The 120,579-nt window shown below is 36.9% G+C and overlaps 3 protein-coding genes across 3 annotated transcripts; all 3 read left to right on the top strand.

Moving 5' to 3' along the window:
- The first annotated feature begins 12,561 nt into the window (after window positions 1-12,561).
- Window positions 12,562-60,338, top strand: cacna1fa (calcium channel, voltage-dependent, L type, alpha 1F subunit a). Its single transcript, XM_038309448.1, has 47 exons — window positions 12,562-12,985; window positions 16,626-16,815; window positions 16,908-17,013; window positions 24,666-24,805; window positions 24,892-25,037; window positions 25,124-25,276; window positions 25,370-25,566; window positions 28,986-29,089; window positions 29,196-29,338; window positions 29,431-29,499; window positions 29,585-29,648; window positions 29,751-29,777; window positions 31,070-31,230; window positions 31,318-31,543; window positions 31,621-31,828; window positions 31,914-32,034; window positions 32,134-32,206; window positions 32,331-32,394; window positions 33,841-33,898; window positions 33,993-34,089; window positions 34,175-34,304; window positions 34,414-34,473; window positions 34,547-34,653; window positions 34,793-34,880; window positions 37,063-37,170; window positions 37,274-37,326; window positions 37,421-37,567; window positions 41,037-41,238; window positions 41,330-41,488; window positions 41,579-41,689; window positions 41,772-41,855; window positions 43,232-43,252; window positions 43,394-43,528; window positions 43,630-43,695; window positions 43,784-43,875; window positions 47,377-47,536; window positions 50,433-50,560; window positions 50,672-50,768; window positions 50,862-50,964; window positions 51,047-51,148; window positions 51,294-51,418; window positions 55,501-55,847; window positions 55,935-56,078; window positions 56,185-56,585; window positions 57,868-57,980; window positions 58,050-58,382; window positions 60,135-60,338. The coding sequence occupies exons 1-47, from the start codon at window positions 12,967-12,969 to the stop codon at window positions 60,336-60,338; spliced, it is 6,186 nt and encodes a 2,061-aa protein (XP_038165376.1). The 5' UTR covers window positions 12,562-12,966.
- A 4,352-nt stretch (window positions 60,339-64,690) lies between these two features.
- sypb (synaptophysin b) lies at window positions 64,691-87,502 on the top strand. Its single transcript, XM_038309352.1, has 7 exons — window positions 64,691-64,828; window positions 65,975-66,040; window positions 77,698-77,822; window positions 79,554-79,752; window positions 81,733-81,924; window positions 82,010-82,319; window positions 85,572-87,502. Exons 1-6 carry the CDS (start codon window positions 64,811-64,813, stop codon window positions 82,286-82,288), a joined length of 879 nt encoding a protein of 292 aa, XP_038165280.1. The 5' UTR covers window positions 64,691-64,810; the 3' UTR covers window positions 82,289-82,319; window positions 85,572-87,502.
- Window positions 87,503-90,577: 3,075 nt separating this feature from the next.
- Window positions 90,578-115,340, top strand: plp2 (proteolipid protein 2). Its single transcript, XM_038309310.1, has 5 exons — window positions 90,578-90,876; window positions 109,849-110,004; window positions 110,095-110,193; window positions 114,724-114,820; window positions 114,949-115,340. Exons 1-5 carry the CDS (start codon window positions 90,775-90,777, stop codon window positions 114,960-114,962), a joined length of 468 nt encoding a protein of 155 aa, XP_038165238.1. The 5' UTR covers window positions 90,578-90,774; the 3' UTR covers window positions 114,963-115,340.
- Window positions 115,341-120,579: the final 5,239 nt, after the last annotated feature.

The raw sequence follows: 120,579 nt of genomic DNA, 5'->3' as shown, positions 1-120,579 counted from the left end.
AAGTCAGCAGTCTTCCCCATGATTGTGTAGCCTATAGAACTAGACTGAAAGACCATTTAAAGGCTTTTGCAGGTGGTTTGAGTTAATTAGCTGATTAGAGTGTGGCACCAGGGGCCATCAATTTTGAACCTTTTCACAATATTCTAATTTTCTGATATGATGAATTTGAGATTTTCATTTGTTGTCATTTGTAATCATCAAAATTAAACAAAATAAACATCTGAAAGATATGAGTTTGTATGTAATGTATGAATATAATATACAAGTTTCACTTTTTAAATGGAATTACTGAAATCAATCTACTTTTTCATGATATTCTAATTTTATGACCAGCACCTGTATGTATATATATATATATATATATATATATATATATATATATATATATATATATATGTGTGTGTGTGTGTGTATATATAAATAAAAGGTGCACGTCACAGGAAAGACTAGTGATGTTACAAATATGACAATTGCTTAAACTACAGAACAGTAAATTATTTAATCTATAATTAACATGGCCCTTAACATCCCCAGCTGTACACAATAACACACATTAAAGCAATGTTAATACAAAGCTGTAAAGCAGAGTGAGACGTTGATAATAACTTCCTTATGTTTTTTGAATGTATAACTTTAATTATAAAGGACTAAAACACCTAAAACTTATGGGTGATACAACATTTAAAAGCCTGAGATTTTACTGAAATTGGGGCTACTGGGGCTCACTGGCCTTAGATGTAATGAGAGAACTGGAAGTGCTGAATACATCGCTCCAAAAAAGCACCCAGACATTGGAGGGCATTGTCTCTGCAGTCTCAGTTGTCCAAGAGAGTTTATGGGACAAAAGAAAGCCAGCCCACTTTGAGGCAGTCTTTAAGGAAGCAGTGGATATGGCTGAGAAGCTGTCTCTAGAGCCCATTGCTCTACCTCGAACACATAGGCCCCCAAAGAGATATTCTGGGCCAGCACCTGCACACAGGCCAGAATCTGCTGTGGAGTACCACAGAGTGGAGTTCTACAGAGTCCTTGACAAAGTAGACACACAACTTTCTTCATTTGAGGCCATTTATTGAAAAGCCATGTAAAGTACTTATATACAAATTTGTTTTTGTATATATGTAGGCTTTGCTGTTCGTGTTTCTGTGTGTTTACAGCCTGCACTTAAAGTCAGTCCATGTTTAAATAAAACCTTTTTTTTTCACACGTCATGTGGCATGTTTGGTGTGTACTTGGTACCAATACATGTTATTTTCTTGTAATGATGGGCAATTAAGATTGATGGATGCAAAGTCCAAGTTTGCTGCTGCTACTCTGAGCTGAGCTGTGGAGGAGCTCTATGCTACTGGTGCTACCGCTACTCCTCTACCACCAGGCCAGGCATCAGCCTTCACCACCAGGCCAGGCATCAGCCTTCACCACCAGGCCAGGCATCAGCCTTCACCACCAGGCCAGGCATCAGACTCCACCACCAGGCCAGGCATCAGACTCCACCACCAGGCCAGGCATCAGACTCCACCACCAGGCCAGGCATCAGCCTTCACCACCAGGCCAGGCATCAGCCTTCACCACCAGGCCAGGCATCAGCCTTCACCACCAGGCCAGGCATCAGACTCCACCACCAGGCCAGGCATCAGCCTTCACCACCAGGCCAGGCATCAGCCTTCACCACCAGGCCAGGCATCAGACTCCACCACCAGGCCAGGCATCAGCCTTCACCACCAGGCCAGGCATCAGCCTTCACCACCAGGCCAGGCATCAGCCTTCACCACCAGGCCAGGCATCAGACTCCACCACCAGGCCAGGCATCAGCCTTCACCACCAGGCCAGGCATCAGACTCCACCACCAGGCCAGGCATCAGCCTTCACCACCAGGCCAGGCATCAGACTCCACCACCAGGCCAGGCATCAGCCTTCACCACCAGGCCAGGCATCAGACTCCACCACCAGGCCAGGCATCAGCCTTCACCACCAGGCCAGGCATCAGACTCCACCACCAGGCCAGGCATCAGCCTTCACCACCAGGCCAGGCATCAGACTCCACCACCAGGCCAGGCATCAGCCTTCACCACCAGGCCAGGCATCAGACTCCACCACCAGGCCAGGCATCAGACTCCACCACCAGGCCAGGCATCAGACTCCACCACCAGGCCAAGCCAGGAGCCTCCTACATAAGGCCAGGTATCTAAAATGCCACCTAAAGGATCAAAAGCAGAAATGAGGACAGATGAGGAGTATGTGTCACTCAGCCAATTAACCGAGTTGATGCAACAACAGAAAGACATGTTTATGGCTCTGCTGCAACAACAACAAGAAAATTTCAAAGGGTTTGTCCAAATTATTATGGACTCGACGAACAACAGAATGGAGTCATTGACAAAGGACATACAAGAAGTGAAAGTAAGCCTACAGTTCACACAAAAAGAAGTGGATGACCTGAAAAGTGACAGCAGAAAACATGCTGAGCGATGTGAAATCATGCAAGCAGATATCTACAAAGTTTGTGAAAGTCTGCTGAAAATAACAGATAAAATGGAATACTTGGAAGGACAGACAAGACGCAACAACCTCATATTTGAGGGAGTACCTGAGTCACCCAGAGAAACCTGGGCTGAATCAGAGGAGAAAATCAAGAAGATACTGGTGGAGAATTTACAACTACAGCACAAGGTGGAGCTGGAGAGAGGACACCGCATAGGGAAACCCGGCAGAGGCGAAAGAACTAGGCCCATACTTGTTAAATTCCTCAGGTATAAGGACAGAGAGACCATATTACAACGTGCAAAGTCTCTCAGAGGAACAAAAATCTACATCAACGAGGATTTCACAGACACAGTCAAGCAAAAGAGGAAAGAGCTGATGCCTGAGCTGAAAGCTGCCAGAGAGAGAGGGGACATTGCCTACCTACGCTACGACAAATTGGTTGTTCATCCACGCACTAGCACACCAAAACAATCGTAAAGACATTGGACAATGGTATGTTCAACAACTTTTCATATGACACTTGAAACTACACATCCGAAATCGGAAAAATTGTTAAGAAAACTTGTTGAATTGAACCATCTGGAATTAAATACTTCAAAACATACTGCATACAAATCACAGGCCAATCAAATTGATATTGACCCAGATATAAATTTTTTTCTTAATAATGATGACTGCCAATATTATACTGATGACCAATATAACGACACTTTTAAGACTGAAAATAAAATCTCATTAATCCATATCAATAGTAGAAGCTTGTATGCTAACTTCAGTAAGATTAAGGACTATTTAAATCAATTTACACAGTCGTTTAATATAATTTTGGTATCAGAAACATGGATTAATAATGAAAGGGGCATGGATTTCAAACTTGATGGATATGAGTTGTTGTGTGTGAACAGGAAGAACAAAAATGGTGGTGCTGTAGCTATGTATGTGGATATGAATTATAATTATAAGGTGATAGAAAATATGTCAACTGTGATAGATAATGTGCTTGAATGCATAACAATAGAAACAAGTCGGACAAAAAAGAAAAATATTGTAAGCTGTATATATAGAACACCAGGTTCAAATATAGATACTTTTAAAAACTGGATGGAAGATCACTACACAAGTGCAAACAATAAAGTCATGTTTATTGGTGGCAACTTTAATATAGATTTGATAAATCCAAATAAACATAAGATGACGGATGAATTTATAAATACAATGTATAGTATTGGGTTACATCCCAAGATTACCAGACCCAGCCGAATCACAACTCACTGCGCAACGTTAATTGATAATATATTTTCTAATGAAATGGATAATAATACAGTAAGCGGATTATTAGTAAATGATATCAGTGATCACCTTCCAGTCTTTACAATCTATAATGATGATCAAATTAAAAATAAACAGGGTAAGATAACACTGTACAGAAGGGTGAGGTCTGAAGAAACTATGGATGCATTCAAAAATGAGTTACTAAGACAAGATTGGGAGTTACATACAATGAATTTTTAAGAACATTTAAAATATTATATCATAAAAATTGTCCAATTAAACAATACTACAGAAAACAAAAGTATATGAATGATCAATGGATGTCAAAGGGACTGAAGAATGCTTGCAAAAAGAAAAATACACTATATAGAGAATTTATAAAACATAGAACTAAGGAAGCAGAAGATAAATACAAGAAGTATAGAAATAAGTTAACTAATATTATGAGGAACTGTAAGAAAGATTATTACAAGAAGTTACTGGATGAGAATAAGCACAATATAAAAGGTATATGGGATATTTTAAATAGTATAATTAGAAATAAAACTAGAAATATTAATTATCCACAGTATTTTATAGAAAATGAAAAAAATATAAATAACATAGATGATGCGGTTAACAAGTTTAATGAGTTTTTTGTAAATGTCGGACCAAAACTTGCAAATGAAATTGAAGATCCAGTGACATTCAATGAAGATAATCTAATAGATAGAAATCCAAGCACAATGTTCCTTAAACCTGTGGATGAGAAGGAAATCATAGATATTGTTAGCGAGTGTAAAAGCAAGACATCTACTGATTATGATGAAATAGATATGAAAATAATAAAAAAGGTTATTCATGGGATCTCCAAACCATTAATGTATATTTTTAATTTATCATTACAAACCGGTAAATTTCCCAATAATATGAAAATAGCTAAAGTTATTCCTGTGTACAAAACTGGGGACAAGCATCATTTCACAAATTACAGACCGGTTTCTCTTCTCCCACAGTTTTCAAAAATTCTGGAAAAAGTTGTCAATTACAGGTTAGACAATTTCATAGAAAGACATAATTTACTCTCAGATAATCAATATGGATTCAGAAGAAATCGATAAACATCACAAGCATTAATTGAAGTAATAGAAGAAACAACAAATTCCATAGATAGCAAGAAATATTCTGTTGGGGTTTTTATTGATCTAAAAAAAGCATTTGATACTATAAATCATGATATATTAATTAACAAATTAGAGCAATATGGGATCAGGGGACTGGCACTAGAGTGGGTAAGAAGTTATTTAAAAAACAGGAAGCAATTTGTGAAGATGGGAGCTCATCAGTCAAGATGTTTGGACATTGTGTGTGGTGTACCACAGGGGTCGGTCTTGGGTCCTAAATTATTCATCATGTACATTAATGACATATGTAAGATATCACAAAAACTCAAATTTATTTTATTTGCGGATGACACAAATATAATAGGATCAGGTGAGAATTTACAGCAACTTTTGGACACTATCGCCTCAGAATTCATTAATATTAAATACTGGCTAAATAAAAATAAACTGTCACTAAATTTGAGAAAAACAAAATATATAATATTTTTTGTAACAAAAAAATAAATCATAATGCACGGGTACAGATAGGAGGGGTTGATATAGAGAAAGTATATGAAACTAAATTTCTCGGGGTGATAATAAATGACAAGATTTGCTGGAAGTCTCATATTAAATACATCAGCACTAAAATATCTAAAAGCATCTCTGTAATAGCCAAAGTAAGATATTTTTTAGATTACAAATCACTCCATGCTCTGTTCTGTTCTTTGGTCTTACCTCATTTAATTTACTGTATAGAGGTATGGGGAAGCACATATAAAAGTTCACTAGAGCCACTGTTCATATTGCAAAAAAGAGCCATGAGAATAATTCATAAAGTTGGATATCGAGAACACACCGACACACTATTTATAATGTCTAAAATCATGAAGCTTTATGATATGATAGAATTCCAAACAGCACAATTTCTATTTAAAGCTAGAAATAAGCTATTACCAAGTCACTTGACAAATTTGTTTTATGAGAGAGAGGGGGGGTATGATTTAAGGGAGATAACTAATTTTAAGATTCAAAGATACAGAACTGCAAGGAAAAGATTTTGTATAACAAATAGTGGAGTGAGGCTATGGAACAGACTGAGCATGGATATGAAGCAATGTCCAAACATCAACCAGTTTAAAAACAAATATAAACAAATGATTTTTATAAGATACAGGGAGGAGGGGACTTGAGGGGGAATAGAACTTGCTCTGCCACTATGAATTAAAATCGATAAGAAGTCAAGAGAGATGAAATAATAAAAAATTTAAAAAAAGTGTGAGAGAAAAGGGTTTTTGGTTTATGGATATGTATGGATATATGTGTACGTATATGTAGATAGAGATATGTGTATACTGTCTATAGTAATTGGGGTGTGTATGTATATGCATGTATGTGTGTATGTGTTTGAGATACGGGTGTATGTGTAAGTATGCATGTGTGTATATATATGTATAGGTATCTGTGAGTATGTGTATGTATATATATATATATGTATGGGTGAGTGTGTGTGTATATATGGATATGTATGTATGCTTAAACATAGGTAGATGTTAATATAGAACAGGGGTAGGATTTAATAAGTTTTATTACTTCTTCCTACTCCTTTTCGAATATGATGGGATGTACATATGTTTTTTTTTTCTTTTTCTTCTTTTTTGTTTGTTTTGTTTTGTATGACTTTAATAATTTACTTATATTTGCTTTTTATTAAGTGTTCGAAATAAATGATCAAATAAATAAATGGATTGTCATAGATGAGTAATAGCCAGTAATAGTAACTGTCCCCCACAGTTTCAAAAACCTATCTGCGCCCCTGGTATAGGGCATTGAAAACTTATAAATACTCCAAAAACCTTTATACATTTTAGATGTTAAACTTCTATGCAAATCTTAAACAGAAAGTTTAGTCCTTTTTTCTGCTAAGTATGTCTGTAAACATCCACTTTCATTTCTTTCATATTAAATGAATGAAATATTTTCTTGAATTGAGGATGCAAGTGAGACACTTTGCCAATGGAACAAGACAATTTACATTAAATGAGAAAAAAACTGCATTGTCTTCTTTTAAGTGCATATTATTGAATTATCTTATTTAAAAAGTTAACATACTCATGCTATTGGCAAATCATCTTATTTACATACTCAAATTAAGGGAAAATACTTAATTTAAGGAAACTTTACTTATTTCTACATCCTTTTAGCAGTGTAAAAGTTATCAAACCATCATAAACATCTTCCATCATCGTGTGTTCATGGTGTCTCTGCTTGAACTTACCCTGAGTCTCCTTGAGACATTTTAACTTAGATGTCCATTTTTTTCCCTTCTATTAAACAATAATGTAGTACGATATGTTGGACTATTGGATAAAATCCCAATAAAGTACAGTGCAGTTGTGCTTTTAACATTAGACAAACATAAAGAAGTTGAAGGGGTTTGATTGTTTTCATAATCCTTTGCATGTCCAGCATTTCTAACACAGTAAGTTTCTCTGAGCTTTTACTTTTTGCCTGGTTTGCGTCAGGTTTTGTTATACGTATTTATTATTCTAATTGCATTTAATAAATTTATTTTTTGTATTTAAATCAGCTGTGACAATCAATGTTTATGAGCATCTGGTTTTAAATCATGTATATGTCCAGGGGCATTATCCCATCATTTTCTCCATGAGTTTGTTTTTCTTTTTCTTTGGTGTGCAAAGTTAAGATCATGGCTGCAGCATAGAACAATAACTAGATTTTTCTTAAAGTGGGTTGCTTACCTTTTTATTGTACCTGCTGCACTAACCATCCACTATCCCAGCTGTTTTAATCCACCTTCAAAGTTTTCACATGGTTGCCGCAGCAAAAATAAGTGTAATCCTCACATGTAAACTCTGTATATAAAGATTGTTTATTTTATTAGAATATATTTATGGTTTAAAACTGAGTTGAAGTAATAAATAACTGAGAAGTTAAAGGATTTGATTATTGTTTTATTTGGAAATAAACATTTCACACAGTCCAGTTGAGGTTGAGTTATGAAGGTATAGCAAAAGTGATCTGATCTTTACCATGTTCTAAAACTAAGCTTCTTTAAAAAAAAATTTCTGTACTGTTTTCATTTTCTTAAACTTAGGTGAAGGTAAAAAGGGAAATATTTGTTTGAGAAATAAACTTAGTTTAGTTTCTATGGAACATGGAGGTTGAGGGGTCAGAAGTTGCAGAGGACCTTTTGGAGAAAACCAAACGGTCCAAAAAAAAACAAACCAAAAGGATCTGGGCTTGTTTTTCATCCATATGATCTTGGCACTTAAATAGTGGTGAGTCTCTCTGTATACGAAGGTATTCTGATCTTAAATATCAATACATTTTTCCAATAACTGAAACTTTTACATGTTTTAATAATCCAGACCTCTTGTTTGGTGAATCCCTGACGGCTCCTCGCCAGCTTCAGTCAACATCCTCACAGGATGTTTAGCTTTTTTTTTTTTTTTGGGGTTGATCCCCCTCAACAATACTAAAACTGAATATCTTTGTCTTTATCATAGTTGGATGTTTTTGTTTGAGCTTATAAATGCTCAGCTGGGATGAAGGTTTTTGACTCATGAAGGTCCAAAACTCTCTCCTTGATATTTTGGCTGTTTTTTTTTTTTTTTTTTCACATGCTGTTTAAGAATAAATCGATGTGTTTGAGGTATTAAGCTTCAAGATATTCACAGAGGAAATGGTTGTTTTTTTTAATATAGTATGTAAGTTTTTCAGGTGTACATAATTTTAAATACATTTTTATTTATTAAGTCCTTATAAATGTAACATTTGAGGTGTAACAGGATGTACATGTTTTACCTCTAAATCTTCATGAACAGCAAATAAAATTGAATCAATAAAATCATATTATCGTCCTAAAGCAAAGTTCTTCAACCTCTCAAAGTCATTTTCCCCTGAGCCCAGCAGAAAACAGTCAATTAGAATGAAAAAAACATTACAAGGGAGTTTAAATAAACCTCAACTTACTATAATTGTTAAATATCTGTCATAGGAAATCTGTTGCCATTTTATTTAACAGCAAAATATTCTATGTTTTGTTTTTTACCCTATAGCAACCAATGTGTCGTATTTGAGTTTTTGAGGCCTTTACATTATCAGTGTGTTATGTGAAAAATAATCATATCATTTTCAAACGAAAAAGAAGAATTTTTATTTTTTTAAATCTTTCTATATACTATATTCTAAACAATTAATTGATTTTTTAATTGGTTTTAGCCAGCATGAAGAGCCACAATAGAGGGTCAAAAGAGGCGCTTATAGCTCCAAAGCTGCAGGCTGCAGACCCCTGTCCCAGAGGAAGTCCTGCCAATTCCTGCCAAAAATAAATCAATTAGGAGTGAGTTGACAGCTGATCACCATATCTCCATCTTGGGATCAAGGAGGTTGATCCCCCCCACTCCCTACCCCCTCCTCTTCCCAAGGGAAAAGACTGACAGATGGAAAACTATGTCATGACTGAGGCCATTTTTCAAGTAAATTTGAAATATAATTAACTGTGATTGTGTTTGGACTTGTAATTTACTGGGGTTAATGTGCTCATTTTGCCAATGATGTAGACTGATTGGATGTTTTGATATTTATGTTTTTCACCACGATGAAAGAAAAAATTCCCTATGGACGATCATGACTCTGATTCTGACTTTGATTTACTGCTAACCAAGACAAACAGAGGTAAATATAAAATACGTGTATTGGTGGTGATTAGTATGAAGTTTTAAAATCTATAGATTGACAATGAATGCATATGTATTTTTAAAAGGATATTAGAAGCTTTAGTTCTGTAATTTGTTGCAAACCCTGGAGATAAACAATCCTTCATGTCATTTCGTTCTTCAGTAATATCAATATCTTTATGTCTTTATCTAATAAACCTGATAATTCAAGAGACGGTGATTGTTTTTTTCTTTATTTCAGCTTATATATCCTTATATGTGGTAGTTATATCCCTCTGTGATAATCAATGGAGGCCAATGTCATGATGTGTTTAATCAAAGACATGTTTGATCGATTTGGTGAATTAAAAATAAGGACATTGCATTTATTTTGGACATATCACATTTCTGAAGGGACACTGCACTCAGGAATTTTTTTAACCCACCTAATCCTCATTGCAGAGTCTACTGTGTCAGGAAATTATTATAGGAAACTAGTTAGGTGGCACCAACCAGACTCTGCAAGGTTTAAAAATAGTATGCAAGGATGTATGCAAGGAGAACTTTTTTAAATTAAACTAGATATAAAAGGTGCAACAAATTTAGACAGAATCTTGGAAGAGACATGCAAATAGGTTTATTTGCAAGAACAGTATATCTAACCTTGTATAGGGCTAGTTACTGCTTTTGGTCACTTGCATATCCGATCTGTCAGTGAGATCTAGACGCAAAAATTATAAATATTCAGCCATTCGGCTGCGCATATCACTTTGTAAATTCATTTGGAAAAGAAATAGGTAATGAGTTAAGAAAAAAGGTAAAAAGCTAATTGAAAAGCTAAAAGGTTATGTAAAAAATGTAATAAGCAAAGTGAAAAAGTAAAAAAAAATATATAAGTGCCCGAGTCAGCGTTAATGTTCTAAGGTTATTTTTTAACAAATAAATAATTTTTAAAAAGTGTTTCTTTTACTGTGTTTTTCATCAATCTCGTATTTTATTTTTTCATTTTTACATATTAGGGCAAGTTACCTTTTATTGTTAATACCCTGACCTTGTTTTTTGCCATCAAAATATATACATATTTTTTAAATGTTACTAAGGTAATATTTTGGATTTCAAAAAGCATTTCATTGAGTGCCCTATAAAGGGTTAAATGGAAACCATTATTTTAGTCCTGTACATTTAGTGCAACTAATAACCAATATCCACTTAATGCAAGTTTGTTTGTTTCAAATATATAGTGCTAGTTTTTAATGTACTTTAATCTGTTTTGCTATTTCCTCTAAAGATGCGCCCCCTGCTGCCGTTCCTGTTGTACTGCACTGAGCTTCTGCCTCTGTCACGGGTCCTGAAAACAGTCTGTAGGAACCAATTACTTTTTGTTAATAATTAACAAAGTTTTTTTGTTTTTGTGCATAATCTAGCTAAGTTTATTTAACTTTATTGTTTCATATCTGTTATGAGATTATGTTTTTTGCTTATTCAGTCATGTTCCTTTGTTTTTGGTTAGTTCTAATCAATTTGGGTGAATTATTTTTATAAATAGGCTGTCAATGGTAGCACCAGCATGCATTTGGTTGGGCGTATGTTTTTTTTTTTTTTTTTGTGTTTTTTTTTACCAGCGCAAGAGAAACATGGAGGAAATTTTTGTGTTTTTCTGTTTGCTTGCCTGAGGAGAAAATAAACTGAGAAAACTAAAGAAGTTTACCTGGAAATTTTTTTTTTTTTTTTTTGCCTGCGTAAAATTAGTCCATGGTGCATCTGTGGCCTTTGTGGATTTCCCTTTTTGTGCTTGGCCAAAACACAGTTTTCTACGGAAGAGGATTAGGGCCACTGAAAAAACTAAAAAAGTTAACTGATTTTTACATTTTATTTCAGTATAATTTTAGAAAAAGGTCATAATCCTGACTTTAATCTCAGAATTCTGACTTTAATCTTAGAATTTTGGATCTTAATGTAGATGGACACGATGAAGAAAGAGATGTGGGAGCAGTCAGCTTCACTGACAAAGATGTGAGTTGTTTAGGAGGGCCAGTGACACATTTGTGAAAAATGAAGAAATTAGGCCAGTTTTTATGTGCCCGACGGATCCCCAGTGATGCTGTTTCATTATTGGAAGAGCAGAAGGTGATTAAAACAAGGGAGGTAGTTTAATCTCTAAAACAGACATGGCTACAGCTTGATGCTAACATGTTTGTTAGCTGTCAGAATTCAGTCAGAATTCTGAGAAGAAAAGTCTGGATTCTGAGATTAAAGTCAGAATTCTGAAATCAAAGTCAGAATTCTGAGATTAAATTCAGAATTCTGAGAAAATAGTCTGGATTCTGAGATTAAAGTCAGAATTCTGAGATTAAAGTATGAATTCTGAGATTAAAGTCAGAATTCTGAGAAAAAAGTCTGGATTCTGAGAAAAAAGTCTGGATTCTGAGATTAAAGACAGAATTCTGAGATTAAAGTCAGAATTTTGAGAAGAAAAAAAGTCTGGATTCTGAGATTAATGTCAGAATTCTGAGGGAAAGAGTCTGGATTCTGAGATTAAAGTCAGAATTCTGAGAAAAAGTCTGGATTCTGAGATTAAAATCAGAATTCTGAGATTAAAGTGTGAATTCTGAGATTAAAGTCAGAATTCTGAGATTAAAGTGTGAATTCTGAGATTAAAGTCAGAATTCTGAGATTAAAGTCTGGATTCTGAGATTAAAATCAGAATTCTGAGATTAAAGTGTGAATTCTGAGATTAAAGTTAGAATTCTGAGATTAAAGTCAGAATTCTGAGATTAAAGTCAGAATTCTGAGGATAAAAGTCTGGATTCTGAGATTAAACTCTAAATTCTGACTTTTTTCCCTATATTAAACTGAATAATATTTAAATATCGGTTAACTTTTTGTAATTTTTTTTCAGTGGCCCTAAAAATGAATTTCAAATTCGTTTAATCTTGACACCATTCGTCCGTTTTCTGTGTATAATTTTGCAGCTGAATCCCAGATCCGTCTGTTCTCCTCCACCCTGCAGTTTTCCTGTCATCCTTTTAACCGGCTCAGCCTCTTTAATCCCGGCGGGCTGACCAACCCCCCCTCCCGCACATGGCTGCACCTTTCTTTCTGCAACTCTCACCGTTATGTTTTAGTGTCTACAAAAACAATTTTTTTTTTCCTATCACGCAACAGGTCGCCAGGCATTAAGTGGATTTAGTTTAATTGAATTTTTTTGCGGGACAGGAAGCAGGAGCGTCGCAGGACGGATGGTTTTCAGCTCAATGCGCACATTTAAAATGAGCCACCGCTAATTTATTTATTTATTTTTAACCTTTCTAGTCTTTTTTTCTTAACGACTAACTTAAAAACCCTTGTTGGGTTCAGGATTTATATCTGTGATCCTTCACGCATCACAGATATCCTAAAGGGTTGATGGTGCGTCATTTTAGGTGGCTGTTTGCTGCAAAGCTGCGGAAATGGATGGAGCAAAGAAAGGTAATGTTTGCACAGTTTCATTTCCTTTTCTTTTTCAGTATGCACAGGCAATTAGTAAATGCTTGACCTACAATATTGTCACATGATCCTTTTAGTGTCATGCTTTGGGCTAAAAGCACATTTCATTTTAGTACAGGTTGTTCCTTTTATCCTCCAAACTTTTCCTGGGGCACATCTGTGCTGTCTGAGAATTTAAAGGTGTCCTTAGATGAAGCTATCTCATTGCAAGGCCTTTCCTAACAGGTGTTCATGGGCCTATTTGGGGATATTGCTGCGCTAAGTGCCATACTGTGCCTGTAAAGAAGTAGGTCACATCTGGTCTTATGATATGAGATCTACAGGACATAATATCTATTTCTTGCAAGCAAATCCATTCTTAATGGTGTTACATAACAAATACAATATACGGCTCCCAGGATAGTGTCTGACATCAAATGGTCGCAGATACTGTTAATGTTTTTAGACTGAAGGATGGATGCTCTTTATACTCTCCCCTTAGAATATACCAATATTTTCTGTGATATATAGTGATTGTGAAAAGGCTATACATTAGTGGCTCTTTTAATGGTAAAAACAGAGGCCATTCATCAACTTTGTTGCCTTTAATTTGAGGTACAGGTGCTGGTCATAAAATTAGAATATCATGAAAAAGTAGATTGATTTCAGTAATTCCATTTAAAAAGTGAAACTTGTATATTATATTCATACATTACATACAAACTCATATATTTCAGATGTTTATTTTGTTTAATTTTGATGATTACAAATGACAACAAATGAAAATCTCAAATTCATCATATCAGAAAATTAGAATATTGTGAAAAGGTTCAAAATTGATGGCCCCTGGTGCCACACTCTAATCAGCTAATTAACTCAAACCACCTGCAAAAGCCTTTAAATGGTCTTTCAGTCTAGTTCTATAGGCTACACAATCATGGGGAAGACTGCTGACTTGACAGTTGTCCAAAAGACGACCATCGACACCTTGCACACGGAGGGCAAGACACAAAAGGTCATCGCTAAAGAGGCTGGCTGTTCACAGAGCTCAGTGTCCAAGCACATTAATAGAGAGGCGAAGGGAAGGAAAAGATATGGTCGAAAAAAGTGTACAAGCAAGAGAGATAACCGCACCCTGGAGAGGATTGTGAAACAAAACCCCTTCAAAAATGTGGGGGAGATTCACAAAGAGTGGACTGCAGCTGGAGTGAGTGCTTCAAGAACCACCACACACAGACGTATGAAAGACATGGGTTTCTGCTGTCGCATTCCTTGTGTCAAGCCACTCTTGAACCACAGACAGCGTCAGAAGCGTCTTGCCTGGGCTAAAGAGAAACAGGACTGGACTGCTGGTGAGTGGTCCAAAGTCATGTTCTCTGATGAAAGTAAATTTTGCATTTCCTTTGGAAATCAAGGTCCCAGAGTCTGGAGGAAAAGAAGAGAGGCACTTCATCCACGTTGCTTGAAGTCCAGTGTAAAGTTTCCACAGTCAGTGATGGTTTGGGGTGCCATGTCATCTGCTGGTGTTGGTCCATTGTGTTTTCTGAGGTCCAGGGTCAACGCAGCCACATACCAGGAAGTTTTAGAGCACTTCATGCTTCCTGCAGCTGACCAACTTTTTGGAGATGCAGATTTCATTTTCCAACAGGACTTGGCACCTGCACACAGTGCCAAAGCTACCAGTACCTGGTTGAAGGACCATGGTATCCCTGTTCTTAATTGGCCAGCAAACTCTCCTGACCTTAACCCCATAGAAAATCTATGGGGTATTGTGAAGAAGAAGATGCAATACACCAGACCCAACAATTCAGAAGAGCTAAAAGCCACTATTAGAGCAACCTGGGCTATCATAACACCTGAGCAGTGCCACAGACTGATCGACTCCATGCCACGCCGCATTGCTGCAGTAATACAGGCCAAAGGAGGCCCAACTAAATACTGAGTGCTGTACATGCTCATACTTTTCATGTTCATACTTTTCAGTTGGCCAACATTTCTATAAATCCTTTGTTTTTATTGGTCTTCAGTAATATTCTAATTTTCTGATATGATGAATTTGAGATTTTCATTTGTTGTCATTTGTAATCATCAAAATTAAACAAAATAAACATCTGAAATATATGAGTTTGTATGTAATGTATGAATATAATATACAAGTTTCACTTTTTAAATGGAATTACTGAAATCAATCTACTTTTTCATGATATTCTAATTTTATGACCAGCACCTGTATATGGTATAAAAGTTTAGTAAAAGAAAAAAATCTTTTACAGGAAGAAATATAACAAATCAACAGTAAAGTTGCATAAATATACAACCCTAAATGCATAATGCTTTGTTAAACTGCCTTTGGTTTCAATTTCAACAAGCAGTCTCCTGTAGTTGAAGTCTAGCTGCATCGCATCTTGACTTGGTGATTTTTTTCCCAATCTGTTTTATAAATGACTTGAGATGTTCTTCTGCAAAATGTACCTTTTTAGAATTGTGGTTTGAAGTTAAATTTGAGTTTAATTTAGCATCACAACACCTTCAACAAGAGTGCCTACCAGAGATTTCTGCAGCTTTCTCAGTGCTGAATGCTTTCCAGCTTGGTTTCCATCCCTTTCATCAGTTATGGACAAATGAAATTACATTTTAATCATATATGCTGTTGCAAATGTTCTGCATTTTTTGACGGTCACTTTGAAACCTGTTTCTCATTATTTTTAATACATTTTTTAAATATCTATCTATCTATCTATCTATCTATCTATCTATCTATCTATCTATCTATCTATCTATCTATCTATCTATCTATCTATCTATCTATCTATCTATCTATCTATCTATCTATCTATCTATCTATCTATCTATCTATCTATCTATCTATCTATCTATCTATCTATCTATCTATCTATCTATCTATCTATCTATCTATCTATCTCACGTGGGGAGCCAGGAAAAGCCTGCACTGAGGAACTTCACAGGGAGAGTATATATAGGAGAGAGAACAAAGCCTGGACTAATGAGCTGACAGGGAACTGTGTGCTACAATGGAACATGGTGATGGCAGCATTATGCTGCGGTCTACAAGCATCTAGAAGGAAACCAAGGGGAAAGGAAACAAACACAAGAGAGTAACTGAAGAACAAAACACTGGTAGAAAAAAACTACAAATACAACAAAACTAAAAATAAAGTTAAACAGAGGGGAAAAAAAACCCTGACATCTACTTTTAAAGTTGTCACAGAATCTTTCCATGTTGCCAAAGGTGTTTAGAACTTTTTGCAAAACTAGGAATGATTTTGTTATATTCAAACAAGGGACCATATTTAAGGGATTTCCTTGGATGTGTTCTGCAGCTGAAGAGCATTTTTTTAGTAGATGAGTAAATTATGGCAGCATCTTTGTAAAAGTTAATATTCTTCCTACTGTTATAAACAGAAATGAAAAAAATAATACTGCCTAAATATGAGCGTTGAGGCCCACTGTTTCTTCAATTCGTCAAAAATCTAACTTATATCCATTTGTAATGTATTATTTATATTGTTAATACAGTATTTTCTTGTTATGAAAGTATTCTATAGTATGGCCTTGTAGTAAAAATTCTTATGTTTTCATTTCTATCTCTGATTTTTATCCCCTTTTATCCATTTTTTGACAGATGCCCCTCCAGTGGGCGATGTGGGCAAATCGGACACCCTGGGTTCAACTGGCTCAGCCAGGAAAAGGGGAGGGGGGGCCAAGAAGGCGATGCAGGCCAACAAGTCTGCCCTCAGAGCCCCCCGAGCCCTTTGCTGCCTGACTCTGAGCAACCCCATCCGCATGGCGGCGCTGGCCCTGGTGGAGTGGAAATATCCTTTTTATTTGTGCATGTTGTTGCACGTGTTACATTTTGTGGATTTATTCTGCAAATGCTTGTTAAAGCCTTAACTACATCCCCCAAGCCTTTTGATATCTTCATTCTTTTAGCTATATTTGCCAACTGTGTTGCCATGGGGGTCACAAAGCCATATCCAGATGACGATTCCAACCCTACCAACCACCAGCTTGTGAGTCACTTCTTGTCATTTTTAGGTAGAAACAGGTTTCTTTATACAATAGCTTGCAAAAGTGTGTTAAACTCCTTTAACTTCATGTTTTTGTCACAAACTTCTGCATATATAATTGTGATTTTATGTGCTAGAATAACATAAAGAGGTGAAGAAGCTGAACATATGCATTTAATATACTTGTATTCAGTTTGCCCTTTGATGAATCACCTTTTTGAATCAGTAACAGTTGCGAGTGTTTTAGGGAACGTCTTCACCAGCGTCACACATCTAAAGGCTTTAGCAATTCTTCTCAGCATAGACTGATCTAAACTTTGATAACTTTAAAAAAGCTATTTAAACAGTCATACAGGTAGAGATAATGTCATAAATAGAGAAAGGTCCATTTACCTGTGTCTTATTTTTTCTGGAAGTCATATCATATATAGAATTCTTAGGAAAAAAAGTCTAGATTCTGAGATTAAAGTCAGAATTCTGAGATTAAAGTGTGAATTCTGAGATTAAAGTCAGAATTCTGAGATTAAAGTGTGAATTCTGAGATTAAAGTCAGAATTCTGAGATTAAAGTGTGAATTCTGAGATTAAAGTCAGAATTCTGAGAAAAAAAAGTCTGGATTCTAAGATTAAAGTCAGAATTCTGAGATTAAAGTGTGAATTCTGAGATTAAAGTCAGAATTCTGAGAAAAAAGTCTGGATTCTGAGATTAAAGACAGAATTCTGAGATTTAAATCAGAATTCTGAGAAAAAAAAGTCTGGATTCTGAGATTAAAGACAGAATTCTAAGATTAAAGTGTGAATTCTGAGATTAAAGTCAGAATTCTGAGAAAAAAAAGGCTGGATTCTGAGATTAAAGTCAGAATTCTGAGAAAAAAGTCACGATTCTGAGATTAAAGTCAGAATTCTGAGAAAAAAGTCTGGATTCTGAGATTAAAGACAGAATTCTGAGATTTAAATCAGAATTCTGAGAAAAAAAAGTCTGGATTCGGAGATTAAAGTCAGAATTCTAAGATTAAAGTGTGAATTCTGAGATTAAAGTCAGAATTCTGAGAAAAAAAAGTCTGGATTCTGAGATTAAAGTCAGAATTCTGAGAAAAAAAAGTCTGGATTCTGAGATTAAAGTCAGAATTCTGAGAAAAAAGTCACGATTCTGAGATTAAAGTCATAAATAGAGAAAGGTCCATTTACCTGTGTCTTATTTTTTCTGGAAGTCATATCATATATAGAATTCTTAGGAAAAAAAGTCTAGATTCTGAGATTAAAGTCAGAATTCTGAGATTAAAGTGTGAATTCTGAGATTAAAGTCAGAATTCTGAGAAAAAAAAGTCTGGATTCTGAGATTAAAGTCAGAATTCTGAGAAAAAAAAGTCTGGATTCTGAGATTAAAGTCAGAATTCTGAGAAAAAAGTCACGATTCTGAGATTAAAGTCATAAATAGAGAAAGGTCCATTTACCTGTGTCTTATTTTTTCTGGAAGTCATATCATATATAGAATTCTTAGGAAAAAAAGTCTAGATTCTGAGATTAAAGTCAGAATTCTGAGATTAAAGTGTGAATTCTGAGATTAAAGTCAGAATTCTGAGATTAAAGTGTGAATTCTGAGATTAAAGTCAGAATTCTGAGATTAAAGTGTGAATTCTGAGATTAAAGTCAGAATTCTGAGATTAAAGTGTGAATTCTGAGATTAAAGTCAGAATTCTGAGAAAAAAAAGTCTGGATTCTAAGATTAAAGTCAGAATTCTGAGATTAAAGTGTGAATTCTGAGATTAAAGTCAGAATTCTGAGAAAAAAGTCTGGATTCTGAGATTAAAGACAGAATTCTGAGATTTAAATCAGAATTCTGAGAAAAAAAAGTCTGGATTCTGAGATTAAAGACAGAATTCTAAGATTAAAGTGTGAATTCTGAGATTAAAGTCAGAATTCTGAGAAAAAAAAGTCTGGATTCTGAGATTAAAGTCAGAATTCTGAGAAAAAAAAGTCTGGATTCTGAGATTAAAGTCAGAATTCTGAGATTAAAGTGTGAATTCTGAGATTAAAGTCAGAATTCTGAGAAAAAAGTCTGGATTCTGAGATTAAAGACAGAATTCTGAGATTTAAATCAGAATTCTGAGAAAAAAAAGTCTGGATTCTGAGATTAAAGTCAGAATTCTAAGATTAAAGTGTGAATTCTGAGATTTAAGTCAGAATTCTGAGAAAAAAAAGTCTGGATTCTGAGATTAAAGTCAGAATTCTGAGAAAAAAAAGTCTGGATTCTGAGATTAAAGTCAGAATTCTGAGAAAAAAGTCACGATTCTGAGATTAAAGTCATAAATAGAGAAAGGTCCATTTACCTGTGTCTTATTTTTTCTGGAAGTCATATCATATATAGGTTCATTACACATACAGTTTCCAGTGTTGTATAGTAACGAAGTAAAAATACTTCACTACCGTACTTAAGTATATTTTGGAGTACTTTAAACTTTCCAAGAGTATACATTTTTTTTGAGAACTTTCACTTTTACTTCACTACATTTACGAACTGAATTGCATACTTTTACTCCGATACATTTTCAATGTTTGGTTTAGTTATTAAGTAAAAAAAGAAATAAATAAATTGTTGTTTACATTATTTTAATTTAATTTAACCATCAAAGTTTACCAAAATGTAAAAAAAAAAGGCATTCAAACGGCACTTACTTTTTACTTATACTTTTCACTGCATTACTTGAGTACATCTATATTTTTACAGTAATTCTTATACTTGAGTACAAGCCATTTCAGATACTTTAAGACTTTTACTCAAGTAACATTTCAGTCAGTGACTTGGACTTTTACCAAAGTCATATTTTGGAGAGGTACTAATACTTTTACTTGACTCTGACATTTCAGTTTCATTTATTTATTTCCTGTAATTTTCTATGAGTTTGGCCAACAGATGGTGACAATCCAACAGCTAGTCTCTTAAAAAGGATTAAATGTAAACATGATTAATAAAATCTTTTATTAGGTTTCTGTCTATACTCTCTATACTCGGTTGGGTTCTTCTCCTGTTCTGAATCTCCACATGGATGTGGCTTGGTATGGATGCAGTGTTCCTGTTGTTCTGCTCAGGTGTTCTGGAAGCGAAGCTTTCACTGATAGTCTTCTTCCTTTTGACAATACTCTATAGGTTCTCTGTAAGACTGTGGCCGGGTCAGTTTACTGGGTTTCAATGCAGGCTTCAGAAAACACAGTGAACAAGACCAGCTGATGACGCATTCCTTCAGACTCTGGGACCTTGATTTCTCCAAATTCTTAAATGGCTTTTTTATTGACAACATTTAAGCCATAAGGCACACTGACGAAACCAGAATCTGGATGTGGTCACCTGAGATAAACTGCTAACAGAGTGATCTCATAACTGGGGGAACCACAGATTTGGAGTATCTATTGGTACTATGCGATGTGACTAAAAAGGAGAATGATTTCAACTTTTTTTTTCTGCACCATTCTTTTTTTTTTTTTAGTTGTATGTTTGGGGTTGTTGTCATGGCAGAAGCTACAGAAATAGATCACCACAGCATAATGCTGCCATTGCCATGTTTTATTGTGGCATATGGTTCCCAGGCTGGGTTAGCAGTATTAGCTTTTGTCCACATGTAGGGTTTTGAATATCAGCCACATGTTCTATTTTGGTGTCACTTGATCAGTGTACCATACTCTATATTTGCTGTGTCTCTTAATTGTGTTGAAGCAAATGGGACAGATTCTTTTTCTTTAAGTTAAATATTTGTTCTTATGGCTCTTTCATAAAGGCCAGACCTGTGGAGTGAAGAACTGATAGTAGATGGATCTCTGCAGCTTATTTGGCTTCGTCTCTAATCAATGGTCTCTGTGCCCAAACTGTCAGTTTAGGTGAACCATCAAGACTTGGTAGATTTTTTTTCCACTCTTAGCATTAAAGACAACATAAGCCAGCAGTTCTTTGTCAGCTGTCCAAAGTACAGGGTATTTCGTTATAACCTAACCCTGTTTTACTCCTCTCTACATCGTTCTCCCTGATCTGTCTGCTGCCCTTCTTGGTCTCTATGGGCCTGTTACTGACTAATGCTAAACTAACCTGTTATGCTTTCAGAGATCAGCTGGATTTATATTGAAGGGAAGTTATATATTGTATAAGTTCACAAATTAACTGACTTGTGAAGGAATTTGGTTGCACTGAATTGCACTGAAAATATTATTTTTTTTTTCACCTTTATTTACTTCAGGTTTTTGGTTTTTATTTATTTTTTATTTATCCTTTATTTAACCAGGTAATACCCATTGAGATTAAAAATCTCTTTTGCAAGGGAGACCTGGCCAAGATAGGCATCAAAATTACATCACATCATTACATACGTACAAAGACACACACATAAAAGCCAAATATGCACTTACAATAAAATTTCAATTAAAACATTGACATGTGAGGGAGTCTAACTCAAAACATCTAATTCTCAGCTTAAAAGTATTCAAAGGAACCAATTTACTAAGTTTCATGTTATTTTCATGTTTCATGAAAATAACATGTTTTAGGTTAAAAAATCCAGAAAAGTTGACGGGGCATGACAACCTTCCCATGACGACCATATTGGTTCAGGTTCGATAAATGTTTTAATGAAATCTAAAGAAAGGAAGCACTGAAAATAACACAAATAAGGCCAGTTTCTGAGATTAAAATGTCCGAGTTTTGTTCTAGCATTGACAAGCTGGTCAGTTTCTTGTCATGTAGCTGTGGTTAAAGTTTCAAAGAGAGCAAAGTGACAAAAATGAGACATGTAAAAGTAAAATGGGAAAAAAATAAATCTTCAACTCCATATTAGATATTTGATAAACTATTCTATAGCAAAATGATTTTTGATATAAATGTATGCAAATATTTCTTAATGGTTTATGAAAAGCAAAAAAGGTGTTGAGTAGACCTCTTCAGGTGCTGCTTGAGGTAATGTTGTTAGAGGGGGAGAAGTGTGCTGTGACCTCCTCCGGGCGAGCTTGTAAGAGATCATGATTTACTTTAACACCAACCATCTGCTTCATCTCTACTCCCCCACTCTGTCTTTATTCTTCCTTTTGTCCTGTTTTTATCACTAAATGACCTTGTTAATGGAACTGAATATATATTTGTTGGAAAAAATCCATCAGTTTGCCTGAACGATTGATTCCAATATCTATAGCGTGTGCAGAGGCCAATATACTGCTAAACTATTATTGAAGGAATTCTTATATGCCATGTATGACAATGAAAATAATTATAAAAAAGGTTAAATTCCAGTCTGAGCGTTTTTAAAGCATGTGCCAACCCCCCATCCCACACACACACACTCACACTCACACACACATTTGCACACGTACACACCAACAGCAGGATGGATGTTGGTAGATCTCTTTATTGGATTTCACAGATGAGTTAAGCTGACTGTATTAGATCTGTTGAGGGGGATTTATTATCTCTCACTGTTCCTTTTTTTAAAACAGCTTCTTGTGAATGCATTTCAAGCACTAAACTAGTTATATGATATTCAATTATACTTCAGGATACATATGCCAGCTTAAGGTGAAGACGATGCATCTTTAATTAGTAGCATTAACCTGAAAGTACAAATCAAAGCGAGGTGAGGACAGAGTGTTTTAGGCGGTAGGTTAGCGGGTTAGAAAACCATCCAAGCTCCAGTCTTAATGACGGATTAGTAATCTAGCAGTTATTTGACAATTTGTGAAAAAACGACAAGAACACTTTCTTAAAACTAAAAATGATTTCTTACAAGTTCTCATGCTGGCCAACAGGTGCGAACATACAGCAAACAGATAAACACGCTATAAATAATTAAAAGTGCTGCATGCATTTGTGCACAATTATACAAATTGCAAAACATAAAAACACAGACAAAAAAAAAATTCTTCAGAAAAACGCAGCAAGAGCTGACAATAAAAAAACACTGAAATCTGGCTTCATTAGACAAAAATGAAGCAGACCACTAGAGGAAGCTGACTTCATCTTTGCATTGATTACAGGTCATTTCTTTTGTTTATTTTCTTCTATTTTTCTGTTGCTTTGGTTTTCTGTGTTAGCACATTGCGCTTTGGAGTTTGTATCACTCAGGTATTTACATCACATTTGTAGTCTGTGGCATGTTGAGCCATTTTACTGCACGTTTTCACCGGTCAGCTGCTGTAAATTCCACCCCTGGTAAATAGTGTAAAAACTTAAAATAATAAAACAAAAATAAATATAATAATTGTAATGTAATTTACCTCTGCATTTAACCCATCCCCTTGTGGAATAGTGTGGGAGTAAGGGTCTTGCTCAGGAACCCAGAGTGGAGGCTGTGGGAATCAAACCAGGTACTTGCTACCTTCTCAGACCACAAGCGCACTGCTCTAACCCACTAGTGCAACACTCCTCAGCACTAATTTGATGTTGCAGGAGCACAAAATCCTGCTGAGAAATTTTGAATAAAGAGACTAAAATTGTGGTTATAATGCTAAAATTCTGCCTATAAATTATGGCTGCTCATCGGCGCAGTGAGTAGCACTGCTGCCTTGCAGCAAGAAGGTTCTGGGTTAGATTCCCGGCCCAGGATCTTTCTGTATGGAGTTTGCATTTTCTCCTTCAGCATGAATGGGTTCTCTCTGGGTACTCTGGCTTTCTCCCACGGTCCAAAAACATGACTGTTAGATTTATTGGCTTCTCTATATTGTCCCGGAGTGGCTGCATAAATGGTTGTTTGTCTCTGTGTTGCCCTGCGATGGCTGGCAATCTGTCCAGGGTGGACCCCACCTCTCACCCTTAGACTGCTGGAGATAGACACCAGCACCCCTCGTGACCACGCTTGGGATAAGCTTGACAGAAGATGGATGGATGGATATTATTTTTGGACTGTTTTAAATGTGTTACGTTGGTCAGAATAAACATGCTTACATCATCACTTATTCTTACTCTATGGTAAAAAAAATATATATAAAATCACAATATTGAGACACTACGGAAGAGGATTAGGGCCACTGAAAAAAAAAAAAAAGTTAACTGATTTTTAAATTTTATTTCAGTTTAACATGGGGAAAAAAGTCAGAATTCTGACTTTTTTCTCAGAATTCTGACTGAATTCTGACAATAAAAAAAGTCAGAATTCTAAGAAAAAAAGTCAGAATTCTGACATTAAAGTCAGAATTCTGACTTTTTCCCCATGTTAAACTGAAAAAAAAAAAAAAAAATCAGGTAACTTTTTTTTTCAGTGGCCCTTATCCTCTTCCGTAAGACACAGATCTTTCAAAATGGGGAAAAACAGAAATGCATGATCTTTCAGTGCACAGTTGGTCATCCTGATGTGATGCCTTGCAGCAATAGGATCCTCTGGTATGGGTTCGGCGTGCTCACAGCTTGCATCTGTGGATTCTCTCCTAATAATCCAGCTTTCTACAATTCAAAAACATTAGTTTGGTCAAACTTCCTTTAAATTACCATTTAATAGGAGGGTTTGTATGAGTGGTGTTCTTTCTGTTGGTCTCTTGCTGTGTGATGGACTGGCAACCTGGGTGTCCCCATTTCTCTTGCAAATGACTGCTGGAGAAAGCCAGTTTTTTCGCAACTTTACCAGTAGAGTGATACAAACCAAGGTTGTTATAATCACACGATTCACCAAACCTTTATCTTGATTTTAGGAACAAGTTGAATATGTCTTCCTCGTCATCTTCACCATCGAGACCTTTACCAAGATTCTTGCCTATGGTTTAGTCATGCACCCCAGCGCCTACATACGAAGCGGTTGGAACCTGCTGGATTTCATCATTGTCATTGTCGGGTAGCTTAACTACTTGAGAGTCACTATTTCATTTTTGTCATTCTTATGAAACCTATGCAGCAACATTGATTTGCTCCTCTGTGCAGGTTGTTCAGTGTGATAGCAGAGGGTATGACGGATCATAAGCCAGGAGAGGCCCACCATGCAGCAGGAAAACCTGGAGGTCTGGATGTTAAAGCTCTCCGAGCTTTCAGAGTGCTGCGACCTCTTCGGCTTGTGTCTGGCGTACCAAGTATATATATTTTCATATATATATATATTTATAGTTGGTCTTTGTTTGTGCCTATAATTAGTTTCAATGTTTGCTTTTCCTGTCAGGTTTACAGATTGTGTTGAACTCTATTATGAAAGCCATGGTCCCTCTGCTCCACATCGGCATGCTTGTCATGTTTGTCATCATAATTTACGCCATCGTAGGTTTAGAGCTTTTCCTCGGCAGGATGCACAAGACGTGCTTTGACACCAGCACAGGTCTGTCTGTTCCCTGGATTTTCTCACATATCCTACACTTCTCTGACATCCTACTTCAATGCCTGTGCTTCTCCTGCTGTTCTCCTGCTGCAGGTCTTATGGTGGAGGACGATCCATCGCCGTGCGCTTTTGCAGGCGTCGGTCGTTTCTGTGTTACTAACGGCACTGAATGCAAGGGGAAGTGGGAGGGTCCCAACGGCGGCATCACGAACTTTGACAACATTTTCTTTGCCATGCTAACAGTTTTCCAGTGCATCACTATGGAGGGTTGGACAGATGTGCTCTACTGGGTACAGACACACATGCCTCCAGATTTTACTGCATTTTGTCCTTTAAGATTTTTACCAGTGGTTCCAGTTAACATTCCCCACAAATACTATAATCCCTTAGATCAAGATGTTTAAAACTTATTGACCTTCTAATAAATTAATTTATTTTACTGCACTAGTATCGTCTTGATCAGAAACATGTAGAAAGATCTAACATTTTTAAACACAGTTATCAAGTACAGTAGTAGCCATTCAAAATTTCCCCACTTTCCTTGATAGGTCCGTGGCTGGTCCTCTACAATTCCTTTTTTAAACATCAATCTTTGTACTAAAATATTTTTTGTCACGATTTGTGGACATTAAGATCTAGAGAGAAGCGCATTCTCCTGTTCAGACCCTGTAATTCAGTGAAAGGGGCATTTTAAATGGCTGTAGAATGGAAGAATAGGAAATCATTTCATTTACCAAAATCTGGTTCCACACTTTTCAGACCTGCTAAAATTGATAGCAATTAAACAATTTCTCTAATTTATCACTTTTTTAAACTAATCATTGCTAATTAGAAATCCGTGGCTTATTTTTAAGTTTTTATTGACATATAGAGAGTGGTGCAGGTGCTCTTTCTCTAAGCCATTTCTTCAATAGTTGGGGTCGTGACCCCGCTTGATTGTCCTTGATCAACCAGTATGGGATCTTGAGATCCACTACAAAAATTAAACTAAAGCATTCATGTTAAAGCGCTTAAATATATAAAAGAATCACTTAAAAATGTACAAAACTAATTTTTGGTTCTTAAAGCTATATGAAGTGTTTAAAAAAGTAAACAAACGTTTAAAAAAAAACAATCCACTGGACTTTGTTTTCCAAGTTTGAAAACGTTTTGCTTCCCATCCAGGAAGCTTTTTCAATTAAAAATGTTAAAAATTCCAATTTCAAATTTTCTTTCAATTTCTTAAAACAAAAAAAAACAAAAAAAACAGTGGTTTGTTTTTCAACTTTTTTGACTTCACCAGCTGTTTGAAATGTCACTACCCCCCTGGTTAAATGGTTATGTAGAAATGTTTTGGTATTTAACCAATAGTTTGGGTAATGAGTAAACTGACTTTTTGGGTCAGAAGCAAAACATTTTTAGAAACCTCTGCTCAAAGCTACACTCCAAAATTAAATAAACAAATTTTAACCAAGCAATAGATGTAGATAGATACTCGTTTATGTCATGGTGGGTTTAAGGTGCCTAACCCACATGCAGAAACACAAAGACACTGGGAAAAAGTTAACTGGTTTATTTACAATATTAAACACGAAAGTAATGAAGCATGGGTTCTGGGTTCAGCAGGTCTGGTCACAGGAGGATCATCACTGAGGAGGACAGAGCAGTTAGATAAGATCCAGGAAGTTTGCAGTTTTCTGAAGACTGGGAAAAATACCTGCTCAGAGAAGATTATGATCAGCAGGGGGGAACCTTGTGGGTCCAGAGGCTTATTGGCAGGCAGAGGGCTGAGGGCAGAGGCAGAGACTGAGACAGAGTGCAGGCAGATAGATTCCAGGCTGAGATATCAATCTCCAGGGTTTCAGGTTTTCAGGGAAGTCGGGATCTGTGAGGCAGAGAGAAACAAGATCAGGCAGGGTCTCACAATCAGGGTTACAGATCAAGCAGGTTGGCTCAGGTTTGCTTACCATTACTGGCTAACACTCTGGCAGGGAATTGTTAGTCTCCTCCTCCTTAAGTAGGTCTTCAGGAAATGGGGAGACAGGAAACAGGTGTGCAGCTCATGCCCTCAGGAGGAGATCTCTAGCGCCCTCTGGTGGACAAACCTCCGGATCCCAACAGTTTAATATCACCCCTCTCTGCGACCATCCAAGTCATACCATCATGTTTTGTTAGGTGGATAGTAAAGGAGGTAGGAAAAAAAAAAAAACCCTCAAAAAGCTCTTAAAGAACTGAACTAAAGAGATGCATCTTAGAGTCACCAGTTCTCTAATGACTATTAGGTTTTATATACAGTAGAGGCAAATGTTTGGGAAGCAAGTCAGGGAACGGTAAACCAACACAGATGTTCGGTGTTTCCTAAAAACTATTGTGGCTTTACATGTCGGGTTACATCAGACAAAGATTGATATTTTCAGTAACAAAAACTCCAGATTGTTTGTGTGAAATTAGGATAAATATGTAGAAAAAAAGAACTCACACACCATTGCTAAACACAGTAGAATATCAGTAATACTATGGGCCAAATGCCCTAAAATAATAATTTCATACCGCAGCATCAGTTGTGATTTCTCACTTAATACAAGATAGGCTAAACCTCACCTGGAATGATAACTGGTCAAATATGCATTGTTAAACCCATTAATGTAACCATTAGACTCTCTGCATTGAGGCAACCTTTGCAAATTAGAGCCCTGATTGGATAACAATCCAAAAATCTGTCACTTCCAGTGAGGCTAAGGATAAGCTCCTCACAGCAGCCATTTTAACCCGTTGTAGTTATTTATTTTATTTGTTTCAACATTTGTTAATGCAATACATAGCAGCAACTGCCACTGTTTAGCATCTTAAGTGCTTTTGACGTGACCAGAATAGTAAGATAAGACAGTAGCAGCAACAGTTTTCCAGAGAGAAAATCTCAAATGATCCAAAAGTAACTCTAATAATTGTTGAATCCTTGATTTTCTGATAAATAATAACTATAATCCGATTTTTCTTTCTGAGAAATGTGTCACGATTTGGCTATGGTTAGTTGACCCAAAAGCAGAGGCAGGGAGGCAGAGGTGAATCTCTTGTGGATTTAATAATGACTTAACAGAAAACAGAGGCAGGTTATCCAAAAATCCAAAAAGAATACAAAGTCCAAACAAACATGAAACCAGGAGTCCAAAAAACAAAATAATTAAAACTAGTCTAAACGTACCAGAATCCATGGAGACATCAGGGGAATCACAATCATAAGGAGGAAGGCACAGAGAGAAGGAGTTGGAGCATGTTAGACGGTGTTTGACGAGGACCCAGCAAAGGGAAACTGAAGAGAGAGGGTTTTTTAAAGGAGACTGAGACAAAGAGGGGGCTAATGAGGAAACTGGGAGCAGGTGTGCAAAGAACAAGAGAGGGAAAGAGCTAGGGAAGAAGGAGAACACAAGAGGGCAGCAGAGAGCAACAAATAGTAACCTGGAATACTGGAAATAACAACAAAATGATAATCAAATAACTAGGACTATAAAACATGGAAAAAAAGAAAACTAAACACTAGAAAACAAGGAGTAAAGTATGACTGAATACTCAAAAGAAAAACAGAAATCGAAACCTGACAAAATGAACTTAAAGCTTACATTTTTCCTAAACTTTCCTGGTAAGATTATGTTGTTGTGATATAATTTTACTGCATTGTATGTCCAATATTAATGTACCGTATAACTGTCCTTCTCTCCGTGTTTTCACACAGATGAATGATGCCATTGGCTTCGACATACCATGGGTTTACTTTGTTTCTTTGGTCATCTTCGGATCATTTTTCATCATCAACCTCGTATTGGGTGTACTGAGCGGGTGGGTTGCCGATGCCTCGCTTATTTCCATCTTTCTTTGGGTCGTTCCTCTGTGGTGATCGATAAAGTATGTGTTTTTGTAAAGTTTTAAGTGTTTTCCTTTACAGAGAGTTCTCTAAAGAAAGAGAGAAGGCCGTTGCACGGGGGGAGCTGCAGAAAGCTCAGGAGAGCAAGCAGATGGAGGAGGACATGATCGGATACATGGACTGGCTCATAGAAGCCGAGGATGTGGACGAAGAAGGAAACAAACGTTGGTTTGAAGTGTTTCCCCACCAAAACTCACAGTTTTAGCTCGTAGCATTTCAAGACCCACATTAAAAACTATTTTCTACGTTTCTGAAGGTGCTGCCATCGCAAAGAAGAAGATGATGAAGAAGTTTGGTTGGTACAAACACAGCGAGGATGGGGGAGGTAAGAAAGCCATATTTATTGTTTCTGACTTTTTAATTTGCTTCTGCTACAATTTGCCAACGTTTATTTTTTTATTGCTTAACAGAGTCGGACTCTGATGATGATATCGCATACCTGGACGATGATAGCGGCTTCTGTGCTTCACTCATGTAAGCAAACCAGGAAGACGCCAACTTCAGTAACTAATCAGCTGCATACAAGACAGGATTTGGTGATTGTGCTAAAATCCTTCCTCTTCTTTATCTTGAAAGGGCGAAGATGATGGCCAACAGCTTCTGGTGAGATATTTTTACTCAAACTTACGAAAGCAGTAAGAAGCAGAAATTTTTATTGAGCTGTTTTGCTATTTTTTTCTCAAACATTGATTTAATTCATTATCTCTAATTTAGCCTTTCAGCTCATTTTCTCAGTGTAGTTTATTTTAAATCCTCAGCTTTGTGAATGTCCTTGCTCTTCAAGTAAACACTTCGTACTTAAGTACACTTTTTAGGTATCTATACTTTACTCGATTAATTATTTTTCTACCTACTTCTGACTTCTACTCATTACATTTTCACACAAGTATCTGTACTTTCTATTCCTCGCATTTTCCAAACAAACGTTACTCGTTACTCTTGGCTTTGGTTTAATGTTTCTAAATATTTATTTCACGTCATGTGCTCCATCCAATGCAGATCATTGGCTCCATCCACATCTAGTGAAAACTAGACTCATTGGATGAGTCATATAACGCAAACACTCATTGGTTAGCTGAAGGAAATCATCAGAAGCAAGCATGTGTTCTTCAGACTGCAAACATGAATTGTCTATGCCATGCTACAATGTAGGATTCAGAAAAAGATGTCAAAATGTCTGAAAGGTCGGACAAGGGCGAGAGCGTATGGGTAGACGGAGACCAACAAGACCTCCCTCATCCTTGGCCCTATCTCAAAGAATTTTTCGAAATAGTCAAAAAAATTAGATTTCGGTTCATATAGTGGCGTCTGGCTGTTTTTTTTAAAGGTTACTGTATACTTTTATACTTTAAGTACTTTTTGGAGCACATACTTTTTCAGTTTTACTTGAGTAAAGAGGTCAAGTTGATACTAAAACTTTTATGAAAATGTTTTTAAAACTGCAGTATCTATACTTCTACTTAAGTAACAAATGTTTGTTCTTTTGACACAACTCGGGCTTGGACTAATTTAGTAATTAATTTTAGTAATTAATCGTTAACTGGAGTATAGAGACTGTAAAACATGCCTTTAATAATACCTGCTCTAACCCCACTTAGAGCAGTAATTATATCAAAATTGTAAAAAAAATATATAACCGTTTTGCATTTCAAATTTAAAAAAATAAATGGTCTGTCAACATGCTCTATCCAGAACTCTCAAGTGGAAAAGTTTGAGTTTCACTTGGTTTATTTCGTAAAAAATCTTCTTTAAGGAATCTTTGGTTATGCGGATATTTATTGAAAAAATAATTGAGAGATTAATCGATGGTAGTGATTAGTTTAAAATGAAGATAAATAGATGGACCTCTTATTTATCTTTTTCCACTAATGTCAAAAAGCTGTGTTTGCCTTTAGTGACCAGTTGTGCCAGCTCAACCATACATTCAGAAAAAACTGCCGTGTTGCCGTAAAGACCACTAACTTCTACTGGTTGGTGCTGCTGCTGGTGTTTCTCAACACGGTGGCCAGCGCCTCGGAGCACTACGGACAGCCCAAATGGCTCACAGAAATGCAGGGTAATGGAAAACAATCAATTCTGTTCTGCCAGCTTTCATTTCTTTAAATGATTAAGATGTCATGGTCCATCTTCTTGGTTTCTTCAGAGCGAGCCAACAAGATCCTGCTGCTGCTCTTCACCTTGGAGATGCTGATGAAGATGTACGCCTTCGGCCTCCATATCTATTTCATGGCCCTGTTCAACCGCTTCGACTGCTTCGTGGTGTGCGGCGGCATTCTAGAGACGCTGCTTGTAGAGATGGACGTCATCCCGCCTATCGGCATCTCCGTGCTGCGCTGCATCCGACTGCTCCGCATTTTTAAGATGACCCGGTGAGTGGTACCAGATCCAGATGTTCAGCTCAGACTCAGGTTTCTCACAGCTTTGCACTCCTTCTCTCCACCTTTAGACACTGGGCTGCTCTCTCCGACCTGGTCACCTCACTGCTCAACTCCATGAAGGCTATCTGCTCCCTTCTGCTCCTGCTCTTCCTCTTCCTCATCATCTTCGCCTTGCTGGGGATGCAGCTGTTTGGAGGGAAGTTCAACTTTGACGAGACTCAGATGAAGAGAAGCACGTTTGACTCCTTCCCTCAGGCTCTGTTGACATGTTTCCAGGTGACTTGCATCTCCCCAGTCATGCCCAGTACACGTCCGTCCCTTTAGCCTAAACAGGTCCTGGCATTCCTCTAATCTGTTATAGATTCTCACTGGAGAGGACTGGAACGCTGTGATGTATGATGGCATAATGGCGTACGGAGGGCCGATCTTCCCTAACATGGTGGTTTGCATTTACTTCGTCATCCTCTTTGTTTGCGGTAACTGTATCCTTTCTCCACTTAAACCCATTTGAATACCAGTTTTTGTGAATGTGATCTTGTCCCACGATGGAAATAAATCAAATTCCTTGACACCTGGATCAGACATCCTGCTCAATGTGTTCTTGGCTATCGCTGTGGATAACTTGGCAGGGAGCGGTGGAAAGAAAAACGTGGAGTAAGCTGTAGTAATAGTCCATCTTAGACACGTCGATAACCTTTTTGTTCTCCTGTGGATGCGCTTTAATCACATTAAAAAGGCTTCATCCAAGCCAAACTGTCCTGTTGTCCTTTTTATTTAGGGAGAAAAAGGAAGAAGAAGAGGAGTGGGATGAGGATGAGGAGAAAGAGGATGAAGACGCAGGGGTAGAGTGTTTCTTTTTTTTTTCTGGATACATGTTTGGTGTGAATCCTCCATTTTCAAAATGTGTAAAAGGCTTTAACCTAAATTTTCAGTTTGTATCCCCCCATATTGTCATCTCTTATCAAAAAAAGCAGGTCAACAGGACTTTTCTTTATTTTTTTCCTCCCATAATATTTCACAAAGGGCGAAGAAAAAGAGGGTTATTTGACTCCTCGGTACAATAAAAAAAAACAAAAAACATTTTTGTTAGCTGAAATACAAAATAACAATGCCTTCCAAAAAATAAAAACTAACTAAACTGTAATGAGGTTTATTAACGAATAAAACTTACTGAGTTTTAAGAGATAATGTTTCTTTATCATAATGCATTAATGTGGGCTCCAGTTTCCAGTAGCTGTTTTCTCAGGTGATGAAAGAAACAGCAGTCAGGTTATTTGTGTTACTACAGCAATCTGTCCTAATCTAGGATTTTATTTCTATTATTTTTATATTTTTTTTGTTTTGCCCCTGCTATGTAAGTCACATTACGTAAAAATCTATGAGTGAAACTAATAAAAACAACTGTAAATAAGCGTATTTAGAGAAAAAAGAATAGTAAACAAATTGTAATATCCAAATACAATTAAAATAGAATTCAAATTCAGAAATTCAGAAGTCAACATTAATAAAAACAAATAATTAGAGGGAAAAAAAGACAATTAAAATTTAAACATTGCTTATTGGCATGATTTAATAAATCCTTCAGAGGTCCTCATCGGTTTTAGATGTAAACATGGTGCTGGTTATGGACCTGGACTAATGTGGTATCAGGGAAACTATCCCCTCTTTGGTTTAGTTGAATCAATGATGTATCTCTCTTTAAATAAAACCCACATACCCTTAGTATAACAAATCCTCCACCGTGCTTTACAGTCTTTATGACGTCCTCTTCCACATATTCCTCCTCTGTTTCATACCACCTCACATTGTTTGATAATATCCATACTATTACTTTATTCTAACCGTGGTAGACAAGTCATGGAGATGTCATTTTGTCGGGTAGACACTTTACCCTGAAAATATCACCCAGCCTGATGTTTGTTGGGACGGGTTTTAAGTTACCCAGAAAACTGATTCCAGCTCATAACCAAGGATTTTTAGTTCAGCGTGAACCGTAACATAGAGCTTTGTGTGGGCTGGTCCAGCCTGGATTATCACAGCTACATTCTTAAACAATAATGAAAGCCGTCACAGATCGCTCCCAGTTAAATGGCATGTTCTCTAGAATAGAGAATAGAAAAAAGTCATTTTTGTTACATTATCGTGCAGGATGCTAAATAAAAACGTTAGTGTTTTTCTTCTTGGCTAAATAAACAAGGTTTAACTTTGTATTTGAGTTTGCACTGCGATGAAATATGTTTCATGCTGTATTTAGGTTAGAATAAATCTGACCTTTTATTTGGCTTTAGAACGAAGAGGATGATTGGCAGGAAAATGAGGAGCTGAGAGTCATTGAGGGTCTGGAGGGTAAGTCTTACTGACGTCCCGCCTTGCAGAAGCGATCAGCCATCAGCTGATTGAGAGATTTCAAAGCAGCTCCTTAATTTGTTCTTTATTGCAGGTGTTGCTCCATTAAAGCCAGAGTTCTCCGGCCCTAAAGAGAAGATTGTACCTATACCCGATGGAAGCTCCTTCTTCATTCTGGGAAAGAAAAACTGGTATTCACACTGGGATTCATATTTTAGCAAAAGCCAAACACCGACGCAGCATGCATGACTCCCTTTCATTCGCTTTATTCTTCAGTTTACGTGTCGCCTGCCACAACCTCATTCACCACCACTACTTCACCAACTTCATCCTCATCTTCATCATCCTCAGCAGCATCTCGCTGGCTGCTGAGGATCCCATCAAATCGCACTCATTCAGGAACATCGTAAGGCTTCCTCAGACAGGCTGCCACTTTAACTCCACGCTCCTCTGCTTCTAATCCTCTCTCCAAGGTGCTGAAACTAAATTCTGAGTTTAACTTCTGTCATCGCCAGGTGCTGGGATACGCAGATTATGTCTTCACTTCGGTTTTCACCGTGGAGATTGTCCTGAAGGTAACGGTTAATAGAATGAAGCTGAATAAATCACAGCAGATGTTTACTCACCTTGTTTCTTCTTCTTGTATAGATGACAGTTTATGGAGCTTTTCTTCACACCGGCTCCTTCTGCAGGAACGCCTTCAACCTCCTCGACCTGCTGGTTGTCAGTGTGTCACTCACGTCTTTCTTCTTACAGTAAGTAGATAGAAAGAGGAAAATAAATATTAGGTTTAAAACTATAGTAAACCTATGAATGCATTTTCCATATTGTTTTCTCCTCTTTTTTGTTTGTTAGTTAGATATTCTTCTAAATCCTTTGCTTTGCTTCTTTCAGTTCAAGTGCGATCTCAGTGGTAAAGATTCTCCGAGTTCTCCGAGTGCTCAGGCCTCTCCGAGCAATCAACAGAGCCAAGGGACTGAAGGTAAAAACCTCTGCTTCCTTCATATCCTCCTTCCCTTTGATCCTTCTTTCTTTTTTTTTCTTATAACTCTTATACAAAAAATCTATATTTCACCTTAAATCTTCATCAGCGATCCATTGATAGACGAATCTCAGAAAATAAGTAATTATGGAGATGTACCCAAAGAGATATTATATGGAGAATAACATATTTGTACACAATTCAACAAATAAAAATTTAGATTAGACAGAATTTTTGGTAAAAAATGTATTTATGGTTAACAACTATATGTGCCTACTTTTAGTTTTTACATTTTAGGAAACACTCATACTCATGCATACAGTGCCTTTATATTAAAGCTATGTTTTAAAGCTTCTTTTAAATGTATAGAATTTAATCATACAAAGTGATTTATTTCAAGTGTTTACTAAAGTTCATTTTGATATTTAAAGTCGTAGCGAAATCATATTTAAATGTAGAATCATTCTAGCTTAAACATGTATATAAATTTACTCCTAAAATTTAGAAAATTTCTATATAAAAAAAAATCCTTTCTTAAAATCTGTGGGGTTTTTTCCGTTATCTTATTTGGACCAGTTAGTTATACGTCAGCCTGTACACCTAAATTCAGCCAATCATTTATCAACAGTCGTCTGTCAGTCAAATTTTTTCGGTCATAGCATCTTGATTCATATGTTGAAGCTCATATACGCAACGGTTGAAATATGAATCAACCGGCCACAACCAAACTTGCTTGCGAACCTTCTGCCACAACAATCCCGCCCCCTTGATAATCGACCAATCACATTCACTTTATAAACTCATGTAAAGCCGTGCACCACTCGGGATAATTGGGAAATGCAACGGTTGGAACAGCCGCTTCCCTACGACTTTAATACTAACTACAAAAAGTCCAAATTCTGTTTCTCAGAAAACAAGAATCTTGTATGATTTTACATATAATTCATCCTATATAAGATAATTATTTTTTCATTTTTTGACACTTAGATAGACAATAGTCACTGAAGATAGTCACTGAAACTAAGGTTTATGAAAGTATTGTTGTGTGAAAAAAGTTTTGAACTGTTTAGTCCAGTTAAATAAAGGAGATTGATGGATTTACTCAGTTGGCACTTTATTTACTTTGCAAAGTAAAGGAGAACAAGACATTCACATTCACAGCATGATGGTCTGCCAAGTTCTAACCTTAGACAAAGTTGTTCCCTTACTTTTAAGGCAGAGTCAAAACAATAACAGACACTTTGGTTAAACAGTTACCTTGAAAAAGTATGTGGTTTTGTTATGGGAAAAAAGGTATGTCTTGTCTATAACCATCTTCCACTCAGACATTTGTGGCCTTGCAAGTGAGACAAACTAGCTGAGAAAAAAAATTTTTTAGAGAGTACATAGCATACATCAATATACTGAGAAGGAAAGAACAAAAATAAAATTTTCCTTCAACAGTATACTGACAGAAAGTTAAATGGAAGAAAAAATTGCAGTAGAAAGATTTACATATGCAGCAGGGATTGTTCAGTCTTGAAGACTGTGACCCAAAACTTGGTCAGATGGTTGTTGGAGGTCCATTAAACACAGTTTGTGGTTTGGACCACAGCTCCACAGGCCTCCTCACACAACCACATTCCCTGTGCTGTGTCTGCTGAGCCAAATACAATGTTAGAACCATTTACTTAGGCTAAGGACAGGAATGAACTGTGCTTCAGTGGTAAAATGCACCGGCAGAAATCATCAACATTTATAAAAAAAAAACACTTACTGTAAATCTATATGATAAAGTTCAATATTTCCTCTTCAATCGTGGCAGTTTGTAAATAAGTTACACATTATTAGTAACTAAAAATCTTAAAGTGGTTCTAATCTGGATTTTCTACAACAGTATGACTCTAAAGTGAATAAATCTGGATGGTAAACAATCATTGCTTCAAATTAGACCAATCACTTAGCATATCTAAAATAATAACCCGGATTAACAAGCTAATCTCCAGAACATGATGAAGAGTTTTCCCTTTAAAGCAACAGTGACCTGGCTCCTCAGCTTCAGAATATTAATACAAATTAATTCATATAACATACTTTTTATTTAAAAAAGAATGTAGATATTTCTTTTTTAAAGCAGAATTTCTGGTCTGTATTTATCACCTGTTACTATTCAAAAAGGTTGGTTTTGTGTGTATCTTCACAGAATGTGGTGCAGTGCGTCTTCGTGGCGATTCGCACCATCGGCAACATCTTGATCGTCACGACTCTCCTTCAGTTCATGTTTGCTTGTATTGGAGTTCAGCTGTTCAAGGTGTGTTCTCTCTCACTCCTATCAGTCTTTTTTTTTTTCATGAATGCAAAGTTTCCAAACATGGCTCTTGGTGGGACTCCTCCTCTGGTTTGGATGTTTACAGGGGAGATTTTACAGCTGCACTGATGAAGCCAAACACACTCCAGACGAGTGCAAGTAAGTGTTCTTTGCTTATTACGCTGTAAAATACTGGAGCACTTCCTAAAAGGAGATTAATTTGAATGCAAAAATGGGATTTGTCTGATTTCAGGGGAACGTTTGTGGTCTATAAAGACGGAGATATGAACCATCCCATGGTCAGAGAGAGGATCTGGCAAAACAGTGACTTCAACTTTGACAACGTGCTGATGGGAATGTTAGCTTTGTTCACTGTATCGACGTTTGAAGGTTGGCCTCAGTGAGTATTACATTTGTTATTCTACTTACGAGCAGAACTTAAACGTTTTATTTATTACCCGGAAATCCATATATGCCCTTTAAGCAGAGATGGCAAAAGTACTCACTTTCCGTACTTGAGTAAAAGTACAGATACTTGTGTTAAAAAATACTCTGGTAAAAGTGGAAGTACTGATTAAACTTCTTTACTCAAGTAAAAGTAACAAAGTACAGGCGTGTAAATTTACTTAAAGTATAAAAGTAAAAGTAGAAACCACTTTTTTCATGCCGTTGCCTACATTTTAAATGGATGTCTGCCAATAGGACTAGATCTCCGTTGTGTTCATTTTCAATCATCTCGTCGTCCATGCTACTATGCTAACGCCACCGCCACCAAGCTGCAATGATTTGCCGCGAATGAATACCGCCGAATCTGTCGATTCATCTTATAGTGGTGCGTCAAATGCAACGTAGATTCCCATCCAATTAGATTGAATTTGGTATTGATGACGTGAAAAATAATAACGGTAAATCCATTGAAATGATTCAAAACTAAAGTAACGAGCCAATTTTTAAAAATGTAAGGAGTAGAAAGTACAGATATTTGTGTTAAAATGTAAGGAGTAGAAGTAAAAAGTCGCCATAAAAATAAGTAGTAAAGTAAAGTAAAAATATCAGAAAAATCTACTTGAGTACAGTAACGAAGTATTCGTAATTCATTACTTCCCATCTCTGCCTTTAAGATAAATAAATATGACGGCCATTATACAAAAACGGTAAAGGTGGGCATAATATTTAAGCACAATTATATAAACGGTTGGCAAATAGCATCAATAATTTCATAAAATGTAGAGAAAAGGGTTACTTTTAATGTAAGTACATTTGTCCAATGAGATTGATCCAATGAATTGACCATGAGCCGATGCAATCAACTGGTTTTCCTCAGATAGAAAACTTTGAATCAATTTGACTGTATGATCTGGTGAACTGTAAAGTGCCTTGTTATGACATGTGTTGTGAATTGGCGCTATAGAAATAAACTGAATTGTATTGAATCTTAAACCTCTAATTAACAACACTTTCAATTCAACTCAGTTCAATTCAGTTTATTTATATAGCTCCAATTCACAACACATGCTATCTCAAAGCACTTAACAGAGACATTTTAACCAGATCAAACTGTCAGATTGGTTCAAAGTTCTCTATCTAAGGAAAATCAGTTAATTGCATCGACTTGTTAACTCGAATGCAATCCCTCACACCAAGCATGCTTGTAACTGCAGTGGAGAGGAAAAATCCCTTTTGAAGAAGAAATCCTTTAGCAGAATCAGGCTCCATGTGAGCGGCCGTATGCCGAGGCCGACTGGGGTTCAAGGAGACAGAAGCAGAGATACAAAACGTAACTGTAAACCAGCTCCACAGGCAGCCCCATCCAGGCAACACACAGCCACGCAGACAGGGCCCAAGCTAACTCCCTTGTCAGAGGATGAAAGAGAAAACATCAAGTTAGTCGCAGTCAGAGAAACAGGACTACACTGAAAAACAGGCCAAGCTCCAACATCTATAAACAATGGTGTTGATGGCAGCAGCACAGCTGATGTTTCTTTCCAGGATGTCAGCACAGCCAAAAAATAACAGACCAGATGAAGCTATTATGATGAGAAATAACAGAGAGGGCATAACGTTAGAGATTGAACTAAAAAATACTGAAGAGTGTGAGAATAGAGATAGATTGATGCAAAGGGGTCCCTGTGTCCTACAGCAGTCTAAGCCTATAGCAGCACAAATGCAGAGAATAGCTCCAGATAACCTAAGAATTTTGGATGGGGTATAAGAAAGGTAGAGCTTTTCCTGTTGTCTGGGGCTTAAATATCTCCTGACAACGAAGCACATTCCTCAAACCAGCCGTTCAAATTAGGAGTGAGAAGCAGAAACACTATATAAGTAAGGAAAATATGTATTTTTTTTATCTGGAAAAGCTAAACACATCGTCTGAACCTGCAGAGGAATTGATTAGGTGATATTTATAAGGCTTAAAACAAATGGGACAAGCAAAGCTAGATGAAGAACCAGGTTTTTATTGCTCCCGTGGTTCAAATGATGTGAAATACAGGAGTGCTTTCATCTCTGTAGAGTCGGCCCAACATATAAGCAAAAAGGGGCTGACATAGGGGAAAAAAGAGGTTTGCAAATGTTTAACAACTTGGGGTGGACATTTATCATATTGTGATAAACTTATAGTCATGATAACAATTTTGATTTATTGTCTAAATAATAAAAACAGAATTAGTAATCCTAAAAAATATATATAAGAATGTGTGAATTTTTTGAATTTTATGTTTCTTTATCTTTCTTTTTCTTTCTTTTTTTCCATTGGAGCATTGGAAAATTTAAAGAATATGTTTAAACGGGGTTCCTAAGGGATGTTTAAACCATACTTCATTATTTAGCTGGTGTCCTGAAGAAACCTATTTTAAATTTCTATATTTATAAAGAGTAGTTTGTGATTGTGGGGCTCTGATTGCTTTGGCAGCCATAGAGTTACCCAAGAATGACTTCACAGAATTAATGAAGAACGTAAATTATATTGTTATCACAACAGTACCAGATTTTAAAGCCATGTCGCCCAGCACTATTAACAACAGTTCATAGTTTAAAAGTTAAAACCTTTTCATACTCTATTTTGAATGCAGTCATTTCAGCTGCGTGCCACAGATAACTACCATCAGCTGGAAATTGGCACTAAATGCTGTAAAAATTCAGCTTGATGACATAAACATCCCAAACTTAGTTTGATCGATTCACTATCAAATAGAGTATTTTACATAAAAGTGAAAGAAAATAAGAAAGCACAAATAATCAGCGTATTGACTGGATTGAACAGCACATAGAAAATTAGACGGTTGCACAATGAGTCTAGGGGTGTGCAAAATAATCACCATGACGATGCATCGCGATTCTAATTCTTGTGATCTACTGCATCGATTCTTGATGGCAAGAATCGATTCTTAACTTCAAAAAATGAACAAATAAAATACATGAATGGTTGGCGCACATCAGCCAAACCAAGTGTAATACAACTTCCAGTCCAGCAGATGTCGCTGCGGATGTGTTGACGCTCGCTGCCTTGTGTCACAAGCATTTCCGGCCGTGGGATACTGCGATGAGTCATATGAAATAAAACATGGAGGACACTATGAAAATTCGCCCCTGTATCGTTTTCTTACAGTGTTCAGTGAAAATATCGCAATGCATCGCGATGCATCGCAATATTTCAAGTATCGTGATGCATCGTGATAGAATCGCATCATGGCATGTGAATCGTGATATCGAATCGAATCATGACTTCTTTGCCAATACCCACCTCTAAATGAGTCGTTTCTGAACTCTGTTTATTCCTGATTCTGAGCTTGGACCTGTTCTAATCTGTGACTATTCTATTGTTAGAAAGCGAACACTAAGCTTTTTGTTACTTTTCTTTCCTCTCAAAGGCTCCTTTACCGCGCGGTGGACGCCAACGCCATAAACCGAGGCCCTATTTACAACTACAGAGTGGAGATCTCCATCTTTTTCATTATTTACATCATCATCATCGCTTTCTTCATGATGAACATATTCGTGGGTTTCGTCATCATCACTTTTCGAGAGCAAGGAGAAGCCGAGTTCAAAAACTGTGAACTGAACAAGAATCAGGTCAGCAGTTTTGAAAATGTTGAAGTTGTCGTTTTAGTTTCGGCTTTGATAAACAAACTGAACGCCGTTTCCTGTTTCACCCCGACCCCAGAGGCAGTGTGTGTATTACACACTGAAAGCTCAGCCTATAAAGATTTACATCCCAAAAAATCCATCCCAGCTGAAATTCTGGAAAATCATCAACTCCAGCCAGTTTGAATACATCATGTTTGTGCTGATTTTGGGGAACACCCTCACTTTGGCTGTTCAGGTAACTCCCTTCTCCTGAATCTCCCGGAAAATACTGAAAACAGTTTCAGTATTTTGATGTTGGATTTATAATTTTTCCCCCCTTTCTCAGCATTATGAGCAGTCGAAATTATTCACCTCCATCATGGACATCCTCAACATGATCTTCACCGTGGTTTTCACAATAGAGATGATCATCAAGCTGATGGCTCTGCGGGCTCATGTGAGTGTTTCTTTAAACACCAAGCTTCCTGAACGCAACTCCACCACCTTTTTCAGTCTTTATTCTTACCTTTTCCCTGCAGCATTATTTCATCGATCCCTGGAATTCATTCGACGCACTAATCGTTGTGGGCAGCGTCTTGGACATCATAGTGTCTGAATTTAGTGTAAGGTTTAATTTACCTTTTATTTTAGAAGAAATACTTTAAAAATGTTTCAGTGTGATATACACTCACCGGCCACTTTATTAGGTACCCCATGCTAGTAACGGGTTGGACCCCCTTTTGCCTTCAGAACTGCCTCAATTCTTCGTGGCATAGATTCAACAAGGTGCTGGAAGCATTCCTCAGGGAGTTTGGTCCATATTGACATGATGGCATCACACAGTTGCCGCAGATTTGTCGGCTGCACATCCATGATGCGAATCTCCCGTTCCACCACATCCCAAAGATGCTCTATTGGATTGAGATCTGGTGACTGTGGAGGCCATTTGAGTACAGTGAACTCATTGTCATGTTCAAGAAACCAGTCTGAGATGATTCCAGCTTTATGACATGGCGCATTATCCTGCTGAAAGTAGCCATCAGAAGTTGGGTACATTGTGGTGATAAAGGGATGGACATGGTCAGCAACAATACTCAGGTAGGCTGTGGCGTTGCAACGATGCTCAATTGGTACCAAGGGGCCCAAAGAGTGCCAAGAAAATATTCCCCACACATGACACCACCACCACCAGCCTGAACCGTTGATACAAGGCAGAATGGATCCATGCTATCATGTTGCAGACGCCAAATTCTGACCCTACCATCCGAATGTCGCAGCAGAAATCGAGACTCATCAGACCAGGCAACGTTTTTCCAATCTTCTATTGTCCAATTTCGATGAGCTTGTGCCAATTGTAGCCTCAGTTTCCTGTTGTTAGCTGAAAGGAGTGGCACCCGGTGTGGTCTTCTGCTGCTGTAGCCCATCTGCCTCAAAGTTGGACGTACTGTGCGTTCAGAGATGCTCTTCTGCCCACCTTGGTTGTAACGGGTGGTTATTTGAGTCACTGTTGCCCTTCTATCAGCTGGAACCAGTCTGGCCATTCTCCTCTGACCTCTGGCATCAACAAGGCATTTCCGCCCACAGAACTGCCGCTCACTGGATGTTTTTTCTTTTTCGGACCATTCTCTGTAAACCCTAGAGATGGTTATGTGTGAAAATCCCAGTAGATCAGCAGTTTCTGAAATACTCAGACCAGCCCTTCTGGCACCAACAATCATGCCACGTTCAGTCACTCAAATCACCTTTCTTCCCCATACTGATGCTCGGTTTGAACTGCAGGAGATTGTCTTGACCATGTCTACATGCCTAAATGCACTGAGTTGCCACCATGTGATTGGCTGCTTAGAAATTAAGTGTTAACGAGCAGTTGGACAGGTGTACCTAATAAAGTGGCCATTTTTGAAATGTGCTTTCCACACATTTGTAGAAGGAAATTTATGTTGAAAGATTTAATTTTTGTTGTGTTATTGATTATTTGCTGCCTGATCGGATGATCCAGGGAGGAGGCGGCCATGGAGAGGTGAGAGATAAACATCTGTGTTGGGTTTGAGATATTGCAAAAAACTTTTTTTTTTTTTGGTGGTCGTACTTCATTTTTGGGGGGTTTAAAAAAAAGCGTTTAAATTTTATGCTGACTCCAATATGTCTTGTTTTCTTTCAGGGTGGTGGGAAAGGAGAACATGCAAAAGTGTCCATTACGTTCTTCCGCTTGTTCCGAGTGTTGAGGTTGGTTAAGCTGCTCAGCAAAGGAGAAGGAATTCGAACTCTTCTCTGGACTTTTGTCAAATCCCTGCAGGTCAGTGATTCCTCAGGAGGACGAGTAGATTAAATCTCGCTGTCACCGCACTTATCTCCATCTTTTCGTACGTTTTCTGTGTTTCAATCTTACCTCCTCAGGCCTTGCCTTACGTTGGCCTCCTCATCGCTATGATCTTCTTCATCTATGCTGTGATCGGCATGCAGGCGAGTCTCACTAAACAGCAGGTAAAAAAGGGTTAAAAAAAACGCAGCCGATTTCTGATTGGCTTCCACTGTGTCATTTATCTTCCAGATGTTTGGTAAAATCGCCGTCGATGACGACACAGACATCAACAGAAACTGCAACTTCCAGACGTTCTTTATGGCGGTTCTAGTCCTTTTTAGGTATGTAATTTGATCCTGCTTATTCTAACAGCATTCTTCTAATCACCCCCAACACTTTTATCTTATTAGTTTGGAATTGGGGCCTAGAGCAAATTTAGTCCTTCAATGACCCCATGCTGCAACGTTTTGCTGCAGCACTGCTGCAAAGCAGCTCATTAAAATTAATCTTTAACAACCAGATCCCTGGGATGCCAGAACAACCTGGCAGCATCCCTGAGAGGTAATTCAGCCTTTTAATGAAGGAGTCCAAAAGCAGGGATGCAAAAGCAGGACTGGGGCGGCTGGACCCCTGCTATAGAACTTCACTACAATTTTATTCGGGACAAAATAATTTAAATAACACACTGCAAGGCATCACACAAAGTAGAACATAACTGAAATATAACAAGTACATCAATGTTTTTTAGATTAGATTTCAAATTAAAAAACTGAAAAGTGTGGCCTGCATATATTTAAAAAACCCTTGAATCAAAAAACACTAAATAGAAATTAGGGAACCACCAGTATATAGTATGATCTAAGTTTAAATACATTTGTTCTGATTTTAAACATAAATCAGCATTAGAACAGTTGAAAGTTGTGTAATCCAAACCCAGACCTAAATAGAATAGAGCATTTGAACCAAAATCTAAAAAGGAATTTCCCTAGAAGCTCCTCATCCTATCGGAGTGAGCTTACCCTATTTTTCTGAGATGACTCCTCTACATTTCATTTCATTTTTTTCCATTTATTGTTTATTTGAAAGGGGACAGTGTACATTAATAAACAAAAAAAACAATGTAAATATACCCGAGTTAGCTAAGGAGTGCTAATTTTCATCGGTAGTCCCCCAGCCACATATTAAAGATGCAACCTTAAAAATAAACACAAGTATAAAATCACAAGATTAAATTACAATACCAATTACATAAAAAACATTATGGTTAAGAAATAAAATTCATGTAAAATGATTAAAAAATAATTGTAAAATTATTTAAATACACACAGAAAACCTTAGTGCCCACAAATTTGGCTCTCTACAAGCCATTTTTTTGCATTCTTTTTGAATGAAGAGAATGACAAAGAGTCTCTGATGGTTTCTGGCAATGTGTTCCATTGCTGAGATGCTCTTACGGAGAAGACAGGCTGACCAAAGGCTGTTTTTCTCCGGAGGATGATGCAGTCTTCCCTCACTGCCCCTCTGGTTACCCTGATCTCACTGGATCTGAACTGTACAAAGTCACATAGTGGAGGTGGTGCTAAACCATGTCTGATTTTATAAATTAAACAGATGTTTTTGAACTTGATAAGATTGTTCCAGGTAAGTAACTGATATTTCCTCAGAATACTACAGTGGTGGTAATGGTATGTTTTTTTATCCAGTATTTTTAATGCTTGTTTATATAATGTTTCTAATGGTTTTGTTGTAGTAGAGTGAGTATTGGACCAACTTATTAGACAATATGTTATTAGACAACATTTCCATGCTGGTGGATCCTAAAAGACTTGGAGCTGTTTAACAAAGCAAAACTTTGTGCACTTGGATAGCTAATAATAACAAACTTTTAATAATTTTAGCATTATACCAGTTTTGGAAATCATGTTTGTTTGTTGCACTTAAAAATTAAAGAAGTATTTTGTTGGTCTGTCACTCAAAATCTCAATAAAATGCATTTTAGTTTTAATGTGATATAATTAGAAAAACTTTTAAGGATTATCAAAACCTTTGCAAGTAAAGCTAAGCAGACTGGGTCTGTCTTTTACAGAGGTGTCAAAAGTATTAATGTTTATATACTCCAGTAGAAGTATAAATCCTACTGTTTAAAAACGCTTTTGTAGAAGTTGGAGTATTAACTTAAGCTTTTTACTCAAACGTGTAAATTGTCACTTTTAAAACTACATAAAATATAAAAGTCAAAGTAATGCAGGAAAAAATGTTAAGGACAGATGTTTCACTGTACTAGCTTATTAAAGGAAAAAAATTTTCTAATATTTTGGATAATAATTTCCTTATATTTAATTTTCTTAGTTTTATAACTAATGGTAACAGTGTGAAAGTTAACTTTGAATCATCTTTAAAAAAAACTGTGTATTTTTGGTTTATGGCGAACAAAAAGTTGGTGCAGCACAGAGTCCAACAAAAATTAATTGTCTGAATAAGACAAATTATTATTAATATTTTTTTTATACTGAAAATGAGCTTAAATGAACAAACTAATGAGTCTATTATAGTAGAAAGTAGAGATAATTGCAAAAAAAAAATGTAAGGACTAGAAGTAAAAAGTTGTCTAAAAAATAATTATTCCAGTAAAGTATATAGGGCCAAAATTTCTACTGAAAGGTATAGTGGAGGATTTTCGCGAATATTTGAAAAAGCCCGCCCTCTCCACTTAAAAGAAAAATGCACATGCACCACCCTGTACCCACTCCCGAGAGGAAACGCCTATTAAAAGCATGGCAGAGCATGCACAAGCCCAATTCTCATCGAGGAAGCCATTAAAAGAGACTTGGATGGATCTCATCTCACCCATATTTATATATAAAAAAATTTCACTGCAAATACGACTACTGGTACATTAAAAAAATCATGACCTGCTTGTATGTGTGTGTGCTGCAGTGGAAATTTGTGGGGCAAATAAGGATCTGTGGCTACAGTATCTACAGTAAATCGCTAGTAACTACTAACGATACAAATTACAAAATAAATGAACTTATTTTCCCTGGAAAGTTGCAATATAACGTTAGATAACTTTAACGAGCAGTGATCTAAAAAGGATTTCTCCACTTTACCTGTCAAGTAGAAATTTTGCAACCGAGGCGTCAGTGGGAAGCCCGACCTGTGCTTTCAATTGTCACGTCGCACTTATCGGAACTGACAAAAATGGGAGACAGATGAGCGGATTCAAACAAACAATTTATTTTCTCCCAATTATGCTATTGAAGAATTGCTCAGCCATTCAAAGAGAAGTGTAGAATAATGCTGCCTGTTTAATGCAAGCAGGGCCAGTGACTGACTGGATGTCAGTATTTAACAGCCATCAGGTGCTTTCAATTAGCAGCCCCTCAACCTGCTTCCTGAAAAGAACAAAAATCAAACAGTGAAATGGAGACACCTACTGGGCAGTAGGGGATCGTCACACAATGTAGGCTATCGCATGAAAGAATCTCTCTAAAACACATTGGTACTGTTTCTCTCTTCTTAGGCTCTTTCTGTTCTTCTCATACACTTCATAGAAACTTTTTCTGTAACGATTCTTGGCCATTTTCAAAGAACTGTGGTGAGAAAGGCGAGCTTCAATGACTGAAACTGTAGCTTGCTACATAAAAGTGCGTACACAGAAAAAGACAGTTACCTGGAGACGAGCATGTAGGACAGCCCGACGTAAACATATTACCAGAATGATTGACAATTAGGAGGACCACTTATTTAGATGATCCACCTGGAAAAAGAAAATCCTTCACTATAACTTTAAGTAAGCTAATGAAGTATTTGTACTTTACTAGACACCTCTGGTCTTATAGGTGTGCTACTGGAGAGCAGTGGCAGCAGATCATGCTGGGCGCCCTGCCCGGCAGACGCTGTGACCCAGAGGCTGACGTTGAGCCCGGCGAAGAGTTCACCTGCGGCAGTAACCTGGCCTACCTTTACTTCATCAGCTTCTTCATGCTCTGCGCCTACCTGGTGAGCTAAGCTACAGCCAATTAACGCTGATCTAAGTTTTTTTTTCTTCGCTTCGCTCACAGATACTCCTCAGATTACAGCCTCTAAATTTAGCTGTAATTAATTCAAACCTGTGCTCTGACTGCCAGGTCAAGTGGAATCAAAGTCGGATGAAAACAGCCGTATTTCAGCGGCAGAACTCTGACAGTTTTAATCATGCACAGATGGATGGTGATGCATGCCTGAATCACAAAGATTTAATGGGATACATATACTTTACTTACAGCACCTAATGTGGCTTCTGTGCTATTTTAAGATGGTCTGTCAGTGAAATGGTGACTCAGACTATAAACTCCCCCTCTCCCTTTGTTTGGGACATAATCTCAGTTAATCTGTTATATAAATTTCCTTTACATAAACACACCATTGTCCAGATTTTTCGGAGTCATGTGACTAATACCAGGCTTCTAATGATTTGCTATAAGAGTATGTTTGTTTTATAAACCTTTTAAGGCTTTTAAGGACAAGAATTTCTGTGTGCATTCTTCAATTTATTTTACATTTCCTCTAACTCCACATATTCACGTCTCTTAAGCAGAAAACTTTTGAATTTGTCATCTGTTTAATAAAATGCTCTCTAAACTTCTGCTTAATTTAATCATAACTGATTATCAGCGGGAAAATAAATGTCTGATAGTCCAGATTGGATTTGTTAATCCTGCTAATCCAGACTAAGGGTTGAAAAGGACCCAAACTGTTTCCGTCAGATAAATATATTGCTCAGCATGTTAAAAAACATCACAGCCTCAAACTGGATTTAAATTGGATTTATTTTCTATAAGTACTTTATTATTTTGTTTTTTGAATCTCTAGAGTCAGGAAAGGTTAACATCTTAATCGATTGAACCTTCTACTCAATTTTCGCCCACACTGACCATTTTCTGCAGAAAGGTAATATGATAAGATTTGGCTGTGTTTGGAGAAATCAAGTGACACTTTCATATCTTATGCTGTGCCAGTGTATTCTCATTATGAGTTCGTATGAAAGCATACGAAAAGTTATGCACCGTAATTTCGTACGTTTTGGACGTTTTTTTCGTCGTATGCGCATCTGACGCACCATTCACGAATATAGAATATAAATTACAATTAGCCCTAACCCTAACCCTAAGATATAAAACAGCAAGCAACATAGTTCGAGACATGAATAAGTGATAATTGCACTGTTTTTCCCAGTTTTACGTCCGTCCGCGGATCTGCTTTTTTTTTCTGTCTGCCAGCGCATGCGCACTGATGTGGTTTTTTGAGGAAAAACGTCCAAACGTACGAAATAGTGTTCATAACTTTTTGTACGATTTCATACGAACTGATAATGAGAATATGCTGGCTGTGCTGCACTTTTGGTGGTACAAATGCAGAAGAAACAGAGAATAAAGTATTAAATCAGATCATGCTGACTAGAATGACTAACATCCAGCTTTGAGACTGAATCACAGCCCTGTTGATCCTGTTGGTTGCTGTAGTGTTAAAGCCACAGCTGGGACATGAAAACAAACCTTACAAAGAAAATGGGATCTCTATTCTTCATTTAAGCAGCATTTATCAATCATTGCAAGGGAGAACAGATAAAGACTTTTTAATGTGTCAGCCTGTTCTGGTCTAGAAAAGGTTTTTCTAACTAACTGAAAGTTTGCAAAATAGCTTTGAAGCTCTATACATACAGTTAACAACTACAATCCAAATAGTCCTTAAAGGAATAGTACACCCAAAACATGATTAGCCTTCATTTTCTACTCACCCCCATGCTGAACAACACTCTGGAGTACTTTTTTGATATCTCAAATGGATCTGGAGATCTGGGAGGCTTCTTGCTGTCTGCTGACATTCAAATAATGGAGGTCTGTGACGCCCGAGGCAGAAAGGTCCATAAAAATCCACAAAAAACGTGTCAATATTCCTCCATACTGCTCGTCCAATGTATTTCAAGTGTCCTGAGTGGGTAGCGTCCATAATTTACTCGAAACGAAGTCATTTAGAATGTTTTTAGAGCATAAACAGTAGTGTATAGGATTTCCTAAAAGCGCGTTCACGAGTCTACGGAAACCGCGGCAGACCAAACCAGATGAAAGTGCGCATTCAGCTCGGCAAAGAACTCATGCTCTTCCTCAACACTGAAGTCCTCAGACATTTTTCTTTCGTTGTTTCTTTCTTTGCACAGGTAAACAGCACATTTCTTCTTCTACGCTTGCATTATCGGCAGAGCAGACGCTGAATGCGCACTTTCATCTGGTTTGATGAAACCAGATGAAACCCTTTTCATCTGGCGCACTTTCATCCAGCCAAAATAAACAAAAAAAATAAATAAAAAACTGTTTTGAAAGTCCTATATAATATCATTATAGAATATCCTTTTTGATAAAAAGAAAAAAATGTTTTTAGCATTAAAGTAGTCAAGTCTTTTCAGAAAAGCTGATCAATATTTGCATGCTTCCTCCGGTACCTATTGTATTAATTTAATGAAGAACTCCACGTTGCTCTGAGTTTGGAAAGCCTCCCTGCCATCACCCTAATCTTTAGCTCCCTCTTCAGATTCTAAATTAGATTCAAACTGAGACTCTAATCTCTGGGAAATTTAAAAAAACAATTATCAAACCTCCTGTCATAGAAACATGAAGATGAAGTTCATATATAGGTTCTAACTCTGTTAGGGATGTGAATCATTTTGGACTTAGCTAATAGAACAGTTTTATTGCATGTATACAAGCTGATATATAATGTTTTACCCCGTATGAATCAGAGAAAATATCTACTTGATGTATTTAATACTTTCCTACTATTTCATTCATTGTTTTAATATGTAAATAAGATCATTTTTTCCAAAGTATAACACCTCTTCTATTTTTAATCTGTCTCTCAGATCATCAACTTGTTCATTGCTGTCATCATGGACAACTTTGAATATCTTACAAGAGATTGGACGGTGCTGGGGACCCACCACCTGGACGAGTTTAAGAGAGTTTGGTCCGACTACGATCCAGAAGCTACGTGCGTCTTTCTTAAAGCTGCTCACTGGTGCTGCTTACCCTTATTCCTCCTCATCGTTACCAAAACAAACTTATCTGTCTCATCTGTTATTCTTTTCTATGCCTGTTGCAGAGGTCGCATTAAGCACATCGATGTAGTCACTATGTTGCGCAGAATTCAGCCTCCTCTTGGCTTTGGAAAGCTGTGTCCTCATCGTGTTGCCTGCAAAGTAAGTGAGAACATGCATAGAGGTGCATGATGAAGCATAGGTGGAGGGAAAATGAGCAGATCTGCCATTTTCTGCTTCATGATGTCTCCACAGAGACTCGTGGCTATGAATGTGCCGCTCCACTCTGATGGGACTGTCACCTTCAACGCCACTCTGTTTGCTCTTGTCCGAACTTCACTGAAGATCAAGACTGAAGGTCAGGATTCCACATGAATTACTGACCCACATGTGGGAAAAGGCTGTTTTCATTGATCAAATCTGTAATTTGGTCCAACCAGGCCCTGTTGATAAGCAGAATGAGGAGCTGAAGGTGATCATTAAGAAGCTGTGGAAGCACACCAAGCCTAAACTTATTGATGAAATTATTCCGCCCCCTAGAGGCAAGTAACGGAAACACCGTATGTTCCTCCCAGTAGGACAAATAAAACATTACTAAATTATACAACAAAAAGAAAAAAAATTAAACACAAAAGTTTTAATAAACCAATTATCTGAATTATTTTTTTTTTCACATGTGTGTTTCAGGGGATGAGGTGACGTGTGGAAAGGTTTATGCCAGTTTCCTTATCCAAGACTATTTCAAAAAGTTCAGAAAGAGGAAAGAGAGAGAAAGAAAATCCAAGAGGAAAGATAAGGCTGCTGCACTTCAGGTGAGTTGAATGTTATTAGATTTTCTCATGAAGTCTTTTTTGGTATTGATGTTTTCTATATAAACATAAATAAAAAAACTTCTCTCACTCTCTTTACTATGGAGTGAAAACCGATTATACCTGTGCGTATGTAATACTTGATTTGCAGACAAAATCAATTCATAGAAAGAATTTAAAAGGGTTAATGGTTATCTCTATTTCAAAAAAGGAGAAAACTGGGCTCCAGCAGAAGGGAATTGTTCTCATCTAGGGCAGAATGGGAAGTGCCTGTCTGTGCACATGCATGATAAGTATAAAAATAACTCTCGACTCAATAATACACTAATAACTCATGTTACATCCACCAGGCTTAGATGGTGGGTGACCACACCAGGATTGTGCTTTTACCAAAAATGATAGTATATTAAATTAAATTAATTAACTAGTTAAGTGTAAATAATACTAAAGAAATGTGATGGGTGCTGGTGCCTATCCCCAGCTGTCTACGGGCGAGAGGCGGGGTTCACCCTGGACAGGTCGCCAGTCTATTGCAGGGCAACATAGAGACAAACAGGATAAATAACCATTTACGCACACACACTCACACCTAAGGAGAATTTAAACTAACAGTCATGTTTACATATTACATAATGTAATTGATGACATAAATAGTACTAGTAATAGTAAATAATTGTACATGGCTAAACACCATGTGGAATGGAAACAAGTGTTTTTTTGGTTTTTTGATGTTTTGACAGTTAATTGATGATAAATTGACAAGTAGGAAAGGGGCAGGACATTATAAGATGTATCTTCTACCTGCTCCTTTTCGAACAGAAAATATAAAATTTGCATGTCACATGGGCAAAATAATTTGTTTTATATTTTCATTCTTAAGTTTGTTTCATTCAATTTTTTTTTCTTTCTTGATTGTTTTTACTGTCTGTTCGAAATAAATAAATATTTTTGGACTGTGGAAGGAAGCCGGCGTACCCGGAGAGAACCCACACATGCCTTCTCCATGTAGAAAGACCCTGGACCGGGAATCGAACCCAGAACCTTGTTGACCCTAACCCTAACCCTTGTTAAGCAGCCACCTCATCCAAACACTTAGGAATAATTGTATTTGCAAGAAAGCGCAGCAAAATCAGTGACCACATCCTGTCAAGGGTTTAATTGAGAGTTTACTGACATTTAACATTGTTTCTTAGTTTGGTCATTTAATTGCCAAAAACAATGCTAAACTTTGCAAAGTTGTTAAACAGTAAAGCAGGGCATCCAGTCCGTCATAAGATCACAGATGACAATAGCCTTCCACTGTCCATTCACTTCCTTGTGCCTAGAAAATGTGTAAAGAAATTATTTTGTGCCGTCTGCTATCAAGGAGTTGAACAAGTTGTAACTTGAATGTCATTCGGTCTTTTCTGCTTCCTTTCCCTTGATGAAGTGAATCTGCTGCTGCTGCTCATTCTGCAATGAACTCTTTTATAATTGTATGTTGTTGTATTTTATGACATTGTAGTGTGTAAGCAAGCCAAAGGCAAATTTCTGCCATTGTTTTGTATGCTAGACAATAAAGCTTTTCTATTCTTTTCTAAAAATAGGAGCTGAAAATGAAACCCCTTAAAAGAAGACTGAATTATGAGTTTAACCGAAACTTCAACCAGTAACCATAACAACCATGATAACCTTAAACCCCAAAATACAAACCAGACAAAAGGAGAACTTTGCACCATGTATGCATGAATATGTGAGATGCCCTGAACCATGAAATGAGTTTAAAAACACCTCATAAGCTTGAGAACTGGTCTACGAGATCCGTCTCATATTTTCATAAAGTATATTTAATTATTAAAAACTGAAACTTTAGAACAAAAACAGACCAACAGCATCAAAGATCCTCTACTTTTGGCTATGAGGTACTTTTTCAAATGTTTATCCTCTGTAAAAAACCAGACCTACAAAATATCTGCCATTGAAAAGCTGTAAATTAGTTTCAATTTTCAAATCGCTCAGCTCCAGTTAAAGTCTCAGAACAATAGAGCAAACCCCACACCTTTGTGGTGGTAAAAGAGCCAAGGCTATGGGGGGCATTTCTCCTACAAATTAGTGCCTAATGATGTTTATGGAGAGTCGTCAACCCCATAAATACTTTGCAGTGGTTCGCTAACTACAAAAGTACCCATCCAGGCTTGTTGCCATAGGTGATGATATATTTATACCAAGACAAGCCTGGAAATCATGCATTATAAATGAGAAGAGTTTTTCTGTCTGATTGTAAAAGTCAAGTAGACCAATGCAGCAAATAGTTAGATTAGAGGTAGAACTGTACCTCTAGTGATTCCATAAAAGTAATAATATATTTTGACATGTAATGGTTTCCCAATATAATTAATTCTTTCAAATAAAAGATTGGATTTTCTTTTTTTGTGTAAAATTAGGTATTACAATTGCTTAGAAATAATGCATCATCTCTAAAAGAAAGCCGGATAATCCAGGCGTCTTTGGAGCAATAATACCACTTAGCAGTAGCGGGTGCTAAAGGAATCTTTCATGTAGCTTGTATTGTTAGATTTACAGTCATGTTTAGAGGAATTACTTACTCACTTAAAAAGAAGGTAGGTTTAGGACCAGTTTTACTACAATGTACTTTTTATATTTACTTGAGTAATATCATGGTAACATATCTATACTTGAACAAATGTTTTCTCTACTCTACCCACTGTGACTTACCTTGCTGTGTTTACAAAAATCTACCAGAAACAGATGAGCAGATACATTTATTTGATGACACTTGATGTATTCTCATTTCTTCTCAGATTTCTTTGTTATTTTGAATGTGCGGTTTCTGATTTAGTAAGTGGAGCTAAGTTACTATACAGTAAAAAGGGGATATTATCACTGAGGAGCTCTATGCTTTTTAAACAAATATTCATTAGCCGTTTAAGCATTTGTCTCATAAGGTTTATGTTTCAAAATTTGTTTTGCAAATGTGTTATTTTTTTGAATGAACTTTTTATTTTAGTAGTTAAAATAACTGAAATTAAACAGGACTTTAAGGAATTGTCTCCGTGATGATATAATTTTGGAATATAAAATCAAAAGTTATCAGTTTTTTCAGCACTAACCCTTTTCTATATCTAATTGTTAGTTTAGACTTTTACTTGGGTGAAAATCTGTCAAAGTAATGCTACTCTTACTTGAGTTTAAGTTTAGGGTAGTGTACCCACCTCTGACGCTGGTTTTATGTTCTTTCTACTATTTCATTTTTTTCATCAAGTGTTTCCTCTTTCTCTTACAAACCCACTCTTAACTATAGTGTAGATGCAAAAAGATTGATAAAAACTGTACTTGTATATCGTCAGGTTGGAAGGGGTTTGAGAGGACCCAAATGCAAAGACTGAAACTGAAGCAGCTTACTTGCAGATTTAATTTTCAAAAAGGTGGCAACAGAAACAAAAATCAAAAATATAAATCCACAAATTCCACAAAAACTGAGAACCAGGAATACTCACAACAAGAGGGCAAATAAATGACGACAAACCAGCCAACAGAGCAGGAAGTGTATATATGGGAGAGAGAAACAAAGACCAGGCTAATCAGCAGATTGGGAGCAGGTGTGAACAGAGGACTCTAGAAGGGAGCAAGGGAAAAGGAGACTGACACAAGAGGGCAACAGAGAGTGAACAAGAAATACCTAAGAACTGAAATACAATAAAAAATAACTAGAACACAAAATGGATATAATTATAATATATATATATATATATATATATATATATATATATATATATATATATATATATATATATATATATATATATATATATATATATATATATATATATATATATAAACTGAATTAGATTGAGTTAAATCTTTTACAAAATAAGGGTGGAAGTTGTGTTTTCATTTATTATGGTCTCAGAATCACCCAGATTGCACAACCTTTTGCATAGAACCACTAGAAGTTATGAAATGATGTGTGAAGTATCTCCATGGATGCTTTAGCTATGTCGAAAAACCTTAAAGTGTAAATCTATTTCTAGATTTCTAGAGAACATTCTGACACTATAATGAGTTTAAATAATTTTGCCTTTTAGCAAGGGCTGCGGACGCTGCAGGACTTGGCTCCAGAGATGCGTCTGGCGATCGCTTGTGACCTTGAGGACGAAGAGGCAACAGAAGGAGAGATGACGGGCGACGAGATGTTTGATAGTGAGCGTGGGACCTCTGCAAACCCCACACCTGCTAGCACTCCAATGCCCCCCCTGGACATGCTGGTGGAGCAGACGGCAGTGATTATCGAACACACGCCCAAAGTCAGCAACGGAGATGTGATCACCAAACAGGTGGAGGCCTTGCAGCAGCACCTCAGACCAGGATCAGAACTTGCAGGTCTCAGAGTTGTTACTGAGCAGCCTGGAAGGTCTGAGCCCCTTCCCATCAGGTACTGTGTAACAGCCGTACACTGCTAATTGAATCACAAAAGGACATCCTGGTTTGTTATCTGACTTAGTTCTTTGTTCTCCATCAGCGAGTCGCCTCTTCCTCCTCCTCCACCTGAGATAACAGGGGAAGACTTTCTCCTCAATGATGCACTCGATCCAGGTCAAGGGGTAGCAGCTGAACAGTTTTACGGCAGTGAAGCATATGCTTCAAGTTTTGCATCAGTAGATGGGTAAGAAATTGAGATTTAAGGTTGTTAATGTAGAAAAATATATATATTTTAAGCATTCCATCTAACCTGCAAAGCATATTTCCCCTTTTACCTCCATACCTTGCAGGTATGAGTACCCAGAGGGGGTTTCTCCTGTACCAACAGAGACAGGAGCCAATGGTCATGGTTTGGACAGAGCAAGCAGCATAGGAGAAATACCCTATGGAGCCAATGACCCCAATGGCTTCATTAGCAACAATTACAATGAAAACAACATGAACGGAGGGAGTACCGCAGTTAGCCCCACTCCCTATGACACAAATGGATATCACAGTGACGGATACACAGGCTATAACGAGAACGGCAGCACCGTCAGCGCTTACAATGGGAACAGCAGTTACAACGGGAACGGTTACAACGGGAATGGTGCTTACCGTGGAAATGGCTACAATGGGAATGGCTACAACGGAGGCGAGAACAACGGAGGCCAGTTTGTCCGGAGACGACTGCTTCCTGCGATACCAAAAGGTTAGAAATGTTGAGGCTAGCATTGGTACATTTTTTTTTGCTCTAAATGTCAGGGTTCAGAACAGACAATCCAGGATTCGAAGCAAACAGACAGGCGTAATTCTCAAAAGTGTCTATTAATAAACGTCAGATCTGTTATACAGCAGCTAGGGCGTCAAAGTCCGGAATCTCTGTAGAGGGAAAAGTCAGGTTAGTGATAACGTAAATCTGACAGAGGATGATAACTAGTGCGTGAGTCACTAACCTGGTCTTAGAGTTCATTCCGTGCCCAGAAGAAGAAGCAGAATCCAGCTGGATGGCTACCAACAGCACGTGGCGAATGCCGCCCAGAAAGCGCAAGGAGCCGAAGCCTTGAAGATTGCTGAAGTGGCTGACAAGCAGATCCAAGCAGACAAAGGAAGACAGGAGTTACCGGTAGCCAAAGCCAGTGTCGAAGAAGTTCATAGGAGTCCACGCCAGAAGATCAGAGATCTGAAGAGGCACCAAGGGGAAATCCAAGTTGAAGTCAGGAGGCAGATCCAGGTTCAGTCCACAGGCAGAAACCAGCAAGAGTCCGAAGACAGGTCAGGCAAGCTCAAAGGTCGGGAGGCAGAACTGGTCAGGATCAGGCAATTAAAAACACTAAAAGGTACGCTAGAGAACTCTGACCAAAAGCTTAAAATAATCTGGCACTGATGACTGCGAGCAGGCAGTTTAAATAGAGACTAGAGCAGGTGATACAAATGAAAAGTGATGAGACACTGGGCAAAGCTAGACAGGTGAATGGAATGAACCATTAAGCCAGTCATCAGAAAATAGTATCAACTTATTTGGATGTGCTGCTAATTCTCCTGCATATAAATAATTTCAAAGTCAAAGTTCAATATGTTTTATTTTTCCATCTCAGAAATTATTTACTCTTAGACAGATATTAAATTAAAACATATTTAGAATAAAGGTAACTGGAATCTTGTGTTAAAATTGGAAAAAAATAAATTTCCTACTAGACAAGTCCATGTTAAATAGATTTAATACATAGAAACTATTTAAGTGTACTTACATGTTGGCTAACCTAGCCTTACTTTCAACCGAAGTGATGGATAAGGGTTAAATAAAGACAACCACTTGTGAACCTTAACTAGCCATACTAAATATCTCCACTGGTGTCTAATTTTATAATGTTGTTAGTCAGACCAAAGTTCCGAAAATACAAAGTAAAACTCAATTTCTCCCTCTGACCCCAAGAGAGTGTACAATCTCAAAATGTCTGTAATGACAACAAGCTTCCTGTTTATTGTTTTAGGTCGGAAGCCTGCGTTTAATTTCCAGTGTCTAAAGCCTCAGGCCAGCGTGGATGACCTCCCCATCCCTGGAAACTATCATGGGAACACGTCTCCAACCAGATCCCGCCAACAGGTAAAAGAACAAAAACACCTTTTTTTTTTTCTTTTTAGGCAGTTTTTAAAAACTTCTCCTTTCTGTCAGAACCACCCCGGCCTGGACTCACGACCAAGCAGTGTGTCCTCCATGTCGTCTGCCTCCTGGGCTAACACAGCTGCAGCTGGTGCTACTCCCCTTCCAGGAATAATTGCCCCGTCAGCGCGCCGAGGCAAGCTCATCTACACCCCCATGATACTGGTGGATGAAGAAAGTGGTGCCAGTCAGCCGCTCTGGTGTGACGGCTCTGCCAGTCTTCCTGCTGGGAAGCGTCAAGGCTGGTACCCTGGTCAGACCAGGACCTTCACCAGTGTGAGGATGCCACCATCTGTCAACCAGGGCTTCATAGATAAAGGCAGTGCTGACAGTCTGGTCGAATCGGTAAGCTTTCCTTATAATTATCCTTTTGTTTTTTGTTTTTTATTTCTCCCATTAAGGCAAATGCAAATAATTCAAAACAAAATTCAAAATTCATTCTGTTTGTTTATATAGGACCAATTCACAATATGTTACGCACCTTACAGAGACAGCTCAGTCAGATCATGCAGAAAACCAGCTGATTGCATTGAGTCATTGACTTTGCAAAATTAAATGAGCATGTGGCCACAGTAGATATTGGCTTGCATTTTGTTGTTGGCTTTACAGAGACCTCTCACACTAAGCATGCATGCAGCGACAGTGGAGAGGAAAAACTCCCTTTTAACAGGAAGAAAACTAAAGCAGAGCAGTGCTCAGTGTAAGCAACTTTCTACTGAGGCCAACTGAAAACCTAATAAAAAAACACTTCGAATAGATACTGATGCAAGAACCTAACCCATGTAGATGAGGCACCAAAGAACTTAATTTGTGGAATAGTGTTACCAAACCCAACAAAAACCCAACTGTTCTTCATCAGCTAGACAGCTAGATAACAATGCTCCAATAAACAAACTGTCCTCTCTGGTTTCTTGGTTGTTTATTAAAGACCTCTGACCATTGTCTTTTCTTTCACCATCATAAACCTGGAATATACAAAACATGGTATGAGCTAACTAACATTGCAACCTTTAAACAACAATATTCTGCAACAATTTACATATACAAATTACGTTAGCATCATACTCAATCAAAGAAACAGCTGTTATGTTAAACATTAAGAAATACTTATGGACAAATCCTGTCCAAAAAACAACGTATCAAGGTTTCTCCGCTTTCCATAGAAAGGTTGTGGCATTACTTTCCACCATTTTGGTTCGGTCACTTCCTCTAGTTCCCTTTTAAGCATAACGAAAAAAAAGTATCCTTAAAAAACCCACCAGATGGAGTTCTACTGTGATACCACCCCACCCCCCAAAAAAAACCTAATTCAATGCAACTCAGAAATCTATCAAAACTATCAATCTACCTATACACCATAACATTGTTGCATATTTGCCTAGGATAGCAAAATGTGCTGCCTTTGGTGAAGCATTACCACCAGCTAAACCTAACTGGCTCCAAATCTCTGAAAAAATATATGAAAATCAGCAGGTTAAGGATTACAACTGTGGGTCCCCTTATTCTGTGTATTGCTCCTGTGAACGGCGGCAATGGAATTCAGGGAGAATCTACTCAAATGTATTAATGATCCAAGTATAATTTTATATAATCCCATGCTACATAAGGCACATGCTCAATCTATGCTAATAAAGATTCACTCACCTCAGCATGCTAAATCCTAGGAGTGTCTACAACGTGACCTACATCCAGTTAATTAAAGTGTACACTAAATATAATATTCAATCTATTAGCTATTTGACAATTTGAGAGTGTGCAGAGCATTGAATTTCTGGCCGAAAACCTGCAGAGTATAATAATAAGATAATTATACAAATAGAGCATAAATGCTAAGGTATATTTCACATCCCTTCATCCCAAGAATCATACACTGTATGTAACTTGGATGAATCAAAAGGCAACAAAAATTGTCCCTTTATTTTATTGTTGCTATTGTTATTTATTATTTGCTGACTTTCTTGAGTCACATAACGCAATTCACAGCTAAGATGACATGGTAGGGAAAATGTTTGCCATCCTTTCAGTTCTCTTTGTTCTTGTGATGTCATTGTCTGCTTGCTGAATATATAATCTTGTCGCCAACCATTTCAACAACAGATCTTGTTCTCTGAGGGCCTGGGCATATACGCCAGGGATCCAAAATTTGTAAGCTTTGCCAAGCGGGAGATTGCCGAAGCGTGTCACATGAGTCTGGACGAAATGGAGAGCGCCGCTGCTGACCTGATCGCGAGAGGAGCCAGTCATCTATCGCGGTTTGAGGAGGAACTAGCAGACGAAATGAACTGCGTGATTTCTTACTGAGATCAGCAAAGCCAAATCACAGTAAGGACGATAAGTCATCAGCCAATATTTTATAAGTGTGTTTATTTTTCAGTCATATATATATATATATATATATATATATATATATATATATATATATATATATATATATATATATATATATATATATATATATATGAATATGAATAGTTGTTTTTTTTTCATACATCCTGCTGTATTTGAAACAGTTTTGTTTGTGAATGCCAAAACATGCATACTTCCTGAGTGACAGAGCATTCATGAGTATGTAGCAGGACTCCAGCTGATGCGGCTCAGGACGATTTTATATTGGAGCCGGCTCAGTATAAGGCAAACTTTGGCTTTTAAGTCATTATATCATAGTGTCGTTTTTTTTCTCATTGTTTTTTTTCTATTTACACTATTGGAGCTTTCATCACTGTAAGCTCAGCTGCATTCATCCCAGATAATCTGCTGAACTGTTACATGTAAAACCATAATACATCACAGAATGCATTAGCTGTTTCAGAGAAATATTTGATTAAACTGAATATCCTCTACGATGCAGCATCCATACTCCTGTAAAAAAATGTCTAATGTTTATTTTTTGATTACTGTGACTGTTCATTCAGATTGTTTTACCGGCTGGGTAAATAAAACATGTTTTTTCAAACAACTTTTCATTTATTTATTTTTTTCAATGCGAGTGTGAAGTTTTTATACACGTGGTACACTTCCCTACAAAGGCTCTTTTTTTTTTGTACAAAGGTTTTTTGTTAAAACAGCCACAGTGAAATATAATCAGTGAATTATGTAGTAGAAATGAATGCACCAGCAGATGGACGACATCTGGGTTTCACTTCCACCTTCAAAGAGATGAAGCATGCAAAACAATAAGCTGCTTATGTCTCTTGCAGACTATTGTTCTACGCTCATAGGGCTTCATCTTACGTTTGTCTAATTTCCCTAACTGAACTAAGTTTATATGTTACTTTTTTAGTCATTTTAGCATAGCCACATTTACTTCATCACATATGTTTTTGTATCTGATATAAACTACCAAAGAAAAAATCAAAAAGATAAACCAGCTATGTGCAGATCTACTGTTCTCTACCTAAAATATGGCTTTTTTCTTTCGTTTTCTTATGATGTCAGACATGAAATTAGTATGTCGGATGAACTTTCTTAAAATACATCATCAGGTGGGACTTTTCTTTTTCTAACTTCACTGGTAATTTAATCAGAATCCCGCAACGCCATGACATCATTTCTTGTTTAAAGGCAGAGTTATTAATTGAAACTTCAAACAATGAAAAATGTATGAAAACTTCTCTAAAATATTCTCTTTTAGCAAAGATAAATATGTTTAATAATTCTAAATGACCTGAACTGGCAAAACTTAGTCCGATTTAATCTCGCATAGTGGTTAACTCTATTTTTAAAAGTGTTCATGAATATCTGTTTTTAAATGGTATGTATTTTGCAGGAAAATCTGACATCTCCTCAAAGAATGTTTGCAAAACATTAAAGACGCATGGACAAATTCCTACATTATCATAATAATTTGCTCTTGGCATTGAATAAAGATTAAGGGGGGTGTTGTTTCTTTATCAAGCTGAAATAAGTTTAGTAAATGTTTTGTGTTTTGTCTTGTTCATATTTTGTATTAAAAAAAAGGTATCTAAAGCAAAAGCTCTGGGCAAGGCTTGCTTATTAATATTCACAGTGCTGTACATGAAAAAAAAGGTATAATAGGAATAGTATGTTGCTGTGGCATAAATGTATTAAAATAATTAATGAAAATATATCATTACAGAGACTAAAGATGAATAATTAAAATGATAACATGATTAAAACATATATGATAAAATTACTAATAAGAAAAAGAAAGGAATCTTAAACTTGAAATCTTACTTATAATCGCCACCTTAAACAAAACTGTTTAATTTCTTATTTAAAACAACTTAGTTTCAGGACTTTTACAGTTTTTCCTGGGAACAAATAAATTTACAAAAAGCTGTCAGCAGTTTTATTCAGGGCTGTATAATTGAACTTTTTAATTGTTAAACATTTCATGCAGATTTTGCTGCTTTGTAATAGCACACAGACACCTTTCCCTCTACACTGTTCCTTGTTTGTATTTATGGATGAACAGTCTCCATGCGCTCCTTTCTTCTTTACAAGGCCCTCCAGGCAGTCTGCTCTCCCTTAGAATAAAGCTGCACTGTGATTGGACAGACAGTGCCGCTCCTTTCCACTTTAAGCCCAGTTCCCCGTACTGACGTCAATACGCTTTGTGCCACGAGCAGGAGCAGGAGTGAGCAGAAGCTCACGGGCTCTGCGCCATCAAGGCTACCATGTTGTGGGTGGCATATTTGTTAAAGCAGCAAAAATCTATACGTCAATGCTGTTCAGATCTGTTTAGATCAGACTTTGTTACCGTGAGATTTTAACAGACAAACATTATTTCAGGTTTTACATGAAATAATAAACAAATAAATAAAAAAGATATGTGAGTGATTGATGAATGAAAAAAATATTAGCAACATTTTCGCTTGGTATAAAACCCTTTAATTTAACTGCATGGTTTCTGTGGGTTAGGATTATTCAATAACAAAGAAATTATTTATCTGCTTTTGATATATCTACTTGAGTTCCATCCTCTTATGATGAATATTCATTCTTATTAGATTTATATAAGAATATAGACACATAATACAGAATGAATTACTACTATTATTATTATTGTTAGTATTTACTAATTATACAAAAGAAAAATATACAATATAAGACAGTATGTTTTAGCTTCCAAACCAAGTGTGTTTTTAGAGTTAGAGGTTTATTTAAAAGATATGACTCAAAAGACATATGAACAATGAATAACTTGATTTAGCTTCAGAGGCAAACACATGGAACCCTACTTTTTCTCTACTTTGCTACTATTGTCATTAAAAACGTATAGATAGATAGATAGATAGATAGATAGATAGATAGATAGATAGATAGATAGATAGATAGATAGATAGATAGATAGATAGATAGATAGATAGATAGATAGATAGATAGATAGATAGATAGATAGATAGATAGATAGATAGATAGATAGATAGATAGATAGATAGATAGATAGATAGATAGATAGATAGATAGATAGATAGATAGATAGATAGATAGATAGATAGATAGATAGATAGATAGATAGATAGATAGATAGATAGATAGATAGATAGATAGATAGATAGATAGATAGATAGATAGATAGATAGATAGATAGATAGATAGATAGATAGATAGATAGATACCATGGACTCTCTTTATTGGTCCAATGTTTCAATTACAATAAACACAAGTAAATTACTACATATGCTCATATACAACAACCCAAAAGAGAAGAAAAACAAAAGACATAAGTCCACCACCTCAAAAACTGAGATTAAGCATTTCATTATTTACATGAAATAAAATATCTCCACCTTCCCAAATAGAAATAAACTCATTCCGATCTGACGCCATCCTATAATAAGCAAACTCTGTCCTCAGACGTGCCGCCACCAGGCCTCTGATCATCAGTTTAACATCTGCAGAACCTGCCTCCTTCATTTTATTTCTCCTGGTGAGCCAAATACTCATTTTTGCGCGACCAAACAGAAAATTAACCAGACAAATATTCCTCTGTTGAGCTTGTGATTATCTAGGACAAAATATATAAATAGTTCATTATTAAATCTGTGTCCTAAACCAGCCAACCACTGATAGATAGATAGATAGATAGATAGATAGATAGATAGATAGATAGATAGATAGATAGATAGATAGATAGATAGATAGATAGATAGATAGATAGATAGATAGATAGATAGATAGATAGATAGATAGATAGATAGATAGATAGATAGATAGATAGATAGATAGATAGACTTAAACTTAGACAGATTTAATTGTAATTTTGTTTACACAAGTGTAAAACAAAATAAATTTAATTTAGAACAGCTCTCTGGACTATTTCCTTTTGTGCAAGTGCAGCCTTGAAAATTAGTTTTAAAAAAATTGTATAAAAACAGTAATAGAAACATATGACTGTAAATTTACAGTGCTAACATTTTGATATATATAATGATAAAATATAATAAATATTATATAAAATATAATATAAGATAGATATAGATATTGATATATATAGTTAACATAAAATCAACTGGTCGTATTTAACTTAGATTACCTTTAACTTTAACAGTATGCATCAAAACCTCACTGTATATTATTGCAGTGGACTCCAGTGTAAACATACCACTCACAATATGGCGGACATACTGACGCGTGGTCTCCATAAAGCAGGGCGGCCAATGAGAATGCGGCGTCTATTCGCGTCTCTCCGTACGTCTGGGCTCGTGATGCAGCCAGGCTGTTCCCCGCCCTCCCTCCGTGCCGTTCCGAATGAGACGCATCCCTCCCTCCGCTGTTCTGATCCTCTTATCAACGAGTAAGCGGCCAAGATGGATGTTGCGAACCAGGTAAGGCTTTTGGAGAAGAACACATCATATCTGCATATTTCATTAATATTTGGCTGATATTTTCTCAGTGGAGTCAGGTGAAAGCAAAGGGGAATGGATTTTCATTTTTATTTTATTTATTTTTTTATCTAAAGATGTTCAGTCCCATTTATTCTAATGCTATGGCGTATACCGAATAGAGTTTGGATAAAAAAAAATATGTATTTAGACATGTATAGAATGAAAACATGCATGTTTGGCTGGACAATGCGGAATTGTAGATAGGATTAGACGTATTTGTGCTCGTGATGCTGCAGTCTGTCAGACTGAGCGGCCTGCTGTCAGGATGCTGCAGCGGCTGCAGCTGCAGGGACATTTATCCAAAGAAGGAGATGATTCTCACCGACCCCTCCATAGAGAGCCGGATAATTGATTCAGATTGCTCCTGTTTCAATTAGGCCGCTGTTGCCCAGATAACAATAGTGGAGTGTGATTAAATTACTGGTCAGTGCACAGGCCCAACTCAGAGGAGGAGGAGGAGGAGGAAGAGGAGGAGGAGGATCTCCCGCAGGTTTCTAACAGTCGAACGGTAGAAATAAATCCGTCCACCCAGCTGCCTGGATCATCTGAGAAAAACAACATTTTTTCCTCCTCACCTGTTTCATTTGGATGTTTACATCCAGGCTGATACAAACCGGACCAGCATCACTAGAGATAAAAAATAGAAAGAGATCCTGTTCGGCCATTAACTGATGCACACCTTCTGAATGCGCATCCATCCTGCGCTCTATTGCATCCTCCTTTCATCAATTAAACCCTATTTTCCTCATAAATAAACAGAACGGATGCTGCTGGGAAGAATGCAGCCAGAGAGGCAGAGAGAAACACAGTTAATCAGCTTTGTCTAATTGTAATGCTGGCAGCAGCTCTTTCTCTCTCTCTCTCCCTCTCTCTCTCTCTGCACACACAGTGCAGACTTTAAAGGCAATATCAGAATTACTCTACGCACGCCTTTCATAACCACAGAGATGCAATTGCTGTTTCAGCTGATGTGTGCTCTTGAAGAAGCATTCATTTTAGAAAAATACTCTGCACTTAGAGGAATAAAAAAAGAAAAATATAAAGAATCTGCATCTGATTATTGTGTGTTTGTTGTTATGTTGACAGCTGGTGGCCCAAGGGCAGTTCACAATACTTAAACAACCTCTGGGGTTCATTAAAGTTCTACAGTGGGTAAGTCGTTCTCATTATTGTTAACAATACACTAAAAAAAATGTTTTTCCCTATGGATAAATAATGCTTATCTCTAGAAATGCAGAAATGTGTGATTAGGTAGCTGGTCTCTGAGGCTCCTATTTTACCACGACTGCAACATTTATTTAAAATACAAACTCTGTTTTCTTTCCGATTAACACACTAAAATGTCTTTGCATGAGACAAATTATGTCAGAACAGAACAATCATATATTTAAAACATGCTCGTTAGTCCGGTCGGTTGGCAGACCTGCCTCCCCAGCAGCTGGTCATGCAGCTCCTCTTATATAACAGCTGTCTAGTGATATCTATGCATCACAAAAAAAACAAAAACAAAAAAAACAAACTGCCAACAATACAAAAATAGAAACACAATATGTATAATTTTTTTGGTAAAACATGCATTTAAAATAAATAACACCTGTCTTATGTATTTGATAGATATATATACTCTCATTTATCTTTCAATGTATCTGACTTTATAGGGTTGTGTGTGAGAGAGAGAGCATTCAGCATTTCTGCAATCAAACTGGGTTTTACAAAATACATTATTTCAAAGCAAAGACAAACTTATTACATCATTGATATTGTTGGAGCCTATTAAGAATTAGATTCATTTATTTTTTGCAAAATTATTTATGTAACAGATCTAAGGTTGTGTGAATGGTAGAGCTATTGTTTATTTGTTTACGTATTGGTTTTGCTTTGACCCTCCTCCTTGTCAGTCCGCCTCCTGCTGAGATTGACAAGTAGAAGCAGCTGATAAGGTGGATCTGATTGTTTGTTTGAAGGAGTGAGGAGTGCAACAGTTTTTTCACACACATCACTTAACTTTTATATTTGAGTTTTTTGTAAGTCAACTCTGAGAATATTTTTGTTATTTTTTTATAAGTAAAGAAAACACCTTTTTTTTTTTAAACAAGAAAATTCTCCACGAGTGCTTTTTGTTTTGTGAGTCTAAAAAACTCCTCCTAAGACTACTCTGGCAATTTTTGATTTTTTTGGGAAACTATTTTGATGCAAGAGTAGCTATAACAGATATTTTAAGCTGTCTAAAGGTTTACTCAACATTGCTTTTGGTGAACGTTTATAAATAAAGTTTTATTGCATTTCTAGTACAATAAAACCTCACGCTTTCTCTGAAAATTGCATAATTTAAAAAATTTCTGCCAGAGGTAAATGTTTTGAAAACATATCAGTCTCTGTTGTTCTACTCAGGGGGGGAAAAAAAGTTGTTTTTTTTTTTCTTTATGGGGAAATATGCATGTGCACAATGACTGTCGTCAGAAGAAATTAAATACAACGTAATTAAAAACATATGCATGTTGATTTTCAACAAAATCTTGCACACTAGTAGTGTGGAGGGTAAATTACACCCATATTAAAGCTCCAGTAGTGTCGTTTCTTTGGAGTTTTTAATCTTCATGTAGATGTGTTTATAGAAATGAATGAACAATCCTAAAGTTAGCAGTTAGCTTGATCTGCATTTCTGTATGTCAATTCACTGCTCATTAAGACCATTTTCAAAACACTGCCAATATTTCTAAATACATCACTTAATAAAACAGAAAAACTTTGCATTGCATTTATTTTCCACTGAATTGATATCCCTGATAAATGTTATTGTTATCACGGCCTGGTTGAAAAATATTTAGATTTTTAGCTTTAGATCACAGATCAGAAAAGGTTGAGGGTATATTGTCACAATTCAGGTCACCACCTCATTTCTTATAGTATCTCTACTATTTATAGGCGGGTTTGTAACACAGAGATAATGAAGCTGCATGATGCCTTAAGCTAAATTTTAGATGTGACTCTCTTTGCTTTCAAACTTCTCTTCTAAAGGCTGAGCGGAGGGTCTGTTGCACGGTGGTGCTTTGATGTTTCTGGCAGGAGACCCACCAGCAGGAATCTGTGTCACTGTTTCAGTAATACAGTCCCCGAACACTGAGGGATAGAATCACATTTAAAGCTCTCTGAAGACACGACTCCTGTGTTCATTTTGGTTTTTCAAATCCTTTAGGTTTGCTTAAATTATGTTACATATTATGATCTGATAAAAAGGAAAACATAAACTCCCTTGCAGCTTTGACATTTTCTGAAGCTCCAGCAATGGGAGGACTTGGTGTTCGGTCTTCATGGCAAACAGCTGTTAAAATGCCCACAGGGTGGTGTTAGTCTTCACTAGCGGTCTTACTGCTCTAGATTATAAAGGTGGTATCCACTGCAGCAGTAACTTATTGCTTTGTCGTCTGGACAGAAAGGTTTTAGCTGCTAACATCTCTGGACATAAATCTTGATATGCATGTTTATAGGCTTTATTTATGAAGGGGATAATATATGCAAAATGCAGTGATGAAGTTATTTCCTTTTGATTTTGACCTAAACCAGTTGGAAAATATGCTGCCCAAGCTTATCCAAGCACAACACATTCTGTGCCTCCTTACTAGGTCAACTTGTTTAGCATGGCTGCTGTTTCATATTTAGCTGTTCATTATATATATATATATATATATATATATATATATATATATATATATATATATATATATATATATATATATATATATATATATATATATATATATATATATATATATATATATATATATATATATATATATATATATATGAATTCTATTTCAATCCAATTCAGTTTATTTCTATAGCACCTAATTCACAACACATGTCATCTCAAGGCACTTTACAGTTCAACCAGATCATCTAGTCAAATTGATTCAAAGTTTTCTATCTAAGGAAAACCAGTTGATTGTATCGACTCATTGACTCAAATACAATCCCTCACACTAAGCATGCATGTAGCGACAGTGGAGAGGAAAAACTCCCTTTTAACAGGAAGAAACCTCCAGCAAAACCAGGCTCAGTGTGAGCGTCCATCTGCTGAGGCTGACTGGGGTTCAAGGAGACAGAAGCAGAGATACAAAAAACAGCTGTAAAAGGCGGCCCCGTCCAGGAAACACACAGCCAGGCAGACGAGCTCCGAGCCAACTCCCATGTCAGAGGATGAATAGAGAACATCCAGCCAGTCACAGACAGAGAAACAGGACCACACTGAAAAACAGGCAGATCTCCAACATCTATAAACAAAGGTGTTGATGGCACAGCGAAACAGGAACAGACGAGGCAAAGCTACTGTGAGAAAAAGCAGAGAGAGCAGAACGTTAGAGATTGAACTAACAGATTCTGCAGAGTGGGAGAATAGAGATAGAATGAAGCAGAGTGATTAAAATAGGGGTCCCTACAGTATGTCCTCCAGAAGCCTAAGCCTATAGCAGCATAACTATTGAATGATACATTGAAAAATAAATAAAGCATTTACAACAACCTTTAAAAAGTCTTTACCCTTAAAAAAACACTTTTAGATTTTCAACTTCTTTTTATGTCAGTGCAGCTGATGGTGTATACACAATGTTACTGTTGTTTTGTTTCTGCACTCTTTCTCAGACAACTACATTTTGTCCAGATTATTTTGATGATGCAAGTTAGAATGACATAAAGATAAGTCTAAGCCTATGTTAATTTTATCTATCTATCTATATATATATATATATATATATATATATATATATATATATATATATATATATATATATATATATATATATATATATATATATATATATATATATATATATATATATATATATATATATATATATATATATATATATATATTTTAGTCTGCTTTAAAAAACAAATTGTAGAATTTTTTAAATTGTGGCACATTGAGACAAAAATAAACCAGAGTTTTCAAATATGGATCCAACGTTTTGATTTCACCATTTTCAAAAACCTTTTAAACCTATCAGTCTAGATTGGAGTAACAGTATGCAGCTATTATATCCCAAACAAACTGAACTTTCCTGTACTCAATAGAGAATAAATAACACAAAAAGAACCTTCTTTTGCTAAGGAAAGCAGTTCTTGTCAGTTATATTATACAATAACATCCAGAGTGTTTGCCCTCCATCAGCAGCAGGAAATAATGCTGCAGGGCTGACACTGGTGCTGCTCTAGCTTCGTTTAGACATCAGCTGGGGGAGTTTAGAGAGGAGGAGAAATATTTACTCAAGCCATATTTATCTACACAGCTAGTTGAGCACTTTGTGATAGATTGGTGTAATGGTGTGTGTGTTTTTTTGTTTTTTTTTAGTTTTTTTTTTTTAGAAAAAATCCTTAATAAACTACAGCTAACAGCAGTAATCCTAAAAAGGTCACCTTGGAATTTTTAAACACCAACATGAACTGTAATTATTCCAAGTTGCACATATAATGGTTTTGTAGTCTAAATAAAGGAAGTGAAGGTCTTGTACTGATGGGTCCTGTACTTCCTTAGTCACTCCAAGTTCCCATTCTCCAGAGGAGCAGAACCTAGATGACAATCTAAGGAACAAACTAGCCTTGACACACAGCTCTGCACTGCCTCCATAGACAAGCAGCAGAGCAGACCGAGGCATGAGTATGCTGCATGACTCTGTAGTCCTTCCCTCAGGCTATGTGAGTGTGCCAGCACCTCATCACAGTCTCCCTGGGTCACTGCGAGCCAAACACCAATCAGCATCCACGCTCAGGAGGCCAGGGCGCATGAATCATCCCTCAGAAAAGGTCTGCGTGCCTCAGCGTCAGGCTGGGGGAAGGACTGCCAGAGCTCCTGCTCTTTCTGGATTATTATGGGAATGTTTCATGAGCGAAACAGGGATTTTCTTTTTTTAGGAGGGGAGGGACGAGCCACACCTCGTCAATATTTACTCGGATTCTTGAGCCGAATCCAGTAAAAGCAGGGAGCAAGGACTGTTTCCTTTAGCGGAGAGTTCAATCTGTGCTTTTATTAAACACTTTAGAAACAGCAATGCAGTAGCAGCTAAATGTGCAGTATTATGATGTCACCATGGGCTTAAAGTGGAGAAAATAACGTTATTTAAAGTTGATTGTTAGAGGATGTGAGCATGATTGCTGGTGGATCATTAATACTAAGCCCGCTGTCATGCTTGCAATTTTACCAAAGTGACAGTGTTGTCAGAAAATCAATGTGGTTTACATATTTCTTTACTGTTTTTATTAATTTCATCACCTTTTTTTCACCCTTATTTCAAACATTCGACATCAGTGAAAATATCTAACAATATTGCTTTATCTGTGGGAAAAAAAACAGCTTTCCAAACCGATGTTCAAGGTTACTTCTGTTATAACGTCAGCCAGATTTCTCCTACTGTAACGTACCAAATGCTAATGAGTCCACAAATTCAATCATAGTAGCACACAGAAAGAGGATAATAAGACATTTTAAATCAAAGAAAAAAAAATCCCTTTAAGATCAGTTTTTATTTGGCTTGTTTCTTTTAAAGACTCCAACAAAAGAAATGCTATTTTATGACCCCAAATAAAGGAGTAATGTGTGTTTATTAATTAATTAACTCTGACAAACAATATTTTTTTTTAATTTACAGGTCCTACTTTCTATGGAGGACCAACTCCAGGCAGGCAGAAATAAATAGCCGTGAAAAAATAACAAGGGTAAAAAAATACAAAGGAAGAATAAAACAGACAAAAATATTATAACATGCACATACATAAATACTTAAAAATATAAGTAATTAAAAAATAAAGTTGAAAATTATAAAGGTTATAAAGGTCAAAAAAATAAATAAGGTAAATATTACAAAGGCAAATAAATAAAGAAGCTAATTAAAAGAGTTATATACATTTATGTCTCACTGTATATTTTAATTTGTTCTTACATTAATTTGTTTATTGTGTTTTTGTCGGCAATTAATTGTATGCTTATTTATTTATTGTGGATTTATTTATTTCTGTATTTATTTTTAAATATGGCAGAATTGGTCCTCCATAATTTTCTTCTGACTTGTAAAATTAATGTATTACTTGATGGTCTGATGACTTTAGGGTAGGCTGAATAAAATAGAGTAAGAAACATTTTCATTCCTCCACCAGTTTACCTCCAGAATGACAGAGGCATCTATGGAATCAATTAGAAGGTTTGAATCCCACTACAATAACATTGGGTTAGTTCAACACTTTAATTTTCTGGATGGTTTGAAAAGGCAGGAACTAAACTTGCAATAACTGTTGAACTCTGCTCTTTTCCAAAACAATCATGAAGAACTCAATAAATGACCTTAAGCAGAGGGCGCAGTTTGGTTATGCAGAAGGATGATTCTCAAAAGGCTGGTGAGAATTTGTCTGAATGGAATAAATTAAGATTTTTTTTTTAAATCTACTTAAAGTTTGGACTCATATTTTCTATAAATGTTTTTCCATGACTTTAAACAGACTTTTCTTCTTACATCTTTACATAAATTCAGCATCAAGTTATGGTAACGGTTGACAACAGTTGTTGCTGCAGATGGTGTCAAAGCAGATTTTAGGTTTAGGGGGAACTGTTTTACACAACTGTCTATTACTCTGGATAGCTTTTGATACTTTGATTAAAAAAAAGAGGATGAAAATAAAAAAAAAAAATATATATATATATATATATATATATATATAATGGTGTTAGCTCAAGCTACATGTTTCCAAGTGCCCATAAAAGAATAGATCAACCATACACTTATTAATCATTAAGTGATCAAATATTTATTTGATTTTATGCTATATAAATATAACTACTTCAATTTTAAAAATGAGTAGATATGTTTTTTTTTAGATAATTTTAATTTGCTTTTTAATATCACTTAATATCTGACAAAAATTAATAACTTAACTAAGAATAACTAAGAACTTTCCAACACTGCTTTTGGGATTAAATAAAGTTATGAGAAGATAAGGTGTTGCCATACTCTGCTTACATTAAACCAAATATCTTTTTTTTTTCCTTCCCCTGCCTCTCCCAATGCAGCTTCATTCTGCTGCGTTGGATTTGGTATAAATTTAAATTCATGCTGTGACTCATGTTCGGGAAACATTAAAAGCCAGGGACCACAAAGCAACAGCCTGATTCACTCTGGTTTAATCCGTTATGTGCAATAAAAGGTGTTTATTTTGTTGCACCTCATTAGGCGTTTTCTCTACAGATGCTCCAGGAGCTGTGATAAAGGCTTTAGCCTGTTTCTGCTTATCTCCTTTATACTGGGAAAATTAGCTAATGTGAAAAAGCTTTGACATATTCTTTAATGGACTCAAAGGACCTTCAGTAATAAGATATCATGAGGTGTTTTACAATGAAAATAAGCCAATTACTTTCTTCAAGTCAATGAGGTCCTGAGCTCTTCTGTATAATATCTCATAGAACAATATAAACCTATGCAAACCTAACTAATTATAGGAATAACTATTTAAAACATGAATAGAGACAGTTATTTTCAACAACTTTTTGTCTAACTTTATAGAAGATATTTATGGTTTTGTTCTCATTTTAAATCCTGGAGGGTTTTTTTCCAAGCAGCACTTTAAAGTCTAGTTTTGTTATGGACAGGAAGACAGCCTCATACCTGAACATGTCTGCATTTCATGGTTATTTTTAGACTACCGCTATTTGCTGGTGAAGATTGTCAGTCATCCAGGTCATACTCATTCCTAAAAAGTAAAAAAAAAACAATCCACTGGGCTTTGTTTCCAAGTTTGAAGACGTTTCGCTTCCCATTCTACGGAAGAGGATTAGGGCCACTGGAAAAAAAATATATAGTTTACTGATTTTAAAATTTTATTTCAATTTAGTATTGGAAAAAAGTCAGAATTCTGACTTTTTTTCTCAGAATTCTGACTTTAATCTCAGAATTCTGACTTTTTTCTCAGAATTCTGACTTTTTTCTCAGAATTCTGACTTTAATCTCAGAATTCTGACTTTTTTCTCAGAATTCTGACTTTAATCTCAGAATTCTGACTTTAATCTCAGAATTCTGACTTTTTTCTCAGAATTCTGACATTTTTCTCAGAATTCTGACTTTAATCTCAGATTTCTGCCATAATTCTGATAATAAAAAAAGTCAGAATTCTGACAATAAAAAGTCATAATTCTGAGAAAAAAAAGTCAGAATTCTGAGATTAAAGTCAGAATTCTGACATTTTTCCCATACTATACTGAAATAAAATAAAAATAAAAATCAGTTCACTTTTTTTTTTTATCAGTTGCCTTAATCCTCTTCCGTACCATTCAGGAATCTTTTTCAATATTTGTTTTTTTAAAAGCTTCCTGGATGGGAAGCGAAACATCTTCAAACTTGGAAACAAAGCCCAGTGGATTGTTTTTTTGTTTTTTTTTTTACACTTTGGAATGCCTACCACTATTTTGTGTTTTCAGCCATTTTACAGAGACAGGGATAAATTGACGCAGTGTGGGAACAGCAGTGGCTGACAGTTTGTGTCAGAAAGTGAAGAGCTGACAGCCCTCCAGCATACCAGAAGGAGCAGAAACCATGTGTTACCATGGCACTCTCTGTTTTTCCCCCCACTATTTTTTCCCGCCCTATAATTCTTCAGCTGTCCAACCCCCCTTTACACAGCAAGAGGGGAAAATTGATACTGCTCTGCTGAATTACTATGAGCCGTTTCTGTGCTTCTTGTTTAGCGAAGTTAAGATTTAACAGGGCTGACTGGTTTGGTTTGGACAGAGGTGTAATGGGTTTTTATGAGTATTTCTATATAATTGTGTTCCCTCACACTTTCTAACATGCAAAACATGTTTTCTTTTTGATTTTGGTGAAGTTATAGGGTTTTTTATTGTGATGGATTGCAACAGTTTAGGTCTTTTCCTCTGCAGAAATGAAATATAGCAGCATGCATATGTTACCCTGTAAATACGGAGGTATAAAACGCTGACTGTTAAAAACTACCTTCTTGCAAACTTGAAAAAAGGAAAAGTTAAGAAATAATTATATGTTGTTAAGATTTAGGGGAAATGTTTGGCCTATTTATTTTTCTATTATTATTTTATTGGAGTTTGTAGTTATTTTTCTATTATTATTTTATTGGAGTTTGACACAACCTGAGGATCTTTAAGCAATATTTAATTTATTAGTTTCTAATTAGTCAAAATTTCTTATATCTGGAATGTAAAATATTAGTGAAGAGCTGTTTATCTTATATAGAAAAATGTTTGAGAAATTCAACCTAAATTTGGGTTCATTATTTCAGTGGAGAAACAAATCCTACATAAGAAATTGACAGACTTTGGCACCACTAACAGATCCGAAAAAGAAATGAAATTAAGATATTATTTTTGATGCATACTGTACACAAGGTTCTTTTATTGAGTTTTTCTTTCTCAGGACTTCTTCCTTTTACTTCTTACATTTGAACACAAATATATGTAATTTCTACTTAGTGCTTTCTGCATACTTGTTCAATACTTGTGCACATATTGAAAATTACATGATATAAAAGCTGCATAAAGAGAGAAAATCAAGAGCACTAAGAGAATCTGTCCAAAAGCAGCACGTATTATTTATAGAAATAGCGACATGGATGAAGCCAGGAAGTTTAATGCTGTGAAAACGGCACTCTAACATATTTAACATCTCATTCAAGACTTCGGTTTAATTCTATGTGTTGTCCTGTCTGAAATTTTAGAACAAGACTAGACTGAGTCAGTTTTTATCTTGTTTTCTGTTCAATACAGTAAGAAAACAAGACAATTTAGCTATTTCTGTGCACAGAACTATTTTTGAATATAGTCATTAAAAGTTATTTTTCATCTTTTAAGTCTTTTAAGGCAAAAATCAATGTAGACCTTTACTTTTTATCTTTACTTAAGCAAAGGAGGTCAATCTATACTTTTACCAGATTTTTTTCTTTTTAGTACATAGGTATCTGTACATTTAGTTGAGTAAAGAGTGTACTTTTGATTCCTTTGTGAGTTAATCAGAGTCGAGTAACTTTTTATCAAATATATGAAATGATCTGTTGAATAAGTTTGACACACATCAGATTTGAATCTTTTTTAATCAAGCCAGAAAACAAAAATAGGAAAACATGCTCCTTAGGTATGGCATTTGTGATTTGATCTTAATAAATCAGAATGCAGCTACAGGAAAAAAAGCTACTTACCTCAATTTACAAGCATTTAGTTAATAGTATAGTTAATTTATATGCTTTATGCTTTTGTTGATGCCTGGAGCAGGTAGACTGTACTATGATGCCTGGAGTTAAGAAGGAAGTGACGTGTGATGTGTGGATGTGTGTGTTTCCTTACACTAGCCTATAGTTGGGTATCCGGTGACAGATGGTAAGGCACCTCAGCCAGATTAATAGCTGGATTGTCTGTCCAATCGGATCTGGCCCGCAGTGCTGGGAGGGTGTGGTAAAAATAGTCTGACTCTTCTAATCTGCTGTAGGTGAGAGAGCCAGTGTGTGTTTGTACCGTTTATTGGACTGTACTTGTTGTACCGAAAGCAATTAATGGACAGCTTTAGGAGAAAAATCACCAGGGAATAGAAAAGCAGCTAGGCAAAAATGTTAATTTTCACCAATAACCATGGCAACAGGCACAGTCTGTGCTGTGTTGTTTGTTGGTGCATTGATTTACACTTGGTAAGAATTTATTAGCAGCTCAGAGGGACTGGAGGATGCTGGCCAGTTTGTTAGAGATACTGCAGGCAGGGATCTGCAACAGGAGCAAAAACGAACAAAACAGCAGCATTAAACCTCCCCTACAATCATCTTTACTCCTGGTGAATATATTTAAAGTTATCTAAGATTCTGTGCTTGGAGTTCAGCTAAATTATTTCTTCCAAGGTATAGGATTCAAATATTTCTATTATTTATGCTGGAAGGTAAACGTCTGACCCAGTCTCCTGCGTTTGCCTTATATATAACTCAATTTTTCTTCCCATCAACTCTGACCAGCTTCACTGTCCCTGCTGAAAAAAAAAAATACCCCTCAGCATGTTCCCCCCACCAACGTGTTTCATTATGAGGACAGGCGGATGTATAGTCATTCATTTTAGACACACACACATGCAGCGCTTCATATGGAGTCCAGAGAGTTTTATTTTGTTATTGAGATTAAACTGCAAGTCTTACTTTCAATGCTCTTTTATTTGACAGTTAAACATTTTTTTACGAAGTTCACAACTTATTGTTGTCCTGTCAAGAAATCGTCTCACCTGAGATCCACATTGGGCCCCTTGGCTGCTCCTCTGACTAACGCTCCTCTTGCCTTTCCTATAATTTTAGGTGGACGGCCAAATCCTAGTGGGTTTGCAGCCATACTCTTACTTTCTTACTTTATTGACATTTTTGTTTCTCTCTAACAAAGATCTGAGGTCTTTAAAGAGCAGGTGGATTCATACCAAGAATAAATCCTAAACATATGAAGATATTTGGTGACACTGGATTTTAGTTAGATGCATTAGATTGGAGGGGTTGAGCACAAATATCCCTCCACATCCCAGTTTTATAGTTAGATGGGGGCCTATGACATGAAATCCCAATAAAATTATTTTCATTTTTAAGTTTGTGGCAGAGAAAATAAGTCAAATAAGTCCGGTTTTGTCGCCCTCATATAAGTCTGAGTATGGGTCCATTGAAATACGGTAGCTAAACTCGCTCATTTTGCAGGTTAAAATATAAAGGAAAATAAAGAAGTGCTTTAATTGTTTTTCCACTTTGTAAGTGAAATGTATAAAAATGTTTCTCTGTTTCTCTTTTCCCCCCAGATCTTTGCGATCTTCGCCTTCTCCACATGTGGCAGCTACTCTGGCATGCTCAAGTTTAGTGTGGAGTGTAAAAACCGATCAGAGAGTGACCTTGGCATAGAAGTAGAATTTGAATATCCATTCAGGTATGTCTGGGGTTGCTTCTGTGGTGAATGTTGCTATTCTGCATTAAAATAAATGACCTGGGGGAGGTTTAAAGTTACATTGTTGATGTTTTTATCCCAATTTCTGGTTCATTTTTCCATCTCATCATAGTTGCATATAATCATTCAGATGATTACTTAATCACTGTTACAATCACTTATATAAGCACTGTTATATAAGGGATATGTGAATATCTTTAGAATAGAAAATTAGAAATATATCTTTAATCAATTAAACATTAAATTAAACTATGTATCTTTCTTAGATTACTAGTTATATCAGTTTTTCACACAATAAGGGAAAATTAACAGTTTGACAGCTGAAAATATTTTCATACACTTTTAAAGGACTTCAATTAGAACTAAATAAGAAAATAATTAATGTCAAAACTGTCTGTTAAAAGTTAGAGAGACTCGTGGCTATTAAAATATGCACTCACTACATTGAATGATGTTAAGTTTTCTTTTTTTTTAGGTGCCCTGACTCATATTATGTAAAACTATTTCATCTAACAGAAAAATGTGACTTTTCAAAACCCAATTCATAAAAAAGGTGAAACCTTGTGACTAGCACCTTCTTCAGATGCGCAAGAGGAAACAATGATACGATAATAATGCACATCGAAGCACCTTCTCTAAATCCTTTCTAACATTTATCAGTTTCCTCATGTAGGAGCTAAAAATATCAGCTTTGCAGAATTACGCAACATTAGATTTTATAGACATCATTTTTCTTTTTTCCAACAGTAGACCAATCCCTAAAGTCTAACAGAACAGTAGATTATTTTCTAATCTGAATAACGAGGGGGAAATGAAAACCATATATATATATATATATATATATATATATATATATATATATATATATATATTGGTATGGCCCGTTGGTATATAAATACCAACGGGCCATAACAAAAACAAACTTAAATGAAACATAACTAACGAGTTCATTTTTGAAATTTAAGGAGTAGAAATTAGAGATGATAAATGAAATTAAATGAATGAAATAAAAAGTTGTCTAAAAATAATTACTCCAGTAAAGTATAGATAGCCAAAATCTCTAATTAAGTTAGGTAACAAAGTATTTGTACTTTATTACTTGACACCTCTGGATATACTTAAACAGATTTATTTTGTTATTTTGTATACAGAACTTTATACAAAAAGAAATTTTGTTAAAAACAGCTCTAGACAATTTCATTTTTTAAACTGCATCCTTGGAAACAGTAATAAATACATAAAAAATAGTAATATAAACATTTGACTGTATATTTACAGTACTAAAATTCATTTTTTTTTTTACATACATTAAGTATTTTATCATTAATCGTTCTCAACATAAAGAGCCCTGTTTCAGCCCTTGATTCCTCTGCTGTTTCTTGAAATATTCAATATTTTATTCGTTTTTCATTTGTTTAGAGTATTTTTGGGTTTTTAGAGATCAGAACTGTCAAAAAAATCTAGAATTTAAAATCTTGTGGAGTTTGACTCTGGACATTTAAGAGATGCAAATTATAGGCCAGTGCCTTTTTTCTTTACTTGATCTGCAAAAGATGTATAGTTCATTAAAAAAATTTAATTTATTTATTAATTTAAGGGTTTGTTTTGACAGATCACTGTCATCTTATACAAAAATATTCTATGGTCTGTTAATCTCAGCTCTTCTTTTATTCCTTCACATCGCTCTTTGTTTTTGTGCAATGTCGTCCTCAGGCTCCATCAGGTTTACTTTGATGCGCCCACCTGTAAGGGAGGGAGCAAGGACCGTCTGTTCCTAGTCGGAGACTACTCCTCCTCAGCCGAGTTCTTTGTAACGATCGGGGTCTTCTCCTTCCTCTACTCCATGGCAGCCCTTGCTGTATATTGTTTCATGTTGGAGAAGTACCGTGAAAACAACAAAGGACCCCGGATTGTGAGTTTTTTCTAAATATCTTTTATGAAATCTTTAATTTTGCTGATGAAGATTCTCAGTCATCAAGGTCATAGTCATTCCCTATTGTTTCCCGATGGTTTAAAAACAATCCACTGGACTTGGTTTCCAAGGTTAGAAAACCTTGGAAACCAAGTCCAGTGGATTGTTTATAATCTTTTACTGAATCTTTCATTTTCTTTTAGCTAGAACTACAAAGTGCCTAAAATAACAATATTAAAAAACATACTACTCCTTTGAAAGCTATACAATTTATATCACTATTAGCATCTGTGCAAATTCTGGAACTTGCTAGAAATTTGGCTGCTTAGTAAGATTTCCTTTCACTTGATGAAGCGTTTTAGTGGTAAAAATGTTAAAACTTACAAATATCCTCAAGTAGATTTTTTTTTTTATTTCAGTTTTCTAATAATGTAGAAAATAGTAAAAAAATACTAACTGTCTAACCTGGCAGTTAGCAGCACAGGGGGCAATACTCACAATTCATTTTCACTCTGTACACCTCTGACTCCCATTAAAATGACTCCAGTCATCTGCAGAGATGTTCTGAGGATGGACTCAGCTCCTTGTCCTTTAAAAATGCACAAAAAGCTGAGTACAGGGATATGGTGGACTACTTTGCAGCATGGTGTGGAAGCATGAAACTTAAAGGTATAAAGTTTTTTTGCTGGATGGATCATCAAAATAAGTGGTCCTCCTAATTGTCAATCATTCTGGTGATATGTTTCCGTAAGGCCGTCCTACGCGTTCATCCCCATTTTCACCTACTGTACCAGTGGTGAGTCTGACATAGTGGAAAAAGTGCAAATCTTCTTTTGAACAGTAAGCTTGTATGAGCTATGCAAACAGCAACTTTTAAACAGAGCGTGCACGAGGAGAAATAGACCTGTGCACGCTCTCGCACGTGTTTAATAGGTGTTCCCTCATGGGAGCGGATACAGAGTCGTGCATGTGCATTTTCTTTTTTAAGTAGAGAGGATGGGTCTTTTAAAAAAATGCGAAAATCATCCTCTATATCTTTAAATAAAACTGGGGATATGATTGTAGATATTAGGAGAGACAGAAGCAGGTCACACTATTACCATCATGGGAGAAGAACTAGAAGCAAAGAAGGGGTATAAATATATTTGTGTTCTCCTGGACAACAGACTGGACTGAAGATGTAACTTTAGTAGCAATTTGTATTTCTTGAAGCTTAGGTCTTTCCATGTTTGCAGTAGCAAGATGCAAGATGTGTTGCAGGGAAAGTGTAATTTCTACTGATGTTATTTTTTGGAGCATCAAAGCATTTAACTTAACCTAATAAAGGATGCCGGCTCTGTTTTGAGAACTCCTCAAGAACCTCTGGAGATGATTTTACAAAGAAAAAATCTTTATAAAGCAGTGCATATTATGGAGATTCCTCTTCATTAAATTGTCATACAGCAACATTATGAGGCTAATCAAGAACAACTGTAATAAGGACCCCTACAGGAAACCTGTCCTGCTTAAAAACATCAACATCTGCAACAAGTCATGGAAGCAACAACAGTGTTTAATTCCCTTTTGGATTAATAAAATATTTTTTATTAATAAAAAAGGAGGGTATATCATGACCAATGAAAACAAGATTCAGTGAAGCAGAATCTCAGTCATCACGGACATAAACAATCTTAGCAGGAAACAAAGGCGAATGGTGTTTCCTTGAAGACGATTTAAATCTCCTTCAAAAGAACTGAAGACGTTTTCAATATAACCGTGCAGAAATCCTCATGAAACAAAAAGGAAGTCCTTTTTTTTCCTACTTAAATACATTAAATACAGAAAACAATTGTAAAAACAAAAAAATGGTTAGTTTAAATTGATGTTTTCATAACATTTACCAGTAGGATTACATGCTTTCCAGCTATTGTGAAACCTCTGTCAAACAATGAGCTGTAAGTGTTTTATTCTCATAATGAATGATTTTGTTTCTGATTTTAGGATTTGATTGTGACGGCAGTGTTCGCCTTCATGTGGCTGGTCTCTTCATGCGCTTGGGCTAAAGGCCTTTCAGATGTGAAAACAGCCACTGATCCAGACGAGGTCATCACTCTCATCAAAGCCTGTGACGAACGAGAAAACCTCTGCAAAGAGCACTACGAGCCCAAAGTCTCTGGGCTCAACACCTCTGTGGTAGGTTCCAACTTCCTAGCTGCACTGCATAAAGTCACACCCTTTGATTTTTCAACCATGACAATGAACTTTTATCTCTGTTTAGGCTTTTGGTTTTATCAACCTGATCCTATGGGTGGGAAACCTGTGGTTCGTCTTCAAAGAGACCGGCTGGTTGGCTTTGCTTGGAGGAAAATATGTCCCATCGCAAGAGAAGCAGCCCGCCCCTGATTCCTTCGGCCAGGGAGGCTACGGACAGCAGGACCCCTACGCCGGCACCCAGGGAGGGTACCAACCCGAGTACGGTCAGCAAGGCTACAATGAAGATGGAGGTTACAACCAGGGCTATGATCAACAGCCCACCTCCTACTCTAATCAGATGTAAACCTTCCCAGCTAAATAACAGCTGCAGGATGGTGAGTTTCTCCATAATTACAAATATTTAGAATAAAAGTAGTATTAGTATTTAGCCCTGGTCTGCTCTGGATAGTTGGTATACTGTCTATTGAGAACAAGATATTTATTCTGGATCTATATGAAAAGCAGATCATCAATGTACTTTTACTAATCAAATTTTTTAGAAAGCTGTAGTAATTACAATTACTATTTACCATAGTTATAGCTAACAACCACCAGACTTATACCAATCAACTAACTTTGATAAAACCTGTCTGACAACATGAAGTAGACAAAAAAAGCAACATGTTATGCTTCAATCTTCAGAAATTGGACAACTTAGTTATTGGTATAAAAGTCTGGGAAGTTGTACGAAGCCATTTCCTGTTTGGAACACTGGTGAAGTGATAGCAAGGATTCACCATTGATGGATAGAATTTATTGATCTCACAGTGAAGAAATGTACGTCGGCTCAATTGTCAAAAAGAAGAAGATGGTGCCAAAGGAAGAATTTGGTATATAGAGTACATAGAGTGTGTCCACACACACATACATATAGATGTATGTAGATTTTTCTGATATTTTTACTTTACTTTACTACTTATTTTTATGGCGACTTTTTACTTCTACTCCTTACATTTTTACACAAATATCTGTACTTTCTACTCCTTACATTTTAAAAAATTGGCTCGTTACTTTAGTTTTGAATCATTTCAATGGAGTTACCATTATTATTTTTCACGTCATCAATACCAAATTCAATCTAATTGGATGGGAATCTACGTTGCATTTGACACACCACTACAAGATGAATCGACAGATTCGGCGGTATTCATTCGCGGCAAATCATTGCAGCTTGGTGGCGGTGGCGTAAGCATAGTAGTATGGACGACGAGATGATTGAAAATGAACACAACGGAGATCTAGTCCTATTGGCAGACATCCATTTAAAATGTAGGCAACGGCATTTAAAAAGTGGTTTGTACTTTTACTTTTATACTTTAAGTAAATTTACAAGCCTGTACTTTGTTACTTTTACTTGAGTAAAGAAGTTTAATCAGTATTGCCACTTTTACCAGAGTATTTTTTAACACAAGTATCTGTACTTTTACTCAAGTACAGAAAGTGAGTACTTTTGCCATCTCTCTCTCTCTCTCTCTCTCTCTCTCTCTATATATATATATATATCTATATATATATATATATATAGATATATATATATTTATATAGATAAAGCTGGAGTACCTGGAGAACCTACGCATGCTCAGGGAAAACATGCAAACTTGCATTGCAAACATGCATTCCTTTCAGATTCGAACCCAGAACATTCTTGCTGTAAGGCAGCAGTGCTATCCACATCCACGAAGAAATCCTGTGAAATTAATCCACCCAACAGACTAAGAAACTTAGATAAAGCATGACTTCTTGTGGCCTTCATTATATCATCAGACATGACCAAGAGCGATATTTCTCTAATCCACTCTTCAAATACAAGAAACATGCAGTTTAATTAAGCCAGATATGTGCTGTTCCTTCAAATTCAGGAAATATATATATATAAAAAGAAAAAGCTCAACTATTAGCTCTAAATCTACAGCAATAACTACAAAAATTGAATCATCTGAAAGCCTAACAAACAAGGCTGTGCGAAGACTAAAGGCTATCTTGAATCAATGCAGAATAAGGTGAAAGTAAAACAGGAAAAGGGATCTGGCATTTTTTAGGATGAACTCAGGCAAATGCATGTGGTTGGTTGCACGTATCCTCTTGTATTGTAAATTGCTGCATCTGCCTTGTTTAAATTTCAGGTTTATCTTTGTGTTTTTTTTTCCTACTCTTTTTTAAGGACCACTTGAAAAGGAGGATAGTTTTACCTCTTGTGCAGTGGTCCCCAAAGTAAGGCCCGCGGGCCGAATCTGGCCCACCCCCACATTTGGTCCAGCCCCCTGAACAATACCAGAGAGTATTTTCATATAAATGTCTTTTTTTTTTTTTTGATAATAAAGTAGGACATTTGAAATAAAATGTTCCTTAATTATGAATTTTTTTCATTATTAACTATTAGTAACTATTTCATACACACATACAACATACTCTGTTACGTCATATGCTTCGTTTATCTAATTGGTTTATTTGGCCCGTCTATCACCAACATAGGCCAATCAGCTAACCAGTATTTTCACCCCTTCCCAAAATTACTTCAACGGAAGGTTTCCAGATGGATATGCGGAGCAAATGCATCTGGCGGAGTCAGGTTAGGGCATTTAGCCTGAATTGGACAAACGATAATTTTTTTGTTCAATGCAAAGAAAAGGCTGTCTGTCTCATCTGTCAAGAGGCGGTGGCGGTATTCAAAGAATATAACCAGCGAAGACACTATGAATCCCTCAATAAAGACATAAGTCCCATCATAAATGTAGGCACTGTTGCAATCGTCACAATTTTTCTGTTACAAACTGACCCCAGGCTCCCATCAGAGAAGGGAAAAGTTATGTGGCCCTCACAGGAAAAAGTTTGGGGATCCCTGCTCTAGTGTTTTATCCTTTTAAATTAAATCAGAATCAGGTTTATTGCCATTGTTAGTGAAGGAGTTAACAAACCAGCAATTTTTTATGGTACAATCGTGCAACATGAAACATATAATATGGAATAGGTAAATAAAATTATAAAAATATCTAAAAACACTGTGGGTATAAGGCATGCAATAAAATAGACTAATATATACATTTAGGATAAAAATATGGATAAAAAATATAAAAAGTAAAAAGTAAAATAGCATCTTACAAGGTAGTGCAAATAGAGCAGTGTGCAAATAGAGCAGTGTAAATGGCATGGGCAGGTTATAGAGTCTGACATATAGTTATGTGTTCTTGAGTCTTATGGTAGAGGGGAAGAAGCTGCTTTTATGGCGGGAGGTTCTGGTCCGTATGGACCGTAGCCTCCTACCTGAGGGGAGGGGTTCAAACAGTCTGTGTCCAGGGTGAGAAGGGTCGGCTGTGATGCGACCTGCACGCCTCCTGGTCCTGGAGACATACAGGTCCTGGAGAGATGGTAGCTTACAGCCGATCACCTTCTCAGCAGAGCGCACAATGCGCTTTATGATTAAAAAAGAAAAAAATTGTTGTAATATTTAACTTGAGAGAATGTATTTGTCTGTGCAAATGAATACAAATTTAAAAAAAAGTTCAGATGTGTGAAAACTTCTGAAAGCCTTCAACACTGAGTTAACTTCTCATGTTTTTCTCCTCTGTGCTTCTCTTTCCTCTGCTCAGGGTGACCTCTTATGGAATGAGCGTTTTTTTTGCGACCATCACCTGCGTTTCCAAACGCCTCTGTGTGTCTGTTTGTGTATATGTGAGTCGGCAGGCGCAGGGAAGGAGCATGGAGGCCACACACTAATTATAAGGGGTGGGGTGGGGTGGGTGGAGGGCCGAACGTGGGGCGGGGGGGCGGGCAGGTCTCAGGGTTGGGCATGGGGTCCTCTGTTTGCTGTAACATGATGATTATTCTCGTGACGTATTTAACTGTAAAAGACAACGAAGGATTGTCTGTTTGGGTGTACGAGAAAAACTTGAACACAAATACCAAAACATTCATTGAAGAACCTGGAAATTTATGATTAAAAAAGAAAAAAATTGTAGTAATATTTAACTTGAGAGAATGTATTTGTCTGTGCTGTGTAAATATCGACTTGCTGATATATAAATATATATATGATTATATGTACACAGTTGAATAATTGTGCACTCTATATTAGTTGTTATACAACAAATGTTGAGCACAGAGTTATTCAATTGTATTTATTTTGGTTCTGTTTAGGAGCTCTCATAGTTTAACCTTTACCAACCGGTTTTACTCCACAGTCGTTTCTTTATTCACTCACAATCTAAATATGAACATTTGCTTTGAATTAAAGAGACAAAATCAGGGTAAAGTCTGCAAATAATGACAAAGATGAAGAGAAGATATTTATGTATAGGACAATGAGTAAAGAAATAATAACAGTAATGTTTGTGATGAAAGTGAGATGTAAATTATTTCAGCTTTTAGGTTTCTATATGTTTTTGTTCCATCTAATATCACTGTCACAAGTGGATGCATTCTGGTTGTGCACTGAATATTGTTAACCCTGACATCTGCAAATCACAAGTGCATAAAGAGAAGAAAACTAATGGTGGCGTCTCATATTTGCTGTGCCGTCTGTATGAAAATTGTGAAATCCGACCGTGTAATAAGAGTTCATGTGTACTTGTTTATTTGTGTGGATTCAAGTGCTGGCATTGATTCTATTTTATGTTTGTCAAACAAATCTCATCCTTTCCTCGATCGCCTTCGTTTTGAACCAGAAAGTTGTATCGTGTGTTTTGTCACTGCAACACAAAATAGGAAGAAAATTAGGGTAACATTTAATAGATTTTACAGATCATAGTCCTGCCACACACACTATGCTTCTTCATTTTCATTCTTGTGTCTCCTTTTCTGATTGGAAACCCGATTTAGTGCATGCATCTGACATTCCAGAGCATCAATAATCCTGTATTAGAGGCTGAGGCACAGGAACAAAGCAAAACTAAACAGCTAACCCCATGTTTGGTTCATAACAGTGATTACTGCACACAAAGAAAAGCAGCTCTGCCATAATCTACTAAAAGCACAAAGTGCTGCAATAATTGCTTGAATCCAGATGTAACCACACCTGTATGGCTGCGGCTGCCCATCCTCCATATGGATTTTCAAGAGCATGTTTGCCAAATGATAGCAGATGTGTTTTATTGATATTTTGCTTCCACAGCTCTTAACAAAAGCGGCTCTAGTTCATCTCCAGTGCATCGTTGTTTATTGTAAAAACGTGTTCCCCCTTTTTTTTTCCAAATCAGGGTTGTTAGAGTTAAGCAATCTAGAAGCTGCTTGCTTTCTCCTTTTTCCCCCTTTCTCTCTTTCTTTCTCTTCAACTGTAGCTCTTATAAATATGCTGAAATGAAATATAGTCTGTCGTTAGTGGTGAATGATGTCTTGTGATACTCTCTAAGCCCTTGAATAGTGCTGTGTTTTATTGTGTACGATGTATTCATATTAGTATTTATGCTGATGATAAGTCGGGGAAAAAAATTGTTCAAGACTCCAAAGTTCTGCCGTATTCTTATTATATGGGATTCATGTGAAACTAAATGAAATAAACTTGAAATTATTCTGTTGAAGAAAACGTTGTGTTTATTGTCTCCAGATTTAGACTTAGACCTACACAACTTTTTCGTTTAGTAGAGCTTTTTAGACAGTAAATGAACATTTCCAATCCATTAAGCGCAGCAGTGATCAAATGTAAACAGTGTGGGAGAAAAAAAAACAAAAATACATACTTAAAGAAATAAGTAATAAATAAATAAATAAAGTTGAAGAATAGAAAGGACAATAAATAAATAAGTTAATTATTACAAAGGTGAGAAAAAAAAGAAGCTAATTAAAAGAGATCAGGGGTTGACGTTAAGGATTTTTACCACTTGCCCTTTGGGCAAGTGACTTTCCCATTTAATTTGCCCAGAAACAATTTTTACTTGCCCAGTATAATGTTTGATAAATATAGTTCCTAATATTAATTTTTGTATATATGTCAATGAAACATGTTTGTTTTTTAATTATTTTTTGTAATTCAGTATTTTTTAAGTTTACAGGTTCCTGGTGTGTATATGCATGGGTCAGATAATGAACTCAAGCCTACATTACCGCGTTAACATGCTTTTCAGTCCTTCCTGCACATTCTTTTCAAACTAAACTTTGCTTTAAACTGTTGTGTGCTTGGAAAAATATAAATTGTAATGTTAAAAATCTAAAAAAAACTTGACAGGTTAAAAACTTAAGATAAATCACAAGACAGAAGTCAATGTCACAAATGAATAACTTTCATTTTAGAGTCACGGTATGTTTATACAAGATGATACTATTAATATAATGTGACTTTTCTAGAGAATCATTATACAGTTATTTTATACAGGGTTTCCACAGTCTGACATCATTTCAGAATTCCCTGACTTTTAACTGACTCAGGATTAGTTTTCTCTGACAAAATAAATGCAGCAACAAGACAATAATAATAACATAACAGGTCACCAATTTAACATGTTTAGCTCTATAACATTTAAATGCACCTCTCCAATGTCTGAGAGAAAAAAAATTAATGAATTTAATGAACATTATAATGTACGACCTGCAACACTGTACAGAAGACTGCCATATGATAGCGCTTTCTAGCTTGTTTGTCGTTTTGGTAAGTACATCATAGGCGGATCTACTGGGGTGGCATAAGGTGGCAAATGCCTCCCTAAATGACAGCCTTGCCACCCCTGCTGCCACCCCAGTTGGCTGTATGGGTGGCGAGGCTTATAAATTATGGATAATTTGATAATCAAGACTGCTAATTTCCAATGTCGGACTGCAGTGAATGGAGCACGAGATGACGCGAGAGGGACTGAGACTGATTTGTTTTGAAAACCGAATGGGGCAAAGCGAGGGAGCCAGGGGCCATGGGGAGAGGAGACACAGGATGAAACTGGTAAAAACGTATTAACTATCTATTGAGAAATTAAATCATAATGAAAGCACAATGTTGCTAGCATAGCTGCAATGCTGATTTTGAGATGATAAAAATCAGGTTGCAGAACGTTATTTCTCTAACTATGATGTTAGTTAGGCCTGACGTCTCAGGCTCATAAAGACATATTTGCGGTTAACTATGACAGAACAGAGACTATCAAGTTTGGTTGTACAGTACTCAAATCAAAACACACAAAGGCATTGGATCTAAATAAATCTGTGAAGCGTTTTGCTGAACAACATGGAAATCGCCACATTCAGCTGTTATAGTCATGTCAACTTTATGTTATGCTCTCTGGTGAGCCTTTACAGAGCTGTTACATTTTGTTTTGGCACCTGAGAAAATCTGATATTTCCTTTAATAAAACCAAAAGTGTTAAAAGTTAAAAATGTGATACTGGTGTAAATCCTGCTTAATATGAAGCAGTGTTGTTGTTTCTTTTTTTTTTTTTTGTATATATAGTATGAAACTATCCAGAAATGACCTGTATGAACCTACTCACAAAATGTTTTGTACTTTAGACTGGAAGCAAAATGTATTTTTATGTTGCTTTTTTTCAGATTTGTGGAGATTTTAATGTAACATACAGTACCTGCCTTTTTGTTAATTTGTTGATACAGCAGCACTATCTACAGCATATTTACATGCATGAAATGTCCCTTTCATGATGCCTTAACTGCTGTATGTCAAGTTACTGAGGCACAAATGGGGTAAAGGTGTGTTCAGAGTAAACAACACATGGACCCATTTGTTTCTACTGTGTAGTTATGCTCACTTTAGAACAGCTCAGTCCATATATCTCTGATGGGTACATTTTTCGTTCTATAGTTTCTTCTTGTGCAAATGCTGCAAAGCTGCCTCTCTGACAGTCAATCTCACACATCTGCGACTCAGCACCTGTGTCTTACCTTAATACCTTTACTGTGATAAGGCCCCTCTAGAAGTAGTGTTATCATTCTTCTATCTCCTATTAAGTGAGATCACATTGTACGATGTATTATTAATATGAACCGTTTCACATGAAACACTTACTGTACAATCTATTCTCACCAAACTGTGATAACTGTGATTAAATTCAGTGTAAACAAATGCCATATGTTGCCACCCCTCAAAAATTCCTGCCCCCCTCTCGCCACCCCATAAATATTTTTCTAGATCTGCCCCTGAACTACATCAAAATTACCGCTAGGTGGACACAAATCACACCATCTGGCGGAAAATCACCCGGCTTTTTCAAATCACGCGAGAATGTGTACAAAACAACAAAAATGGCAACGGTTCTGGATCGTTTTCATCTATTTTGATTTTATGATTTTAAAGTAATTTTGAGTGATAGTTTTTTTTTTTTTTTTTTTTTTTGCGATCATTGCACTTGCCCGGCGGGCAAATGCAATGAAATTTGTACTCTCCCGACAATAAAAACGACTTGCCCCGGGAGATCGGGCGATGGTTAACATCAAGCCCTGGAGATGTATACATTCATGTCTCACTGTATAATTTAATTTCTATCAACATTTATTTGTTTATTGTATTTTTAGGGGTGGATTAATTCTATGCTTATTTATTTTTGGAGCATTTATTTAATTCTGTATTTATTTCTAATTATGGCAGGACTGGTCCTCCATATCTCGGAGCTCCATACCCAGGGAGGGAACAGGCCAACGCCCCATGCGGGCAGTCAGTCCCTCTGCTGGCCCCGCCTTTCTCTCTCTAACTTTATTTTATTTCTGCTCTTCTCTCTCCGCCTGCTTTAACGGGAGCTGCGTTCAACAGCACCGGGGAACTGCTTTGGTTTTCTTTTCCTCAATAATCACTTTCGGGGAAAAAAAGAGTCGTTTATTATTCGCAACCCGCTCGCTCTGTAAGTTAGTTTTCTACCCTCCAGGATGGCTGCAGATACCACCGAGTCCGGTTCTGGTACACCCGTTGTGGAAAGGCTTAAAAGTTACGTGCGGACCCAGAAAGGCACCATTCTGGCTGCAGAGATCGTAAGTTTACTTCAGAAACTGAACTTCCTTCAAGTTCCGTTAGAAGGAGATTACAAAGCTGGCTGTGATGCTTGGTTTTTATCATCCTGTTTACTTTGCAGCTTATTAATATTTAATTTTTATGACTTAATGCATCATTGCTATTGATTTTCAAGATGAATAAGACGCAGATCATAATTGATGCACATTTTAAAGCAGAGTAATAGTGGAATGCATGTTTGTGGGGGGGTAGGGGTTAAAGGTGCATGGACTGTAAAGAGTTTCCACTTGTCACGTGTCACTATTTTCACATTTGACACCAAAGAGTGAAATGCTGGGGGCTTTTGGGAAATGTAGGGTTGATTCAGTCAAACGTAGCCACAGTGTAAGTGTAAATAAAACTTTATTACCCTTCTGTTGGAAGCAGAGGCAAACCTAGAGTATAAAAGCAGCTTTGGACTTTGACCCAGCCCAGGCCACAACAATCAGAAAAAAGTCGTCAACGCCTGGCATGGGTGCAAATAAATGCAATACATGCCTTTTATGACTAGATGCACAGCGGAACTTTCTGAAGGTGTCAGGATTGGGTTGTGGTTTTTAAAGACCTAAATGCAGAGGCAGGGAGGCAGAGGTGAGTTTCTTTAGATTTAATTGAATGTTCACAAACAACTGAGGTAGGAATCCAAAAATCCAACAAGAAAAATGTAAAACAAACCAGAACCATGGAGACATCAGGGGAAAAGAGCACATACAGGTGCTGGTCATAAAATTAGAATATCATGAAAAAGTAGATTGATTTCAGTAATTCCATTTAAAAAGTGAAACTTGTATATTATATTCATACATTACATACAAACTCATATATTTCAGATGTTTATTTTGTTTAATTTTGATGATTACAAATGACAACAAATGAAAATCTCAAATTCATCATATCAGAAAATTAGAATATTGTGAAAAGGTTCAAAATTGATGGCCCCTGGTGCCACACTCTAATCAGCTAATTAACTCAAACCACCTGCAAAAGCCTTTAAATGGTCTTTCAGTCTAGTTCTATAGGCTACACAATCATGGGGAAGACTGCTGACTTGACAGTTGTCCAAAAGACGACCATCGACACCTTGCACAAGGAGGGCAAGACACAAAAGGTCATCGCTAAAGAGGCTGGCTGTTCACAGAGCTCAGTGTCCAAGCACATTAATAGAGAGGCGAAGGGAAGGAAAAGATGTGGTCGAAAAAAGTGTACAAGCAAGAGAGATAACCGCACCCTGGAGAGGATTGTGAAACAAAACCCATTCAAAAATGTGGGGGAGATTCACAAAGAGTGGACTGCAGCTGGAGTGAGTGCTTCAAGAACCACCACACACAGACGTATGAAAGACATGGGTTTCTGCTGTCGCATTCCTTGTGTCAAGCCACTCTTGAACCACAGACAGCGTCAGAAGCGTCTAAAGAGAAACAGGACTGGACTGCTGGTGAGTGGTCCAAAGTCATGTTCTCTGATGAAAGTAAATTTTGCATTTCCTTTGGAAATCAAGGTCCCAGAGTCTGGAGGAAAAGAAGAGAGGCACTTCATCCACGATGCTTGAAGTCCAGTGTAAAGTTTCCACAGTCAGTGATGGTTTGGGGTGCCATGTCATCTGCTGGTGTTGGTCCATTGTGTTTTCTGAGGTCCAGGGTCAACGCAGCCACATACCAGGAAGTTTTAGAGCACTTCATGCTTCCTGCAGCTGACCAACTTTTTGGAGATGCAGATTTCATTTTCCAACAGGACTTGGCACCTGCACACAGTGCCAAAGCTACCAGTACCTGGTTGAAGGACCATGGTATCCCTGTTCTTAATTGGCCAGCAAACTCTCCTGACCTTAACCCCATAGAAAATCTATGGGGTATTGTGAAGAAGAAGATGCAATACACCAGACCCAACAATTCAGAAGAGCTAAAAGCCACTATTAGAGCAACCTGGGCTATCATAACACCTGAGCAGTGCCACAGACTGATCGACTCCATGCCACGCCGCATTGCTGCAGTAATACAGGCCAAAGGAGGCCCAACTAAATACTGAGTGCTGTACATGCTCATACTTTTCATGTTCATACTTTTCAGTTGGCCAACATTTCTATAAATCCTTTGTTTTTATTGGTCTTCAGTAATATTCTAATTTTCTGATATGATGAATTTGAGATTTTCATTTGTTGTCATTTGTAATCATCAAAATTAAACAAAATAAACATCTGAAATATATGAGTTTGTATGTAATGTATGAATATAATATACAAGTTTCACTTTTTAAATGGAATTACTGAAATCAATCTACTTTTTCATGATATTCTAATTTTATGACCAGCACCTGTAGACTCAAGGAAAGACAGGAGAGAGAGGACTAAGGAGCTGATTGGGAGCAGGTGTGAAGAGAGGAGCCTAGAAAGGAGCTAGGGAAAAGGAGACCAAAACAAGAAGAACTCAAATATATCCAGAAAACACAGCAAAATAGGAATTAAACCAATAAAACTAGAAAATATGGAGCAAAGTAAAACTAAATACTTAAAAGAAAACAACGGAACTAAGATCGTGACAGTAGGACTGGTGGGGACATGTCCCGCACCAACCTTGCCCTGCTGGGGACAGTCCCCACCAAGAACTTCAATACATAGACTTTGGCTCTCAACAATATGTGGGAGAAATTTCTAAATTTGATTTTGCTGCTTTTAAGGAAGATCATAACTAATGTAGCGGAAAGGGCAAACATCCGTCCATCAATCAAGATGGATGAATGAAACTGAAATTGTGTTCATACTAGGGAGGCATAATATATCTAACTGTAATAGGAAAGCATTGAAAAAATATATGTTTGAGTTCAATTTTGGAAAATACAAACCATTTTGAAAGGGTTTGTGTGGAGTAACTGCAGGTCCATCAGCCGCCACCCTTAGAGTGTCCCCACCAACTTCCACGACAAAGTTACACCCTTGGCCAGATGTAATACAAATAAGGTATCAGAAACACGGGACACATTTAGAGTTAGGATTAGTTTAGAGTAGTGTTGTAAATAACGATTATTTTCAAAATCCATTAATCTCTCCATTAATCAATTGATTGATAATCAGATGCTGCTCATTACACTGTATGGTTCTTTTAATGGTACTTTAGACACTTTCTGTTTGTTCCATGTTTCTATAAACACTGGCTGTACCCTTAGGCCACGCAAAAAGAAAAATATTGATTTCCGACCTTAATCTCAGAATTTTGACTTTTATTTCAAAAGTATTCCCATAGAATTCAGACTTTTTTTATATATATATTTCTTCTTTATCTAAGTTATAATCCTGGGCTTTTGCAATAGGATCCTATTTTTATTTTCCCTTATAGTCTTCTGTAGTATTTTGTTTTTTTCCGAGGTTGATAAGAAAATAAAATCAATTTCTCATTGCATTACCCTCTTTAGCAGCCATCAATCCAATTATTTATGAGGAGCTTTTTAATAAAATGATAAATGATAGACACCGAACCTATATTAGAAGAAAATACCTTGTATAAAATGTTCTGTTAGATAGTTTCACTATGAAACCACACCACATTCTGCTGGATAGAGGAAAAGAATTCAGCCTGTCAACCTCTATCAGTCAAGCTAAGTAAGGTTGGTGGTAGGGTGACCTTGTTTTAAAGGTTATATTTAAATAGATTTACCACTTAACTTAAGCCTTTTTTATCTTGTCCTTATTTAAAATAGGTAAAATAAAAATAAAAAATCATTGATATTGACTTTTTTTTTGAAAGGCTGATATCGTAATACTATTCCATATAATATAATACTCACTACTATAATATTACTCTGTAATCTTAATTATTTAGACAGTAACTAATGCACTTTAGTGATAATAATGTAAATACAGTACTATAAATGTCCCCTCAGTATTTTACCTTTACCAAAACCTTAAAAGGTAAATATATAACCTATTTATTATTAATGCATTTGTCTTTTTAACCTTTAGACTTAAAGGAATAGTACACCCAAAACATGATTAGCCTTCATTTTCTACTCACCCCCATGCTGAACAACACTCTGGAGTACTTTTTTGATATCTCAAATGCATCTGGAGATCTGGGAGGCTTCTTGCTGTCTGCTGACATTCAAATAATCCAGAATTTACTCGAAACGAAGTCATTTAGAATGTTTTAGAGCATAAACAGTAGTGTATAGGATTTCCTGAAAGCGCGCACCTGCGCGTTCACGAGCCTACGGAAGCCGGCAGACCAAACCAGATGAAAGTGCCCATTCAGCGTCTGCTCTGCCAATAATGCAAGCGTAGAAGAAGAAATGTGCTGTCTACCTGTGCAAAGAAAGAAACAACGAAAGAAAAATGTCTGAGGACTTCAGTGTTGAGGAAGAGCATGAGTTCTTTGCCGAGCTGAATGCGCTGGTTTGGTCTGCCGGCTTCCGTAGCGTCGTGAGCGCGCATGTGCGCTTTCAGGAAATCCTATACACTACTGTTTATGCTCTAAAAACATTCTAAATGACTTCGTTTCGAGTAAATTCTGGATGCTACCCACTCAGGACACTTGGAATACATTGGACGAGCAGTATGGAGGAATATTGACACGTTTTTTGTTGACTTTTATGGACCTTTCTGTCTCGGTCACCATAGACCTCCATTATTTGAATGTCAGCAGACAGCAAGAAGCCTCCCATATCTCCAGATGCATTTGAGATATCAAAAAAGTACTCCAGAGTGTTGTTCAGCATGGGGGTGAGTAGAAAATGAAGGCTAATCATGTTTTAGGTGTACTATTCCTTTAAACTCAACTTCTGGTTCCAGTAGCTTATATAGAGTACAAAGGGCAGAGTTAAAGCAAGATGGCATTAAAGATAAAAATACAACAGACAATATGAAAAAGAGTGTATATAGTACAAAAAAAACATTTAAAAAAAAGTTGTAATGTCCTAAAATTTCCTTTGGATATAAAAATATCTGCACAATTGAGAGCTAATGGAAAGGAAAGGAAAGGAAAGGAAAGAAGCATTTAAAGTGGAGTTGTGTAAAATTATTATCATTTTACCTTTTTGCATTGTGCCGAATAACATAAATGGGGTATAAATAACAATGTCACAACCCCTTAATAACATGATGCTAACATCCATCTGTCTGGATGACCATCAGCTCATCTCCCTCATCATTATCTTTATAAATGTAGACTTGTTCCATAATGCAGCTAATTTTTCCAATATTTACCAGCTTTGCTCTCTAAATGTTGGATGTTTTTCACTTGCCTTTTCAGCCCCGACCTTTTTGGGGATTTATTTGTTTTGGATTTTTTTTAACCAGTGTTCTTCACTCCTACTACTTACAGTAGATACGCAGCTGCTGCTTCTTTTTTTTCCCTTCTTCCTTTCATTTAGCTCATGGGCACATGCGGCTGCCCACATTGTTGCTACCTAAACAGTAGATTACCAGGAAGAAATGTGACGACTGAATGCCGCCACCCTGGAGAACTGACCATCTTATGATCCTGCAGAACACAAGCTGCTCCAGTCTGCACCTTGGAGGCAGTATATAGCTGCTGGGACTTAGCTATAATCTACAATGACAGTTTCACAGTATGATATATCTATGTAACATTATATAGATTTAGCTGTAGTTTCAAAGCATTTGTTTTACTTAATATACCACATTTTACATTTCAGGGAGTCACAGATGATAATATAACAATAATAATAGTTATTTGTTAGGCCTTCTTCTCAGGTAGCCAGCCTGGAGCAATGTGCTTGGTATATGTGACTTGTTTTTTTTTTTTTACAAACTTTTTTTATTTGGTTTTTAACAGGAATTGCATAGCCATACATTTACAATGTGATACATATAAAACAAACAATACAATTCCCTTGAATCATAAAAAACCAAACAAAAAACACAACAAAACGACCTCCAATCACTCCCAGGCAATAAGAAAAAGTCATAAGAAAAAGGACACCCATACGAGACAAAATAAATAAATAAAAAATATATAAAAAAAAAATGTTTTGAGATAGTACAGTACAGTTTGTGCCCAGGAAAGTATACACGAAGGACTAGACTGGGACAGAATGGAAATTAACCTGACCAACCAATCGCAGTAATGGTTGCCAGATTTCTGCAAATTTGTCAGAACCCCGAAGTGACAACCTAATTTTTTCAAGTTTAAGAAAATAAACCATATCCCTCAACCAAAGTATGAAAGAAGGAGGTTGTGGTGATTTCCATTTAAGAAGATATGTGACTTGTTTTGAGCCACTTTTAGTTTTAAAGAAGCTGGCTGATAGCGCTCCCTATGTGAACAAAGTTATTTCTGAGCAGCTACTGTAATCTTAAAAATGTAGATAAATAAAATATAAGCAATGGAAAAGATGATATGCCTCCTTGATCTATTTAGAAGTGCACAGCAACAGGTGGGAGAGGGGCAGTTTCATGACTTTGACATGTCACAAAATTGATTTCAAACAGTAGAAACAGCACAATAAAAATTGTTTTTACACTCATACCTGTAACCAGTCAATACCTTTCTAATAGTTTCTTCTTTTATTTTAATTGTTGCCAATTTATTTGGACTATAGCTATGTGATGCATGTGACATACCTTCTCATATAAAGAATTGCATCTCTGCTAATCTGGCTTTGCTTCACTGGCAGAAATTCACCCTCAATGGTGGGAGGGAACCATAAATATGCGTTGGAAGCACTGAAGCAACACCTTGAAAGAGAACCGTAGTCATGGCAAACTGCAACCACTTCCTGTCTGGGAAACATTGTTTAGCTTTTGTCCTTGATTACCATTTTTCTACATGATTGCATTTGTTTGCATTTCACAGCGGTTTGCCTTCTCTACACATGGCTCTCCTGAGCCTTCCCTATTTGCATAGGTTCTGTATTTACAGATCCTACAGCGCTGTAACTTTATGTATTTAAACTGACATGCTTGTTGGGTATCTCTGCAGCATGACTGTTATTTGCATTTGTACATTTACAGTAAATTTCACTGTTATGATCACAAAGTTAGCTATAGAGTTTTTTGAGTTATGAAACAAGCTGCTTAATTGTCAACTATGGCAGCAATGTTGAATGTGGGTGTAAGGCAACATTTCTTTGAAAATATTCATTCTTTATTTTTAAACATTAAACTTTAAATGGGTTTAATTTTGAGTTTGCTGATGCAGAGAATAGACTATTAACTGATGGTCAGTTTAAAAAAAAACACCCAGGTTGGCCTACAAAGGTAAGGCAAGGCAAGGCAAGGCAAATTTATCTGTATAGCACAATTCAGTACAAAGACAATGCAAAGTGCTTTACATGATTAAAATACAGGAAAATAAAACCGAATCAAAGCAAGTAGGAAAAAAAAAATAGATAAATAAAATAAAAAAATGCAGAAACAAAAAAGAATATTAAAAACAGTTGGACTAAAGAAAATAAAAAAAGTTGAACTAATGATGTTTTAGTTGAACTGTTTAACTAGAACAGTCGAAGGCAATCCTAAACAAATGTGTTTTTAGTCTTGATTTAAAGGAACTCAGGCTTTCCGCACTTTTACAGTTTTCTGGAAGTTTGTTCCAGATAAGGCGAGCATAGGAACTAAATGCTGCTTCTCCATGTTTAGTTCTGGTTCTAGGTATGCAGAGCAGGCTGGAGCCAGAAGACCTGAGTGGTCTGGAGGGTTGATACACTGATAGCAAGTCTGTGATGTGTTTAGGTGCTAAGCCATTCAGAGATTTATAGACTAACAGAAGTATTTTAAAGTCTATTCTCTAAGATACAGGGAGCCAGTGTAAGGACTTTAGAACTGGCGTGATGTGCTCTACTTTGCTAGTCTTAGTGAGGACACGGGCAGCAGCGTTCTGGATCAGCTGCAGCTGTCTGATCCACTTTTTAGGCAGACCTGTGAAAACACCGTTGCAGTAATCAATTCGACTAAAAATAAACGCATGGATTAGTTTTTCCAGATCATGCTGAGACATTAGTCCTTTAATCCTGGAAATGTTCTTCAGGTGATAGAAAGCCGACCTTGTAATTGTCTTTAAATGCTTTTGGAGGTTCAAGTCTAAATCCAGTACTACACCTAGATTTCGGGCCTGATCAGTGGTTACTAGCTGAAGCAACTGAAGTTGTGTGCTAACTTTAGATCTCTCCTCTATTGGTCCAAAGATTATTACTTCAGTTTTGTTTTTATTCAGTTGAAGAAACTATGGCACATCCAGGCATTCTAAGCAGTTCTTGAATTGGTTCATAGTCACCTGGTGACATGGTGATGTAAAGCGGTGTGTCGTCTGCATAGTTATGGTAGCTGATGTTGTTGTTTTTTATTAACTGAGCGAGAGGGAGCATGTAGATATTGAATAGGAGGGAACCCAGGATGGACCCTTGGGGAACCCCACATGTGATTTTTGTCATCTCTGATGTAAAGTTGCCTAGTGATACAAAAAAGTCCCTGTCCTTTAAGTTGGATTTAAACCAGTTGAGAGCTGTACCAGAGAGGCCGACCCAGTTTTCCAGGCATTCTAACAGGATGGAGTGATCTACAGTATCGAATGCTGCACTGAGGTCCAATAGTACCAGCACTGTGGTTCTTCCACTGTCTGTATTTATACGGATGTCATTAAACACCTTGATAAGGTGTTATTTAAAAGCCAGAAAAGCTGTCTGTGTCTCCCTGAATAAAATGATCTGCTTGTCCCAAACTCATTTTTAGCCTCTCAGATGTTGATGGTCAGAGCCTCGCCCACTGTAAACCCCCACCCCCCCCCCCCCCCCCCCCCCCCCCCCCCCCCCCCCCGAGGTAGTAACGAGATTCCAGACTGGTGTGTGAAGTTTAGGCCTGGGAACAGGGAATGCATGAAGCGTTTCACCCAGATCTCTGCAGCTCTGTTCAAGGGGTTCATTGGGTCTCCTTAATGGTTTGTTGATCTCTCTGCTTCCTACCAACCGTTTGTAAAAACTCTAGAGAAATCCTCTGCCATGCAAGGTTTCTAAAATGATAAGAGCCTCTTGGCAGAAACAGGAAGAGAATTAAATTACTGATAATTATGGTCAGCTTTAGTTTAAAAGGAAATTGAACAATAAACAGTTGCTTGTGGTATTAAAGTGGAACTGCTACATCTAAAGGTTAAGATGCGTAATTATTAGTGTTAACTTCATGTTGGCTGACCTGTTTTCTCTGCCTGTCATAGGCATGACTATGTTAAAACATGTCTAAGTTGGTAGAATCATGAGTCGGTCACACACCCAGTGCAAAGGAATGCACATTTCTATTCACTATGAGGAATATTTTATCCAGCCAGACATTTTTCAGCTGCAGTTCAACTAAAGGTTAAGAACATATCCATTAGAGCCTATAGATAACCTTCTGTAAAACTTCACTCTTTCAGTTGTATTCAGACTGGTAGCCAACAATAGTTTTATTTATTACCATGTCTGACATTTAGACCCCACCCTAAATCAGCTGAAAAGTCACAATGCTTTTTTTTAAAGTACCAAACCTGGGCATAATTCAATAACTTTAGATCCACCTGAGACATGTTTTTTATGAGTAAAGCTCAAATTTGAGATAATAAAATTAAGATTTACATGCTGATTTATGTGGTGAAGTTGAGGTGTGAAGAAATAATGCTTTCCTCTCAGTTGTAACTAGCACATATGTTTTTTCCCCACCTTTTAATGGCATTATATTGTCACAAGTACAGTGTAAAGAAATTGACTCTCTGCATTTAACCCATCCCCTTTGGGAGCAGGGGGCTGCCATTGTGCGGCACCCAGGAAGCAGTGTGGGGTTAAGGGTTTTTGCTCAGGGACCCAGAGTGTCAGTCTTTGGGAGTGGGGCTCGAACTTAGAACCTCAGGATTCCAAGCTCTACGCCCTAACCACGAGGCCATCACTGCCTATTATCAGAGGTGTACAGTAACACAGTACAAATACTTCTACTTACTACTTAAGTACACTTTTTAGGTATCCATACTTTACTCCATTGCTTATTTTTCAATTCCAATTTATCTTTATTGTCATTGTCACAAGAACAACGAAATTTAAACAGTTTAATTTAAAAAAAATTTAAATAACTGATACAAAACAACTAATAAATAAGAATAGTACATTCTCACACACATCACCCATGATGATTAATGGTTATTTTTGATTGCATTTAGTTTCGTTCTTGCTGTCGGGTAAAAACTGTCTCTAAGACGGTTGGTTTCTTCCTACTTTTGACATCTACTGATTACATTTTCACACAAGTATCTGGACTTTCAATTCTTTAGATTTTTTTAAACAAACGTTACTCTTGGCTTCGGTTTAATGTTTCTAAATATTTATTTCACGTCATGTGCGCCATCCAATGCAGATCATTGGTGAAAACTAGTGTAATTGGATGAGTGATATAACGCAAACACTCATTGGTTAGCTAAAGGAAATCATCAGAAGCAAGCAGGTGTTCTTCAAGCTGGAAATGTGAATTGTCTATGCCATGCTAAAATGTTGGATTCAGAAAAAGATGTTGAAATGTCTGAAAAGTCGGACACAGCGAGAGCGTATCGGGAGACGGAGACCAACAAGACCCCCCTCATCCTTGGCCCTATCTCAGAGAATTTTTCAAAATAGTCGAAAAATTGAGCTTTCAATTCATATAGTGGCATCTGGCTGTTTTTTTTTTAAAGGTTACTTTTATACTTTAAGTAGTTTTTGGAGCACATACTTTTTCACTTTTACTTGAGTAAAGAGGTCAAATTGATACTTCAACTTTTAGCAGAGTGTTTTTAAACTGCAGTATCTCTACTTCTACTTAAGTAACATACCGTATTTTCACGACTATAAGGCGCACATAAACGTCTTTTTTTTCCCTCAAAATGTTCGGTGCGCCCTTTGGTGCGGTGGGCCCATGTGTGTTGCAACTGCGACTTTTAAGACCACCTCATTGAGGAGATGATGAAAGACTGAGGGAGGTGAATGTAAGGAGACCAGGTGGTTTTTTTTCCACTCATCACCATCGCTGTTAATCTGACTCCATGCGTGCCCATCTCACAGCTGATGTGAAAAACATGGTGAAACAAATTAATGCTGTGCTCGCTGTGAACCGGACGCAGCAGGTGCAGCAGAAGCAGCGAGTTTACATGCAAAGTCAATGGTTGACGAGCGTATAGACGCAGCAAAAGGTCCCGCAGTGCGTTTTGAGCAGCAGGCGCAGCGCTTCAGGAGCGCGCCGCCAACGCGCTGCTGCTGCTCGAGATGGAAAAATTGAAGTTTTGCTGCTGGAAGCGCCGCATCAACGAATCAGAGAAGCTGATCTGGGAGCTGACAGCGAGACAGACACATCGCTCTGATGACATATTAAGGCAAATGAAAAGGGCTGGATGGATGAGGAGATGATGAAAGCGTGGCTGAGGCAGGTGTATGTGAGGAGGCCAGGTGGTTTTTTCCACGCATGACCATCGCTTTTAATATGTGACTCCATGCGTGCCCATCTCACAGCTGATGTGAAAAACATGGTGAAACAAATAAACGCTGTGCGTGCCGTTATACCGGGGGTCTGACAAAGGAACTTCCACCGCTCGACATCGGTGTGAAGCGGCCGTTCAAAGTAAGGCTGCGAGCGGCGTGGGAGCGATGGATGACAGACGGAGACCACAGTTTCACGAAAAGTGGAAGGCAGCACCGGGCAAGTTACGCCACGGTTTGCGGATGGATTGTAGATGCTTGGACTAACATGTCTGCTGGCTCTGTTGTTCCAGCTTTTGCAAAAGCCGGCATTATTTCTGAGGAGCCGCGCGGCACGGAAAGTGACTCTGACAGCGAAGAAGGGGAAATTGGCATGTCTGATTTAGCGCAGCTGTTTAATTCAGAAACAGAGGAGGATGACTTTGATGGGTTTGATTAATACTTTGTAATAAATACATGAATAAAGCACAATCATACTCCGTTTTGCTCCCGCTCTATTTTTCTACCTGAAAACTTAATTCAACAGCAGCCTCTGGGCGGGTCTCCTCCTCTTCACCGCGGTGGCTGGCAGGTGTTTTTCATCTAAATAATCTCAATCTTGCAGCTATATTTGCTGTGATCAGTGGGAATAAAGTAGTTTTAATATGTTTTTAAGTGAGAAAGTCCACCTGAAAACTTAATAATTGCAGTCAGTTCATCCAGATTATCTATTTCTGTCGGAGGCGCTCAGACCCCCACATACCAGCGGTGCACCGACAGTAGAAATCCCTTCATCAGCAGCCTCTAGGCCGGGCAGCCTCCAGGTTCACGCGGTGGCTGGCAGGTGTTTTTCATCTAAATAATTTAAACTGCAGGCACCAGGATACCGGTAATAAAAGCGAACATATTCCGTCGGCAGGTTTCAGGATTTTAAGTTAATTTAGGAGTAATCACAGCGCTGTGTCATCTGCGATGTGTCTGTCTCACGGCCAGCTCCCAGGTTTGATTAATACTTTGTAATAAATACATGAATAAAGCACAATCATACTCAGTTTTGCCCCCGCTGTATTTTTAAATACGCAGTAAAGGTATTTAACGTAGTAGAGGACATGTACCTGTATATAAAAAACGCGCCCTATAATCCGGTGCGCCTTATGTGTGTGTTAAATACAGAAATGAAACACATAACTGAGACTGCGCCTTTTAGTACGGTGCGCCTTATGGTCGTGAAAATACGGTATGTGTATTCTCTCCCACTCCCACTTATATTCCCATCAACACTTGCATTTCTCAAAACACCTGTCACCAGAGTCATTCATTTTAGGGAGACTCTCTCTATCCCCGCTACATCTCTACTCCCTTTTAATTACACAACGGCAATTTACTGCAACACGTCATCTGAAAGAACTTTACAGAGATTAGGAGGATTGAGCTTTTCTTATCATTTTGCTTAGCATAAAAAGTCCCTTTAAAATAATGCAGCTGATGTAGTTCACAGAGAGGAAGTTAAAATACTCAAATGTCAACCTGTCAGGCAAAATATTTTCTTTCTTAGCCTCTTAATAAACTTCCTGCTCTTAAATAGCAAATGTTGTTGTATCCAACAGCTAAAATGTCTGGCTGTTGACTCCCTGCTCAAGCTTTCAATTGGGACTATGGGAAGAACTGCACTTTCTTATTCCCTGAACTCTGTGCATGTGCTCCACGGTAGTTTCCATGGAGCACACTTCCTGCACATGTATTCTTTGTCGTATTTTCCACATCCTTTGCTGATGAGTCAACAACAAGGACAGATTCCCATTAAGAAGTTGATTGTTTGAAAACCTTCTTGAAACAACAGTGAAAAACATGAAGACATTATGGATTCAATTAGGGCTGAAATGATTAATCAGATTAATCGATTATTAAAATAATCGTCAACTAATTTAGTTAACTGGAGACTCTGGACGTTAAACTGGTGACTATAGAAATATGCCTTTAGCTGACAGAGCAACCCACTTAAAGCAGTAATTGCATTAAAATTGCAAAAAAAAAAAATACATAACTATTTTGCATTTAAGAGGAAAAAAAGTATGCTCTATCCGGATAGCCTCAAGTGAAAAAGTTTTAGTTTTAAATGGTTTAATTTCACTAAAAAAATCTTCTTTAAGGAACCTTTGCCTATTTGATTATTGATTGAATAATCAAAATAATACCATACCATATCGACTTTATTTATGAAGCTTTTATGGACCGGACAGGACCAAAGTGCTGTACACAATCATATAATAAAATTATAAAATAGAAAAAAAAACGAGTGTAAAATACTTATTAGTATACAAACAGAATAAAACAAAGTAAAACCTCTCAAATTGTGCCAAAAGCCAAAGAAAAAAAGATGAGTCTTAAGAAGGGACTTAAAAACAGCAAGAGAAGAGGCCTGTCGATAATAATCGATCAAAAAATTAATACATTTTTAAAAGAAACGTTAGTTGCAGCCCCCATGGGCGGTTCTAGCATGATTTAAAGGGGCCAAGGCCCCTTTAAATCATGTCCTGGCCCATGTTATGGCACCTGTACCGAAGACATAATACTCAAACAAATTCTAATGATGATAAGTGCTGGAACAGACATGGTTACTGATAGGTCCTTTGGGTCTATTTCCGTTTTTTTTTTTTTTTTTTTTTTTTTTTTTTTTTTTTTTTTTTTACAAATTCTGTTTTATTAACTGTTTGAAAACAATAACGCAATAGCTTCAGTGGTATTGAGATAGGATCCCAGTTTTCATCTGCTAAATGTTTTTTTTTTCAAAACATATTTAAAAAATACTCTAATTTTTACAGTTGACTCTAAGTTTTCTTAAATTCTAATTCAGATTTTATAGAAAACTGTAATTTCAACTTAAATTAAGTAAAAAATGTATAAAATTCCTGAATGTATATTGACCTAATAAGACATTTAGAATTTTAATGAAACTTAATCACTCTTTATCTATTTGCTTTTCCCTTGCCCTGTTTTTTATTTCATGCTTTTCTGTGCCCCCATCAAAACAAGCTGGCCCCCTCATGGCCCCCCTGGTACATTTGGTCTAGAACCGCCACTGGCAGCCCCAATGACTTATCCTCTTTGAAAGTTAAAGCAAAGGCAGACTTACATTTATTCATATTTCATACTTTCAAGATCTTAGACTTTAAGTTTCTAGAATATAAAAATAGATGCAATTCAAGGTGTCTGTTTATTTTTATTTATGTTAATTCAAACATTTCTGAAGTAGAAAGTAAGAGTGGAGTAAGAAAGGAGAATTTGCAGGATGAGTGATCATCCTACGTTCTACACTCACTGTTTCCACTTTAGAGGGTGTTTAAAGGGGAAAAAAGGGGAAAGCCCTCCAAAATATAGGCGTCTCCCATAGCAACTGTTGCTGTTTGGTTTGTATCTGCATCATGTATGGACCGGGCTCTTGGGGCTCGTGTTGCCGCTCACTATAATTAGCTGATGGTTTGAAAAGATTTCCCTCTAGTCTGTTTAAAAGAGCAGCTGGGTATGACATGGAGTCTTGCTGTGATCTTGAAAAGCTACCAACAGATCCTACCAACAGATCCCAGTCTGTGTTAGAGGAGATGAAGGTGCCCACAACGCAGAGCCTGTTTTTGTTCTCAGGGACTCCTCTGTGTCGTGTAGTGGGCGTTTTCCCGTAGGACGGCCAATGCTCGGAGCAGCCGGCTCTGGCCTGCACAGAGCTTCTTTTGTGCGTTACGCCTCGGCTCCAGCCTCTTCGCTGCCCTACAGAGGCAGCCTGTGCCAGGAACACATGGACTGCTCATACACTTGTTGGTTGTCTGCGAGCATACATGTTACAGGAGGGGAGGTGACAGATGGGAGCCTGCCGTCTCAGTCGGGTCATACATGTATCATGTAGACTGCAGTGATTTGACACTGTCTGAGCCGTGTCTTAGAATAAAACATTGAAATGTGCAGAACAAGCTTTTAGTCATAGTTGGGCGGCTGCTTTATTGAGTCAGCCTACTAATAATTGCCACACTCTGTTATTTTAACAGATATTCCTAAATGCTACAGGAATTTTACAGATACTGTTTGGAATATTGCACTAGAATGCATTAAAGACTAAAAAATTGAATGCAATAATAAGCGTGCAACAGAACAGGGGGAAAAAAAATTAGAAATAAATTGCAAGAATTAAAAAGAAATCTAACATTTGGATTTTATAAACCGAAAAAAAATCTATCCTAAGAAGGATAATGTTAACAAGCTTTTAGTCGTACTTTGCAGCTCTTTTATTGAGTCAGCCCACTAATAATTGCTGCATTCCTGCTATTTTAATAGATATCCCTAAATCCTACAGGAGTTTTACAGATACTGTTTGGAATATTGCACTAGAATGCATTAAAGACTAAGGAATTGAATGCAATAATTAGCGTGCAACAGAACAGGGGGAAAAAATAGAAATAAATTGCAAGAATTAAAAAGAAATCTAACATTTGGGTTTTATAGACTGAAAAAAATTCTATCCTAAGAAGGTTAATGGAAAGTCATGCCTCATAGTCAGATGGTAAATTGTCATTATCTTAATTTATTGCAATAGTAGACACAGTAGGGCTGAATGATTTAGAGCTTCTAGTAAGATTTCATATAGTAAATGACATCTTAGGGTTCTCTCAGAGACACCCAAACTATCTATGGTGTTTATAAGGTCAGTAAGTAAATTAGGGCTGGAACAATTAATTGGGTTAATCAATTATTTAAATAATCATCAACTAATTTAGTAATTGATTAAGTGGAGCATAGAGACTCTAGAACATGCCTGTAAATGACAGAGCAAACCACTTAGAGCAGTAACCGCACCAGAATTGTAAAAAAAAAAAAGAAAAGTCTTGCATTTAAGATAGAAAAACTTTTTGTCCGTCAATATGCTCTATTATTTTAATCACTAAAAGCACTGTTAAGGTCACTCTTAAAACTGTGTCTGAAGTTCCGCCCTAACCAACTAATGTCAACCACTGAAACCATTTATGAGTGTTCGAATGTCTAATGGATTAAAAAGACATGCACTCAAAATTTCCCATAATGCACATTGAAAAGTGATTATAATCTATGGTCACTAGACAAACAGATATATCCTAGATTGCTTTGTGAGAGCTCTGCTTGCAAAGCATCATGGGATTTGCTGTGGCGGCCACAAATTACAAAGATGTAGCAGGCACCGTGCAGGGAGGAGGAGTTACGTGACCAACGGGGAGGGAAAAGTAGTGATTATCTGTCCGAACGGTCAGGTAACTCAGTTAAATATAAAGTCCACTATATAGTCCCCACTCTATATAGTGATGGAGGAATTAAGGGGTTAGGACGGACGTTCAGACACAGACTTCCTGTCTACTGGTGGTTTCTGTTGTCTTTTAAAATAACCGGGAGGCTCCTCTCCTGTGGAACCAGCTAAACTAAAGCTTTCTGTTTATCCTGAGCTGTCTGCATAGTTATTCTGCTACCGACTTGAGTGGAGGTCCATCTAAAAGCTTATTATTCTTTCTTCTACTAACCTCTTTTTTTTTTATTATAAGCAATTTACCTAATTTTGCTCTAGTTTTAAAAACAGATGCTACAATGTTTTACCGTATCACTTTCCTGAAAACAGGCACTGAAAGACACTAGCAGTTTTCACTCTGTTACCGATCATATGAATCTACTGACCCAACCATATTCTAGTTACATCTTTTTCTTTTATAGATTTCATTTTTTTATTTCCAAAACCAGCAGGTGGCTAAAGTAGAGATGCTCATAGTAAGATGGTTCCTGCTGGAAGTTTTCCTCCCGTTAAAAAGCAACTGTTACTTCCCACTGTCGCTACATGCAAAGCCAGAACAAGCTGTGTGTCATTGAATCCAACATGTGTATATGAATAAACTTGATGGATCTAAATGGAATTTATAGAAAATATATGTATTTGGACTTGGGTGGAGGTCCATCTAAAAGCTTATTATTATTTTTTCTACTAACCTCTTTTTTTTTTTTTTTTTTTTATAAGAAATTTACCTAATCTCGCTAAGGTTTTAAAAACAGATGCTACAATATTTTACCTTGTGTGATTATTAATCGGTTGATATATTATAAATGAGTAGGAAAATAATCAATAGTTTCAGCCCTAAAGTAAACATTATCTCAGCACAAGGGTTATAATGAAGGGATGTCTTAATCTAATGTTTATATCAGCCAAAAAGCAAATCTCGGAAAATCGTTGCTTTCGTTATGCTGATATAAAAAAACTGCGTCTTTCCACTTCCGTCTGGAGTTTATTTAATCCATTGTTTAATAATACATGGCTCAATTGTTCTCATCACTATTCTCTGTTTAACAAATATCACTTAATCAACCCTTTTTAAATGTTCCACATTAAAATTTCAGTAATAAAAGTGTGTAGGATTCATGCTTATATGACATCAGCATCACATTGGAAATGAAATAGAGGTCCCTGATTAGAACGTTTTTTTTAAAGTAAAGAAAACAAAGTACAAAAGGCTTCATATTGCACGGATTACAGGTCACCATTCCATTGTTATGCTATCGATTGTCTCTGAATCTTGTTTTGGATGCGAGGATGTGTTTGCCCACACAGGGTGAGAGCATCACGTTTTAAAAAACATCCCTATAATGGGCTGCATGCAGCCTGCAGCTCGTTATGATTTCTGTGCACCGGCAGCATTTCGCTGCTCTGAAAAGAATGCATTTTTTTTTTTCCACATGTGGAACATTTCTGAGGGCTGTAAATCTGAACTAACTGCTTGTTGCAGAAGCTCAGAGAAGGTTGAATTCTACATGATTCTTTCTACATTGAGGGGCAGCTTTATTTTTTATTATCGAAACAATTCATTGGAATAACCCTGTAATGCCAAATGTATCGTATTTGATAAATACGGTTTCTGAAATATTTTGCGTCTGACACCTTTTGCATAATTTAATGGTAAAAACTTTGCTCAAAATCCTATTGTACACAATCAGATATACCTGATAACAGCCAGTAGAAGACTAGACAAAAAATAATCTTGACTTATCGCATAGTAATAGATTATCAATATCAAAAATGTATTTCTGTTTTTTCTTTTTACATATTTTGTTAAAAGGGCAAATAAGGAATTCAAACCAAAAAAAAAAGTTATTTTCTGTTTTGTTTTATTCTTGGATCAGGCTTTAAAGGGTTAATTGTGATTAATCGATTATTGAAATAATCCTCAACTAATTCAGTAATCGATTAATCATTAACTGCAGTATAGAGACTGTAAAACATGCCTGTAGCTGAGGAGTGACCTACTTAGAGCAGTAATTATGTCAAAATTGTATAAATTATATAAACATTTTTCATTTAAGATAAAAAAAAAAATGGTCAATGTGCTCTATCTGGAACTCTTCAAGTGGAAAAGTTTTAGTTTCACCTGGTTTTATTTTGTAAAAAGGAACCTTTGTCTATCTGATTATTACTAGATTAATCAGAAAATAATCAACAGATTAATTGATATGTAAAATAATAATTAGTTGCAGCCCTAATTTTTTATCTTGTCTCATATCTTCCACAGGTCCTGAGTTTAATAATCCTGATCTGCTACGCTTCATCCTGGTATGGAGGCTACACTGCTGTTGCCATCTGTGAGATGGTCTTTGCTATAGTCTTCTTCTGCGTCTTCATGATGGATTTGGACAAGCAGCTTTCTGTCATCAGCTGGGTGTGGAGTGTGAGTCCTCAGCCAGTTCAAGTAACACCAACGCAAATCTGTGGCCACTTGTCAGATACGTTACCATCTGTTTTCCCTCCTTTTCTGCAGGATCTTATCCGCGCTTTAACTGGCACTCTATGTTACATCATCACCTCGCTCATCTGTGTCATCAGAGGAGCCGGCGATGGCGCGCTCATCGCAGGCGGGGTCAGTTCCAACTTCTTGACTCAGTTGATCTCTCTAGTCTGTTCTGAAACTCTGCATCATGATTATGTTATTTAGCTACCGTTTACCCGTCGACCTGTTTCTAGGATACGTGCAGAAAAATACTTCTGTTTACTTGGATACGAGCACAAACTTTGTCACTATTCCGTCATTCTGAGAACCAGATAGCATCACACGTTTCTTCCTATTCCGGTTCTGAGAAAACGGTTAATTTTGAAATAAAGATTTTTCATTAGATTATAAAAAAGGAAAGTTAGGGCACCTTTCAGAGCACGGTGCAAGGAAGGTGTGAAAAAACACAAGGAGGGGAGAAAAAAGTCTTAAGATGAAACCTTGGTGCAGGTGCTTCCCCAGGCAACTTAGATTTTCTTTTTACATTCCTTCAGAAAAGAAACCTGAAACCTTTAACACAGAGGGCAAGACCTTGCAGCAGCAGCTGAATAAAATGTTAAAAAATGGTGTAAAATTAGCAGCACAGTAGTAAAGCTTTCTACCTTAATGCACATGGTTGAGAGGCTGAAGCCTGGATTTCAGATTAAAGCAAGGTTCCCTTTTCTTTAACCACATCCTTTCTAGCGTTGGGTCTATCCCTGGCTGGGTTACAACACACTGCGATAACCATCTGCATCCAGTCAGTGGTGCAACGGCACAGCTTACCTACAAATGTTTATTGTTAGATGGTATCTGGGTGAGTTTATTTAGTTAGGTAGGAGGAAATTATGTCGCTGATATAAAATAAAAACTTTGAAAGCTGATTAAAAAACGACTAAAACCATTTTTATTCTTTTTTAACACCATTTCACTAAGATGTATCTCAGTGAATTTTTAGAAAATTAAAGTTGTGAAATATTTCAAGTTATAAAATACATATATTTTCTATAAATTCCGTTTATAACCATCGAGTTCATTCATATACACATGTTGGATTCAATGACACACAGCTTGTTCTGGCTTTGCATGTGGCGACAGTGGGAAGTAACAGTTGCTTTTTAACGGGAGGAAGATTTCCAGCAGTAACCATCTTACTATGAGCATCTCTACTTTAGCCACCTGCTGGTTTTGAAAATAATAGAATGAAATCTATAAAAGAAAAAGAAGTAAGTAGAATATGGTTGGGTTAGTACCGTAAATCCTCTAATATAGGCCCGGGCCTTTATTTCACTCAAGTACATCGCGGTCCAGGCCTTTGCTGGAAAGAGGCCAGAATTAGAGACAGGCCTCTATTGCTATTTGAGCAAAACAGACTACTAGTGGAATGAATAAAAATGAGATTTTGTGTCTATTTGAACCTATAAAACACTAGGTTCATTAATTGAAAAAGTACAGTTGCCATGTCTCGCTTGGTTTGAAGTAAAAAAGAAAAAAAAAATCCTCCAATTCTGTTTAATCCTCCTCCCCAGTTTCCTCCTCCTCTTCATCTCTCCCTTTAATCTCCTCATCACTCGCGCTCCTCATGTTCTGCTGCGTGTCTGTTCTCTTCCTCGCGCAGACGGGCAGCAGTCAGGGCCTGTCGTCCAGCAGCGCAGGGCTGTGGTACTTGTATGTTACTACCACAAGTATAATGTTGAGGTATGCCCAGAAAAAACGTTTATAGCCCCGGCCTGTATTAGAGACCGGCCATTATTTACCTCCTCTAACAGCGAGACCGGCCAATGTTAGAGTCCCGGCCGCTAATGGAATACAGGCCAATATTAGAGAATTTACGGTAGATTCATATGATCGGTAACCAAGTGAAAACTTTGCTAGTGTCTTTCAGTGGCTGTTCTCAGGAAAGTGACAAAGTAAAACGTTGCAGCATCTGTTTTTAAAACCAAATTGGGTAAATTGCTTATAATAAAGATTAAAAAAAAAGGTTAGTAGAAGAAAGAATAATAAGCTTTTTAGATGTACCTCCACTCAAGTCAGTAGCAGAATAACTTTGCAGACAGCTCAGGATAAACAGAAAGCTTTAGTTTAGCTGGTTCCACAGGAGAGGAGCCTCCCGGTTATTTTAAAAGACAACAGAAACCACCAGTAGACAGGAAGTCTGTGTCTGAACGTCCGTCCTAACCCCTTAATTTCTCCATCACTATATACAGTAGAATGGGGACTATATAGTGGACTTTATAGTGAACTCAGTTACCTGACCGTTCGGACAGAGAATCACTACTTTTCCCTCCCTGTTGCTCCACCTTTGTAATTTGTGGCCGCCACAGCAAACCCCATGATGCTTTGCAAGCAGAGCTCTCACAAAGCAATCTAGGATATATCTGTTTGTCTAGTGACCATAGATTATCATCACTTTTCAAGGTGCATTATGGGAAATTTTGAGTGCATGTCTTTTTCATCATGTTCTACTCACGTATATGAGTTTTCTGTCATTTGGAGCTGTTTTGAAGATATTCCGTTCCCACTGTTATTGATATAATCATCTATTTTTGTTAATGCAAGCATGAGATCTTTCCGGTTTGCTGTAATTTTCCTTCTGAGAAAAGTGATGTAACAGTCAGGTTTGGATGCAGACAAATACCCTTTCAGCTTCTCCCACTTTTCATGGCACTAAGACCAGGCAGGGTTGTGTGATGCTGACTACAGAACACTGACTTCATTGTGCATTCACTCATATTTTCATGTTCTAAAGAAGACGGCAGCTTGACTGTAAGCTTCTTCAGTTTTAAACATTGGTTGAAAGTATCAGACTGAAAGGTTACAGTCAGAACGATCACACTAATAATGAATGGGCTGTTAAAGGGAAATGCCAGTTTTTTTTTTTTACATTGAGCCCTTGATTTTACGTTATTACATCATGTTCTACTCACCCATATGAGTTTTGTGTCATTTGGAGACCTTCTGAAGATATTATGTTGGGTTATATCCAAGTAACGTCTTCCTATGGGCAACGAGTTGAAGGCACACACTAAACTGTTCATAGTTGATCATTTATGGTACGCTAGCATTCATGACATGTAGGCGAATCACTGTGCCCCAGACATCTGCGGTTATATTTTTTATATTTAGATTTTTTTTAAACAAAGTGGAGTGTGTATGACGTCATCTGCGCGCGTCAGCTACCATTCATTCTTCCTGTCCGCTGAACTGCCTCTAGTTTTCCTCACATGCCTGGAAGATGTCTACTACTACTACTACCACAGATGATCTCGCTCTCCAAATGGAATTGAATGTTTCAGATTAGCTAGAATGAATAGAAGGGGTAGAGCGTAGCTGCCTATGGCAGTGTTCTGTTGTCCGCATCACACAACCCTGCCTGGTCTTAGTGCCATAAAAAGTGGGAGAAGCTGAAAGGGTATTTGTCTGCATCCAAACCTGACTGTTACATCACTTTTCTCGGAAGGAAAATTACAGCAAACCGGAAACATCTCATGCTTGCATTAACAAAAATAGATTATTATATCAATAATAGTGGGGAACAAAAACAGTTTTTCTTCTGAAGTATTTGTGAAAGTATCTGTTGTTTTTAGGCAAGGCAAGGCAAGGCAAATTTATTTGTATAGCACAATTCAGTACAAAGACAATGCAAAGTGCTTTACATGATTAAAATACAGGAAGATAAAACAGAATCAAAGCAAGTAGGAAAAAATAAAAAAATAGAATAAAAAATGCAGAAACAAAAAAAAAAAGTGATAGCAAGTCTGTGATGTATTTAGGTGCTAAGCCATTCAGAGATTTATAGACTAACAGAAGTATTTTAAAGTCTATTCTCTGAGATACAGGGAGCCAGTGTAAGGACTTTAGAACCGGGGTGATGTGCTCTACTTTCTTAGTCTTAGTGAGGACACGGGCAGCAGCGTTCTGGATCAGCTGCAGCTGTCTGATCCATTTTTTAGGAAGACCTGTGAAAACATCGTTGCAGTAATCAATTAGACTAAAAATAAACGCAAGCTTTCAAGGTTTCACTCGCAGATCAGCCTGGCTACTTTCCGTTAAAGAAAATTTGGAGCAGTTGACCAAAACGATCGTCCATTTAGCGTTGGCTTTGAGGCGGGTTGAGGTCTAAAGAACATGGCGGCTTCAGCCGATGAAACTAGCGTTAGCGTGGCTATCGAGCAAGTTTTATCAGAATTACAGAGTATTTCTTCACTGAAAGAAGAGCAAAACACTGCTCTGGAGGCTTTTCTCAGAGGAAAAGATGTTTTTGCTCTTCTCCCGACTGGTTTCGGCAAGAGTTTGATCTATCAATTGGCTCCTCTTCGTCGTCGCTCTGTTAGTACGTCATATGCTTCGTTGATCTGATTGGTTTATTTGGCCCGTCTATCACCAACATACCCAATCAGCTAACCAGTATTTTCACCCCTTCCCAAAATTACTTCAACGGAAGGTTTCCAGATGGATATGTGGAGCAAATCCATCTGGCGGAGTCAGGTTAAAGACATTAGTCCTTTAATCCTGGAAATGTTCTTCAGGTGATAGAAAGCCGACCTTGTAATTGTCTTTATATGCTTTTGGAAGTTCAAGTTAGGGATTTTTCTGTATGTTTTGGTATTATTGAAGTTTGTATTTTGTTATATTTCCCAGGTGTTTGGCTTGATTGCCGGTATTCTGTTTGCTTATGACACGTACACCATCTACCTGCAAATCAAGAGCGGCAGGACGCACACAGCAGCTCCCACTGGTAGGAACGGTGCCGTTAATTCTCTCACAAACCCATTCCCTATGAAATATAACTCATACGGTATACATTTTGATCCCATTTGATATTAAGTATACTTCACTGATCTGCTTGTCTAAATGAACTTCCAGGTGAAGGAGTCTAAGCAGGCCGAGCTGCATGCATCTGTCAACGAAGCTGCAGGAACACCGGAACAGAGAGGAGCAGCTAAATGAGGGAAGACGGACAGTAAAATGAGCAGGTCACAGTTTTAATCATTGCATCTGTGTTGTGTGCACAAATAAGGCCGTGGCTGAGAGGAGATGACATAACTAAAGTAAGACTGTACATGTGTGCTACGTGGGGAATCCCCCACACCAGAGATAGACCACCAACCTAAACAGGGAAGCCTGTCATTAGACAGGTAACATAAAACTCCTGGTGTCTCCTGTAAGCTTTTCTAATACATTTCTCTGCTATTAATGGACTGCTGTAGGAAATATTAACCATGTTATTTGGACTTTAGAAGAAACTGATGCCTTAGCGGTTATTTAAAAACATTATTACACTCATCAAGCTTTTGCTGTCAGGTTATTTTCTTTGTAAAAATTTTCTTTAAGTTAAATATTTCATCCAGTTATTTGATCACCGCAGTATCTCTGCTTTATAGACCCTAAAATGGAAAGATCAGGAACTATATATATATATATTTTTTTTTTTGTTAAGAGGTTGTGAGTAATAAATATTTCACCTGCTTTAGTTAACAGAGCTAATGGTGATAGTGTATAATTCACAGTTTAATCATATTTGACTGGTTGTAATCCAACATGTTCTAGTTAAGGCTCCGTTCTTGGCGCCTAGAGCTCACTCTTTGGTGTGGAAGTGGTTACTGTGAGTAAAGCGCTCCAAGTTCAATGCCTTCAGTGTTACTTCACATAGATGTAAGAAGCTTTTAAAAAGTAAAGTGTTCTTTCCACAATACCGTACAGCAAATGGTGTCTTTTCTATATATTGTAGCTTTTACACTCCATTGAAATCTTATTTTTAAGTTCTGTAACTCTTTCATCTTTAGCTATAGACCACTCTATGGCCTCCCTCACACTCCTTGTCTCACCACTTGCAGTCTTTCTGGCTCTCTGTTTTTACATTGAGTCCTACATAAAGCCACAATCTAAGCTGCAGGTTTAGTATTTTGTATCCCACACAAATCGAGTCAGATTACTTCGTGGGTCACCATGCTATGATGACCACAACCACACAGAGGAGGTTCTTAACACCCAGACCATGTAGAGTCAAAGCAAGCGGAGCAGAGAGGCTCTAATGGGGGAAAAAAAACAAAAAAACTATTTACAATACAGTTTAGGGTCTTGATTCTCTTATCGGGGAACAGTGTAAGTCTCAGCTTCAGCATATTCCATCCATCTTCTATCCATTTTCTTCCCCTTAGTCCTTGTCAGGGTCGTGAGGGGCCGGTGCCTGAGACCCTCAGCGACACACAACCATGCACAGACACACCCTCACACCTAAGGACAATTAGAGAAGCCAGTTAACCTAACAGTCATGTTTTTTTACTGTGGGAGGAAGCTGGAGTACCCAGAGAGAACCAATGCATGCACAGGGGAAAAATGCAAACCCCATGCAGCAGAGATGGGAAATGTGGAGTCAACAAGTCATCTCCATGTCATGTACAGTATTTAATCTACCCAGCCAATTAACCAGGTGAGTCCAATCTGCACAGGTTGATTCACGGTGAAGATTGGACACACCTGCTTCAGTGGCTGGGTAGAACAAATGCATGACATGGAGAGGACTTGTTGACTCCACATTTCCCATCTCTGCCATGCAGAAAGACCCTGGGCCGGGAATCGAACCCACGGTGTCACTGAGCAGCCCTCTAACTGGAATCGTACTTTTCAAATATGCAATGAAAAATTTACAACCCTCTGAAAATGAGACTTTCAACATTCATTACAGAAATTTACTATATTGTAAAATCAATCACCCAACAGCCACTGTGATACTATAAATTTACCAAAATGAATAAAATCCAATCTGACTGGTTGGTAGATTTTGCACAAGGGAAAACTGATTTTTAAACCTGATGTGTATGAGTCTAAACTGAAATGTCATCATCACTAGCTGCATAAATGTGCAAAAGCAGAGCCAACCAATCAACCAATACATTTGTTTTCTTGACCCAAAAGACAAAAAAAAACATTTTATATTTGGACACCAAATAAAGTAAAACAAACAAAAAGCAGTCAGACAAAAAACAACAATTAAACAAATATTAATTATATGATAATAATCGGTAAAGACTATTAGCTACACGGATTGTATGATCTTAAAGTGCTGCCATTGGTTCTTGCAACAGAGCAGCCCAAAATTGGTCAACTTCTACCACAGCTTACGCTTTAGCATCCAGACGACATCAGACCAAAGCGTCTCAGGCAGCTGACTCAGACAAAAAAAGACAGATGGTCCCAGAAGAACTGTTCACAAGACCTAAGAGCAACAGACCTCAGGAAGCATACTTCTGGCGCCATTATGTGGCCCCAGTCGCCCTATGACCTTTACAGCTGTTTGTAATAAATCCTGCAATATTCTCACTCTAGAGGGCGCTGTCTCCTCTATATAAACACCCCAACCATTAGAGGAGGGGTGATGCTGAAAGACATTATTGTCCTTTTATCCATCTATCAAGCTTTTATGGAACATAACCGCTTTCACATCAGCTTACATGTGGGATCCTATGTAGCTCTAAACAGGATTTAAAACCTTATTTTTATATTTATTTTCTATTCTAAATCTAATCTGTTCTTAAAAAGTAAATAATCTAGATGTTTTTATCTTTTGCAAGTGAGATATTGACAGCTCATAACCTCTTAACAAAACCTTAACTATTCACAGTGCTATTTGGATGATCTATTAGTTTCTTCATCTTTCCTGTAGTCCTAAACTACATCAAATGATGGGGTATTTCTACAATATTGTTCTATTCCTTTTATTTTCTTCGTAACGTTTGGATCTCAAGATGTTTTTTTTGTTGTAAACAAGTCTGTTCCTTTTTCCTATTGTTGCTCTGTTGGGAATCACTAGGATTCTCATCAGTACCACACAGTTTGTCATCATCCTTCACTTTAACTCATTTTTCTTTGATTCTTGCTCAGGTTATATTTCTTTTCATACACGTGTAACACTTTTTAAGATGCAAAACATCTTTTTGTTAAACTTGTATCCCGATACAGTGGAGGCCTTTGTTTTTTTTAATGTTCGGGTTCTCTTAAGATATTGAGAAATGTAATCTTGTTAGTATGTTGGAGGCAAATCTTATCATTCTAATGTTTTTTTGTTTGTTTTTCTAATGGTCTGTAGTCTGTATTTTGTAATGCAGATTATAGTTGCTTTAAGAAATAAACCCTCCTTATAATAAAGATTATTTGTATATCTATCTTTTGTCCAACTTTTCTATAAAGTAATGAAATTATGTTAAATTTGTTTATGAAGTTTTGGGTTCTAAGATGTTGTTTCTCTGTATTGCCACTAGAGGGCAGCAGTTAGTCACTGATTAGCAAACCTAAACCCAGTTATATTTAATTTGTGTAACTTTACTTTGACCTACTTTACTTTGTGGTTTTAATGACACATTTTTTTATCATGTCATTGCTGATAAGGGATAAAAATATATATTTTATAGAAATTCCAGTGAGGATCAAGGTTCATGCAGAGCAGCATTAATCTGTGATCACTAATCTCATTTGTTTTTCTCATATAAAGAGTGCATCCATGCTGCCCCCATGCTTCATTCTGAGATTGCATTGTTGTTTTTACTCATGTGAAATCCCTTCCTTTATTTAGTAACTTCAATTGCATTCATGTTATTTTTAAAGCCCAGTGGTGGAATGTTAATCCCTTATTTGGGATCATACCAGCATTTAGCAAACTGCTTCCTACGGTCTTTAAAAGCAGGATGATAACATTAACTCTCCCCAAATGGAGTTGTTTACAGATTTCCTTGTTGAATGTTTTAATATTGTCTTGAATTTTTTATATTTTTTTTAAATTAAAGTAAGGTTTTCAACAGTGTCATTGAACGGCTCAATCCAGATCTGTGTTGCAATGTTTTTGTTGCTTTTTTTTTGTCTGTCACTGTGAAGAAAGAGCTTAGTTATAATCTAATATTCTTGTTTTATTAGTCCATAGATCATTGACTTAAATAATTTAAAGAACAAGCTAAAGACAGAGCTCTAAGGAGCTCGGTCACCCGGGGAGATCTCTGAATGGACGCACTGCTTCTCATCATCAAAGAAGTCTTTTGGTGGATTTTTTTTATGCCTTTCTTTAAAAATGTTCCAATCATGTGCTACCGGGAGAAGACCCCAAAAATAGATCCAGGAATCATTTAAGGAACTGTATACAGTGCAGTGCCCCTCTGGTATGAGAACATCTTTGGATTCATCAAAACAGGCTTCAAATTCAGAAAAAATTGGTCTTGGACGGATGGATATTATGCAGTATTTTTGTCTTTATTCTCTGAATGTGTTACAAAAATTTAGACTGGGCATGCAGTAAATCCAAAAAAGTTAGCAGTATTGATAAAACTTCATATGCATTAATGCAAAGATCCTTGTTGTAAAGTAAAACAGATTGAAATTTAGTATAGCTTTCAGTTGAGCTTCTTATTTGGATTAAATATAGAGTACGCTCAAATAATTCGGCAAGAAAAAAAATTATTTTTTTATAAATTTTTACTAGATGTGTTTTAAATAGATACGTGTTTTTTTTTTAATAATTAGAATAAAGTGAAATCTTTATTTTTGGTTATTTAACTCAGTTTTTGGGTTGGTCATATTGTTTCTCTGTGTTTGTCACTGCCCATCTACCTGGAAAAAGTCATTGTAATTAACAGGAGATTGATTCTCTATTAAGATGCTGATAAAGTTTGGCAGCCGCCCATAATGCCAAAAGCACGGATACATGGTGAAATAATGGTGGTATCTTTGTGTTTGTTTGGACCGAGCCCAAACCCTTTAAATAGTCTGTTGGGACATTAAAATTCCCCGGACAAATGAAATTAGGGATTTTTCTGTAGCCTACAGTTTTTGTATCCAATTATCACAATGGACCAAAATATTGATTTAATTAAGTAATTTATTTATTTCGTCCATGTCATGATTGTCTATTTTTTTCCATTTATTTTTCTTCTTTTTTTTAATACAAAAACGATTACAAAAAAAAGCATTTTTCTTTTTTCCATGAACAAAACCGGAACAGAAGAAAAAAACATCTTATAGTACCTGTCTCTTTTATAACATCTTAAAGAAAGAATAAAAGCTGCTTTATGAATGTGCATTTTAATATTTTAGTTCATAGCCAAAGTTCACTTTGAAACATAGAAAGGAAATATACATATCTCTATATATCTATCTACTGTATATATAGATCTCACCTATCGCAGGCGGCCTTCCCCCCTTGTTTCCTCCAATCTCGGTTCCTCTACCAGAGGCCTGGGAGCTTGAGGGTTCTGCTCAGTATCTCTTCTGTTCCTAGAACTGAACTCTTCTGGACCGAGATGTCTGATATATTTCCAGGGATCTGCTTTAACCACTCCTCCAGTTTAGGGGTCACTGCCCCAAGGGCCCCAATGACCACCGGTACCATTGATGCCTTGACCTTCCAGATTTCTCCAGCTCTTCTCTGAGCCCCTGGTATTTCTCTAGTTTTTCATGTTCTCAGTTCTTGGCCCCTTGTATTTTCATCTCTTTTTATTTATTTATTTTGTA

The sequence above is a fragment of the Cyprinodon tularosa genome, unplaced genomic scaffold (genome assembly GCF_016077235.1).
Source record: "Cyprinodon tularosa strain WSP-4 unplaced genomic scaffold, ASM1607723v1 ctg66, whole genome shotgun sequence".
In the NCBI taxonomy this organism is placed as follows: domain Eukaryota; kingdom Metazoa; phylum Chordata; class Actinopteri; order Cyprinodontiformes; family Cyprinodontidae; genus Cyprinodon; species Cyprinodon tularosa.
The sequence above is the reverse complement of the archived record's forward strand: the minus strand, read 5'-3'. Positions and strand labels throughout refer to the sequence as shown.

Bases quoted from the DNA above. Each gene is read 5' to 3' on its own strand.
- cacna1fa (XM_038309448.1), top strand. The intron at 29,778-31,069 runs GTGAGATATTTT...GTTTGCCTTTAG, and splicing joins ATGATGGCCAACAGCTTCTG to TGACCAGTTGTGCCAGCTCA. The intron at 58,383-60,134 runs GTAAGCTTTCCT...TTTCAACAACAG, and splicing joins CTGACAGTCTGGTCGAATCG to ATCTTGTTCTCTGAGGGCCT.
- sypb (XM_038309352.1), top strand. The intron at 66,041-77,697 runs GTAAGTCGTTCT...TTTTCCCCCCAG, and splicing joins TCATTAAAGTTCTACAGTGG to ATCTTTGCGATCTTCGCCTT. The intron at 81,925-82,009 runs GTAGGTTCCAAC...ATCTCTGTTTAG, and splicing joins CTGGGCTCAACACCTCTGTG to GCTTTTGGTTTTATCAACCT.
- plp2 (XM_038309310.1), top strand. From the start codon at position 90,775: ATGGCTGCAGATACCACCGAGTCCGGTTCTGGTACACCCGTTGTGGAA. The intron at 90,877-109,848 runs GTAAGTTTACTT...TATCTTCCACAG, and splicing joins CCATTCTGGCTGCAGAGATC to GTCCTGAGTTTAATAATCCT. The intron at 110,005-110,094 runs GTGAGTCCTCAG...CCTTTTCTGCAG, and splicing joins TCATCAGCTGGGTGTGGAGT to GATCTTATCCGCGCTTTAAC.